This window comes from Caloenas nicobarica, chromosome 1 (genome assembly GCF_036013445.1).
Source record: "Caloenas nicobarica isolate bCalNic1 chromosome 1, bCalNic1.hap1, whole genome shotgun sequence".
In the NCBI taxonomy this organism is placed as follows: Eukaryota; Metazoa; Chordata; class Aves; order Columbiformes; family Columbidae; genus Caloenas; species Caloenas nicobarica.
In genome coordinates, this window is record NC_088245.1 from 108104845 (window position 1) to 108235240 (window position 130396).

General features: G+C 40.0%; 2 protein-coding genes across 4 annotated transcripts; one reads left to right on the top strand and one right to left on the bottom strand.

Annotated features, from left to right (window-relative positions):
* The first annotated feature begins 15757 nt into the window (after window positions 1-15757).
* Window positions 15758-29688, top strand: PDHA1 (pyruvate dehydrogenase E1 subunit alpha 1). 2 transcript variants are annotated; one of them, XM_065629508.1, is made up of 12 exons: window positions 15758-16014; window positions 17581-17595; window positions 18965-19036; window positions 20586-20759; window positions 21476-21602; window positions 24214-24305; window positions 24683-24775; window positions 26201-26356; window positions 26608-26679; window positions 27537-27604; window positions 28418-28526; window positions 29219-29688. In XM_065629508.1, exons 1-12 carry the CDS (start codon window positions 15934-15936, stop codon window positions 29381-29383), a joined length of 1224 nt encoding a protein of 407 aa, XP_065485580.1. In that variant the 5' UTR covers window positions 15758-15933; the 3' UTR covers window positions 29384-29688. The 2 variants fall into 2 exon arrangements, with proteins under 2 accessions (XP_065485580.1, XP_065485588.1); XM_065629516.1 differs by lacking the exon at window positions 17581-17595.
* Window positions 29689-29771: 83 nt separating this feature from the next.
* MAP3K15 (mitogen-activated protein kinase kinase kinase 15) lies at window positions 29772-120893 on the bottom strand. Of its 2 annotated transcripts, XM_065629486.1 has the most exons (30): window positions 120160-120893; window positions 91668-91807; window positions 88461-88484; window positions 83575-83646; window positions 80095-80288; window positions 78382-78550; window positions 77049-77155; window positions 63430-63600; window positions 62243-62355; window positions 61053-61212; window positions 60274-60424; window positions 59778-59885; window positions 57755-57804; window positions 54933-55028; window positions 53541-53628; window positions 49519-49652; window positions 48765-48892; window positions 46873-47003; window positions 46484-46589; window positions 45102-45259; window positions 41335-41518; window positions 37193-37370; window positions 36299-36473; window positions 34483-34668; window positions 33699-33804; window positions 32271-32484; window positions 31289-31401; window positions 31028-31125; window positions 30842-30918; window positions 29772-30337 (listed from the first exon to the last, which is right to left on the bottom strand). In XM_065629486.1, the coding sequence occupies exons 1-30, from the start codon at window positions 120488-120490 to the stop codon at window positions 30217-30219; spliced, it is 4083 nt and encodes a 1360-aa protein (XP_065485558.1). In that variant the 5' UTR covers window positions 120491-120893; the 3' UTR covers window positions 29772-30216. The 2 variants fall into 2 exon arrangements, with proteins under 2 accessions (XP_065485558.1, XP_065485567.1); XM_065629495.1 differs by lacking the exon at window positions 83575-83646.
* Between the last annotated feature and the right edge of the window lie 9503 nt (window positions 120894-130396).

Below are 130396 nucleotides of genomic sequence, written 5' to 3' on the forward strand. Positions count from 1 at the left end.
ATAGAGGTTTCAGAACAGTACACAATATTTCAGTATCAGCACTATAAACAAAGATAAAATCATTTTACTGATTCTTCACACTACTTCCCAGTGAGGGTGGTGAGACACTGGCCCAGGTTGCCCAGAGAGGTGGTGGATGCCCCATCCCTGGAGACACTCCAGGCCAGGCTGGACGGGGCTCTGAGCAACCTGACGTAGTTGCAGATGTCCCTGCTCATTGCAGGGGGTTGGGCTAGGTGACCTCTGACGGTCCCTTCCAACCCAAACTATTCTGTGATTCTATGATTTTATACGAGCATGGATTATAAAAAGTATTTCCTAATACTTATCTGTGTTTCCACAGTGATGAGTGCAACATTTCCCAAGCTGTTGAGGCTGCTGCCCCAAAGTGCAAAATTTGCTAGAGTAACAATTTTGTAACAGAACATTAACTGTACTTCTGAATCTCAACATCAGTTTCCCAAATCTGGTTACTTTTAGGAAGTGGTTAAGAGGTCTGGACTCAAAGATTTTGACAAACTACCAAATACTAGATATTCTCACTGTTCTGCTCAAAGTAACCTGAGGTGATGCTCAAGCCTATTCTGTACCACTTTCTTAATTTTCTCTTAGAAAAGGCAGGCTGTTCCCTGTTCAAAAGGAGAGTTGGCTATTCTGTATATCAGCTGTGTCCTCAACAGGAACACTAAATCATAACTAGATGTGAGCTTTCCAGTTGTACATAACTTGTTTTTTCAGATAAGAAGGCCAAAGGTCAGGAGAACATCATCTTGTGCTAATTCACATATGCAGAAGAAATAGAACTTCTTGTAGGTGTTGATGAAAATCATCCTGTTGCAAATTAGACCATATGGCACTTGAAAGCTCCCTCCAAGCCAATTTGTAAATTACACAATGAGGGGGCCTGAACCAATTTAGGATTTTCTTTCATCCTGCCTCCCTCCTTCCTCACAACTCTGCAATCACTAAACATATGCTTGATTTTACTGAAATGAGTAGACCCATAATCACATCTGCTTTCCTCAATGTTAAGTTAAGCCTATGCAAAAGTATTTGCAGGATTGGGGCTAATTTGGCTGGCAAGATAGAAAACTTCACTCTGATTTCCATTATACTTGTTACCTGCCAGAGGCTAGAAATGCAAAGAGTTTTAGAAATGGTGTAATCCTCTATTAAAAAAATTCTGGTAGCTTAGCTGTGTCAGATTGGAAAGCTATGAATCAGGCGTATCCTTCTCTCTTGCTTACTGGTTCTCCGTGACTGGAATAACTTCATTTCACAAAGTACCAGCCTAAGGAAACAGGTCCAGATTTCGAAAAGGAGAGTTACTACAATGACTGTGATCTGATGTATTTATTTCAGAAAGGGAAACCTGCATGTTGTAAAATGTACTTCAAGAATCTCTCTACTGCAATGTGCAAAATAAAAGTTTGGAGGTAAACATAGACTTTTGCCTGTGACTACATGGAGAAGAGACTGTTTCAAAAGCAGTGTGCGTAAGTCCAAGGAGCCAACATTACCTTAGCTCAGCCTTCCCATAGATCCGTTTTCCATTGCTGGCTGAATACAAAGGATAGTTGCAGTGATACTTTTAATAATAATAAAGAACGAACAAGATTTCCATGTGTCTAGTGACTGAGCCAAACTCCTGTGCAAATTTCAGCCTATGTAGCACTTGGCAGGGTCAGAGCATGAAGAGATAGTAAAATTCCCCTTCTTTTTAGTGTGCTTAAAAAAAAATCCACTAGAGGTATCTGCGTTATTCCAGCACTGGCCACACCCAATTAAAAAAAATATCTGAAATCCATTGGGAGTGCAGTTAATGGGTTTTGCTTGTCGAACAGGAGCTATGAAAAACAAAATGAAAATGCTATTTCAGAAAATGCTGGATAAGGCAAAAGACGGGTATCACCGAATTCCTGGATTCTTTTTCTGGTTCTGTTTCTCCTTAAATGAAAAAAAAGTTAAATGACAGCAAAATCTGTATTATCCTCTGATATTTTAATGAATACAAATGCACCAATGAAACCCACCTACTAACCTTTCTTTACTCTGAACTTTCATCTAATCCTAGATGCATATGGAGCATGCATTGCTTTGTGCTTGTGATACTGAAGTTAAGGTATTTGTTTCCATGGTTGAGAGGGTCTTTTTAACATTTTCTGGTTTATTCCACTTAGTACAAGCTAATGTTTAACTCCTGTCTTTCATTTCTATCATGATCATGTTACGTGTAATTCTTCCCACCTAAATATGGCCGTTTCAAATTAAGTACTTATTCTAAGCCAGTCTCTTCTATTTATTTTACTGGTGATATTTTAGGGCAAGGTGAACCATTCTGTGGGGTTGTTTACCTCTCTTCAGTGACCATAAAGTCTAAATAATGAGCTCAAACAGCATGTCTCACTTCCACTTACATGAAACAATGCAAGATGACTCCACCATTTTTCAGGTAAAACTGTGAATCCTTTCATTTGGCCTTATGGTTCTGATTTCCCATTTGCATGATTTTGTTTCTAATCTTAAACTGTTGTCCATAAGTAATTTGTATTTATTTTATATTTCACTCCCACTAAAATACTATGTCTAGTACAAACTCTTCTATGAAGTTGCAGGCTTTTACTGTCCACAGTGGATGGCTATTTTCACAGAATGACCCCCAAGAAAAAAATGTTACCATCGCTGTTGACCTTTTGTCCTTGGAGGTGTTGTCCAATTTCATGCACTCTCTCTACTCTTCTGTCTGCCAATGCAACATCTTCGTGTACATACTTATTTTGAGGCACATTTTGTATGTGTTCCTAATACTGGCATTCTTTCTGTTTGGCAGACAGGCATTTATTGGAAACCTGTTCTCTCTGTGCCTTCGTTTTGACCTTATGGTCTGTGTGGATGGGACCCTGATCTTGCCTTTTTCTGGTTTTGTGTGCACTGGATTCCTGTCCAAGAAAGCTTGCCTACGAAAGGTGGAAACTTCTCGTTATTTAATTAAGAACATAAGTAATGCCACCTTCAAACTTCATTTCTCAGAGGGAGATCTATACTGTTTGAGCACCATTTTATGTACCCGCACATTCACACACAAATAAAGCACAGCTGCTAAGCAAAAATTGACAAGCTACCTCAAATTAGTGAGATACAAACCACGTTACCACATCTGAATTTCTTCTGGCATGCAGAGTACTTGATTTAACTCTAGCTGAGTATGTCTATATGATGCTGCTTTTCCACAACAGATCTTTTTAAAAAATCTATTCAAAACATGGATTTTTCTAAATTATTCCTAATGGATCTCTTTTTGAGGGAGCAAAATAAATCAAGACATGCCAGCATTAGCTGCATACAATTTCACAAGACTATACCCACCAGTGAAAGTCAAAAAGCATTTCCCTGACAAGTTTGACAGTTGTGAAACTGCTAAGAGAAAGAACATCTAAAAGGCAGTAATCTCAAAATCAATTTTCATTATGATCTGAGTTTGTTGAAATATATAGATTTGGGTCTGCTGCTTTTACTCACCCAAGTGACCACCTCTTATAAGAATAGTCAAATTAGTATAATTACATCCTTAATTGCAAAGGCACTGTTTGCACATGGACTACTACACAAGTATGAGTTTCTGAAACAAGTATGGCTACCTTTCTATTGATCTTAGTGACAACAAATCTCAGTTGGACAACATCAAATGTTCAAACCCATTAAGAACCTAGTCAACTGGCTGCCTAGAGATATTTCAGGAAGCCTTCAGGGCAGGCAGACAGACCCAAAGCTTTTCTTGCATACACCGGTAACAATGTAAGTTTGTACACACAAGAAGAGGACTCTAGCCTTTGTTTTCAGAATTAATGTCCTTGTAACAAAGGCTCGAAAAGTATTGTCAGAAACTCTCATTTTGAGGTCCTTGTGTTTGGATTTCTCATAGACTCTTTTTATTCTTAGATTGGTCATCTGGTATAACAAGGAGTTACAATTAACCGCGAATTCCCTGATGCTGAATGATAGTTTTCGTAACAAAAAATCTCTCCTCCGTAAGCACTCATTTGCTCAGTTACAGCAGTTTTCCAGCTACGGAAGGAATAATGGCCTTGCAAAATCGAGGTCCGGTAAGAAATAATGCCAGAGAGTAACAGCCTGGATCAGACAAGGCAGCTGGCAGCCTGTGGGGTGATTTTGCTCAGCCTCTAACAGTTCAGACTTCTCCTACCAAGACTGCACATGCTTGGCCCTTCTTTGATGAGCAATAATCCCGTCTAAGTGAGTTGAGAGAGCAGCACAAATGGACAGCAGATGTGCCCAAGACTGGCATCTGTCCCACTAAACTGTTAAGTAACCCTGATCTAAGCAGTTACGAGCCTCAGAGCCTGACAGTGTCTCACCCCGGTTTTCATGGGGCTGATACTCCATTAAAAAAAGGAAAAAGAATGTGGTCTTTAATATAAAACGCAACAGTTATAGACTCGAGTGCTTGTTTCAGTGTCATCGTGGGGCTTACATTAATCCTTGCATGCTAACAAGAAAATTAATTACACTTATGAGGGCAGGATGGCATCTTTAGTGTCAAAGATTTCGGCTGACCCAAGGCATACTGTTCCCTGCAATATGTTTTGGTCTTCCTAGTGATACATCTTTTGCTGGCATAGGCAATCTGCAACAGAGACATAGCTGAAATGAAGAAGTTATTCCTATCTGCTGTCCAGGAAAAGTGAATCCAGAGGCAAATTGTTGAGTATTTTATTCCATTCCCTTCCTGGAATAATTTATGCTCTTGAACATTCTTTAACGTAGAGCTAAAAAGCAAGCTTCGGACTAAATGAGTCTTTATAAATATTGCAGTTATAGGTAGGCCAAATGAAGATGCTAATTACTAAAATCAGCACCAGATTAAAGCAAACCAGAAGGAAAATCAGTTGAATACAACACCCTGAAGCACCATCATTTTATATTTCCATCTCTGTCCTTTCTTCTGCTGTACAAGCGGAAATAAGTGTGCAGGACAAATGAGGGAGCTCTTCAGCTGACTGAATGCACGTGTTCAAAAAGTTTGGAAAAATAACAGAAAAATTCACACTAGCTCAGATTTCCTTTGCTTCTGTTTTCTGATCTGCTCTTTGAGCTAAACTTCTCCTAGAAGAGCTATAAAAAAATCCACACTGGAAATCTACAACTTTTACACTGCTCTGGGTCAGCCAGCTGGATCACTTGCCTCACACACTTTTCCAGCCATTGAGAAATGTTCTCTCAGAAATTCTGTCTGTCTGTCTTTCCTTACTGGCTTTTCAAGTGGGTGGTGGCCACACTATCATGACCCCATATACCAAATTTGTACAGTAGTCTCGTCTTCCTCCATTTCATCAGCCTACCCAAGTGAAAAATAAGAAAAAAATGCCATTCTAATATTGTGCCCCCCTTGGTTTCATTGCTGCTTATCCCTCACACATAGTTATGATTACCATCGCTGAGTTTTCCCCATTAGAACTCTCTCAGCATGAACGTTAGTATTGGAAATTGATGTGTGGTCATGTGTTCTGAAATGGGCTTACCCGACTCTTTTTTCCAACATAAATCTTCAGATTCTTTAAAGCATTGATTGAGCTGAATATCTGAGTAGCAGACTATATGTTGCAATTAGAATGGCTTAAAATGTTTTTATGAGTTGAATCCTAGAGAAAAAAAATATAAAATGCATCTAAAAAATAAGCAAGTTTTATCTATCCAGCCACCCTGCAAATCTTAAAAATGTATATTCTAGTCTTTGTGGAAACAAGATGCTCGGTCTGCTTGTCTACCCCCACTGAAAAATTGATGAAAAAATAACAGGAAAAAAATGAACCCATTTCACGGGAGGCTAAAACAAATTGCTCTGAGCCTTGCTGAAAATTGCTGTCATGCTGCTGTAGAAAAATAGAACACATGAATTTTCCTTGCCCGTACCCACTCCATCCAACTCACATGGTTCTTTTCCTCACCAAAATGTACTTGCTTCAGGTAAATGGCCATCAGAATTTTAAAAGTTTGGTTTATTTGGCTAATTTGTAAATCAAAATAGTTGACTAACTTGAAGTATTAACTTTGAGAAAAAAATAGCCACCTGCAAAACAAAGTGAAACATTCCAACAAATGTAATTTAGAACAAGTGAGTGACTATCGAGGTTTCTAATGGGAAAGAAAATTTGCTGTCAGCTGCATTATATGGCACCAGCAAGAGAATACTGGAGTCTAGCTGGTGAAGGATCTGGGAGAACACTGTTTGTCATATGAAATAGGAGACAGATGCTTGAAGAAAAACTAGAGCAAAGGATTGCAGGACTGTATAGTAAAAGCATTCAAGGCATAACTGTTGGATAGAGTTTATGGGACTCGAAAGCAGTTGAAGTTAGTCAGACAAAAATAAATAAATTCTGCCTTGTTCGGCAGAGACTGTGAAATTAACACACACTTAGAAATAGCTTGTATTCAAACACAAACTCTTCTTCATGTTTACTCATTATTTAAGTACAGATGAAGTTAATCATGCACTTCCAAGCTCTGAATATAGGACACAAAATCTTAAAATCTTTTAATGATTTGCCTGGTTTATGTCAAAGTGCTATAGTCTTGTATGTTTGACTGCAAACACAAACATATCGATATATTTGAAAGCTAATACACAATGAGCTTTACTGAAAACACACAGAAATCAATAGGAAGCTTCTCATTGATTTTGATTGAGCCTAGAGAAGACTTAAAATCTGAAAAGCAGTATGGTAAATCTTGTTCTCATCAAGATGGTAGTTATACTTCGTAGCCTCCACTAGCTGCTTTCTGAAGAGACATTCCCCTCTTGTTCTCTTTCCCATGGCTTCATAGTGAATTACTGTTCAGCAAATATTTTTGCAAGCAAATTTGTTTGCAGCACACCTTGGCCCTTCAGACAAAGACTCCTAGGGTTTGTGGGCAAGGGGAACACATCAAGGAGATACATAACTGGAATAAAAAGCCAGCCTTGTGCAAGATCAACTAGAAACATGGGGGAAACTGGGATTTTCCTTGGACAGCTGACTGCCAGAGGCAACGAAATTATCATGGCCCTACTGCTTATTTTGCTGGTGCCAGGGCCCTGGAAAGTCTGCTGGTTGCTGCTGCTGGCAGAGAAGTCCATGGGGCAGCAGTGCTGCTCCGGCAGGGCATGGTGTCTGTGCTCCCCATCACCACCCAGGCCCCGGGAGCCACAAACCCAGCTCCATACAGCCCTCCTTACAGTTTTATAGCTCTTTCCACTCCTTTCTGCCCCTGGCACAGGGCACAGCTCCAAATTTTGTTTATCTGGATCAGACTCCCCAAAACTGGAGAGGCCTTGGGTTAGCGCTGCCTTCGGCCATTTGTTCAGGACTTGCCTAACTGATAGTAATGCAAGCACAAATCTAATATTCAAATGTAAACCAATAACATAGTCAAAATATTCTGAGTTTTTAGGCCAAAATTGTATGGAAGATCCCATTTAATGTTACCAAGTAAATAACACTTAGAAAAAACTGTGTAGCCATTGCCTTGTAATGTTCAGGACCAGGTGATACTGAATTCAGCTTTAACAAAGCTGTACTGCATTTTAAAAGTGAGGAACAAAGTAATAACATGGGGTTCATTCTACTCATGCAGGAAGTCACATGCAGATTACTGGAAGAGATTCCATGGTTTGGTGAAAGTTAGCCAAGTTCCCTTAACAAATTTTTGTATTTAAATGCTTTTCAACCATCCTCAATAAAAGTAAACACCTGAACAGAAAATTGTCAGACTGGAGGGACTGCTCTTCACATCCCTGAAAAACAGAAGACTGTTTCTTACTTAATTCATTCCCCACTCCCCAGTTTATTTGTATGCATTTAGAGCAGTCTTGGTTGCATAATTGAAGATAATTTTGAAGGCCCTTAATCATGGCAGAAGAAAAGAATTCCTGAAAGTGTGAGATTAGAGAGACAAGTTTTATTCCTGAGTCCTTCACAAAGGCGCAAGAGTGTATTTTAGTATCAAAGCTCCGGAAGCCAGATTAAAGAACATTCTTAATTATGTTATTTCTTTGATCTGCTTTCATAAGTGTAGTGTTCTCTCCTATAATTATTTGCAGGTTTTCTGCATGTGGATCCAGATGCACACATGCTAAAGCAAGTGGCACCATATCATCACAAAACTAGAGTAAGCAAGGGATGAATCAGAATCCACTAAGGGTTGTCAGAGACAACATGGCTTAGGGCAAAATGACTTCAGATCATACGAGTCTGGTATTGACTGGTCATGACGCACATCTCAGGGTGGGGCTTTTTTGTGATATATGGCCCTTAATGTACACCACAGGACTGGCTTGGATTTTGCAGAGGTTCAAAAAGCTTTGCAACAAGTACAGTTGTGTTTCTTTGGTGCGGGGAGTGCGGGGAGAAGGGTTGTATAAATTTGACTCCGCTCAAATTTATGAGCTTCATTAAAACCAGATAAACATCAAAATTATTGAAGGACAAATCTAAACTAGGCACTCCTTCCCCTGAGGGAGCCAGGGGACTGATTGGGTACTAAACATCCCCTTTTTGTGCTCAGGGAAAGGAAATAAACACCACAGCTACAACTGGGGAAGCGATAGCAAGCAGTCGCACCCTTTCCAGCGTAACCAGCTAATTTTCAGTTTGTTCCCTTAATATTATCCTAACATTACTTTCCCAAGTAACTGAGCAACCTCCAGTGCCTCACTGACAGAACAGTTTGAGTCACTGCTGGGACTTCGGTAGCTCTGGGTTCGCCACCGGCTGCAGGAGAAAGTGCAGAGACGTTTCCATCCCGGGGCTGCGCTGCCGCCTGATGGCACGTTTTCCACACAGCTCTCTTTTTATCCCCTAAGATTCCAAAAAGCCCACAATCAATGGTTAGTTAGTTATCTGGGATACCGCTGGCAACATAATTCTGATGAAGTCTTTCCTTGTCCCTGTACTATTCAATTTTCTTATTAGCAAGGGATAAGGGAACACAGAATCTCCCGTTTAATTCTGGGGAGACATAAAACAGAGGGGCAGAGGATGAGAACTCAGAGTTATTTGTAAAATTGGAAGAGTGGACTGAAAGCGAGGATGTAAATCAGTGTTTTCTACCTGGAAACCGAGAGCAGAACCCAACAAAGAAAAGTCAGGCAGGGAGCAACAGGGATGGCAACAATCCTGCAGGGAAGAATTTGGAATCGTAGTTGCTCACAAGTGAGTATTGTTCAAAAATATTCTGCCAGTGTGAAAAAGGCAGGCATTACATAGACCTGTATTGAAAGGAAAGTTATGTGTAAGGTGTTGTGAAACAGAACACAGCAGAATAGGGATGCCTATGTAAAAAGCATAAATTACAAACAGTTGGTTTCTTTAAAAATCTTTCTGTGTACACAGAGGTTTCACAAAATGTTTGTTTAGAGGGTTTGCTTGAGTCTTGCAGACACAAAGTCTAAGATCTTGATTCTGGAGAAAACCTTCATATATACCCAAAAGACATATATGATCTCAAAATGCAAAAGGACTGAACTGAATCCCAGACATAACATTTCAGTTTTCATACCAATGAGATGCAGCAACAACAGAAAATATGTCTGTTTTCTTCCCAGTTTTCAAACTGATCAATGTTATGTTCAAATAACTCCATGGTAGTTGGGCTTACGCAAGAGAGTAAAATAACAGCTCCTTTTCACTAGGAGTTTACTATGTAAATAAATACAGCCTTTTCTACAGCAGTGCTTCTCTGTATATTGTAATACTAATTACTCCTGGGACGAAAAAATAGAAACATAATGGGAGGCACAGAGAGGAATGGCATAAAAAGATAAATAATTCAAGCATGAAAAATGACATCATAACTTCATTGGCATCTTGCTCCTTCAGTGTTTTCCAAATGATAATGCAGGAAAGCAATCAGAATGACAAAAAAATCATAATTTCTCAATCTATTTTTCTGCAACTGCTAGAAGCAAAACATCTGGAAGATCCTAGAAAACTACTTCTCTTCCAAACTCCCAACAACTCCAAAGAAAACAAATCATCTGAATGATTTTGACAGTGTAATTAATTGTTCTAATTCCCCCATCAATGCTGATTGCATGTGTCTCAGTATTAAAAGTGACTTGGGAACAGTGTTGCTGTCTAAACCAGGAGCTACTACAAAATGTAGGACAGAATGGGAATTAGTCAGAACGGATAGGAGGCAAAGGAGCAAAACAGAGAGAGAGATTTTTTTGTGAGAGATGTAGAGGAGCAACGTGGACCTGAAAAAAGGAAGAGAGGAATAGTGACAAAAGAAACTTTGGCAAGACCTAGGCAAGACAATCAAAAGAGGTAGGGAAGGACAGAAAGAAAAATGGGGGGAGATAAAACAAATGAAAACTCGAAGGAACAATGAGAGAAAAATGATTGTTCCTGCTGAGAAGTTTGAAACAGAGTGTAGTACATTTAGAACTGGAGGATGCATCTGGAGTGAAGCTGCCAATTCAGGTTTTAAAGATGGAAAATGAACTAAGGCTACATTAGTTCTGTTTGATAGCTTAATTCTTTGGTTCCATTCCAGGACCTGGTCCCCAGTCACTCACATCTGAATGTGTTCATCCACTTGTGTGCATTTCTTTGGAGCTAACTGACTGCTTCTCTCTAGGAAGAAGCCAGGGCACAGTCCTGGAGGCTGCTGCCTGTGACCATCAGGGATGAGGCCGTGCCACCAAACTTCCAAGCCAGTCCTCCAAAACAGAGCCAGCTCACCATGCCACTACACAGATTCCCACACCACCGAGCGTGCAGCCCAGTCCCACTGCGCAATGCCATTCAGGTGACACTCAGATGGGCTGCTACACAGCCTCTGTTTACTTCAAGCTTTTGGATCTAAATAAACATGAAGAACAGTTCACAGAATCACAGAATCACAGAATGTTAGGGATTGGAAGGGACCTGAAAAGATCTTCTAGTCCAATCCCCCTGCCAGAACAGGAACACCAAGATGAGGCTACACAGGAAGGCGTCCAGGCGGGTTTTGAATATCTCCAGAGAAGACATTCTGGGCAGCCTGTTCCAGTGTTCTGTCACCCTCACTGAGAAGAAGTTTCTTCTCAAATTTAAGGGGCACCTCTTGTGTTCTAGTTTGAACCCATTACTGCTTGTCTTATCATTGGTTGTCACCAAGAAGAGCCTGGCTCCATCCTCGTGACACTCACCCTTAATATATTTATAAATATTAATGAGGTCACCCCTCAGTCTCCTCTTCTCCAGGCTAAAGAGCCCCAGCTCCCTCAGCCTTTCCTCATAAGGGAGATGCTCCACTCCCTTAATCATCTTTGTTGCCCTGCACTGGACTCTCTCCAGCAGTTCCCTGTCCTTCTTGAACTGAGGGGCCCAGAACTGGACACAATAATCCAGATGCGGTCTCAATTTAAGGGGCCACCTTACAGTGCCACACAGGAGATCTGGGCAAGCGCGCCACAGTGTAGATGCCCTCATGGAGAAAATGGGGCTGAACTGCTGTGACGACAAGCTGTTCTGTGGCAGGCGTTAGATCTACGGTGGCACGGGAAGAAGGAAAATCAGGCAGAAAGCTTCTGACTCCCAGAATGAGGTGAGAATTGCTTCCACCTGGATGCAGACAGATGGTGAGCTGGGGTGAGTCCCGAACACTGGATGCTCTCCTCTGTCTTTGACGTAACAGCAGATATTTGTAATGCAGCTGCAGTCTGAAAAATGATAACATTTCAGTATCACACCCAGAACAATAGAAAACAATGAGTTTTGGCCAACTGCCACGCAACACACCCTTGATGTGGTAATACTGGAGTCACACATGGCAAGGTGCTCCATTATGAAATATTACATAATCATCTTTCATTAAATTATTTTCTAGTGTCATTCTCTGCTTATGAGTTTATTATGTTTTCCTCTTCATGGTTTACCTCATTTCTGCATTAGTTTGTCTGTGGGACAATTTAATAATTTCAGGATGTTTTAAGAGTTTTTAATGGAGAAAACATATTAAGGAAATAACATGAAAAGTAAAAGAAGTCACAGAGGTAATATAGGTCAATGCTTTACTATATTTCCAGGCAGGACAAAAATGGATCCTTTCCCACCAAAAATAACTATTTCCTATGACTACTAGAAGTGTTAAAAACGTATCAGTCTATAAATGCGTAACTATAAAAAGTGCTCTGCTTTTTTCTTTCACATGGAGAAGGAACAGGTAGATGATATGGAACTGCACTCTTTTGTAATAATAATAATTTTTCCTTTGAGCAGGACCATGTCCGCAGTTAATTGTTCATAGATCTCTTGAAAACTTTACTTCATGTTGTTGCTTAGTGAAGAAGTGGCACATGAGTTTACCACAAGCTTTCTGTCTCATGTACAGATACCTATATGCTTCATTCTCTTGAGCTAAAGCAGATAAGCCTCATCTATAGAATGATAAAACTGCACAATAAAGCGGTGAATCATTGTTCTGACATGTATTGCAGGAAATTCTGACAGCCTTACCATCCTCCCCAGTGCAAGCTAGCTTTCCTGCACATCTCTCCAGCTCTGACCAGAGGCCAATTTTCCAAATGAGAGGTGCTAAAAAAATATGTATTAGCAAGTAAAAGAGCTGGGTACGAAAGATATGGTAGGAGGGGAAGAAATGTTACACGGAGTTAGTGCAATGGAGAAGGCAGGACAAGGAACAACTTGTTCAAAATGACAGAGAGGGAAGAAACAGCACTGGCAGCCACTGGGAGAGGAAGCAGAGAATTTTGCTCTCAGTAGGGAAAATATATGAGGAAGCTGAACAAGGCCCAGGGATAAGAGAGGGAGTGAGCAGCAGGAAGATTCAGCCATACATACAAAGCAGCACGTTTAGAGGTGCTCCTTCTCCTAGTTGGTCTATTTTCCCTCTTCACAGGAAAGCACCAGGGAAAGAAGAGAGGTGCTACTGTTCCTGCTGGGGATTTGGGCCCCTTTGCAGTCTTCAGATAGATGTTTTTTCTGCATATCTCTCCCAAAATGTAGCATCTCCAGTGAGGGGTGTCAGGAAGCTGTTGTCACCAGCCAGGTGGAGCAGTGTCACCATGAGGAATGCCTCAAAGCCTCTGCTTCCCCCTGCCCATCTCCTGACTCTGTCCTTGGCAGGTTGGTGACACAGACTGCTAAGGAATCCTGCCACCTGCAGACAGCAGAAGTCATCCCACCCTGGGTGCCCTTTGGCCTTGCTGTAAACCTGAGTAGGCCAGGAGGACACTGGAAGTATTTGTGTTTCATGAGTCGCCAATATAACTGGTGTGTGTGTGACCACCATTGGGGCACATGAATCCATCAGTAACCTCTCCAGGCCTGTGCAACACTGATTGATACAGGCGGAGGTTGTGAACTTCCACACAGAGACAGCTACACCATTCAGAAGCAGCCTGGGACCCCTCTGGCTGTCGCAGTACCTTGGCAGCCTTGGGGAAAGCTTCACACAGACCTTCTGGATAATGCTTTCTCTAGCTGCAGAGCCGTTCCCTGCCTGCAGAACAACATCTCCAGCAAGCCTGTGCTTGCTTTCCAAGAAGGGAAGTGCTGCAGATTAAAGATACTCTAGGAAAAATGCCTTCTGAAGCAACTTATCAATGTTTTTACCTTGCATTTTGTTCTCCTGAAGGCCAGCTGCAGTTGTCACTCTTGCTGCTTCATGAACGACATCAGAAGCTGCTTGGTAGTGCAGAACTAACTTGAAAAATTCAAACTTCTTATAAGTTGCATACCAAAAATGACTCCAGAAGCAGCCCCTGTGTAGGCTTGCCTTTTGCAGTGTGTTAGCAAGAACTTTGTCCTTAGTGAGAACTGAAAACAGCACTATTTGTCTACTCACAGGTGGATTTCATGATAGTAAGTGACATTATTTTCAGATGTTTTAAGGCTCTAATTGCTTAGATGTGAAAAGAGGCAGCTTTAAATTGCTTCTTTTATACATTTCAGCTTGTGCCTGAGCACTGCCAATGCTCTGCATTGTCACCTGAACTTAAAGCTGAAGAAAGTCTGGTGATTTTCTGTCTTCCAGAATGCTGGTGCCAACTCTGGGTTTGCTTTTCTAACCAATGACTAACCAAATACATAAAGAGTTAGGCTTCTCTGTAATGTCTGTCTGCAGAGATGGCTACCTGTCTTCCTCACCTCTTCCTACTTTGCATTACTGAGAAGATGAGAAAAAATCACATTGGCCGCTGGCATCCTGTGCAATAGAACAGGTAGGCAGCCAAGGAAGGAGGTGAACAGTGCAGTGGGGATCCAGATGAAGCTGTGTTTCAGGAACAGATGCCTGCTTTCTGTCCTCTGATGGAGGCTGGGGGCGTAGTTAGCTTCAGGAACATATCTTCAGTGCTAACTGTGCTTTACGCATTTATCACTTGTGCTGCAAATGTGCTGAGCTCTGTGCAACTCTCAGGACTCAGCAAACACAAGCATTTGTGATGCCAACAGGTGAACATAATTTATTTCTGATTTTTTGGGGGGTGGGAGGGGCAGGGCTAGTGTTGCTACCTTTTAGCTGGATCAGTTCAGTGCCTGGCTATAGGGTTATGTGGGTGCTGATGTCAGCTCTGAGCAGGGGCAGAAGCCAACAGCCAGGTGTGGAGCCAGGATGGTGTGAGGAGTGGTTAGTTAACCTGGTTTGGGCACTCCTCTGCAACCCAGCGTGGAACCTCAGCGTGAGCCTGTCAGTGGGTGGGAAGGGGAGGCTGGCTGGAGAGATCAGCAGATGTGATCTGATGAGAGGACTCTTCAACATTTAGTTAAATCTTGAATGTTGCACACTTCCCGGGGTGGGACGGCTATGAAATTAAAAGGTACTGTTGTATAACATTTTAGTTACTTAATGCATGTGAAAATGAGTTAGGGAATGCACTTTACGAAGACCAACTCGTGTATAGCACAGCGTAAAATACTCAGAGCTGTGTCTCTGCCCCTCTATGCTGGAGGGGCTGTGCCAGGCACCAGCCAGAGCTGGGGAAGCAGCAGGGCTGGGGAAGAGGGACCATGTTCAAAACACTCCTTTTCACGTCAGGCTGGCCAAAGGCAGCATTAATCCAGGTGCACTTGCTAGACTCCAAGGGTTTTGAACAAATTGACCTTTTGCATGTTTAATGATGCGGCCTTTCAGTGCTTAAAAGAGGCCTGCAAGAAATATGGAAACAGACTTTTTAGCAGGGCCTGTTGCAATAGGACAAGGGGTAATGGTTTTAAACTAAAAGAGGGGAGATTCAGGCCAGACATGAGGCAGAAATTTTTTACAATGAGAGTGGTGTAACACTGTCCCAGGTTGCCCAGAGAGGTGGTGGATGCCCCATCCCTGGAGACATTCCAGGCCAGGCTGGGCGGGGCTCTGAGCAACCTGGTCTAGTTGCAGATGTCCCTGCTCGTTGCAGGGGGTTGGACTAGGTGACCTCTGAAGGTCCCTTCCAACCCAAACAACTCTGTGATTTTGTGATTCTATGACCGGCTCGTGAGACCCTCTCGCCTATAGGGGATCCCGCTGACCCCCCGCACCACCCCTCCTCCCCTACACAGCCCACACACTCGCCGGAAAGCCCCACACGGGAGTCCCGCACGGAGCCGCAGGAGGCCTGACCGAGCTGGTGTCTGCGCGTCACTGCCCGCCGTGCCCCGGCTCCGCCCCGCCGCCCCGCGCCAATCAGCTGCCCCGCCGCCAGGCCCCGCGCCAATCAGCTGCCCCGGCTCCGCCCCGCGCCAATCAGCTGCCCCGCCGCCAGGCCCCGCGCATGCGCGCCGCCGAGGAGGCACGCAGGGAAAGGCGCCGGTCGGCCCAGCGCTCGGGAGCGAGTCTCGGGGAGGCTGTCGGTTGGCCGGGGAGGCGGGCGCTTGGCGGTCGCGGCAGGGGCGGCGGCTGAAGGAGACTCGAGGACGAGGGTTCCGCTCCGGGCGCTGCCGCTCCATGCGCAAGATGCTGCTGGCCGCGTTCTCCCGGGTGCTGCAGGGTCCGGCCGCCGCCACGGCCGCCGCCGCCGGGAGGACGGTGAGTACGGCCGTTACCTGCCCGGCCACAGAACGTCGTGGGGCGAGGGGAGGAACCAACGGGCGCGGCGGGGCGGCCCGGGGCTGGCGCGCGCTTCTGTGGGGTGAGCGAGACGCGCGGGGGGGGGCGCTGTCGGCGGGGACCGGGCCATGGCGGCCCGCACCGCCTCAGCCGTTGGCGTGTCGCCCGCCGTCACTCGCCCGGCGCCTGGGCCGGCGCGGGCCCTGGCCCGGTCACGGCGTGTCAGGGCCCTCGGAGGCCGGGGCAGGGCCGGCGGGGAGCGGCCGCGCTGGGCTCCGCCCGGTGGTACCGCACGGCTGCCGCGGCGGGGTCATGGGTTTGTCCTTTGGAAGTAAGGCGGGCGTGGGGGGGCTGGCAGCACGGGGGTAACCGCAGCCAGACCGGTTACTTGGTTCCGGCAGCAAAAGAAAAAAAAAAAAAAAGCCGTTTGTTTATTTTTCACTCAGCATAAAATAACTGCGTGAAAATAAAACGGTTGCTGTGTGCAGGATCTCGCTGTATAACCCGTTACTAGTGCCCGGTACGTGCGAGCGCCGCGGCAGCGGGAGGCGCGGCCGATGCCGCTGCCCACGCGTGGGGTCCCCACCGCGCCGCTTTTCTGCGCGACGTAGAAACGGGGGACGAACGTGCCTCCGGCAGCCCCCGCGTTGTGGCGGGAGGGCAGAGCGTTCCCGCGGCGCCGGGAAGAGGCGGCTGCAGCCGCCCTGCCCGGGGACACTCTGCCGCTTCCGTGCGTAGACACCTCTTTGCTATCTTCCTTTTTAGTGCACTGAAAAAAATTCCGATAGATTTCTGAAACCCTTTTCCCGGCATTTTGCCTAGAATTATTTTATTTGTTCGTACTTTGGCTATCAGCACAGGTCAGATCCTAAACAGGGGGTGAATGTACTCTTCTTGTTCCATTTGAAATTCAACCATCTGACCTTTTTTGAGCCACTTCACCTTTCTTTGATTAAACAATGGTCTCTTTTCATCTTTTCCTGAATTTTCTTTCGTTTTTTTTTCTTTTTTTCCTGGTGTTAGTGTATAATTTGTTGTGTTTTATCTCTTGTGTGAAAAAGATCTTTCCATGTGTATTGAGACTATGTAGAATATGTATCTGAAACTATTTACTAATTTACAAATAAAACATTATGTTAAAATTTTCAAACATGGATGCCTAAAATTAGTTTCTCGCTGCAAGTACTTCACTGGCTCCTGACACCTGCATTTTCCTGAAAGTCAAAACTAGATTTGGTTTGGATATCTTAACACAGATTTTTGGACCCTAGAGACTACTAAATATGCAAATATTTGTCTTGAATTATTCCTATGCATTTATATTGAGAGTGTAAATTAGCAAATAAATAGAAGCAGTCTTAATCCAAAAGTAGTATTTTATAGCTACTTTGAGCATATTGCAAAGCGTAAAGATGGATTTCCATGATGCATCTCTTATAGTTTTCTAGTTGGCTAATAATTGGCTGACTTCTTCTCTCCTAATTGTTGCAGTTACTTACTCTTGTCTTCTTTTTTTTTCTCCTCTTCAAAATGCTGCTAACGTAGGGAGCTGTTAGTGAGGTAAGGCCTGAATTAGTTATGTCAAGGTTTGTTTTTGACATGTGTGTTGGCCATGTATTAGGACTTCTGCTTTTATGTCATATTCAGGGTGGAGGGGGTTGGAGCAGGTTGCCCATAAAGGTCCCTTCCAGCCTCAGCCATTCTCTGATTCCCAAACTCTTGATTTACTTCCAAGTGTAGAAGTCAAACTTCACTCATAATACTGATGCATTGTGGTAAGCAGTGTAGAAACTTGGTTTATATTTAAAACTCTATTTAATCTGATAATGGAGCGGGGGGAGGAGGGAATTGGGATTGCTAAATCAAATATGCAACAAAGTAGGTAACCAGGATGGATTGAGAAATTTCTCCTGACTTTTTTCCAAGCTTTCTACCTATCAATCAGACCTTTTTTGGAGACAGTGACCTGGACATTCTCAGACTTTTGAAATAATGAAGCTTCAGTTAAATGTATGTAAAGTCCATGGTTGAATGAGCTCTTGAAATTTATGTGTAACTTAATTAGCAATACGATTTTGCCACTAGAGATGTAGTCTGTTCTTTATGCTATGACCACAATGCATGCAGGGACAGATGAGCATCAAATATGATGCTGCAGTGAAACTTTGTGAAATTATCTAAAAAGACCAGATGATCATTAGTCAATAGCCTGTGCTTATTCTTTAAGATGGAACAGTAATGTATTTTTAAATGTCCCTCTTATCTCTTCCCTACCATGCCACCTTTTCTGTTGTTCTGTATTCCATGTATACTCGGGTGTGTCACCTTTTATGTTTGTAGGTCATTTTTAAGTAGTGGCCATGCTGTTACCCACTTAAGTGATACTCTCTTTGTTGTTATTGCCTTGTGTCACCCCAGCTTCTCTTCCTCTTGAAAAGAAAGAGTGAGAGTAGTTCACATTCTAGAAATCTGCTTTTTGTTTGGTTTGGCTTGTGTTTGTTTGGGGTTGATTTTTTTTTTTTTTTAATAAGGCAAATTCCATTCAGCACAGGGCCATCAAAATCTGCTTTGACTGTCTCTACTTGTATACACAATCTGGCAGATGAAGGAAAAAAATAACTATTTTTGTGGCTTTGATGCTCCGCACAATCTTTTGAAACTTCTTGGTTTTATTCTAGATAATTAAGGGTACTACAAATTTAAAATTCTGTTCTCTTTTTTCTAATCTTAATTTTAAATACTGTGTTTTAATGGACTTCTAGCACACATGTATAAAACAGAAGTTCTCTAGTATTGTAAGGACATGTCACTGGTGACATTAATTCACGTGTAATTTGGGATTACTGTTAGAAATTATTTGAGAATTTACCTACCTTTGCTTGATAATTATATTTAAATATTGCTCATGTTTTGGTTTTGTCTTTTAAAGGCATCTCGAGTCATGGTAGCATCATCACGTAACTATGCAGACTTTGCAAGTGAAGCTACGTTTGAAATTAAGGTAAAGCAGCTGAACGCTTAATACTGACATTCTGTGTAAGTGCTTGTAGATCTTGACATGATGAAATTGCCACTTTGTCTTTTCAATTAGAAAAATACTGTTTGAATTTCCGGAACCAGACCCCTCACTATCTCACCTGATTTCTAAATGTAGCTGGAAGTACTGTGCTTGGCAGTATGTAGTAACGTTGCATGTTTCTTAAAAATGTGAAGTTGTGATTCTTTGCAGCTGTGCTGCTGCAATGCAGCTGTGAGAATGAAGTTACAAAAGAGCTAAAGAACCTTTTCTTTTCTGAAGGGACGAGTATTAATGTTTTCTTACTGCTTTTAAAACAGATAGCTGCTGTTCGCTGCCTACCCTTCTTCCCATCCCCCTTTTGTTTGTGGAGTCACGGGTGCCTATCCCAGATATGCAGCCGATTGAGTTCCATATTGGTTTTGGAGGAAAAAATATGACATAATTTTAATGCTTAACTTGGTGCTGCTTAAAAAATGTGCATTATATTCTGTCGGCTTTCCGCATTGGCTAGGTGTTAGGAAAAAGCAATGCTTCTATTGACAGTAGCTTTTGTGCTGGCTTTTCATTCAGGAACTGATAAATTCTGAAAGAAACTTTTACCCACTCTGTGTTTGTCTGTGCCTGTAAAGTATTAAAATCGTTTCACAGGCAGAAGGGAGGGAAAAGAAGTTTATGTGAAAATATTTTCTGAGTAGATACAAGGTTTAATGTTTGGTCCTGTGTTGATTACAAGACTCCTAAGTTTCTGTTGTTATGTGAACTCTGAAGCAGAGCTGTCCCACGAGTAGTGTGCACATGTTATATCAAATTCATCTAGGTGTCAGTGGATTTCCTCTGGAGAGACTTTGCTGTAATATAAACCATCTAATCTGTATAGCAGTATTTTGGCCACTTAATATGCACTGACAGAGTGATTTGTTTGTTCTGTTCCACTGAACTCAACTGATTTTTAATTTTTGTTTTGTGTGGGTACCTAAATCAGCCTTCTTGTGCAACTCTAACTCCATGGTTTGGGGAGGAAGTTGTACTGGGTACATGATTGTTTGACTGGCAGGGTGGCTGGTGCAACAGTGGTTTATCACTGCTTGTTAGTGATACTAGTGGTACTAGAAGAGGTGAAGTCCAGTCTTAAGACCAGATCTTACAAGCTGTTTTATGAAGGAAACTCTCTGTCTTCTCTCTTCACTAAGCCACTAACTTGGCTCTTACCAAGTATTTGGCATGCAGCAACTGTGCAAATGTACATTTCCAGTATTTTGTCAGGACTTTAGTTCATCTGCTAGTATGAACTGCAAGGCTTCATTTCATGAGTGGAAATCTGTTGTTATTTAAAAGTAAAGCTTTCAATTCCCTGAATTTGGAAACAGTGCACAAACTTGACAGTTATTTTGACCCATGAATTTAGGTTTTGTTGGCTTTCTTTTTTTAAAAGATATTAAAATCAGAATTTGAAAATGGCACATCAAAAAAAGTGATATTCATAAATAGGATAAATTACTTTCAAGAAATGACTGCTTGTTCAACTTGGCAGAAATGTGACCTCCATCGCCTGGAAGAAGGCCCTGGTACCACAGCAGTGATGACCCGAGATGAGGGGCTTCAGTACTACAAGACAATGCAGACGATACGACGCATGGAGCTAAAGTCTGACCAGCTGTACAAGCAGAAGATTATTCGTGGCTTCTGCCACTTATATGATGGTCAGGTAAGAATTTCTTTCCAAGAGATTTTATATTGCCTTAGCTTTCTTAATTTATGGACTTGACTAGAGTGGAGAATAGATCAGAACAAAGTATCTGTGTAAAATGTCTGAAGTTGTAGCTGGATCCATGATTTGCACACAAGGGAATCCCTGAGGTCTTGAGACAGCAATAGGAAGAGAGAGAAGGCAAGGTGCAGTTTAAGATCAGCTGAAGGTAAGGAATAAGCAACTGCAGCATATTAAGTTCAACACATTTGGAGGCCCACATCCTCCTCTTCAAGCTTCATTGATATTTTTTTGTTCCAGTGTCTCATAGGCCATATGTCTGCTAAAAAGCAATAGCCAAGAGAAGGAACTTCATGAATTTGGTGAAACTTTGCCATCTGTCCATTCCCCCCTTCTGTTTTTGAATTGCAGTTGTTTAGATGTTTCACTGGGAGATGGGTGTAGAAAAATTCCACAGATCTTTGCAGCTTCTGGTTCCCTCCTGGCTGCTTTTGTTAGTTGAAATCAGGACAGGTTGGAATGTAGAGCCCAAGGCTGTTGTGGCTCCAGGTTCTGCAAACACAGGCCTGCCACACCTTGGGATTTAAGGCAGTCTCCTGTCTCTGTGTTCTTCCTGGTTTCTGCTGATATTTGAAGTATTTGAGACCATAACTAGCCCTTGCCACACTGCTGACTGTGGAAGTTGTGTGCTTTTCTTCATTTCTTTGTAACAGGAGGCTTGCTGTGTAGGGATTGAAGCTGCCATAAAGCCTACAGACCATTTGATAACAGCTTACAGAGCTCATGGCTTTACCTATACACGAGGAGTGCCTGTTCGAGAAATTCTCGCAGAACTGACAGGTTTGTGCTTGGTAAAGTGAGAATTCACATGCTGCTGTACTTGCGTCAGAATTTTTAATTCTAATTCAATTATGTTGGTGCACGAAGTATAGTGTGTCTTTAGCAGCAGTTTAGTGACATAGAAAAATTGATTTTATAATTTTATGCTGCATCCACTTTTTATTTTAAAACATAAGTCAATGTGGTGGTACTTCTAAAGCACAACTTCTGAAAATTTTTCTTGATACCATATGCTGTATTTGTTGTGCTATGGCTGCTTGGGTAAATGGAGCTTGCTAGAGGTCGACGTTTATTCTCAATAGGACAGGGCATTACCTTCCCTAGGAGACAGGCTTGGATTTTCAGAATTAAACTGCTGAAGTCTTAGGAAGACTGGTAAACACTGTCTGTAATGATAAACTGATTTTTTTGGGAAAGTTTGACTGTAACAAGAGTGTTAGATGGTGATCTAGACAGAGCTAAGATTTTGTGGAAAGGAGAGTTCTTCACAATAGGGTCATGGATGGAGCAAGGAAGAGAGGAGTGGATCAGCCTCTTGAACTCTTAGAGGTCTGTGAAAGGATGCCAGAAGTGAAAAATGGACAAGGAGTTTGAAGGCCTTTGTGAATCATTGGTATAAATAACGTCTTGATCCTAGAATTTGCATTCTTGAAACGTTAGTACAGGAAAACACATTTTGAAGGTAGAGAAGAGATATGGTTTCATATACTAAGAATGTAAGTATGTGTTATGAATGCATGTTAATAATGTGCGTGGAAGCCCAGAGCCTAATGGATGATTGACTTTCCAAGTGTCACTTGATACTGATAAGAGAGTATGTAAGGAAATTGTCATGACTCAAATCTGCTATTGGCCCTGAAACTACAAATATCAGTGATGATGATAATTTATTTCTTTTCACAACATGCATTATCTTCTGTAGCATTGTGCTTGGTTTTATTTGGGCTCTTTTAATTGGGAAAGAATACCTGCAGTACAGAGACTGCTGTTCCAAGTAATGACACTTGGGGCAAGTTTCTAGGAAGGAGTGCTGCTAGAGCTGATCTTTGCCAACAAATATCTTCACTGAACATGCCAAACTGAAAGACAGCCTGAGTTGTAATGACCAGAAAATTACAGAATTCGAATGTCTTTGAAGAAGCAGGAAGCAGAGTCACCCAAAGACTAGTGGATACAATCCTAAAGGAAACAAACTATAAAAAAGAACTTTTGTGGACAATTGATGATTCCTTGATAAACAGTTTTGTGGATGTCAAGGCAGATCGTTGTAAGAAAAGTAGAAAGTACAGCAGAAAGTGACATTGGTAAACCAGAAGTTCTTAGTTAAAATACAAGAAAGGATTGTACAAAAAATGGAGGGGGATTACTGAAGTTTAATTACACTTAAGAGAAACAGTCTTCTGATTAAAATTAGGTGATAATATTATTAATAATAATAACAAGTTGTTGTTGTTATTAATAATAATAACAAGTTGTTGTTGTTATTAATAATAATAAGTTGTTGTTGTTAATAATAATACGTTGTTGTTGTTATTAATAATAATAACAAGTTGTTGTTGTTGTTATTAATAATAATAACAAGTTGTTGTTGTTGTTATTAATAATAATAACAAGTTGTTGTTGTTGTTATTAATAATAATAACAAGTTGTTGTTATTATTGCTTTGCTTTGGCTCTAGCTGGCAGAATCCATAAAAGCTCACATGAAGCCAATTCATAAGCATATGAAAGGTACAAGAAAGAGCAATAATAAAAAAATTATCCACTATGAGGAAGAAAAGTACAAATTCCTGAAAGATATGCAGCATTCATCTTCTAAAAAGCAAAGGCAGAAAAAAACCAACCAAACATCTGTGCTTATTAGAAATAAGATAGAAACCTCTGTGGCTATTAACAAGACAGATTAGAATGAGAAATAGAGTGGGTTGATGAGAAATTTTATGTTCTTAAATCAGCTCATTTAATAGGGTTGTTTGTAATGCTTCGTGGACCACTGGTTTTCTTCAAACTACAGCTTGAATAAAGGTGACTTTTTGATGTTTATGATGGGGCAGGATGGGGAATTGTTGGTTTGGTTTTACCTCTTTTTTTTAAAAAAAAAAAATCTATCTGTAATTTTTACTTATGGTTATTGTCACAGGGAAGTCAAGTGTAGATTATTACAACTAATTTGGAACAGTGTTCGTATTTTTCTTGCAGAAGCCAAAAGTAATAAGGACTGTAAATACTACTTTTTACAGATTACCTGTACGAGAAACATAGACCATGTTGGCTATTAAAAAACCCCCATATGTTTATCAGAATGTGCTTTTGTATAATAGGACACTGAAACTTCTTGGTTGGTTTTAAAATTTCTTCTAAATCTCATTCCGTATTTCCTGAATTATGTTTTAATTATCATTCTGTTTTTCTCCCAGTCTCTTGGTTGTTTTGTGATATATTTAACTGTAAACTCGTTTGGGAGAGGCCATTGTGCCTTAACTGCACACAGATCTAATGACAACAACGTGGTCTTAGTGTTATTACCTTTAGGAATTGAACTAGATGTTCCCATTTGCATAGTATTTTTTCCTCTGGGGAGAAAAATTAATTGCTTGTTCTTCATGTTTCAGGTCGAAAAGGAGGATGTGCGAAGGGAAAAGGAGGATCAATGCATATGTATACCAAAAACTTCTATGGTGGCAATGGTATTGTTGGTGCTCAGGTATATACATAGCTTCTACTTTAAAGCACAAGTTGAATTTGGCTTTTGTCCAGTGCCAGTGGATTCCTCTCGTTTTTTGTTGTGTGAGCTTGTACGCAGATACTGTTGCTCTGTGGCTGTTAAATCTGTTATGTCTTTATTCTGGTTTGCTTACGGTTTTGTGAACTGTAGCAAAACCAAAGAAAATTGAGAATATAGTTAATGTTTATATTTTGTCTGTAATACAGATTGGAACTAATCTAAGTGGGTTGCTAACAACTTGTTTGTTGAGCAGATCTCTAGCAGTGTAACTATCACTTTACAGTTCATAAGCTGCCTGTCTCCAACTCCTCTAAACATTGTTCTGAGATGTTGGTTTGTCCTGTACTCTGTCATAGGTTCCTCTTGGAGCTGGGATTGCGCTGGCTTGTAAATACTTCGGTAGAAACGAAATCTGTTTGGCTTTATATGGGGATGGTGCAGCCAATCAGGTAAACAAGCTTTGTCTAGTGTGGCTCTGTGAGGAGGAGTGTGACTGTGAGTAATCAATTTTCCTTCTGGGAGCTGTCAGCTCCGCATTTCCACTGGGTGGTGGGAGAGCCCTTCACCCTGTCTGCGTAGTACCTGCAACCCAGGCAATGGCTGACGTGGAACTTAAGCTGAGGTGGTTGTGTTGGGCTTTGTGCAGCGAGGATGCTTTATTGAAGGAGGCCACTGGTGCTGAAAAAAACAGACCTAGGGAGAAGAGCCAAGGTACACCCTCTGTCCTGCAGCCCACTGCAGTTGTTTTTAGCCTTTTGTTGTGAAGTGCTATTCACTGAGACAAACTTCATGTAGGTGGCTGGGCATCTTGCGAATTTTGGACGCTAGCGCCTCTTATTTGTGTTGTCTTAGGCATTTGAGGAGGAGCATGTTTCAAGTACTGCGTAGTCTTCAGAGGGGTGATTCAGATCAACAGTTAAAAAGTTAACTGCTAGGTGCTCTTTATGTATCAGGAATGTAGTATGGCTTTGGCTTTTTTTATCAAGTTTTGGACCTGTGTAAAATTCTGTCCTTTCCCACCCTCTGTTTTGAACTCTGCCCTTGTTGCTGGAGCAGAGGGAAAGCTGCTCAGCCCCTTCCCATCTGCAGTGCTCTGGATACTCAGGGAGTGAGTAAGGCTAATGGTTAATTATGTGAACACTGCATGAGTCGTGAGAGGAGGGGTTTCCAGTTACTTGTTATCCTCTTTCTGGTTGCGCATGGTTCACTTAAGCATAACACCCTGAAGTCTCTGTGCTGTAAGGAGAGCTCTGAAGGATAGCAGTGACAATGACAGTGCTGCCAAGTGGGGAGAAACATGTAACTTACATTTCTGAAGACGGAGGAGAGGACAGAGCATCTTGCAGAGCTCTTTTGATATTCTGGCCAGTCTCTTCATGTTATCAGCAGAGACGTTAAGCCAGATAAAAAAACGGTGGTTTAGAGTGTACTGTTGATATAATTTCCCACTTTCAAAACACAGGTGGAGATATCAGTTCTTGGTTTTCCCTGTCTTTGACTTAGAGTAGCAAGGCTGATGCTGTCACTGTGGTCAAACTTCACTTTGCTGTAGCAGCATCCTGCCACATTAATCGTGAAGGTTTTTATGACTGTTGCTGAAATACTTCACTTGAAGGTTTTGTGCTACCCTATCACAGATACTGATACAGGTTTAAAACTTAAGTTCTATAAACTATTGGTTGAGATGGTAATTACCTTGTATAGTGTAGCTTCTCTTTTATTCCTGCTGAGCTGTAACAAGGGGCTAGTTTCAGATCGCTTTTAGTATTAAAATTTCTCCTAACTAGACCTCTGCAACTGAATGACTTTCAGTAGAGCCTACTGCTTGAAGGCTGAGCTCCCTGTCTAGAGGTAACTTGCTCCTTTTCTTTCAGGGCCAGATATTTGAAACGTACAATATGGCCGCCTTATGGAAGTTGCCTTGTATTTTTATCTGTGAGAACAATCGGTATGGAATGGGAACTTCAGTTGAAAGAGCTGCAGCCAGCACTGACTACTACAAAAGAGGAGACTACATTCCAGGACTCAGGGTGAGGACAACCCCAGCTTTTTTTTTGGAGGATTGCAGGTGGGGGGATGCATAAGCACACACCCACACAATACATATGTATGTATTTCTTTTATTTATAAATGTATTTATAATTATTTTTTTAACTACAGGAAAATTTGAAACTTAATTCCTATTGCACTTGTGGAAGTACTGTAACTGGAAGTTTGGGGTTTGGCATTTTTTTACCTTAACTTGTAGGTTGTGGTGTGTGTTTTTTTTTTTTTTAATCAGGTGGATGGCATGGATATCCTCTGTGTTCGAGAAGCAGTAAAGTTTGCAGCTGAGCACTGTAGATCTGGAAAAGTAAGTCACTAATCATCATTTCTTTTCCATAGGCGAAATTCATAACCAGGTTATTGCTGCATAAAAAGTTCCTGATATAGCCCAGTTTCTCCAGTCACTGTTGAAACTTTACTTGACCTTTATTTCTTTTTTTTCTCCACAGTATTGAATCTGTAAGCAATTGAGTGGTTGTCTAATTTGGTAGAATTTATTAACATGCAATTGGTATTAACCAAGCATTTAAAAAAATATGTCCTCATACTCTGTCATATTTTTCCCCGTTTCTACCCCGGTTAATTTCTGTTGTGAAAGGTGTTCTGTCAGGCAGTTGTGCTCTTTGTGAAGAGATTAATTAGGGAAGTATCAAAGAAAGTAGTAATTGTCCTATATTTACAAGAAATGGAAAACGAAGTAAAAATTTCAGTCAGCATTATTGTCTGTCACCCAAGCCTGCTGCACTGGTTTTGAAGATTTTTAGTATTTGGTGAAATAATGTTTGTGCTGAGAACATAAAACAGAAAAGGAAAAAAGTTCATATAGAAGAATAACTGTGAGTTAAAATCTTAGACTATTTCAAATTGCCTGTTGTTTCCCTCTGAGTAATGGTGAAGTGTCATTGGAAGGGAAGACATTGTATAGTGCTGCTCAATAAGAACAGGAGAATAAATGCCTACAATATCAACATATGCTTTCATTTGAAAAGAATTAAGTTTAATTTTACTAGTTGTTATAATGTTACGTAAATTAAACTGAGAAAAAAAATTGAATTAAAATCATTCACCACTGGTGCAATTCACCTACAGCAAATACTTGCTGCCATAACAACGAATTGGTCACTCAAGGTGGTAATACTCTCTGTATTGTTTTTTCTTTTTAAGGGTCCTATTGTGATGGAGCTGCAGACATACCGCTATCATGGCCACAGTATGAGTGACCCTGGAATCAGGTACTGTGACATTCTTTCCTGGCATTCACTGAACACAGGTAAGTATTGGTGGTGAAAATCCTGAAACAGTCATGGATTCACTGTTTCAGTCCACTGTGAAGTCCGTATAAAGGTCTGATCACTCATCTCATTGCTCAGCTGATAATCTGTGGTCATGTAACATACTTGTTTTACTTGCAGTATTAAGAGTTTTAGTTTTAGAACAAGCACAATGTCAGTTAAATTTTTGCACTTTCTGTTAATGAATTCTGCTTTCAGTGTGACTTTACGGTGTGTTTGAATAGCTTGAACTGGAAAGCAGTGTGGCTTTTCTACAAGCTAAAAATCACAGGAACAGTTTGGACTGCCCAGTCAAGTAGAACACTTCTCAAAAAGGTGCCAAAAAGACTTGGGCATTGCACCAACTGACAAATCTGAATTTATCTACATGAAGTAGAGGCGTATCCCCACGTTTGGCTAGCAACCTGGAGTGGAAGCGTGCAGCAAGTCACCTAGAAACCCCAGTAAAGGGACATGGGAAAGAGGCAGTATGGTCCCTTGTAGTGGCTGTCTCAGGCTAGGATTACTCCCCTTTCCCTGCCTACGTTATATTTGAGTTTGCAGCTGCTTAAGCTCAGTTGCCACTTAAAGCTGTGAGCAGAGTTCTAGATGTAACTGTGCCACCCTGTGAGTGATGAATGTCACTGTGTTTTCATTGCATCCCTGACAATCCTTGGGTCACACCTTTCTCTAAAAGTGAGCTGTGTCCAGAACCTCACTTCTATTCAAGGGTACCCCTGAAGAAGTTCATGTCTTTGCTTGTCTTGCTCCTAGCTATCGTACTAGAGAAGAAATTCAGGAAGTGAGAAGCAAAAGTGATCCCATTGCTATGCTGAAGGACAGGATGGTCAACAACAACCTTGCTAGCGTTGAAGAATTAAAGGTATGGCTTTTAGTTGCTGTTTAAGCAAGCTCTTGAGCGTTCCCACACTAATGCGCTCTGGAAAGCACATCATAGGGCAGTGTGCATCACTTGAAAGAACAAGTTTATTTTAACATCACTTTTATTGGTGAAGGTAAAGTTTTGTTGCAGACCAACTAATCAAGTTGCACTCAACATTTTGCTTTTGGGTGCTGAGTGTAACTCAGCAGTGCAAGGCTGTGTGTATGTATGGCTGTTAGTGTTTCAAGTGCAGCTCTTGTCATATACTAACAAACATGTAGAAATCAGAACTACCCAGGCTTTTTTGAGTACCTAGGAAGGGGTTAAGTCTCTGAAAGGGAAATTGATAGTGAAAAATCCTAGTGCAGGAGTCAGGAGCTCTAAAAGCAAATGTTGTAACTACTTTCATCAACTCTTGTTTAAAAAAAAAAAAAAAAAAGACACACTGTGTTTCACAGCATCAGAATTGAAAATGTAGAGGCTCAGTGGGGTTGTGTTCCACTGGCAGTGGAGTTACAAAAGGCAGTAAGGGACAAATGTAGTGTAGTAGGAAGTAAGTTTTAACAGGTTTTTAATGTTTATAGACACAGTGTTAACACTAATTCTGACCAATACTTAATCACTGCACTTAAATTCAAAACTATGCTGCCTTTTCTGAGCTGTCTTCTAATAAACATCTATTTTTGGTTTAGGAAATTGATGTGGCAGTAAGGAAAGAGATCGAGGAAGCTGCTCAGTTTGCTACCACTGACCCAGAGCCACCACTGGAAGAACTAGGTCACCACATCTACTACAATGAGCCACCCTTTGAAGTGCGTGGCCCAAACCAGTGGATAAGGTACAAGTCTGTCAACTAAAGGCCTTTTTGTTGGCATAACATACTCATAAGTGAATGCATTTACAGGAAACACAAGGACTGAGAAACAAACCTTAAGCTTATTTAAAAGTTCTTTCCAAAAAGGAAATGTGTATGGAAATCTGTCTCAGTATGGGTTTTCTTAAACATGCCGAACGTTGTTTCAGAAGGAGCTAAATTAAGAGAAAGCAGTGGTTTATTAAAATTGCTACATGTTTGCTGACTTTTCTTTGGATTGCTGTATGTATTCCGTACAGTGGGGGGGAAAAAAAAAAAAAAAAAGTTGAAGTTTGTTTTTTCCTCTTATCTCGTGGTCTGTTGTTTTTGCTTCTTGATGACCCAGTTTCTGAAAACCACCAAAAAGCCATTTAGATGCTGTGTTTTTGCTGCAGGAAAGTTACTAGATGTAAACACCACACCAGACTTTTCACAGTAGTTCAGTGAGAGTAGCTTTAATACAAAAAGCTATATACATTCACCTATGAAGAGGAGACATATGCTCTAGCATAGCCCCTCCCCGCTCAAACCATTAGCCAGTAGAACCGTAACACATCCTAAGTTCACAGTTTTCACAATGCTGAAGCCAATTCAGATGTGTGGTATGTGTTTTGCAGAAAAGGGGTTTTTTTCTCAGCTAATTCTTTTTATGACACTGATAGGTAGTTGACTTCTGCAGTACTATGTCATAAGTAATTTAAATGCATTGACACTGGCTATTACTATTCACCATGTATTACATTGATGGTCAAACAAGCTACATAACTGTGCAAAACCTGCAAGGCCACTATACATAAATATATACATCTAATAATTTAAGTGGTAGGAATGTATCTTTCATTTGTTTATTCCCATTACATGTTCTCCTTCCAAAGTATTAACCTTCTGCACTGAGGTCTTCCCAGATGTTTGCCGGTGATTTAATATTGCATTCCAAATTCTGCAGAGAAGACCACCCCTGTATGAAGAAGAATGGAGAACACTTAGGGAGGACTCCCTCATCTCCATTACTTAAAAGTGAGCAAGTAGTAAATTCTAGAAACCCCAAGGATATACCAGTTATGACAGGACATGGAAAACAAAACACTACACTTCCTTAAGGCTATAGCTAAAATGACTTCTAGGTTAGCCAGGTGTTAGCAGAATGACAACAAAAGGCCTTGAATCAACAGGTAGGAAAAACAAGTTCTTTAGCCTGTTTTCCATGTGATAACATCACCCTGAATGGTGCAGAAATAGCTCCTGGCCTTGATAAATGCCAAAATTTAGATGGCTTGAAGCACCTGAGGTGGAGTAATGCTGTGTCAGTTAAGATGTGAAAAACTTTAACAGAAAATCAGAGATGAAATACACAGCAGTTGCCACTGAACTATCACTGACCTATCTGAAAAACTTCTAAAAATGTTTTTCCAAACTACTTTTAATTAAGCTCTTAACAAGGAACTAAAATGTCCTTTCTTACCGCAGTTGAAGATACCGCAAATCATCTTTAGTGATATCATTAAGGACAGCACTTAGTGTATAATCTTCTTCAGCAAACTAGAAGGCAAATTTATTCCTAAATTAATATTCCTTCTTTGAAACCAAACTGCTAATTATGACTACAATGACCTTTTTTTTAAAAAAAAAGGTGATATTTTTTTATTACCCTCTTGATGGCATCCAAGTCTGCTCCTTGTTGTGTCAGCCAGTTCATGAGCTCAGGGTCTGCATTCTCTTTAAAAGTTGCTGCACACTGTCGGGAATCTTTAATAGAAAACAAAAGTATGGGTTAATACATGTCAAGACTAGGGCAAAAGTGGTTTTCAGACTACTGAAGCTTAAAATAAACCATCCTTTATCCTTTAAACAAGCATATGATCCAATATGTTTGTGTACAACTGTCAAAGTATGCAGTATCTCCTCATACCTTCGGGTTTAAGTTTTAATCGAAGCAAGCGTAATTCCCGAGTTTTTTGTTCCAAAGATTGTCGTAAGAGGGTCTGATACTCTCTCTCCTTTTGAATAAGGTTTTCCAAAAGCCTGTTAGCATGAGAGAAATCAAACAGAACCATGCTGTGAATAAATCTAGCAGAAAAAAATATTTATCATTTTTAGTGACTACCAAAGGACAGAAACACTTGAGAGATACTGTCTTAAGTAACATATTTTATGGTTTACACATTTCATTTTGGTTGTCTGAGACCCAGTTTAATGGAGGCACTTCAAGGCTTTCATCCATGCAGAATTTAGTAAGCAGCTTGTAAATTCTGTTCCTATTGTTCTGCAGCCTCCCTGGGCAGAGCTGCTGCCTTTATACTGTAATTTACTGCTGAACAGTGTCACACTGATGTTCTACTAGGGACTTTCTGAGCACAGATTTACACCAAATCCATAAAGAATGGGACCTTCAGGTGCTTACACACCGACAGCAGCCTACAAATGTACCCCATGAGGCACAGGACAGGGGCTCTGCTGAGCTCTGCTTGTGCTAATTTGTGGGCAGCCTGTCCCACGGAGCAGGACAGAGCTGTTCTGGCCTTTCCTTGCAGGAACAGCTTTGAGGACACTGCCACTGGGTCAGGTGGCATCCAAGGAGCTAAGGAAGTAGGAAGGAAACCAGCACAGTTGCACAAGTCTAATTACTTAACAGAGAAATCCAACATGAAATTCTGCAATAAATAATTACACAGAAACGAATACTGTGCTGAAAGCTGTTGAGCTGTCAAACCAGTGCTACCAGCATATTCTGAATGCACTGGTATTCGTAGAAGGCCTGCTTTATCATGAGGCATTAAAACCAGGTGAACAGTATGTATGTTATGTATGTACATGTCACTATAGAAAGCAACATCTGAGAACTTTTCAAAGACCACCTGAACCTAAATCCACAGTCTCTATAGGAGGGTTACCTTAAAGTCTCTTGTTTGAGTCTGCCTAGCTCCAGGCTGAGCTGCTGCTGAGCCTCGTGTGACACCACCGAACTAAGGGTGCTGACTCCTGACGTGACAGCGGTGGGATCCTCAACCCCGTTTTGTTCAGTGGGCTGGTAATTGTCCTCTGCTTCCTCACCATCCTTGTCCCCACCTTCAGTTTCTGATGCTGGCTCAAAGTGAGCTCGAAGCTCTGGTAAAATTAAACAGTGTAAGAATAAGAATTTTTTTAAATTAGTCTGCCTTGAGGGGTACTACATTTTGGTTTTTATTCCTGTGGGTGGGGGAGCTTCAGCTGAGGACATGCCCTGGCTGCACAATGTGCTTTCACAATACTGAGCAGGGGAGTAGCAAAGTGAGCTGGACCACAGATTCTCTGGCATCAACTGAAAAATGAGTGGCAGTGTAACAGTGCAGCTGTGGCATACCCGTAATGGTAGGTACCTGTAGATTACAGCTATAGAGATGACAAATACATTTAAATACATTCGTGATTAAATGATAAGATCTTTAATAAAATGTATTAATGAGAAAAACTGAAAGCTTGCTTTTTCTAAAAAAAAAAAAAAAAAAAAAAAGAAAAAAAAATTTTTTTCCCCTAATGCTCCGAACCAAAGAGTTTACAAAAATCTTCCTCTGTTCCAGGTAGCATTTCTAACCCCAGTTCTCTCAGAACTTGCTGCAGGTGGCCACCCTTCCCAGCAAAGAATAGCTGGCATTCTTCTACAAAGTCCTAAAAAATTTAGCTGATTTGGCTTGAAAGCCAAAGCAACTTTGGACTGAAAGGGCTCACCATCAATAAGTGCTCTCAGAACATTCTCATACTAGATGGGGTGCTCAGCACCTCAAAGAGTTATACTTATTCCTTGACAGTTCTTAGTCGTTCGTCCTCCTACTTGGTGGTGGTGATTTTTCCTACTACCAATCTGTAAGCCAAAATCTTACTCCTCATATTAATGCACTCCCTTCTCTGCATCTGTTCCATGGCTCAGTAATCCTTTTTCAGAACACGAAACCAGACCTGTGCAGTGGTACCCACCTTGGATTTCATTAAAATGTTATACAGAGTCGTTTTCTTTCTTACTAGAAAAGCGCCAGCTCAGACTGAATTTAATTTGCCCTTTTTTTTGTCATGGTTGGACCACACTGGTGGTGCAGCACCACTGATTATCTCCTCATTATCTGCTTTTGTACTGCAAGTGCTGCATTAATCCCCCAGATCAACACTTCTTTCTGTACAACATTCTGACCCTGTGCCTTTGATGTAGTGGCACGTGGGATGCAGTTAATGGCCTGCTGACAGATTAAATGTCTAAACTGTTCCATTTGTTATAACTCTGATATGTGAACAGACACCTTCTCATAAAAAAAAAAAATATATATCTTTTTTCAGCTGCTTTGATTTACCTGGAATAAGAATAGTGACTGCTGCTTGGACTGCACGGCGAATTATGTTATCCATTGCAAACATCCAGTGGGGCCTTATTAAATGATTTCTTAATACTTTGTTCACCTGTAAATAAATAAGCAAGTGAAAGAGCAGCAAACAACTATTGCATACATCTTATGAGAGAGAATCTTGTTTTTCAATAGCTAGATGAAATTTTATAAAGTAACAACTGCATGAGTCACTAAAACCTTTTAAAGGTCACTAAGACCTTTGAAAGTCTACGCGACTGAGCTAGGGCTTTCAAACTGTACCCAGATTGTGACATTCAAGCCCCTCTGCAGTACAAGGAGGACAGCACAGTAAATAAATGTGAGATCCAGAACAAACACTAGAGCTTGCGGCAAGTACATGGGCGGCCCGTCAAGCACCACTTCCCTTGGCTGCAAGGCCTGTCTGGGAGTGCCCCTCTGACCAGCTCCTCTAATGTCTATGGCTACACCCCAGAGTTGCTCCTAGAGCGAGGGAACTTTCAGCACTGGTGGTCCACAGGTCGCCAGGCAAAACCTGACCTTCAAACACCTTCAGTCTTTTCTTAGTCTTCCATACGATCAGTCACCAGGGCTTTGTCTGCTCCATACTGCCCACATCCTCCCACCTTCCCCAGCAAGCACAGGTGCTTCTGAGGAACTGGGGAGAAAACGGCTGTTCAGCATGAGCAGGGTAAGAAAGAAGGGTGAGGAAGAGTAGGGAAGCTGCGCAGGAAGAATCCCCCTCTCTCCCTGCTCTAGGCAAGGGACTCACCGCATCCTGAAATCCAAACAGCACCAGATGAATCTGATTGATGGAAGTGCTGTCAAAATCCAAATCCATTTTCAACTTGGAAATGGTAGAAGCCATCACTCTCTGCTCTGGAGAGCGTATGAAGTCCCTTAAAATCCCAATAATTTGCTTGATGTGGGCCACTGAAAGCTGCAGTTCTTCAGAGCTCTGGAGAAAATATAATGAATGTATAGCAAGTTAATCCCAGAATCATTAATCATCTAACGGTCACACTACTATTTTTAGGGTCACAATTTATAGCTTTGCCTATGTATGTTTTACACTGATGCACAGAAATCGCAGAACTTTTGTTTCTGGAAAGCCTTTATTTTCTACCTTTTCCTAACTAAAATTTTGTAATAGTAATTCATATTTTCCAAAAAATTAAATTAAGTCTGCTGCTATTGTGGCTGTCACAAAGGGAAGGAAGGTGGTCCAGATAACATTTACACATATCTACAATGTACTGCAGAGGGCAGCTCTCCTCCATTAAAACAGCAGAATCAGTAAAAACCAAATTTTTTTAGAGGCTATCCTTTCGATAAGCTCAATCTGGACTTATATCTAATTATGCAGACATTTTATTTCCTTAGGCAAAAAATATGTTTATATACGCATTTATCATAAGCCAGAAAAAGGTCTAAGATTACACAGTGATAGAACTCAAGTGTTCATTCTATGATTGGTAGTCTACAAGCCCCACAGTTAAAGCCATCCAAGTGCCTGTAAGAACAACAACCTGTATAATTACAAGCAGAAGTATTACAGAAATAATGGAGAAGAGATGGTTACAGCAGTGCTGCAAAACAGCTGGAGATTGAGGTAGGACTCCCTGCTACTAAATAATCTTTCTTTATCCTGGAAAATATTTAGAGCCCTGGTTATTTCTGACTAAGATCTCACATATGACTTTTAGTCCTCTGTAAAGCTATAAGCTATTTTGCAGTTAAGCTCAGAGCAGAAATTTACCCCAGTTGCCTCCCCAGACGGAGCCTGTGGGTTTGCAAAGCTCAACAGGAGCCCCTGGGGTGTGGGCCGAGCCGACCTGCAGCCCGGGGCAGCCTCGCAGGGGCAGCGAGTTGCTGGCACCAGCAAACCCTGCGCTGTGCGGAGCCGCTGCCCATGCCGTGCTCAGCTGGAGCTGCCCCGGGAGCAGTAGGACCCGGCAGCGGTGCTGCAGGTGCCTCTGTGCCAGGAGCAACAGCTGGCTGGGGCATCAAAACACGAGACAGCAGCCTCCCCTTCGTGTACATGCAGTTCAGGTGAAAAAACGTGGGTTTGGTGAGAGCAGATAACGTCAGTGAAACATCAGAAGTAGACATCAAGAAGAAAAGGCTAAGCAGTTGTTACTGGTGTGTGGCATTGCTTGGCTACGGGTTAACCAAACGCACAATATTTCTTGCTCCTCTTTACAGTCACTAAACCTTCCCACTCAGTCCTTCCCTCCACAGAAATCTACCATAGCTTTTTTTAAGATTCGTGTACTGTGTTCTTGGCCCCTAGTTTACATAGGCTTTGAATTTAAAACTGTTCCCTACCCTTAAAGCAAATAATAGCTTTTACTACCTGGTGTTCCATTTCCATGTCCTTGAAAGCCACAACAGGTCACTACATCAAAGCCACCCAACCCACCAACCTCAGCCCCCCAACCCCACATCACATGCCCCAGACCTCCCTCTCAGAAAAAAAACCAAGCGCCCAGCAGCAGGCAACAGGCAGTTTGCTATGCATTCGGAACAGCAAAGGGCTCACACACAGGTCTCAGAGATCAAAGATATTCAGAAGGAAGTGAAATTACCTGTGCAATACAGTCCTGCAAATTGGAAGCAACTTTATTCTGTTCTTCCTTAAGGATTTTATAGAGGATTGCTCGGCGTTCACTGTCCTTCCGCAGCAGAAACAGACCAGAATCCTTATCCTCAAGGGAAGAAGAGGCGCTCCTGTCCTCCGAGGCCGAGCCCTCATCAGGCACGCTGGGTCAGCAACCGGGTGCACGCACAAGAGAGACCTCAGCATTAGCAACACAGCAGTACTGTCAGAAGTGAGTAGGGACGCTTCAGAGGTTAAAAAGTGAGTTTAACTACAGCAGTGGATTGATCAGACTGTTCAACACATTCTGAGACAGAAGATGGCTCAGATCCTCAGTTGGCAAAAAAGCCAAAAGCACGAGGCTGATTTCATCCAGCTAAGAAGCTGGCATTAATGTCACCCAGCACTGGTTCACTTTTGGGGAGGAAAGCTGAAAACTCTGGACTGAGATAACTATTAATTTCTTCTGGGCCCATACAGTAACATACTAATTTGAAAGTATTGCTTTGTGATCTCTGAGCAGCAAAACTGTCTTTCTGCTGCTCCTTTCCCACATTTTTTGATGAGTACATAGAAGGATCAACTCTTCTGCTAACTCTTGAATACATATCCGTTCAGTCAATAAGACAACTGACATTTCTTCGCTGGGAGAGGAAAAGTATCTAAATATATGGAAACCTTAAGGAGAAAGAATCGTTGTTCATAATTAATGAATATAATGTATACAGACAATATTTAAATTAACTAGTAACTTGCCTATGTAACTCGCTTGCTGTTTAACATACCTGCTTATCTAGTAATTATGTGAAAAAATTACCCTCATAAAATATAATGTGAATTAAATCCACCTCATGGGTGTCAAGCAACAAGCAAATGCTTTTACCTTAGTAAATGGGAGATGGGATGCTTTGTCTGAATCTCTGAAATGGATCTCTTTGGCCTTTCGAAAAGCATGTCATGCTGTACATCAGAGTCTGGTGAAACAGAGCCATGCTCACTGCTGCTGCTGCCAGCCTGTTCTCCATGGATTGGCAGCGGGAGGGATGTATTACGATTATAATCTATGAACAGACATTGTAAAACATGTAACAGAACTAGGCAGGAAACGGTAATGTGCTTAAAACAGCTGTGATAATTTTCAGTGATATCAGGGCCTCATTTTGCAAAATGGCTGAGGGAGAAGTAACCTTGTTGATAGAAAGCAATGCAACTGAAAATCATTATATGCATAAGCAATAAAAGGTGTGAATGAGCTAACTGCTGAATCCAAAGACAGCAAGGCAGCTAGATACTCATATGAAACGCCATTTTGGTACCTTTGCTTGCACACACACACACTCCCCCTTGCTGCTGGTCTCACAAAGTGGTACAGCTGGATATACAGCTGTTTAAAGAGCCTGAATCAAACCAAGAGCTTGTCAGCAGCTGTGCCACCACAGCCGTATCTCTAAGCAGAGAGCAGTCTGCTACCTGCCCTCCTTGTCTCTGCCTGTGTTGACTGATGTATATTTGTTCCCTCTCTGACACCGGAGGCATCTGCCTCACTTGCATGTCCCCTTGTCCTCAGTAAGGGCGCTCTCTCTGTCTCTCTCAGCGCTGGCCTGAAGGAAATCTCTTGTCTCTTTCCAGTTCATCTTGAAAGTAAGAAGAAATAAAAAAGTAACAGATATTGAGAGCTTGCTGTCATCCTCATTGCCAGTTTGCAGCTTCATGATAGGAAAGATAAGGAAGAAGGTCTGTCAGCTCAGAGTGCACATATCCATGGAGCTAAAATATCACAAAAGTTTTTCATGGTTGTCACTACAAATTATGCAGAGGCAGGGGAGGAAGGGACCTAGAAGTTAAAAGTTGTTCAGAAAGCTCTGACATACTCCATGGTACATGACTGATGTTCCAATGGCTGAGGTTTAAACAGTCACAGAAATGAAACAGTATGTGTCACCTTGTGATAATTGGTTCAAGGGATCTCAGCAGTATGGAAAATCGAAAGTTGCTGTCTCAGGAGTAAGGGCTGAGATTTGCTCTGGGCTGCCTTTATTATTGGAAAGAAAAAAGGGATAGAGACAGGATGGAAAGATGAGGACAAAGCTGAGGAAACTGGCGGTGAGGGAAACAGTAGAGGGAGGAAACAGCAAACTGCTGCAGCTGAGACTGTGGCAGCTGCTGGGCCAGGGCTGGCCTTATGCCCCCAAACTCCCCTTGGCGATGGCCGCGGCAGCCAGCACAGCGGTCCCCAGCTCCAGGGCAGCAAAGCGCACACTTGGCTGCAGCTGTGTTGCCTTTCCCTCCCCTCTCCCAATAGACAGTGTTCATAGCACTTGCCCACTCTGCTCATGTCTGTGGCCAGCACTGAGAATCATAGAATCACAGAATGTCCTGAGTTGGAAGGGACCCACAAGGATCATCGAGTCCAACTCCTGTCCCTGCACAGGACAACCCCACAGGTCACACCATGTGTCTGAGGCCTTGTCCAGTCTCTTCTTGAACACTGCCAGGCTTGGGGCCGTGACACCTCCCTGGGGAGCCTGTTCCAGTGCTCCACCACCTTCTGGGGGAAGAACCTTTTCCTCATGTCCAACCTAAACCTCCCCTGGCACATCCTCCTGCCCTTCCCTTGGGTTCTGTCATCGGTCATCAGTGCCTCTCCCTCCTCCCCTTGTGAGGAAGCTGTAGCCACCATGAGGTCTCCCCTCAGTCTCCTCCTGAGCTTGCTTCTTGCCGCAGCCCAGTGCTTAGCTTTGCAGCACCAGATTCTTGTGCGGTCTGAAGGAGCCCCATAACCACATCAATGAGTGGGAGAAGAGAAAAAGGGAGGAAGGCAGAAGACAGCTGCACTTTCCCTGATATTTGACAAAGATCCCATTGCTCCCAGGGCAGCTAACAAGGCAAGGTCCATCCTTTCTAATGTCATGCAGTTCCTCCAGGAAAATGTCCTCAGCCAAGGGCTGAAAAGGCCACAGGGGTGTGTTCTTGCCATGGGGCGGAAGGCTGCAGGCTGCTGATGGCTCCTGCCTGCCACTGTCCTGGCTGAGCAGTGTGAGCTCTCCCGCTGCCCCGGTGCGACTGCAGAGATGGCAGCTCTCAGTGCCCCTCAGGTCAAGAGATGATGCCCATTTCCTTGCTGAAACCAACTCAGCTAGATGTTATAAATTTTTTGCTGTTTTTTTTTCCCCATTACCATTCTGGTCCCTTTCTTTCAAATGTTTACTCCTGGGGGAAAAAAAAAAGCTCAAAAAGGGAAGCAACTCAATTTGCATGGGGAGTGTGTGTGTGCATGTGTGTGCAGACAGGGGAAAGAAGCACCAAAATGAATGGCTTTGCTTGTTTTTAAATAGACAGTGCCTTCAAACACTAATTATTTATTTGGTGAGTCTATATTAAGATTTGTAATCTTACCCTTGAGAAAGCAGCTAATAAATTGAGGGGGTGGAAGAGCACGCTAGGCAGATAAAACAAAACAACTCGCTAAACAGCTGCTTCAGCACCTACGTGCCAAATTTCCAAGTTACATATCAAGTTTGAAAACGCTGATCCTTGTAGATCCAAACACCTAACAGACCCACATTTTCAGGTGCAGAGCACCTACTCTATAAAACTCAGATCTCTGAAGTGTATGTAATTATGACTCTAAAATCCAAAATTGTTTTGGAAAGACCCTCTGTAGACAGATGGGAACAGCCTCGCATTTATAAGCCCTGGTCCTCATGGGGGACTTTAACCACACCAATACCTGTTGGAGGGACAACACTGGAGGGCATAAGCAAACCAGGAGGTTCCTAGAATGCGTTGATGGTAACTTCCTTCTCCAAGGGACAGAGGAGTCAACAAGGAGAGGTGCTATGCTGGACCTTGTTCTCACCAACAAGGAGGGGCTGGTGTGGAATGTGAACGGTGGAGGGATGGGACACCATCCAGAGGGACCTTTACAGGCTTGAGAGATAGGCCTGTGCGAAACTCATTAAGTTCAACAAGGCCAAGTGCAAGGTCCTGCACATGGGTTGGGGCAGTCCCAAGCACAAATACAGGCTGGGCAGAGAATGGATTGAGAGCAGCCCTGAGGAGAAAGATTTGGGGGTGCTGGTTGATGAGAAACTCAACGTGACCCAGCAATGTGTGCTTGCAGCCCAGAAAGCCAACCATATCCTGTGCTGCATCAAAAGAAGTGTGACCAGCAGGTCAAGGGAGGTGACTCTGCCCCTACTCCGCTCTGGTGAGACCCCACCTGGAGTGCTGCATCCAGCTCTGGGGCCTCCAGTACAGGAAAGACATGGACCTGTTGGACAGGGGCCAGAGGAGGCCACAAAAATGATCAGAGGGCTGGAACAGCTCTGCTGTGAGGACGGGCTGAGAGAGTTGGGGTTGTTCAGCCTGGAGAAGAGAAGGCTCCAGGGAGACCTTATTGTGGCCTTTCAGTACCTAAAGAGGGCCTCTAAGAAAGCTGGAGAAAGACTTTTTACAAAGGCATGTAGTGATAGGACAAGCGGTAATGGCTTTCAACTGGAAGAGGGGAGATTTGCATTAGATATAAGGGAGCAATTCTTTACTATGCGGGTGGTGAGGCACTGGGACAGGTTACCCAGAGAAGTTGCCTCATCCCTGGAAGTGTTCACGGCCAAGCTGGATGACACTTGGGCAACTTGGTCTAGTGGAAGGTGTCACTGTCCAAGGCAGGGGGTTTGGAACTAGATGATCCTTAAGGTCCCTGCCAACCCAAACCATTCTATGATGCACAGGATGTCATTTTAAAAATTTTAATTTACTATAAATGAGGCGCTTATTTGGGGGAAAGGAAAAATAGAGTTGGGAGATTTCAGCAAGCAAAACAGAAAATAAGCAAGTCACCATATTTTGTGGGAATTGTTAAATTAAAATATACCTAATTACGAATCACAGGCACTTTCAACAGTTCCTGCTGCTTTCCTGGCACAAGGAACGTCTTTAGTAAAAGAGAGTGCCTAACAATTCCAGTCTTTTATGTAAGACTTAATGATGATGTTGACTTGCATTTGGCTGGTAATTCCTTACCTGAAGGCTTGAATGCAATTCTGCTTTTCTTGCCCTTGTTTACTTGTTTCAGGAAGGCATCTCTGAGCAAATCAGATGCTGTAACACGTTTACTAGAATCAGGTTCAAAACAGAGCAAAATAAATGCCCTTGTTTCAGCAGACAGTGACTCTGGAATTTCAGGATGAATCTTAAACATCCCAACCTGCAAGTAAAACACAAATACAAATTATTTTTACTGAACAACTGCAAGGAGACCATGGGCTAAAGCTTTCTTAGTGTGATCTCTCACACTCTGGCTGACTCTCATGGAAAAGGAGCACTCCAGGTACCCACACTAAGCAGTGAAGTGACAACAAGGCTCTGATCTTATTTTACTTCATCATAAGCATGGCATGAATGTCAACGTGGTATTACACAAATGTCAAGTTATCGATGTATCCAACCATCTGCCTTCAGGTAATCTAGGGATCTGGACATTATCCACACCAAGTGCTTCAAATGCTGCTTCTCCTACCAGCCACAAATCCCTCCAGCGACTGCATATGCTTCCCATCACCCCTGCCCTGTTCTGTGTCTCTCCATTGCTGACTCCTCTCCAGCACATTTGTGCCCAGAACAGGAATAACTTCCTCCTCCAGCACCAGCTGCCTGGGGCCTGCACCTGTTCTGCTCCTGCTGCTGCCAAATTTCTGTGTACGAATGCTCGCAATGACCTTGCCAGACCTTGTCACCACCCCTGGCACTCGGGCCAGATGTCTTCCCTCACCTTTCAGTGGTATTTAACTGAAAAAATCACATGATGTCCAAAGTTTTAACAAGAGCTTCCACTCTCTCCTTAAAGCAATGAAAAATGTGCTTCTACAGGTTGCTCCCTAGTGATTTTTCCAGCTCCTTTACAGTCTTCTTATTCTCTAATGCCAATCTGGCATATATGTTTTGAAGTGAGAGTTGTGTAACGTGTGCACTGTATGGCATGTATCTGGCAAGATTATGACTGGTAGTCTCTCCATTTTTACATAAAAAGGGCTCTGGAGAACAAGCAGACAGCTAGTGGCCACAAGGGAGATAGTAGCCCAGCAGTTAAACAAGCGCCAGCTGCTTGCTAAAATGAAGAGTTGTTTAAATAATCTCATTATACAGTTGCATTAACACACTGTGGCACCATTAGGCACTCACAATAGTGGTTCAGCTTCAATGTGAGCTGAAGCAAAAAATGCTGAGCAGTCGTGCTTCTGTTCGAATGACAGTGTAGAATGTGAAATGCTAATAATGCATTAAGCCCTTCCAAACCATGGCTCTACACACATTCAAAACTCAGTATTTCCTGCGTGTTACATTTTTAATATATGCAATTTGCTAATCTCTGCAATTAAATTTATGTATTTAATAGAGTAACTGAATAAATACATAAATAAATTGATGTAATATCCTGCTGGCAGGATACAACTTCCATATGTTTACCTTGTCTGACGGAGCATCTTTAACTGATTTGTAAATTCCCATGTAGATTTTGTACAGTGTTTTATAAATGGGGTATACAATTTCACCACTTCAAAACATCAGCCCAGCAAGATTTTTGCTTTGGAGCAGAGAGAGAAGACAGCCCCTGCTTGCTGTGCTCTGACAACTGCTCTTGACGTGCCCGTCCCCATGGTCAGCCCATCGCTCCTTGTGCAGCCTGGGGACAGGATCCCCCAGCCAGCGCCAGCTGGGTCAATGTCACAGGCTGACAGCCCTGGGGTGCCAGGTTGCACCCTTGTGCACTAAACAAAACCCAGGATAGTCCAAACCAGGACCAGGAAATGTGAATGCGTGTCTCTGATCTTATCTTAATCTCTGGGGCTCCAGGGGAGTAAGTTCTGTCAGAGGCATCCAGAAACTCTGTGGAAGTGTTAGTTTACTTTCTCTCTCATTTGTTTGTTCCTTTCACACAGCACCACACAACGTATACTCAAACAGGAATTATTTCCAGTTCTTGGTTTCACTCTAGCCCCTTTTCTCTATTTTGCCCAACTCTTTGGTGATTTGCCATTTCTATAGTGACTGCGCAGCCAGACTCAGACCTTTCTTCTCCTCACCTACCCTATGCGCAACACAGTGTAAATGTGGAGGTGGGGACCTCAAATTTTCCATATCCCAAGTTTTCCAGGCTTCTGTTCTTTTTACATGCCTGCCCAGTTGGCCTGCTTCATTCCTGGCTTCAAATCTAGCTTCCAGCTTGCTTACTTCTGTTGTACAGCAAAAAGAAACCACAGTTCGCAATTTCTGGTGCCCAGCGAGAGGCAGTTCCGAGCAGGTCCCAGCAAAGCCAAGAAACAGAAAACAAAAACAAATGCCTGACTGTAGCACATTAACACAGTTTGCAATAACGACGCTAAAAACTCTGACACATCCTTGAAGAAAGAAGTGCAAGAAATGTATTTTAAAAATGCCAATTCTGAGACTTCAGAACACAGCTCTATGGCCTGGAGGTGCTTTTGGGCAGGATGTGCACAATCCTGCCAGAACTCACGTCGTGAGCCTGTGCAGATCCCATTGAGCACCCAGAACTGAAGCAGCACTTCCCAACAGTTCAATAAACTGTACTGAAAAATAAGACACGTAGCTCACTGCACAGTTCAACTGCGTGCCAGATCCATAGATGAAAAGGCATCTGCCGACACAACCGTATCTGACATTTACAGCCATGTGGAAAAAAAGTCTCTTTCCACAGGTCCCTCAGGAAAGCTTTAGTGAACCAAACCACGTTCACCCAGGCAGCTTCTTTTGACGTAGTGTCACAAGTCGACAGCACCAAGGTGACACATCATACTGTTGAAATAGCTACATCAAAACCTATAACCATCCCTTTCTTTGCCTTTTAGCTGTGGTGCATGGGAAAACTCACAGGCCTAGTAAGACACATGGCATTATGTGCCATGCTGAATTGCAGCCCAGCTAATTATACTTATTGATTAAGATCTGATTTTGCTACCATGGTTCCAGTAATAATTATACTGACGTGTGACATACACAAAAGAATTAACAATGTTGATAATTTAAAGCAGTTTGCTGGATTATGGATGTGGTATTTCCCCATTATAAGAACAAGGAATCTGAAGTATAAGTGAAAACTTAAGTACTTTACTAAAGGTCTACTGCAAGCTGATGGAAGAACCAAAAATTTTCAGTCTGCGTATCTGACACATTAGCACATCATAGCTTTTACGCTACTGTTAGTTTTAGAGTTAGAACAAGTAACTTTTTTCAAATACATTTGTTATCAAAACTATCTGAAGAATTCTCTTGTCAAGTATTAATTTGAGCATTTGAAAACAGATACACTAAGAGAAATAAAGAAATATGTTGCAGAGACTGGGCCTTTGAAAGACAAGGCAAACAGATACTCTGGGAGGGAGGCTTACAAAAAAAGACTTAAAGCAGCAGAAATAACTTAGTTGTCATTTTTGAGACTGGTTGCCAAGAAGGAAATCATAAACCAAGAGCAGGAGATGATACAAGTATTAGGGTAGAGAATATTAGTTTTCGTAAGTCTTCACTCATTTTTCAGGTTGCTGCTGAGTCATGACCTATTTCCAGCACAAAAATAAATGGTTACCCCCTAGAGCAATACAGCTTTGAGCATGGAAGAGTCACTTAGTGAGAATTAAGAACACAGGTCAGACTGCGGCTTTGTGTAAAACAACCCATTTAACAAAAGGTTACTGCCAATTAAATTAATATTATAAAATTAGTTTAGTATTTGCAAATTCATAAACTCTATAGCAAAAAAAAGCAGTACTTAATTTAAACATCGCGGCTTGAGGTTCCCCTAGTTCATGAAATGGAGGTTTGCCTGTTGCCATTTCAATAATGGTACAGCCCAGTGACCAGATGTCAGCCGGAGCACCGTATCCTCGTGGCCCTTTATCGATGATTTCTGGAGCCATGTACTGCAAGGTTCCTAGTCAGGACAAAAGAACAGCCAAGTGTTACAGTCCTCATTCTTCTTAAAGAGAATTAACACACGACTGTGCAAGCCAAAAATTGTCCAGTGCAACCTGTTTAGTCAAAATATTTGATTTCCCGTATCAGTGCTGGATACTACACAGAAACTTATGTTTCAACATCTTTTCTATAAACTATTGAAACTTCTAAAGCTATACGTGTTGGCAAAATATAATAAGATCCTGCCTAAGTCTATAGTTGGCTTTTAACAAATGAATCTGAATGTCTCTGAAGTTTGCCTGTAGACAATCTGATTTCAATATTAGTTATAATGCTAATATACAAAAAGAGCCGTAAAAATGAAATAAAAGATGGTCAATTTGGAATCACTGATATTCAATTATATACTAACAGAGCTAGCAAGAGGTCTTTACAGGACGACGGTCCACACCAACAACAGAAACCTATAGATGTTCTGAGTGTTTCAAACACTACAGTACTTTCTCCACACAAATTCCTACCAGTTCTGACATCTTTAAATTAAATTATTTTTCTTCTTAAGAATGCAATAAAATTACACCATGGTAAAGCTGTGAACTATAAAGCACATGTGTTGAAGATAAAAGGGGTTGGATATTACTATGTTCATTAAATATGACTGCTGTAGAACAAAAGCTCAAGCCACAGAGGCAGAGTGATTTTCCTCTAATATCTGTTCCAGACATAATAGTGATTAGCCATAATAGTGACTTTCTGGGGCAAAATTAAATTTTGGACTATCACGTTTACCAGCCACAAAAGGATCTTCTTCCATCACTTCATCTTTTAGCTTACTGTATTTGTAAGTTTGTTTGGTTTTCTGCACTTTTAGACATACTTCAATAAAGTGTGCATGCATGAGTTACTGTTATCAAGATTATTAAATGAAAAAGTTGCTGTATTCAAGTATTTGCAGATGTAATTGCAACAAATAAATTGCTATTTAATGAAAAACACTTAGAAGAAAAACTATTACACCACCACATTGAAGAAGTTTAAAAAACAAAAAAAAAAAAAGGAAGAAAATTACTTTAAAAAGAAGAAAGATAGCAAGACTGTGTTTATGGTGACCACACTCCCATTCACTCTTCCCTGAAAACAGAGACCTCATCATGTTTTCATCACAAATCCAAAGAGTTTATTTGCTCTAACTCTAAATCTGTCACCAAAACCCTCACAAACTCTGCTAAATTAGTCTTACCTGTAAATGTTTCGGTGCATGGATTAATTCCTGCCAGCCTTTTGGAAGTACCAAAATCAGATATCTTTACCACGCCACTGTAGGTGTTCACCAAAACATTATCCCCCTGTGGTTTGGATGAGAGAGAGAGAGAGCAGGGAGGGGAGACAGATGAGTAGATTCCAAATCCCAATCTCAGTATGCCTGCAAGTTCGCAGTTATTTTTTAATATACCTTCCTACAAATGAATTTTCCTGGAGCACTGGGGAGAGGGGGTTGTTTTATTCATTCCTTTTGTCTTAAGCTTCCATGAAATCCTATTAAAATTTCTGCTTCAGGTTAGAGTAAACCTAAGTGAGATAAATAAAATAAAAAGCAAATCACCCAAGACACACTGAAAGAAAATTTACCTTTATATCTCTGTGTACAATCTGGTTCTCATGGAGATACTTCAGACCTTCCAGAATCTGCTTGGTGTAAAATTTAATGGTAGGTTCTTTCATTGGGCCCCATTTAGATCTTAGGAGAGCTGAGAGGCTGCCTAAAAGAGTTCAGAAGGAAGTGCATCAAGATAGAAAAATCTACAAATTAACATGAAACCTTTAAATCTGGATTAAGCCTTTGTTCAATATCCTAATACAAGAGAAATGCAGTACCTATAATTAAGCCAAATTATTCCTAGATCCCTCAAAGCAAATAATTTGATGCTACTTTTGACTGGCTATTCCTTTCTTGCCAGCTCAGCTTCTACCTCCATGACAGGAATAAATGTTATGACAGGGCTGGATGCATCTCCCTGACTTCAGTCTAACAACTGTTGAGACTAGGACTAGCAACCATTTAGCCTTTAATGGTATAAAGACCAGATAACACCGTATGATGTTATACACTACACTTCATGAACCACACACATGGGCAAAGAGAAGCTGATTTACTTGGGGCAGGGAGGGAAGAAGCAAAAAAGAAAGAGTCTTTTCCATGCAAATATGGGATTAACTCCTGCAAATATTCAGAGACAGAGGAAAGAAAGCTCCTGAAAGAAATGAAGTAATGGATGTTCAGAGTAGGAGACAGGTCAACCACACTTCCCCTACTTGTAATAAATCTATCCTTTTTTTAAAAAAAACCAACAGAAATATTTTAATCATGCATCAAAATAAAGACAGTTTTGCTTTTTCTGCTTGTAATAAGCTAAGTGCACTGGGTCTCCTTAACAGCAGACAATTTCAGCTTAAAGGGGTTTTCAGTCCACATCAGCAGCTTTCTAAAGTGTAGTTTCCTCAAATAATTTTGCATAACCTGAACAGCTGGTTCCTTTTTAAGACTGGCTGCAGAGTTTAAAATATCTGAATTGGTTCAATAATATCTTGACATTAGCAACTAATCACTGCACACGCTACTGTGTGTATATGAACAGGAAAAGAAAGGTAGGTAAACAACATCAGCTGATACTTCTAGCAAGTGCAGGAAAACAAGTGGAAGCTTTGGTATAAACTCATCACATCTGCATGCATCATACGTGTCAGAGTGTCTCAGCTTGCAGGTGAGAAGGTCACAGGAATTCAAAAAATAAAGAACTTTCCTATGCTTCAGATGTATTTAATCACACCTTGAATGTTTGTGTCTGGACCTTCCCTAGAAAACCTGAACTTTTTTCCCTGGTTTTCTTATTTCTGTTTTTATTTTGCAAATTATATTCACGCAATGATTTAACACTCGTTCTGACACATACTTGTCACTGAAGAGCAAATAGCAGAAGAGAGATGGAAATATCACCTGGAGAGGATATAGAGGGACTTCACATCTTAAAACGTGGAGAAGACTAGGGAAGCAAAGCTGGAAATTATGAGCAAGGGAAGCATATAACTTTTATCTTTAATCTACCTAGGAAATAGCAGTGCTTTGTATATAGCAGCCACAAAATAACACTTAATTGCTCAATCAGTGTTACTGCTCAACAGAAACTTATCCTAGAAGTCCAGTCGTCATTCAGATGTCAGGCTAAATGGACTACACAGCTCTAACTCCTCTATTTTATAACACATGAGTATTTGACACCAAATACTTTTAATGACTTTTTTCTGGGTTTATAATTATTACAGAAAGGGGAGATGGTACTGGGACCTGTACACTTCAAATCTATTCTTTACGTCAGAAGCACACGGCCTGTAGTTAATGTCTCAACAGAAAAGCCATATACAGTACACAAACATATTAAGTGCACACCTATCTGCTTTCACTAAGTTCAGAGTCCTAACTGCTCTCAGTTCCATTAAGAGACTCAGCTCAGAATGACACAAACCTCCTGGTACCTGCTCCATAAAAATCTTAATGTATCCATCTTCTGAAACAGATCCAAGATACTGGACAATGTTTCGATGCTTTAAATATTTATGCAGTGCTATTTCTTCATGAAGAGGTTGAGAATACCTGTTAGGGAAAAAAAAATAAAGAATTGAGGAGTATCTCATCATGCAGGAAAAGCTTCTACACTACGGTGAAATGTCAGTCTGTGAACAGAATGGATTTTAGGGATACTGATCCAACTCTCAGCAAACATCTTGTCCACGACCTTCAAAATGCAGTGTGACTGGCTGCCTATTCAGAAAAAGTACAGAGGTAGAACTCAGAGAAACCCCAAAGGAGAAACATGGCCTCAAAGAATTTATACATGCCTTTCTTCTGTATCATTACATAGTCCTGTCTTTGCTTCCAAAACTCCTTTTATGCTTTTCCCCCTTCCCAAAAAGAATACAAATGACGTACAACTGCAGCTTAAAACCCAAAATATGTCCTATTCTAGAATGTATTATATACATATAGATTATCCAACTGCATTATTTATGATATATATCATATCTTTTCCAAAAAAAGAACAATAAAAAGTCCTTATTCTCAAAAGGGTACTGTTGAATAATGGAGGAAATAATTGAATTTTAGTATACTGGGATTTTCTAAGGTAACCATATAGAAATACATGCTAAGAAGAGAAAAATTTTCAGCAAACAACTGCAGTTTCATTAGCAATGTTTTTATAACAATAAGCTAGGTCTTACCTGCTGTCTCTCTCAGGTATTTCTTTGATGGCTATTCGGACCTGATTGCTAAGGTCTCTTCCAGCATAAACTATTCCATAAGTACCTTTCCCTAGAACTACCCTGTCACCGTTCTCGTCGTAATCATACTCATACTGCAAGCAGAAAAGATAAACACAGCAGCACAGAAATTGTTATCACTAACACTGGACATTACAGAGAGCTTTAACAACAGTTATGTACTATACAGAGTAGCTACTGCAGTACAGCTGTAGTACAGTTGGTTTCCCACCAGCCTGGTGCATTTTACGGCTTGTAAAATTTCCATGTTACTTGCTTTACAAAACGACTTTCCCTAACCAGCTTCCAAATGCATTCACCCGAAAAAGGAACTCAGCATTAAACCAAATTCAATGAAACAGTGCTGTCAGAAGAATACATTCAGGTATTATCTCTAAGAATTGCTGACAGAGCCTTCAGAATACATAAATGTATGGAACATAACCTATAATTTTGAAACCAATGGTTTAATAAATAGATAAAAGTGACATTCTCATTAGAACGGGTGGACACTATTTTAAGACCCTAAATTCTCATTTGAGCTTCACCATAGCAAAATTAATTTCTGACATATTCCCCTCATTACGAGCTTTTCCAAAAATAAAAAAAAAATGCTCATCTTCCCCAAGGATGATTAAATATTTGAAGTGGTGGTTTCCACTGCTGCTGAAACCATGCAGGGTCATATTGCCAGCTGCATAAGTCACTGCTGGTTCACTGACTTCAGTAAAGCCACACTAATTTAAACCACCTCATGGTCTTGTCCCATATGGTGATGAATGACGCTTAACCAAAGTATGTCCCAGACACCAAATTTCTTATGGAAGTTGGGTTAAGCAGCACACACCTGATTCAAATCAGGGAACTGATAAAGGATATTGAAAAAGCACTTCTGCAAAGAGTTAAAGGAACTGGACAGTTTCATAGCCTCAGATATTATCAGGAGTACACAGACCTCCCCTAGTATCTTCCCAAATCCAAGAGGATGTCCCATATGGGAAAACTGCAGGCTACTCTTTGTGGCTTCATATGAATTCTATATTAAAAACAAACAAACCAACCAATAACAACAAACAAAACCAAACAAAAAAACCCCACCAAACAACACCACCTTTTCACAATGGCCATAACTATTGACATTTCTGTCAATGACCACTTTTTCTGCTTCATCCAATAAGACAGACGCTCTCATACAGAATGCAGCCTTGAGATCTATTTCTTTGAGGTGTCTTCTCGGCTCATATTGCAGCTCTGGTATTGCAATGTCCACGTGTCACTGACACTCCCTCCCGATTCCTCTCAGCAAAGATTGCAAGTTTCATGCTGCTGTATGGAAGGTGCTAAAGAAAAACCATCTGTCGTTTATCCTAACAGCATATTCTGCTCAGTGGAACTAAACTTGAGTTAGTGCAGCTTTAGTACAGTTTCATTTTCCATGTTTCAGCACTTCATGGTTCATAACATAATCTTGTTGTATGATAGGCATAACTGACCTAAAACACCATATGTAAAACTTGTCACGTTCTTTGGCAGGAGGATATCCAGCTTTCACAGTTATCATATGACACAAAACTGTGCAGAAAAAAGACAGCAGTCACATCGCAGAATTTAAGATTGACAGCAACCCTATCTACAACAGACTGATCCTAAGCCAACTCTATAATTACTGTGGAGAAACCTATCTTCTCTAGTCTGTGTCCCATGATACATGCAAATCGTTGAGACTTATAGTTCAGTGCTAGTTAGTAGACAGTTTAATAGACTTGTATATACTTGATGCCACTTCACATTTGCCCCGTCTCCTTCCAACAGCTACAAAGGTTGAATAAATCACTGTTGGTTGCCAAAGGTCTGAATATGTGATCCACTGGAGGTGCAATTCAACCGTTAGGTATGAGTAAACAAGTGTTCATAGCTGACCTTCTGTATGAATGTGGTGGGGCAGAGTCTGATCTCTAGGGTATCCTATTTGGGGTACAGCAGGTACTCTTAAAGTGACAGGAACTTCTTCAACATCAATATCCAGAAGCAAATACCCTAAGTTTGAAATGAATGCCAAGCTCACTCTCCTTCCAAATCCTAGTCAGCTGTAGAACTAAACTGTACTTGCTAAACTGTATTGCAATCAAAACTGTACAACTCCTTGGGGCAACATTCTCATAAAAATTCTGACTGAAATATTTTCTTCCCCCAAACTGTGCTCAAGGTTATTTCTTTCTCTTCCTCAAATATAACCAGTTGTTTTATTATAACAACAGTAAGAACTTTCACTTTCTCTGTGCTTGTCAAGCCCATCAAGACCATACAAAGCTGCATTTTCCATGTTGTCTCTTCTTAAATGTAAGATCTCAGGCTGCAGAAAGACATTAATTGTCTTAGCTCATTTATAAGCTAAACAAATTAATCCTCCCCTTCTGTAGCTTGATTTCTTTTTTTAATGTCCTGACATAAGACAGTAAGTACAAGGTGATAATTGTGAAGACTTTAAGATATGTAGAGTGATAGAGCTTAAAGATTTAAAATTTTAACTTCTGGAGTAATTTCTCCATTGATCCATGCAGGATTGTTTCCTCCTGTGCAATCTCAAGTGATTCTTCCAGTGCAGTTTTTAAAAGGCTCACGCCACGGTGAGCTCACTTCCTCTAAGAGACTGTCATACCGCTGAACAGACTAGGTTGTTTGGGGATTGTCCTGCTATTAGCTAATTACAGAAGCATGCAATGTCAAATCAGCAGCTATAGATAATACTCTGCCAAGGCAGAGCCCTGATCCTAGGCCAAGACCACAGATGTATGTGTTAAGCAGGGCTTAATAGGTGTGCATATCTTGTCATTTTCACTCGAGAATTCTGTGGCCACTACGCACACACTTCTGTGCAAAAACTCATCTTCCCCACCACACACAATTACATTCAGCAGTGCAGTAGAGGGTCTTCTACTTTCTTAATCCTCTTCTGAAGCTCCAGGTACTACAAAAGGTTCACTGTCATAAAGAGATGCTCTGAACCGTAAGCCTAAGAGAATTGCTGGAATGAGACAGTCAGAAAGATACCAGCTCAAACAAACCACAGTAGGGCTCTTATACACATTAAGCAGATTGAATTTGCTCAACCACAAATAAAATTACAACCTACTTTTTATGATGGCTTTTCAAAACAAGTGAACAGAAGCACAGGGAATATACTTAGTGCCATGAATCTGGACATCTGCCATGAGACGGTGTGTCTTATGAACACATGGATTCGCCTACCCTAACCTGAGCCCACATAAAATGTAAATAACCCTCTCCAAGTTGTGGGGTTTTTCATGTGTTTTTGTTTGGTTTCTGGTGGTGTTTTGTGGTTGGTGGGGTTTTTGTTTTGTTATTTTGCTGCTGTTGTTGTGGGTTTTGGTTTTTTGTTTGTGGGTGGTTTTTTTGTTTTGTTTGTTTTCTGTCCCTTCTATATACTTATTATAAATACAGCCTACAGCTACTAGGTTCCTAACATGGATGTTTCAGTGATAAGTCAAAAGAACAATGAATTAATCTGATCACAAACATCTATAAAACTCTGTGAAAGAAAAAGCCTAGCAAATGAAATTACTTGGAGAAGTAATAGTATCAGATACCAACTAGAAAAAACGAAGTACTTTTGCTAAATGGCTTTTTCCTAGAATTTATTTAATATCTTATCTTTTTTATCTACTTAAGCCAACTGATATCAGATGATTCTCATCTGTAGATTGTTTGCAACATAAATATGAGATCAGTAACACCCTTCTTTAGGGATTTATGCAGTTTATAGTAGTGACAGGCTCACTTCATTAAAAATGTGGTTTTTTAAATGAATGGAACTTTTGTGTGCAAATCATTCTGTAAGAGTTGAAATTTCATATGCAATTAAGAAGCTTAAATGCTGTTTATCTTTCTAGCATACTGACATGAAAGTGCAGGAAAGACGGAGGACAAGTGTCACGGTTTTGGATCTTTTATCGTTGACATACCTCCAATGTGTCTCCATCTATTTCTCCTTCTAATTCCAAAGTACTGCCAACAGTATCAGACAAAATTCCTTTCACCAACCCACAGAATCTAAAAAGCAATAAATAGCACAGCATCAAAGAAAAACATCCTTTTGGAAGAAGATTAAACAGATTCTTCACAAGGTGGGCTCTGTTTTCAAGCTAATAAACTGACTAGCATGTTCATGGGTTTTTTTCATTACTTACTTTCTCTGTATTTATCCTGTCTTGAATGAGGAAGAACATCAAACGCACACTGAAAAGCCTAATTATTTATAAAGTTATTTTATTTGCTGTAGGAGGACCAAACACTTGCTTGTTATTGAAATTGCAAAGTAAAATCTTGGTAGATCAAACTCAAATATTTTTGTTGTACTGTTTGATTGAAAGTGCTTAGTATGGCCTTGTCTTTACAAATATAAAAATAAGTTGACATATTAAAAAAATCAAGTATTGATTCTTGGTGGTTCAAGTAAGTAGTGCTAAATTTGTGACATCACATTGGGTGGTTCTCCTTCTGTCTAGCAATGAGAACTTTATTAATATTACCTTCAGTTTAATTTAAATGTTCCTATGGAGTTTGGTTACAATTGTGACTACTCAATATTTCTGAAAACCAGATATTGTGCTTTCTAGTCAGGCATCCAGAAGCCAAGAATATAAAAAGTAGTAACGTTTTGAAGAACAGAGTTTTGACCCTTTTCATCTAGTTCTCTGGGATGGAAATCCTTAAGTACAAGACCATCTTCTCATGTAGCCCCCTGCCTGAGCCACTTGCTTTTTCCAAATTCCATAACAAATGGTTAACAAACCACTCCTACTTCATTCAGAAGGTTTATATGCCAAATATCACTCCCCAGGAAGAATTAGCTCTGTAAAGATTTAGGCATGAAATTCAGTTAGCATGCTTACTGTTTAGAGGCAACATATCATCAGGAAATATTGGAATACAAGCTCGGACAGTAACAGATATCTGTAACACAATATAAGCTAGAAATTTCTATTACATCTAGTTGCTCTTACTTAAATCAAACTGAACAGGTACATAAGGGAATCTAAACCAGAGTACCTTACATGACATGGCCAACACAAAGAAAATTAAGATAATAGCTATAAGCTACTTAAGGCTTTTCTCAGACCTGAACATTTGTCGGTAAACTGATCAGAACCAGCCAACAACTGTAATGGGACATTGCTCTCATCACCTTAAATATCACTGAGTTTAGCTCATTGCTTCTTCCTCAAGCAAAGAGAAGTGAAGAAATAATTAACTAATTAATTTCTCAAACAAAAAAATCAGCTTTCAATCTTTACTAAATAAATTATATTTGGGACATAGATCTCGCATGAAATACCCACACAAACTGAACTCACCTACTGCACTGGTTTTCTGTAGAAAAGTAGATTTGAAAGTCATCAGAGTTGTCATGGACATAAAGAAAACAACACCGTTCATCAAATTTGGAAATGCTGTAAAATTCACATTAAGAAAATATTATTTTGGATGTAAGTATTAGAAGAAATAGAACAAGAAGTAGTTAATTTTTTTGAATTACGAACACTTAGCAAACATCTTTTTCACAGTTAATTACCTCAGAGAGGCAGAATGCAATTATATTTCTTTTCCTTACAACTAGAAGCTTTGAGTTTGTTTATATATTCTATAATCCTATCTCCAGTTTGAGAAATGCTGTTTATTATCATGTTTATAAATGTTTGATAAATGATACTGCTACACTTATAGACTCTTACAAAAATGATAAACTTGCTCTTACTCCACTGATAAAGTGTTACAAAACAATTTGTACACATTTATCACAGTATATACTTTTTATAACTTAATACTGATAAACAAGTTTCAGGATGACCAATATTTACTCCAAACTGCAGCAATAATTCTGACAAAGTGATTATTTATTGCATATTGTGTCTTGCCAGTGTCATATATATTCCATCTAAAGGCACTGAAGTGAAAAGTGAAGAGGCCATAAAACACATCAATATGAAAGTAAACCTAGGAATCAATCTCTTATCATTCCAAACACTTGTACTTCAGTATTATTCTACATAAATGCCAAGTTGTTATGCTTGTTAAGGTATTGCCATTATTTTTGTGCATTAAATTATAACAATAAAATTGATTAGATTCTTGCCTGGTCTGTTTACTCAAACTCTCAGATTTTGCTTAGCCTCTGTTGAGCCAGTTAGTTAAAATACATGACAGTAGACTACTGTAAAGTTGCAGAATGTTAAAAGACCAACTTGCTGTAGCATCATTAAGGGCTACATGGACAAACGTTCCAAAAAATCAGAATTTTGTCAGAAGATTTTGTCAGAAATATATGAAAATACACTACATCGATCTGTAGCTTGGTTCTGGTACAGCGATTTCTGGTGTAGCAAAGGTGGATTAACCTTGACACAAGAACTGAGCAACAAAGCAAGATGATTTTTCCAGGAGCAAATATAGGATAGACCAGACAGTATCGAAATAACAATACTGTATTTTAAACAGTGTAACACATGGTATATAAGATGAACTGGTTAGCATAAATGCAATTTAAGGGTTTTGACAGAGTATAAATTAACTGAGACCACTGTTTTGTTATGGGGTGTTTGGGGTTTTGTCTTTGTTATTTTTCTCTGTTTGTTTGTTTCTTTGGGTTTGTTTGGGTTGTTTGGGGTTTTGTTTGTTTGTTTCTCCACTAAAACTAATGCAATTCCAAAAGTGCAGCAATTGTCACATACAGTTTTGATTTTTTGGTTTTTGTTTTGTTTTTCACTAAAATGAATGCAGTTTCAAAAGTACAGCAGTTGTCACATACAGAGCAAACATCTAATGCTACTGAGTTTAAAAAGATCGCCTCTTTGAGCTTTGTAATTCCCAGAAATTATTACGAATCAAAGCAAATTAATTGCTTGCTTATATTTAATTAAAAGTTACCTTCTCAAAGATTAATTTCTGTGCAATAGATTGACTGATGGTACTTAATATGTTTCAGAAATGTTATGCTGAGTTCTGCTCAGTCAGCTCCACTGCCCAGGAACTCTCTGCTTTGAGAATTACAGAAGTCATTAGGTATCTGAATTTATGCTTGTACTTGAATCAGAAAGTTTTTCAAGCACTTAAGCTTAAGCACTCACACAAGTGGCCCTAGCCATCTGTGTCCCTAGAAAGGCAGGATCCACCAACGTGGTGTCTCACGAGCTCAGAGAGAAGGCAGAACTCACATTCCTTGTGCTCACAGCTCCTCTGGTTTTCAGCTCCAGCCTGCACAATGCAGAGAGCAGGAACGCCACAGACACACTGTCAGGCTGTACAGACAGGTTTCATTTTGTTTTCTCTACTGTTGCCCTGTCTCTCACCTTTCTGGCAGGAAAGCAGCCCAACTTGAGATATATAAGGTAGATTCTAGATGTAGTCATGCATTTTGCAGTTGTTAATACCAAATGTGATTCTTTTCTATCCTTTCAGTTCTCAGAACAAACCAGTTCTTTCTCTATAATATTCTGATCTTCTTTTGTGCTATTTAATATTCGGACTCATTTACTTGTCACTGGTGTTTCCATTAATCTAAGTATCACAAAACAGAATGACTTTAACCGAAGGCTAGTCCTTGAGAAACTCCACTAGCACTCTCCTTCCAGCTCAAGAAATCTTTCCTTAGCACAAACTATGTCCTTGCCTCATTTAGTATTTCTCTAATAACCCAAGTTTTAGCTAGTAGATTTTTAGATAGAGCCATATCAGAAGCATTTCTGAATTCCAAACAGGAAATAGATAGCATGGTTTCTTTTTCTTAAAGGAAAACAGACAAATGGTTCTTTTACTTATGGAAGCAAGAAGAGCTAAGGGCTCTTCTTCTGCCCTCCATATTTTCAAATGCAGAGATGGCAATAACTTCACTGAAAAATTTAGAGAAACATATAAAAAGCAAGTACAGAATTGGAAACAGGGAAGTCAGATAATACACACATCCACACACCCCTGTTAGATGAGTATTCCTATGAGAAATGTACAGCTCTGCCCATATGTGCAAGGTCTTCCGTGTTGACATTTCAAGGCAGGTTGGACAGAACAAGCTTTTATAATAGGCAATGCAGAGCAGAGATTTAAGGCAGAATCCAGATTTCCCACTCAAGGGAAATACACAGTATAAACAAAAATCCACTTAACTGTTTTCTGATATACTAACCTTATCCCCCTGATGGAAGAAGCTGTAAAATTCCATTCATGAATCTGTTTCTGAAAGAACAAAGACCTGTAGTCAACCACAGTTTAACCTTGGCTTACTATTGAAAACAAAGTCACAGTATGGTAAGGAAAATAAAGTTTTTCAAAAACATGCCTGCCTTCCTTCCTTCCTCTCTCTCTCTCTCTCTTTCCCTCTCTCTTTCTTCTGCATCCCCCTCACCAATTTCAAATAAGATTGCTGTATAGGTAAAGAAAGTCCATACATTGCCATTTTACTCCTTTGAGGAAAAAGGAATATAAATGGCACAGGGTGGAAGTAAAGGCCACATTTCGTCATGTAAAATTAAATTTGAAGAATAAATCTTCAAGCACAACTTAACAAATATTATTATTATTATTATTGACTCAATACATCAACATTTCGTATTAAAAATGGAGCAGACTATGCCATACTCTTATTTGGACTCAAAGGGTGTTGTGGTTTAATCCCAGCTGCAACTAAGCCCCACACAGCTGCTCACTCATTGCCCCCAGTGGGATGGGGGAGAGAATCAGAAGGGTAAAAGTGAGAAAACTCATGGGCTGAAATAAGAACCATTTAATAATAGAAATATAATAATAATAGTAATAGTAATAATAATAACAACACCAATAATAATAATGAAAAGGAAAATAACAAAGAGAGAGAAATACAACCCAAGAAAGACAAGTGATGCAAATGAAAACAACTGCTCACCACCAACCGATGCCCAGCCAGTCCCTGAGCATTTTAGTTTTATTGCTGAGCACGATGTCATATGGTATGGAATATCCCTTTGGTCAGTTGGGGTCAACTGTCCCCGCTGTGTCTCCTCCCAGTTTTTTGTCCACCCCCAGCCTACTTGCTGCTGGGGCGGTGTGAGAAGCAGAAAAGGCCTTGACTCTGTGCAAGCACTGCTCAGCAATAACAAAAACACCCCTGTGTTATCTACACTGTTTCCAGTACAAATCCAGAACACAGCCCCATACTAGCTACTATGAAGAAAATTAACTCTGTCCCAGCTCAAACCAGCACACAGGGAGAGGAAACTTCATACATCTTCCTAAGAGGTACTGAGCCAACAGCTTTGGCCCAGGGAGCACACTGGAGGCAAAACAGAGGTAGGATAGCCTGTGCCTAGGACCATAGACCTCCATAAACCTCTAGCTAATAGCTGGATCTTATTTAGCACTGCCAGATATGCAACAAGAAGTTACTCCATAAAGCAAAGCTGTGTCAGACACATTCACTCGAAGCAGTGAACGTTGTCCTGGAAAATAAGTTCACAGATCCAGGTAATTATGTGGTTTTCTCTTGCTCTAACACGCTTCTTTTCTAGACTTGGCCTCTCTACATTTTGAGTCTATTCTCCACCTGTATTGTTCTGATATTAAGAACGGGTGATAAAAATACATTCTAGAGTTCAACTCTTTCAATGTGAAACTGAAATTAATTCTCACTTTTAAGAGATTACGTGTCCATAACTGTGCCTACTCCTTTCCTAAGCTGCTATGCCTCATCCAATAATACAAGACACCAAATATTTAATTTCTTGACACTTATTTGTCACAGGCTGCTTTTTTTCCCCAGTTTCTAATCTCATAATTGTAAAACTTCAAAATTTCTAAAACATTAAACACAATACCGAGCTTTAGTTTTAGCTTTTATCTATCTTTGAGCTGCATGTTAGTAAAAATCACACAATTCTAATGAGAACGATTATGAGCAGATGAAATAACTCAAGCACTTCTAAGAGACATGGTCAGGATAAGTGAAATCTGAACAAGAGGTCAAAAACACTTGAGTTCTAATCGTAGTTGCTCTTTTTACTTTCTCTGTAAAATGTCAACTTTCATAACTACACAACAGAACTATTGAGGCTTGTGCTTCACAGAAATGTAGCTAACTTTAAATTATCTTAAAGTGCTCCAAAATCTCCATGTAAAAAAGTGACTTTAAGCACAACAAATTAGAATACATGAAATACATCTGCTGACAGTTTTACCATTTCAGTGGGAGAGACATGCCACAAAGAGAGAGACCTCTCATCTGCTTCATTGTTGATTGAAACATATGCAGGCTGATAGACTTTAGTTGGTTCTATCACCAAAACCTGAAGAGAGAGAACATTTTTCCATAATAAACCAGCAGCTAATACACAACAGTATCTTCCGATGCTCTGATACAGACAATCAAGGCCTAAATAATTTCCAGGGGGAGACAGGAAGGCAAGACAAGGCAGGAAGAAGCTGTTTTCCTACATACGACAAAACAGTATTATCATAATTTGTTGTAGGAGATTTTAAGTATTTCTTATAATGCTTTTAGGGTGGTGGGTTACATACTCTTTAGAGTAAAGATTAGCACAATACAGGGCCTTGGTGCATGCAATGAAATAACAGGCAGGTAAGTATGTAAGTATGGTGTTAGTCTTCCAATTCTTGTTATATCCTATCCAGAAACATAAGACATACAAAACTTGTTTGAACATAACATCTTACTGGAAATCTCAGTCCATTAGTTCTTTCTTTCGTTGCCTCAAAAATTATATCTAGCCAGAAAGTCAATCTTTCTTGTCTAGGAGAATGTTCTACGGTGAGTTTCTTGAAACGCTGAATTAACATCAGATTCTGAACTAATGATTTCAAGTACCTAGAATGTATTGAATTACTGAGTTAACAGAGGTAAAACAAAATTTGACTAGATTCTAAAAGCACTTAACTGACTTATACATCAAAAAAATTAACTGCAAAATTAAGTGTATTTTAAAAGCTACCATAATGGAAATGATTCTGTCAATTTTTAGAGATTTCTGGAAAGAACAGCAAGTTTAGTTAAAACCTTAAATCACAAGTTACATGGATGTTCATGAACAATGTATTTTTTGCAAATGGGTATAGTTACATGGTAGTTACATGGTGGTTAGACAGGATATTATGAGCTAGTAGATGGTGGGAGAGGGAAGCAGCAGCTATCTAAACCCAGAAAAGAATGTTTTCACAATCTTTTCACAATTGTTTCACAGGTAATCATCACTAATTTCCAAATTCTTTCCTAGAAAACATGTGTTTCAATGGGATTTAAAACCAATAAGAATGGGTAACTTAATTTCTTACCTTCTCCCTTCCTTCCCAAAATAAAATAACAGACTGTAAATTCAGAGTTACAAATAATCTAAAATGGAAAAATCCAGTTAAGTTATCCAAGTGTCTACAAGATTTTATTAATTTATGTATTTCCCCATTGTTGGGTACTTGAGCTACAGTCTTCTATCACATACCATACTGGAGGTTTCAGCTTAAAAAGTTTCTCTGCTGCTTGTACTGCTTTACCAATATCATTAGCCAGCATGCTCACACTGAAGAACTGTCCCACATCCCAGTAATTGTTCATTTTTTCTAGGCTTCCTTTTCTTCCCAATAAACTGTTTAACCGTACACCTGTAAAATTTCAATTAAAAATCATATTTCTCTATCAGTAAAGCACTAGTAAGCATTTTTTTTACTGCTAAGTTTATCAGTAAAAGACTAATAAGACTTGATTAAGCATAACTGATAAAACTAAAGGGAGCAATTTTTCCCTAGAAAAAGTATTGCCCAGCACAATGGCTGGGTCTGCAAATAACATCTCCAATACAGTTCACACAGTCAGAACTATCACACACAGTATTGAAAAAAACTCCTGTGCTCTCTGTCTGGGCTATCTGCCTCCTGATGCTCAGCATAAGTTGCACATGCCTGTGTCCTCAAGATCTGCATCTACTGGAAGACATCAATGGCTAGAGCTTACACAAGTCCACCTCAGAGTGAGGTCAGTGGAATGATTTAGAGACACTTTTGCATTCTTCCCCTTTAAGGTTCAAGTATGTGTTTCAGACAGGATCTGAGTCCAAATATAATTTTCAACTATTATCTTTCTAGGAAGAACTGTATATCTGCTCCTATCATACTATTTCTTTATAGATGTATAGTGGCGGGGTTTAGTTAGCATCTACATGTAAGATGTGAATCTAGGAACACAACCAGTTATTGTCCTGCTAGATCCTTCCAGGCAATACTTCCTGTGGATCTCTCAGTTCAGGGACAACAGAAACCCTGTGGATCCCTCCCTGGCATCCCTGAGGAGAGCTGGGCCACCATAATTTCTGTCTTTGTCCCCTGGTGGTGATGCAATGGGATAATCTGTGGCGCAGTAAAGGCAGTTTACAGATTATGCTGGTCAGTCCTTCCTTGTTCCTCTCCCATCTCTGGGATCCTTTAGTTGGGCCAAGTTACTAGAAACCTCCTCTGAGGCAACAAGGAGAGAAATGGTCCTTCAAGATACGTGTGTTTTAGACTGCCATCCAGGACCTGTCAGCTAAAAACCCTGAACCACCATTCTGTCTATGCAACCCAACGCTATAAGAATTTTGTTTTCTTCATAGAGAGACAGGCAGAAAACTTGCTTGTGGCACTGTGTGTGGATATTTACCTATTTTTCGCAGTTCCATTGAGCTTTCAAACTGTTGTCCTGCAACAAGTAGCAAAACTGCAAGGTTAATTCCAGAGTACAGAGTTGACTGTAGTTCAAATCCTTTCCGATACCTGCAGAGAAGAGTCAAGAGTTCACATCTCACTGTATAAAAGAACTGAAATACTGAAAAGTTTTGGTAGGTGTCTTAAGCTATCAATTTATGCTAAGGACTACTATAGCTAGTTGGTACCAATGGCACTCTTTGCGAAGAGCACTTGAAAGAAAGTAGCTTTTTGTCTTACGAAGAGGAAGAAAATCTTCTGCAAAACCTTAACGTAGTTTTGTGAAAATACAACTTGAACTAGTTACTAAATGCAATAGAACATAATTTTAATGTATGATTTATATGAGAGAAGCAATGAAAATATTAGCCTTCAGTGCAAGTTTTACAGAAAGGATCCAATCCAAGCCCTTTGTTTTAAAGCTTCACATTCATTAAAGGTAACTGAGACACAGCTGACAAAGGCTGCATGTGTGCCACTAGCTGGAGCAGAATAAAGAAGCCTGTAAGTTCCCTGCTACTCATGTTGCACTGACCATGTTGAGGTGATGTGGGGGGAAAAATAAGAAAGATGAGAGAGACAGAGAGAGGTATTTTAACAGTTACAATACAAACCACACATTGCTAACGTTATTGCACTCAGCAGTAGTCTGTATAATTATAAAAAAATACATGTGTGAACAGTATGTCAGTGAGAGCCTGTGTGCATGTGCATGCCTTACTGTCTTAAGAAGATTCATAATGCAATTTATCAATATTTTTTCCTATATACAGTATATCATTGCATTTCCCAGGAATCGAAGGTGGAAACCATCCTTGCACAGAGCACCAGTGTAATTCCTATGACCTGACTTACACTTCATTTTGGCCTTGAAGCAGATAACCTGTTTATTTTCTCTACAAAGAGGTAGGTGTCTCCCCCAATAAACTATGTGTATCATTCCATATTTATGATAGTCTATAAAGCAAGGAAACACATATCCAAAGACCTTCTGCTCAGTAAACCAATTACACAAACAGGACCCTGAAAAAAAGAACAAGTAGAACATTTGATTTCCTAGTTCTCACAGCCCTGATTTTCCTAACCAGAGTGAAAGCCTGAAAAAGTTTTTAAATAGAGATTTTTGTTGTTGTTTTCTGTTACCATTCAATGGCATGATCTCGACTGCTGGTGTCTTTACAGTCAGAATCAAGAAACATATCCTTGTAGATCCTCCCACATAAGCAAAACATATCTGGGGCAGGGTGATCGCATGTCTGCAGGACTTGAAGCATAACTTGTAGTGCCTTCTCCCTGTCACCTGCATTATTTCTTCTGAAATCAAATACAGAGAATAAAATAAATGAGTTCAGATCTGAAACAGTAACTGCAAAATGGTGGAATAACATTATCCCCCACCTATCCCATAACCCATCCATCATAACTATAAACAGAATTCATTTTATTTACACTGACATCTGATTGTTGGTTGATTGATTAAAAACAAATGTATTCTCCTGTCATGGGACTCTACCTCTAGGCTCACATAAGAGCTGACTTAAGCCTCACAGCTCCTCTATGAAAAAAATCTGCCATCTCACTTGATTCTTCCCTGTACAAGCAGACAGACTCTACACATCCTGCAATGAGAAAGTGCTTGTTTGGTGTTCATTCCTGACAATACTTATACCAAACTGGCCATTTTCAGCATTCGAGCTGACAGCTCATTCAGCTACACCCAAGATTTGTAATCTGGAACCCAGAGGATCCAGAGCCAATACCAGGCAGTACTGACTAAGTACAGGAGAGGCCAGGTCAATCTTATTTCAGCCAAAGAAGGATAGAGTTCAATATATGGGACCTTGGAACACACAACAAGAACAAAAGGGCAAAACCAAACTGTATTTATTTCTTAGTTAAAATTCTTCATATTAGAGAAAAATTTGAACAAACAGCTGTCTTAAAGATTCTTTTGCCAAATATTTAACGACCGTATCAGTAAAAAAAAACCAAAACAAAAAACAAACAAACAAGCAAAAAACCCCCTGTGATTAAGTAACATTTCAGTTCCTTATTATTAAACACATCAGAATTTTTGCCTCCTTTTACCTTGTTGTTTTTGTAAGTTTAGAATTCCCTATTTACTGTGAAAAGTCACTTTGAACAAACAAAAACGTTTATTTGCAAGAGTAATGCAAACACAGCTGGGGAGCTTAATAGCTTCTTCAAGACAATTTTTAATTATTGGAGAGATTTAAAATATTTACCAACCCCTTTTCAGAACTGTTTACCATTTTTTGATCCCTACCTAGGTATCCAGGAACAGGCTTACACATACTGTGATTACTTTGTCAGCAGTACCAGTAGCAGACAACAGTTTCTGGTAAATTTATTACTTGCATGCTCTGAAAGGATTCATATTTACTGCAAAGCGGCCCAGTTCCTTAGGTAACCAGCTGATGCAATAAGACCAATTACAACACGTCTGTAGCAAAATTCAGGCTTCTGTGCATGTTAGGTGACAGAGAACACCTAATAAGATTAAAGAGATCTGTAGCTAGTTGTGCAGGCTTTAACCTGCCTTTGATGTCACTGGCAGAGTGTAAACTTTCACAGCAAGTACTTGCATATTTTAAAAAGCATTTTTTCTTCAGGTTGACTGTTATTCTGAAGTTAATACTGGTCTTCTCTAATAGGGACACAAGGAGAAAGTTAGTTATCTTTTTTCATTTTTACAAGAAATAAATAGAAGTTTAAAAGTGTGAGGGTAAGTTCATTGCGCAAGTCAGCACGCTCTAACCAAACCTGTTCTGAACTAACCAGATTATCTCAGTTAATAGTACCCAAGTTTCACTGTTGTCAATATGAACACAGAGAAAGTTGAGTCAGAGCTTAGAACAAAATTAGACCCTAAAATATACATCCAACAGCTCCCAGGTCACGTGTAACGATGTCACAGAAGTCGTAATGTATTCAAGCTTTTGCTGAAAACACAAGAAATGCACAACTAATACATAACTTACAGCACTTTGGCATGGAAAAAGAAAATTTAAAAAAATTGCTGCTTCCCAGACAAGGCAAACTTTGACTCAACTCTGCCTAGTTTGAAAACAGGTTAAATATTAATGATAATATAAAGAACTGCTATGTACTGACTGAAAAAGCATAAAGCAAAACTGCTTAAAATAGGACGCTGTGCAGATTAACACTCTGGACATCAAAGGATGAACCTGTACACACCAAATAGAATAGCAGGAGCATTTCAAAGGACCAAACCCTAAACAAACAGTGTACAGAGGACTCAAAAGTAAAATTAAAGGCTTCTATATCTTATAAGATCAGGAAAAAAAAGGCCATAATTAAAAATCTATTAAAATAAACAAATTTAGCACTTGACAAGTATACACTAATCTAACAGGATAATATTAAACAAAAATCAGTTTAGATACCTTAATATTAAACTCTGTTTCTCACAGCAGCAGAATGTGATGCCCATTGGGCAATACAAACCCAACACACCAGTCATAATAATCTACAAATTTGGGAACAGTTATCGCCTTCTAAAGCAATCCCCAAAAGAGAGGGCTAATCAAAAAGGAGAAAACCAAAACAGAACACTCAAGCAAACAAAAGAACCCCAAATAACTAACCACCACCCCCTCAAAAGAAACCCACCAAAACAACGATAACAAAAACCACAAAACAAACAAACAGAAAAGCAACAAAGAAACAAAAAACCAAACCAAACAAACAACACACCACCAAACAGAAGAATCACATAATTCAGGCTACAAGCAGCTTCGCTAAATCAATATGAAAATACACTCTTGGATAATATGCAGAACCTGTTATGCTGGACCAAGACAGATTTCATCTCCTTTTTCATACCCCACACTTTGCCAGATCTGCACATCTGACACCTTATAATTTGTTTCAAGGTGTCTTGAAACAGGTGTGTAGTGTTTTCAATACAGCAAAAGGTTTTTACCTTAAACGCTCAAGGCTGTAGCACTGGCTTCTATTTTTCTTACCCAATATCAAATATACTGGCTTCCACAGGCTCCCCAGGCCCGATTTAAAGCCACAGTGGAGCAAATCACAAAGATGAGGGTTGGAAGGGACTTCTGGACGTTGTCTAATAGAATCTCCTTCTCAGAGCAGGCCCATCTCCCAACACCACACCATGGCAGCCTTGGCTTTGCCTGAAAAGCTGAATCTATTAAACCTCTGAGGATGGAGACGCCACAGCCTCTTGGAACAGGGAAAGCTAAAGTACTGTATGTTATGGTGTACAGTCATGAGGAGGAAGGGAGAAACGTTCTCTTCAGGGAGTAAATCAGTACACTAGGTGAGACTGATTCTGCAAAGCAAATCCCCTGAATATGAAGTTTTATAAGCCAGAGCAGAATCCTAACAGGCTACTGCAGAAAGGACCCTACCAGTTCATTTTACTGCTCCTTGGTTACAGGCCAGTTTGCACTGAAATACAGATGTTCCTCATGGTATCACACAAAGTCGCTTTGGGAATGAAATACAATTTTGAAATAGGTATTTTTCATTGGCACTCTTCAACATACAATCCATCAGCTTTTTCACATCTGGGATAAGACGCATCCTACCTTACACAAGTCCGCATACACATGAAGGTAAAATGAGTTACTCTTCCTTGTTAGTCTGGGTTTGGAGGAAGCAGTTTTTAAAATCACTAATCACGATCTGAAAATTCTTCCAAAATACAGTTTTACCTCACAAAATATATTTTAATGGTAAATGAGCTAGAAAAAAGAATGCTACTCCAATTCATTTAGAAACTATACTAAAACAAAGCACATGCCTTGGAAGAGCTGTTAATAATACTATTTTTCCCCCACTGGTTTCTTTGTTAGCACATTTTAGTTCTCTCCCTACAAACCCTGCCTCACGAAATTTTGCACAGAAACCAAACAGAGAAAATCAGTCCAAATTATGCGAACACAATAACTACAAAAGCTACAGCCAGTGAGGAAAGAGATCTTCAAGTTACTTCTAAATACTAGGGCAATTATGAAAATATCCGAGTGCTCAATAAAACACTGCCAAGATCCTACCACAAGCAAAATTCTAGGAATTAAAAGGAAATGGACAGAGAGTGAAAATTTAAAACACCAGGATGCATTTTTACAAATACCCAGCACACTAATCTTCAGTACTGTGTACAGTTTTAGGCTGTATTTGAAAAAAAGAAACTAAACTATTAGGATTAGGAAAAAAAAAATCAAAGGGAGTGAAGAACAATCAATAATATAGAATGATTTCTGCATGAAGAAAGCTTGAATAAACTAAGGCTTTTCAGACAGAAATGACTGTATAGAGATTTTTTTTTTTCCTAAAAAATCCATTGTCCTGTAGGGCTTTATAGTCTCTAGTCACTTCCTCTAAATTAATCTCAATGTTCTGTTGCCAGTTTAGTTTTGCAACCTCCAGAAACTGCTCAATGTTTTGTTTGCCAGTTTGCTAATTTGCTCATTGCAGCGTTGCAACAGTCTATCATGTTTCTTTAATCACAGAATCTTCTCACTGTCCTGTCTACACAAGCCTCTTTTATCTTTCTCCCTGTCCTGCCCAACTATCCACTCCTCCTTTACCCCTCTGAATCACTCTGTAGGGCTACAAACCTGATGGAAACAGCTTAGCACATAAGAAAAATATTTTTTAAGCATATGCATATAAACATGTGTTCTGAACAAAGAGAATTAAGATATGATCAAGTTACAGTACAACATTTGTTTTGTATCACGTTCTAATTTGTTGCTCTCCATCCCGCTTTCATATTTTCTCTTAACGCAGGGATGAAGTTGGACATTCTTATTCATAAAGATATTCAACTCAAACACCTTCCTCTGAAGCCAAGGCACATGTTGCAAAATGAAGCAATATTGCTTCTTCCAAAAAGCACGACACGTCTAAAAAATTTCTGCTACTAAGCTATGACAGGATTTTTTCTGTCCCTCCACAACCCATCCCCACTTCTGCACGCCCTCCTCTCCCTCTCAGAAAGAAGCTGCTGTTCCATAACTTGGCAACTTCAGCCACCGGAATTGTGGCTTGGATTTAGAAGTCCAGAGGTGCTTGATGCTGCTGAGACATGTTTGCTTGTTTCAACGGGGGAGCAACTACGCCACCAAGCAGTAAGCCCTAAAGGACACACTCATGCTCTCTCCTTGTGCTGTACTCACAGCATCCGACTCAGCTATTGATATTCAAGGGACCTGAGATATTCTCAGACTAAAAATTAGCAAACTCCTAATGGCACCAGAAACACCCCCTCCACAAATCAGTCCTGTCCCCATCCACCACCCCACAGTTCTCCAGGCCTCTCCTGCTCTAAAGCCCGAGAATAATTTGTTGAGGTTTGCTTCAGTTTGTTCAAGTTTTCTCTGAGTTTGTACTAATGGAGAGGTTACAAAACCAGCAATGAATCATCATTTGCAGAAAGCAGAATCTCTTTACAAATCTACCCTCCTTTTCCCTCCCCAAATTTACTTGACAAACACAAAAATTGCCACCACTACCTCAGCAAGTCCCTGCGCCACAAGTTGGTGGAAGCAGTGGGAATATTTAGGGACATGTATCGCTATGCATTTTCCTATCTTCATTCTCTTCTCCAGGAATATGCTATTGACCACTCCCAGAGATGGGAAATCTAGGCTAGAAGGAATGATGCCCTGAGCCAGTATGGCCATCCTTACGCTGTTTCTCTCCCCTAGCTTTCGAGCATCATCCAGATATCATTTTCTACCACAGCCTTGCACTTGGAATAACACTACCTTACAGAAAAAAACAAAACAAAACAACTACACCAAAAAAAACCCCAAACCCACAACACAACAAAAAACAACCACAAATTCTCTCTTTTTCCTCTCTCTGAGTCCACAGTTGCTTTCTTCCCCCTCAAATCCATTCTCTTCTCTGAATCCTTCTCTCCACTGCAGTCATTATAAGGAGTCCTACTTTTAAATATCCCTAGAACTAAAATTCTTCCCGCTTCACAGGCTGGTTTTATTAGCTTTAAAGCACTGGCGTGGTTAAGGAGCCAGAACTACACTCTAGTGAACAAAGCCTTTGTCCAACAGGAACAGCACAGATTTCACTGGGACAAGAATGAGCTTGCTCTGTAAGTAACAGTTGATACAATCTTTTTCTTTCAGCTTTTTGTTCACATCTTCCCCTGTATGGATTATTTCCATCTATCTAGCTGGAGGAGACTACATACTACAGAAACCCATATGTCAATGAAAAGTAATTCGCTCAAGGGAATCTACCTGTAGTTTCCTTCATATTTCATATTGACTTATTGAGTTGATCTTCTCTTGTTATTTTAAGGCCTCTATAAAGAAACAGATTTCTTAAAGAGCAATACACAGGGGAATAAATCAAACCATTTCAAAGAATTCTGAAAACATTTCCCAGAGAAAAGTACATTCAAAAAGAGTAACTTATTTTTTCCACTCTATTCCTGTGTGAATCTTGTTCATCTTCTGATTTCAGCCTTGAAGTAGCTATCAATAGTTTACTGCACATATTGTGATTAATAAAAACATCTGATCTCACTGTCACATTGCAGAGGAAATGTCAGTGAGACAACTTAATCAGTTAGTATAAATGCAACCATTCATAAAATAACTGTTCTTTGGTTACAATACTGTGTTCATTTATTATCATGTACAATATCTTTGCTTACAGTAACATGTAATTAATAAAAAATATGTATTTTGAATTTTCTTGTATAAAAATAGGACAGTTAGTTAAGTAAGCCTTAATGACTCCATAGCAGATGATCTGAACTGCTACTAACTATTCAGAAATCTACAGAAAAAACAAAACAAAACAAAACAACCTCCAACAAAAACAAAACTCAAAACACAACAACTTAATTACTGAGGAATACAATAACTAATTTGAATCAGAGTACTTGCACTTGCACTCTTGCTTAAAACAATAAATTAATTTGTGAATTAAGACACACTTCACTGAGGATGCAATTTGATTGTAGAACCTTCAATATTTGAAACAGTGAATGAGGAAAACAAGACCCTAAATTGGGCTTTGAGACTGGACCTAAATTTGCAAGTCTCCAGTTAGATAGGACAATGAAAAAAACAGCTTTTTTTTCCCCCTCATGTACACTTCAGGTGCTTTATGGAAGCCACTCATATAAAATGAAGAACCCCATGATGTGTTTTTTACTAAATCTGAGTAATCACAGAATAGAACATTTTAAATAACCCAGTGGTTTTTAATGGAAATAATTTCCTATGGCTACTATTATTCACAATTACTAGTGATTTTCTACTTGCACCCTGTTATGCCCTTCACTTGCTAATTGCCCTTTTTTAATACTGTATTGGAATATGCTGCTTGTTAAAACACAGAATGCTGAGTTAAGTAATAGCACCTGCAGCTGCCCTCATCTCTAATGTAAGTGAAGACAGAACTGCCTTGGAAAGAGACTGAAGTCTTCACAGCTCCGGCCTCATGCCAGGGCTGGGTTTGGTTTTAAAGTCTACCCTGTTTTGCACAGAATTTGGCATACCTTTTGGCCTCTTCTGGAACTTGGTAACTCCAGTCCTGGTAAATAAGGCAAATTGGAAAATACACAAACATAAGTGTACTGTGAATCATCAAAAACTTTTCTATGCAGACCTAGATTAGTGAAGTAGATCCTAAGAAAGCAGCCAGCTGACAAAAACACATCATTTGAATTAACCATAAATATCTGTACTTTATCAATCTACTATATATACTACAGCAACAGAAAATAAAACCATAAGGAACAAACTAGTATCCTCTCTTAACCTGATTACAAGCAAGTAAAATTCACAGAAACGGATTGCAAATCCTTCCTGTCCCATTGGCTTTGATCATGATTCGTACTGCCCATGTGACTTGCTCAATACATTTAGATAATTTGACACAATATAAAACACAGAATTGGAAACAGTTAATTTTATTCTAAAATGATTAAATAACAGAAAATATTCTATAAGCTTTTTTAATGCAATATTACAGTTATTGCTTTCTACAAAAGACTTGGTAGAAAAAAAGAGCACTTTTAAAAAAAATCTTAAATATCTTCTTCCACTGTTTGTTTTGTTGGGGTTTTTTGTGTGTGTTTTGGTGGTGGTGGTGGTGGTGTTTTGTTTGGTCTGGTTTTTTTTCCCCAGATAGATAAAAAATTTAACTGTTGCTTATAATTAATCCACATGATACTTTAAAGCATTGAAATATTGTGATGTCAAACACAAAAGGCACAAATATATATATAATACATTAATAAAGCATATGAAATCACTTTATATATCAATCTCCCTTGAGAAGAAGCTTGAGGTTTTTAATTTTAAAAAAGGGAAGAAAGCAAGCTGTAATACTAGAGAACCAGTTTTAACACCACATCATACATGCAGGTAGTATTTCTACCTTCTTTTCATTAATAAAGACCACCATTGCACTAGACAGTCAGAAAAATTACTTATTGGAGAGGGAGCTGGATGTGTTCACACATCCAGATTCTGTAAGACATCAAATCCCAGGGTGAAAGCTTACACACACACACAAATTATTGACCAGCTTCTCTGTGTGTGAATCTAGAAATTAATCAATAAAAGCACTCGGCAGACCTCAGCTATAGGAGTAGAACATGAAAGAGCTCATCTGGCGAAAGCCAGGTCCTAAGGCCAGCAGTATTAACCTGAGTCAATGCCATGAACTACAGCTGTAACTCACACAGGAAAGCAGAATGGACTAAAGTGACAAACGTAGTGACATGCAAACCACAGCACAACACACAGGAGCACTCTTTATAACTGCAAACCCCTCAAAATTTCAGGTCAGAAAACAGAAATTCAGGTCATCATTACGATGTAAATTCAGGCTCCATACCTGACAATGTAAAATTAAACTGTGTGATGAAAGGGGGGGGGGGGGGCGGGCACGGTGTGTGGTTTGTGTAGTATTTGTTTTATTTGTTTGGGGGGGGTTTTGTTATTTAAAGGAAACATGACCACTGGTCATCTCATACAAGAGCTGGTTTTACTGTGAGGCTCTGCCATAGCCATGCATTTGCTAGCAGTTTTGAGGCCCCTGCCTCGGGAGCTGGGATGCAGGTAGAGGCTGGGAGCTCCAGGAGAAAGGCCAACCATGCACCTGAGGCAGCTGGAGGCCATCCTGCATGACTTTCTGCTAGCTTCACACAGGTCCCTTCACCTAAAGGCTCGCCAAAGAAATGTGCAGTCCTTATTTTATAGGAGCGTTAGCTTGAGAGCCTGAGGGCTAATTAATAAAGGTGCTTTTGCATTTACTGCAGAAGACAACAGCATTTTTAAATATGTTTCATCATGCTTTATACTTCAACAGACATATCAAGCTAAGAACCTCTAATTAGTGGACTTTGTGTATCTGTGTGTTACTTCCACATCTGCAAATGTAAGTAAACACCATTCTTCTGTTTCTCCATGATGTGGCTATAAACTACTCAGGTATTACAACAAACATGAAAGGACCCATAAGGAACTAATGATATTTCATGTGTGGGATGGAGATCTGTGCCATATAATAAAGGTGTATTAGTTTATCATATGGAATTCTTGCATCTTTAACAAACAGATCAACACAAAATACATTCTACTGACCAGCTGACCTTCAGCTGTTCCAGTGCACCACCCCAGGCAAAGCTCTCAAGGCAATAAATCAGGCAGCCTTCAATTAGACACGCATTTAAAACAGAGGAAACGAAACAGCAACCTTAATTCAGAAATGTCTTGGCTTTCAAGAATCTGGAAGCATGAGAACATCCTTTCACATAGCAGCTCCCATACCTCATCTTCTCCTTACACAGTGGTTGCCTCCCAGGCTAGGTAGACCCATGGACTGAAGCAAACAGCCACCTACACCTGAGACACCCAGCCCTCAATCAGACAGTATCTTACTTCAAATACTGAAAACATTCATGTTGCACATTTGGGCTGAACTTATTCCTAAAGATATGTTCCATCCTATGCCTAAATTAAGATACAATCAGGCCAAAATCTCAACTGAGAAGCAACAAGGAACAATGTCTTAAACCAACCCATGTCTGTATAAAAGAGAGCCCTCTCTGCTCTGCTTGTGTGTGGAGTCAAAATTAATTAGCTTAAGACACAGGTAAAGGAATGGTGTTTTGCTCCCTAGGACTTCTAAACAAACAGCCAGGAGGGTGACCTATGCAGACAGCCCAGAAGCATGCCATTGCATACATCCATTATTAGCCTCTGTTATTAGATATAAGATGTGACAAATCTAGGATGCTCTTAATGGTCTGCTCTGAAATGGAAACCAAGGAGGAAGACAGTGATCCAGGAGAGGGGCTGTGATTCAAAACCTGCTATGTGAATCAAGGTACCAGATATCAGCATGAAAATGTCTATCTCCCCTATGTACAATAACAGTAAGTTCTTTAGCACATTTCTGCAGAGCGCTCTGCAGGCAGGCCCAGGCTTGTGTTGCTTGTGATCCAAGCCAGGTCAGACCCAGGCTGGCTCTGACCCAGAAGACACGCAGCTAGGCTGGAACGGTGCTGAGTCTGAAGTAAAATATCCCTGTCCCTTCCCTTAGCACAACTTGCACCCAGAACTGCACACAACTGTGGTTCAGGTTGGGCTTGTGTCCACCTGACGTACCAGCAAAGACCTGAGGTCCCCAGAAACAATCCTCGACCACTTGCGTGCTACATTATCAGCTCTGTGCAGCACTCAAATAACACTGACTTGAAAATACTAAGGGAAAATAATTGCCAACAGAACTCGGTTAGAGAGGCCAAGAGCAAATCAATGAATGACTTTGTTGATTATGATCACCATTCTGGTACGCACTCATAACAAAACTAAGCAAACTAACTTCTGCAGGGTCAGATATTCTCACAGCTGCTAATTCTGTGTTGCTTATGATGTATTTTGTTCCTAGTTGGCTCAGTCAGTTGTACTGAGCAACATTAATACTGTTCTATATGCTGAAATTAATAGAAAGTGAAAACATTGTTCTGTATTTTTATAAACAGATTCTGACAGAATTTGTTAAAAAGAATTTGTTTTTAAAAGAGAAAAAACCAAATTATTCAAAAACCCCACAGAAATAAGATGCTAAAAGCAACACTTATGGGGTCATTTTGAATTAACAGACTTGTTCTGAAAAAGTTCAAGTCTTCACCTCTGAATTTTGTCCATCGTTTTGTTTTAAGAAGGCAAAAACATCTGTAGAAGATAAATTCTGCATTCCTACTGATGGAAAACTGGTCATTTATTTATGAAAAAACTTTTCCGTGTAAATGTTTAAATTTTTCCTGGAAGAACACAAGGAGTCAGACTGGTTCAGGCTAGTGATTGATTCAATGAAACCTGTTGATGGGGAAAGCAAGTTCATGAGCAACTCATTTTGTCTTGTCTTACAAGAGCGCTACCAGCATTGCCAAAACAGAAGATTTAACAGCATGAGGTTCAGATGCTGCTCAAAATGCAACGAATTTGAAGACAGAGAGAATAAAGGAGCTCACGAATTTTATTGTGCACATCTGAATGAAAAAGTTTTAAAAACTCATCAAATCAGGATATTTTCCTAAGGACAAGGCACTGCCCTAGCATTATTCTTACTGGCAGATTTAAACATCTTGAGTCAAATTCCTGAAATAATAAAAAAATGGACAAACTTCTGAAAAAATAGGGCTAAATCCTTTTTACTGAAACAAATTCTCAAGACATCAGTGTGCTATTTTAAGGAGAGTTGAATTTCAGAAGCTTTAAAGGATCAAGCCTGCAATTTTTAGGGGATGGGGGAAAAAAGGTAGAAAACCATACCACTCAATAACAACAACAGATATAACTACAGCCAGGAACATGTTTTATACTTTACATAATCAAAAGAAAAGTCAAACCACTGGCTTCTACTTCAAAATACTGCCTTGTGTTGTACATGAAAAATTTTATACCAAAAGTGTATTTTTTTCTTCTATTTTTAAGCAGCCTAATGAGAAAATTATCTTTCATTAGGTGTGATAAATACCAGACCAAACTGAAAGTTACATAAAAGCATTCTCTCTGTCTTCGTATATTCGGATCAAAATTTCCTGAAAGATACACCCCAGCGAAAGAAGTTAACAAACTCAGTAGATGGTTAATTAGTTAAGATTTAATGGTCTATGATATCAATAGTGGAGAATCAAGATACTCAGTGCTCATTTCCAGTCTTAAAAAAAAAAAAAACAAACACAGCACTACATAAGGTAAATTATATGTTGGAACTATATTCACATATTTGGTATCAACAGGTATATATTAATCATTTTTCCTTCCTTTTATTAAAAAGGCTTCATCATCATGTAAATTTGGGTCAAGATTCCAAACATGGGTCTAGTTATCTTTTTCTGTGAGAGATTTGGGCGTTGTCTCGCACCTGATAAGTTTTTTTCTCACGGACATAATTCTCATTGTAATCAATTCATGTCTCAAAACTTGTTGTTTCTCTCTCTCTTTTTTTTAAATTTTAATTAAAAAGGCATTTTAAATAGGTTTAACTCCACCTGTCAAAAACATCTCTATAGCTAGCTGTCATAAAAGCATGGGCATTAGAATTACACGCAGTATCAGTCACGCCTATGCCAAATCCTGCATATACTCTGTTACTCACTCCTACCTTCTTTCAAAGATCACTTCAAGCTACTTGCCACTGTGTGACTCAGGTGATCATTCAGCCTATTAACGAATCACCAGATCCTCTTCAAAAATCCTGTTTTCTATTAGCTTTCCTGTTGGCATGTACTTCATTCTTTGTTCCTTTGTGTATGACCTTGCACATGGTTGCATGAGAACGATTTATTTTTTTTAGAGAACAGTCTATAAAATGCTGCAAAAAGACTGTTCTTTGACACAGAACTGATGTAGTGATATCCAATATTTTTCTGAGCAATGATTTTGCATTTACTCCTAAGTCTGATGGAACTGTCAAATGGCACCAGACTTATTACACTTTCCATAAAATGCCACAGGAACTGCTCTTCTAGATCTATTATTAAGTTCTTATATCTCTGACATATGCTATCCCGACACTGCCTAGTGCTACTTTTTAGTTAGATTGCAGGTCACAATTTTTAATAGCATGTGGATTGCATCTAACCAGTTACTTTTATTATTACATGTGATTTCATTTGTGTAAGATCTATTTTCTGCAGTGCACTCTTAATATAAATCCTCTAGAAATCTGTAGCTAACTAAAAGAGTTCAATAATATTTCTGTGCTTCCTAATCTAGCAACATGCTTGTAGGTCCAGATCACCTCTCAGCCTTTCAAGGAAGCTGTATCCTCAATGTGTATTCATGGATCAAGCAGTCCTTGTTACCTATTACTTTAACAACTCACCCATAACTCTATTATGCTAAACTTTTCAAGATGTTCAGAAAAATAAGTGACTCAGAATAAACAATCTCAGCCTAAGAACCCGTTGGTATCACCGGAGTCTTTCACAATTACTCAGGTGGCCTTTGGAACAGATCCACTCTTGTCAGGCTGTTGACAAAATGACGGTTGTTGGAAAATGATGATTTCAAAAGATAAAAGCTGTCCTGGTGTCCAAGAAGTATGGGACTAAGGAAAGATGACTGTGGTGAATATCAGTGTGTGCAGAAAGGGAAAATAATTTGATATTATCTGCATTATAAATTTATATATCAGCCCATATAGAACAGCAATAAAACGAAACAACCTTAACCAATCATCCTTACCGATTCAACGCAAAAGCATAATGAAATTTAATGTTGTGTTGATCAGCCAGATCACAGGTAGGAAGCATTTCCAGCGTTTCTACCAGCTTCACCATGGCGTCATAGTCCTGGTATGAATTAAGAAAAAAAAGAAGAAAAAAGAAAGAAAGAAAATAAAAGAACCTGAAAACAGAGGAAAGCATCACTAAACTAAAACATATCATGACTGCCAGGCAGTATCTCAGCTGACTGGTCCTAGAAGAGTCAGTGAAACAGCCACAAACTCTGTGTAAGGAATTAAACAGGGATTTTTTTTCTATCCATGTCAATACGTGGCTCTCCCTCACCTCCGTTCTACTGCCCAAATTACTGAATCCCAGCACCAGGAAGGAGCAGTGATGAGTCTGGCTCTTTCAGGCCTTATTAAGGACTTCTGATGAATGACAGTTCATCAGGTCATCGCAGACTCGAGCACAGTTCATTCTGCAGGATGCCAGCCAGTTGTGCATTCGTTTTGGTTTCTCAGGAGTGACCCACATATACATTGCTGCAGAGGACAGTTTACTGACATCACAAGTGGCCTCACATCACCTAATTTGTTTGTTCAAAACAGGTTTCCAGATGATTACATTTGTCAAGAGAGACCATCTTTCAAAAGAATGCAAATGATCAGCAGAGGCAACAAAAATGCAGGATGATGTGGTCACTTACTGCTCTCACGACCCATTTGTACTTATGAAATAATGAACTTAGCTCCTGATGGAAAAAAATTTTCCATGCTTGGAAGTGTATTTTAAAAGAGATGTCAAACACACAGGCAGTTTGGAAATAGAGTATGCAGGCTGTGTTTTAGCAAAAGCAAAACTTATTTAAAAAACAAAATCAAGAAAAAAAGGCGCGGTTGTATTTTAGAAACAAATTAATGTTTCTTTGAATTATAGTTCTCAACTTGGGCACCTCTGGCCAATAAAATGGTCACAACAATTGCATTTTCTTCATTTCTAAATATATTTGACTTTGGGGGCAGGCGAGGAAAGAGAGGGAAGGGAAAAGTAAACATCTTGCTCAGTAGGGGATTTTTTTCTTTTAATTTTCTTTAATGAGGTTAAAAATGACTAGAAAAAAAAAAAAGGAGGAGACCTCAGGAAGCCACCTGATCTGTCTCTTGTTCATAGGAAAAATAAAGAAGAGTCTAAAGCCTCTTAAGCTGGCCAACAGACAAATCAAACTGTCAAACAATGTAAGAATTTACCATCAGCTTTGAATCACTGTTTAACAAACAGTGAAGTATAGAGAACAAGCAAGAGCCAAAATCCCATGATAAAATAGTCTTCCTTAGTCTTTTGGAACATACCTGAATATCTCTGTAAGAAAGAAGCAGGTTTATGACAATGTCAGAAGTCAGCACTTCAGTATTATCCATACGAAGCTTAATCCTGGCCAGTTCCTTAGCCAGTTCATCTCCTTGATATTTCTCTCTAGCTTTTCTAATATCATTTAGCAGTGTTTCTTTATAATAGGCACTGAAGAAATAAAAGATAGACATGTGGGAAGAAGACTGTTAGTTATTTCTTATGAAACATGATTATATTTCTCATGAAACATTATTCTATTTCTAATAAAAACCATAATTTATACTAAACAGAACCATTTCCTCAGAGTGAGATGCACATCAAGTGTTTCCACATTTTTCATTAACTCATTATACATATTCCACCTTGCCTCACCTCTGTGGGGCTATGTATCAATATGTTTGCAACGAGGATTGTGACATAATTTTATCAACACAGTAAAACTGGGGCATTTCTTTGCCACAATACTGACTGTGACAAATGTGGTACTTCGCATCCTTAAGAAGGCAGCAACTGGGATAATAAAGTGACAGAGAGAGGAAAGACCGGTGTGATGTAAAGAAGAGGTACATCACGAAAACAGTAAAAAGGCTTTCAAATAAAGAAACTAAATCAAAAACAAGCCACCAAAAGTTGATTTAGTTGCAATCTGTTTGATGAACATAATACATAATGTGGGCAGGATACAGTAAGTGCATTTTCTTTACACTAACATCAGTGCACAATGCAATGCCAGAGGTTTTGTAGAATATAAAAATCACATATACATTCAGTATGACAGTTATAAGTGACCTGGATGGGCTACTTAGAGGTAACTTTATCTGGAGCATCTTAAGGAGTGTACAGTTTGGAAGTTAGCAGATGTCACCTGACAGATACTCAACTGCACAGAATGCCCTTTTTGTTTACAAATGAGTATTGCAAAGTATTCAACACTGCTTAGCATAAGCCCTACACATATAGCAAAGAAAACTAAATTTTCTGTCTAATACACATTACATCTTACATAAGCCATCTAACATATGTTTGTAATGCAAAGCAGGAAGGTCACCATAACCACTACTGGAAAAATGCTCAGTTTCCCACAGTGTTTTTCTGAAATACAAACAAAACCAAATTAGCTGCAGAGTACAGGGTGAGCAATCAAAGAGGAGTGACTTCCATCTCCAGCCCAAATCCTCAAAACCCCAACAGTCCCTTGCAGAAGTGGCTGAACAGTATCATGTTTATTAGGTGGCATCAGATGGCTAATATCAACAAACAAAAACCAAGCACATAAGTTACATTTGATTGCCCATTGTTACCATATATATACACTTATTTGGTGACAGAAAATGACAGTCTTTGGCTTTGAGCTCTATGAAAAGGCTGTGGTCTTATTTCCTATTACAACTTTATGCACTGTAGTTTATACTTAAGTGCTGTAATTTATACTTAAGCACTTTACCTTACCCATGGGCTGCTTTTGCTTGCTATTATTTCGGAAAGTAACCATAAATCATTTTCTAGCGTAACACAGCGTTAACCACAACAGCTGCAGGACACCAATACACAAAGCAGTAAAGTTAGCAGCTTCTTTTAACACTATATTAAGTGCAATGAAAAACAAGCAAACAAAAAAAAAATCAATGCTACTAGAGATTTTTGCATCTTTTTTTCATAACCTTAAAAAGAGACTATCAAAGGTTCTGGAGGTATATGTGCTGTAAAATTACCATGATGTAACGTGAACATCCTTGAGAAGGCTGATAAACTTGTCTACCAGTGGGACACAAAGTGGCCCCAGGATATTGTCCCAGCTGGGTTGCATATACTCAGAAGCTCTTCGTTGGGCATCACTTTCACAGCAAAAGTAGTCAGCACAAGGTGTGACGATGTATGGAATAAAATAATAATTGCCACTGGAAGCCTGAAGGAAAAACAGGCATAGTTTAGAAAACAAATGAAAGCAGAAATACACTTGTGTATGCACAGAACCTTTTACTGTCAGAAAATAAGAGCTAGATTAAAGCTGGTGCACCCCGGAGCCTTAATGCACTGTTTAACACAAGATTTGCAAGCATTAAATTGAAGGAATTTTCTATAGAGGAGTCACAAATATTAACAAGTATCCAGATCTGTTAAGCGACAATACAACAAAACTGTTCATTTTTTTGGTGATGCACGGACCCTAATAGGGTCTGACAGTTACAAGCTAACCTTCTGCTCTCAGATTTTTGGGGTCAGAGATGTACTTGCATCCTCCAGGCTCACCCTGTGCTATGAAGGATACGAGGCAGAGCTCACCACAAAGAGAGCGAGAAATACAGAAACACAGGCATTGGAAGATATTTAATCCAGAGAAGCCTACAAAACATCTGCTGCATGCTGCCAAACACCAAACCAACCAACCAAACCTCGGACCTTTAACACAAAATTCTAGAAGTAAAAACCAAAAATCCTCAATATGCCACATCAAAAGTGGAAACATGATTGGGGCGCTGAAAGGGGAGAGGAAATGCCCTTCAGAGCCCAAATCCAGCAAGTTCAGAGTCTTCAGCTCCTGAGCAAGACCCCAAAAACCAGACAACTGTGAAGTTTTCCACAGCTATGAGAAGCACCAGTACCCCATTTTGAGCTGCAACAATTCTCTGCTGTTTAAAAGAAAAGCAGACTTCACATTTCAGTTTAACTATATAGGAGCACTGAAGCATGGTCAGTATCTAACACAATCGACTACCACTAAATACCTTTTAACTGCCACCTTGGGGATATCAAGGCATCAAACACATACAGCAAAATCATACCTTTCATTTTTTCTTATCATCTAAGCCTGCAGTAAAGCTGTAGCCATTTAAAGTCACCTTGAACAATGGGAGAATGCTGAGATGACGGAAAGAATGGATATGAAGATGGCACATTTTTATATGCATTAATAAAGTAGACAATAGAAAAAAACTGTTCACAGGAAGTAACAATGTAGGGCATGCAGTTACTAAAAACACAGATGAAAAAAACTCTATCAGTACATTCTACTGCTGATCTGAGTCTGTAAGGATTTAGAATTGCAAATTATTTCCAACAGATGAAGATCAAGCCACATTCCTTCCTCATAAACCCTACAGCACAGTATCTCTGTTGTAACAACATAATTATCTGTTGCAATGTCATCTTTACTTCCTACTAAAAAAGTCAGAAAAATTGCAACACAAAGCACCAGGATGTTAAAACTATTTAGTCCCAACTTTAAACAATTTAGTCACAAGTTTATTCAAATAAACACTGAGTTCAGTGCAACACAAAAGCTGCTTGTGCATAAACTCTATGCTTAAACCTGTAACAGTGAATTAGCTCTTCCTGTAATGGGAAAAAAAAAAAAAATTAAAAAAATTGAAAGTATGATGTATCTTGTGACGCAAAGAAAGCTGCAGTTATCTACTGAAAAATCAAAGCAATTTTCAGAAAAAAAGTTAAATGACAGCTGTGAAACACTCTATTAATCTTATTCAGCCAACATCTCATCTATTTGACTTAGAGTTCCTGCCTCTTTTTGTATATTGAGATCTATGCAATTAAAAACGCATTTTCATCCCTGGAAGACACATTTTTGCGTGCAGAAATCAGGAACCCCGCACATATCAGAGCACATCACTCTTTCTGAAAAACAACCAGCTCCAATTTTCTAGCTGCTTCTGTCCAATATTTACATATAATAAATTGTGAAGACCCTTCATAAAGAGTCTGTGGCCTTTCTAAGAGAGTCTTTCTTATCTTCATTACATAAAAAAACCAGTTTGGTTAATCTACTTTTCTTATGCTATCAAGGGTGAGAGATGGCTGAAAATATCATCCTCGCTTCTTCTGATCATCTACTCAGGATGCTGGTATCTGACACAAAAAGCTAATTATTGTGAAAATTACTGTCGTGTCATACACCAACTATTGCTTTTTAAGACAATAAATAAACAGCACAGGTATGTATGAAGTACCACATATAGCAATTCTAGCAGCAAATATATATAATCTATAAATTATGACATAATTGTAATATAATTATAACTTTATAGCTTATAAAGACTGTGTGCTGAGTTGGTTTATTTCAAAATTAGTAGTTAAGCTATTTTTATTCTCTTATTTTGAGAAATTTTAAAGTTAAAAATAAAAAAAAAGGCAGACTGAAGAAAAAAATCTCTCAATAGCTCATCTTCCAGCAAAAAATGTATACCCAGTATGCTAGCAATGAAACTTCCGTACTCAATCACAACACTTTAAAATCTACCAGAAAAGTTTAGGAACACAGGAAGTAAATCCAAGTAAGTTGAGAGAGGGATCTGTTCTTCAGGGGAACATGGTTAAAGGAATTACGCACAGAGCCATGCCATTGCTGAAGGGCTGAAAAGGTTAGGCCCGCACAGGCCATTTTTGGGCTCTAGACGGGCCAAAGGTAGAGTGATTTTTGTCTTGAAATGCTCCTCTAAACATTTTGCTAATGCTGCTAAAAGTAAACTTTTGACCTTAATAACATAAAAAGGCTTTTTTTCAGTTGTACTGCTACAGTTATTCCGGTGCAACTGTAATTTTGTGACAGATGCTACACTAGAATTAAAAGGGGTATTTTTTCAAATAAATAATGTTGAGTAAAATCCCTGTATTTTTAGAGAGGTAATCATGCCTGCACAGTTAATAGCACAATTATTTTACTTGAGCCATGCAGCCATTTACTCGAGCATCAAAAGTATAGGAGCGCTTACCTTGCCTTTCAAAGTAGTTAGAAGGAAAACACGTAGGATAACAGAAAATGAACTGCATTCACTCAAAGAAGTCCAAACTTTTGAGTGTTCAGGGAGCTTAATTCACTGTTGTCTTAAGAATTAAGATCTTCACAGTAATTTTCTGTGACATCACATTCCTGTCCATCTTGCGATACAGGTGACTCATGTATTATAAACTTTAAAAAAATACTTCCTCTTCTAAAGCTGAATATATGCAGTATTGTTATGTAAAGACTGTGAAGAGAGATTATCACAAGCCAAACATTCTAAATGCTTGGGATCTAGCTTGCAAGGCACAAATACTCCAAGATTACAGTTACTATGAAGGAAAGAACCTACCAAGGACTATACTTAAAGTGTCCTTAGACATTTGTAAATGCCTAGAAACACAGTAAAAAGATGGTATATCTATTCAACAGAAAGCAGATTTAAAGTGATACATACTTTGCCTATCAGATTACCACTGTGGTATTCAGGAGGTACTTGAACCCAAAGAAAAGCTTTGTGGTTGGCAACCTACTCCAAATTGAAATAAAAGAACAAAGAGGAAAACACCACCACAAAACAGCAAAACAATCAAAAAGACAGACATGACACATGAATAGAGAAATTATTAAAGAAAGAAACAACAGAAAATGAATGTAGATATTTATAGCAAGTCCATATTTACAAGGGCAAGAACAGCCCAGTACTTTGCCACCCAGACTGTAAGATTTCTCTGTCTACATGATTTGTCTCTACATCTCCTTGTGTCATCATTAAGATGCTTTCAATTCTTACTTTTATGAACCTATCAGATTCAACACCTGATTAGTTAACTGTAATCCGTCCACTACAAATACGCATCCCTTGAGATAGTAATACTTTCATAAAAACTCATTTTCATAAATAAATTTTTAAAGCCTTAGTTTTCACTATATCAGTAGTAACAGTGGCATATTTCATAATTAAAAACATTAAAAGTAATATTTACTGGGTTGTTCATTGCCTTTGTACTATTCTCTCCTCAAAAGGAAAAATGATTTTTTGTATTTAAGATGTTCCTACTCCTCTTGCATTCTGTGCCCTTGTGCAAAATCTTTTAATACTTTTGCTTCCTCAGGCTTTTTTAGAAATCTATCGTTAAATGGCCATTTCACACAAACTTTTATATATTGTAAAAATAATCAAAATAAAAAATAGAAAGCTATTCTGCAATACTACTTCTTCAGATTATTAAATTCATATAATGTAATCATACTTTAGAGTCTTGGCTCTCATCTCAATCCACTGGGGATACTAAATTGGAGAATAAGAGTCTAAGTGCCAAAATCTTTATATTTACTTTTCTTAAATGTTCATTGCCTTGAAACAGTATATACAGTCTAATTTATATAGCTACTGAAACTTTGAAAATACTTTCTTCCAATTACCATAAAAAGTCATTTTTCAATTTAAAAATTCCTTGTGGCAAGAATAAATTGCAATCCTGTTCCCTTTAGATCAAGGAGAACTTTTGCTAATGACTCCTCCATGGCCCAGATATTATTCTCTGCTTACTATAAGAGTTGCTACAGAATTTAAAATTTAAATCTCAAAAAATACTTCATCAGACCCACAGGCCTAAGTATACTATAATAAACCTTTTGGTTTAATAGCTTACTTCCCTTTAAATACCTTCTCCGAAAGCAATTAACAGGGTTATTCAAATTTCTTCAGGCATACCATGAACTAAAGAAAAATTAACTATTAATTCTTTCTCCTTATATTCTCTACTTGCCATAATATTTTTTTACCAGAGTGGGACGTTCTAGTTTATATTTTCAATGCCACATTCAAGCAAACTGAACGGTGTGCAAGAAATGCTAGAACTACTGCCAGAAGGACTGTACATTTACCTTCCTGGCTACAGTAGTTTTTAAAAAGCACCTTGTGCACTATTTTCTTCACTCAATCTTGGACTTTTTAAATGCATCATTCCTTAAAATTCTGTAGAGTAAGAGGAAATGTCCCTATTGAAAACAAACAAACAAGGATAACAACAAAATGTTGCATCAAAATAGAACAATTTTCCCGTGGATTTTGTCTATTACATTGGTTTGGGGGGAGATTATTTTTTAAGCATTTTTTGCTTTCAAAAATCCTTGAAATTTCATTTCTCCAGTAAAATAAGGTTTATCTGACATCTAAAGAAACTCCAAAGCACAGACCAATTTTCCATAGATAGATTTATTTTCCTGTACCCTACGGTTCAGTAGCAACCACTCTGCTCTAAAACCTTGATTTTTCCACAATGACACAGGAAATAAACTGCATATTTGCAATTTATTTTATCAATGATAATTTTGACAGAAACTAAGAAGCTGTGCATATACCCTCAGTAAAATTAGCAGAAAATCATCCTCAAAGCTCAGAGGAGCTTACAGAAAGAAACCTAACTGATGGGACACAGAATCTTGACCTTGAATTTCATTCCAGGGCAATTCTTTCTTGGGAACTGAACTCCCACAGCCAATAATTCTTTCCTTTTGTATCCAAGTATGCAATAAATTATCAATATAGTATTTTAATTGCTTGTCTGAGGGAGTCAAGTAGAAGCAAATCACATTCCCCATCTTAACCCTGAAAATCTCTTTCCTGGATGGTGGAGGGAAGGAAGTTTTCCTACTCTTACACTCTTATTTCAGAGACTAAGCTATTAAATCTCTCAGAGTAACACCACCACAGCATGCTGCTGTATAATTTTCACTGTTAGGTCAGCTGTACTCAGGCCAAATCTCAAATGAATTGCTGACCTTTTTTCTATGCTTTGTTTTCAGCTTTATGCCTGGTTTCCTCACTCTTGCCTCCTCCTTGACGCTGAATTAGAAAAATGTTTTCTTTATAATGAAAAAAATCCATTTTCTTCAAGGCTTACTTGTAATACACAAAAGAAAACCACCTCAGATGACCCACTAGACATTCATCTTCTCTGCATATTTTACATGGCTCCACCAACTGTTCTGCGCTATGATATTTTTGCAGCTTTGTGCATGACTTGAGATTTGCAAGACAAATAGCAAAGGTGAGGGCAGGGAAACCTCAGAGAAAGCTCTGAGCTACAGCTGCGAGCGCAGAAAGTGTCACTTGTGCTGCTGGAAAAATGGTGTGCTGCGCCTGGTAGCAATCTGAAATGTTCCCCTTCCCTTACACACAGTGCAGATGTGTGGACACAGAGCTTATATGACACGGAGAGGACTTCTGTTTATAAACCCAGGTGTTCCTGTGGCTACCTCTGGGTTGGAGGAAGGCTTAGCAGATCAAGGATCTGTCCTCTGTCCAACATGTCTCCAGACCCTAATGAAGAGTGCATTTAAGCTCTTTCTGCTGTTCCACAGCTACGGTAGAGGCATACCCTCACTTTTTAATTGGAAAAAGTGAAAGGAAGTACAAATCCCTAGTATAGGCGTGTTAACTGTTGTATCTAATATTCAGCATTTAAACTGAAATGGTTATGTAGCTATGTACTTCACTGGATACAGTAAATTCCCACCAATTTTGTACTGACCTAACTGGCACAGGAGCCCTCATTAACAATTAACTTCTGACAAAACTTTGCCCATACAGCTATAAAATATTTAACCAAGCGATGAAGCAGTGGTGCCGTACTGGGGCAGTGGCAAACTGCATACCTCTCATGACACCTCATTGGATCTGAAAGGAGAGGAAAGCAATTCCCTACTTGAAGTCAACTCTAACTTAAAAAAACCTAAAGTTTTAACCTATTAACTATTTAGCTTGCTAATTAGTTTGTTGTAATTTCTGATTAAAAAACTGATAAAATAATGCAATATAGGAGTACACCTATCTAACAGAATATGAACAATTTAAAATAATACAAAAGGGTCAAGAATCCATACTTGGTATTTAAAGTAATTTATTTTTTCATCACTGTATTTTATTCACAACTGCTTTCTTATTTTAAACACTTGAAGAAAGTGGGTTAGGCAATCCATCCTTTTTAAAGGAAGGATCAGGATCTTAGTTTCAGGATGCCTCTCTGCCCTTTTTGCTAGCCACATGGTGTTTACAGGTCTAATACCAGGCCCTGCTGTAGAAACCATGTCACCAGATCCATCTTCTCTTCCACATGAAGGTAAATACCTCCATCTGTGGGAGAAAGAATCTGCCAAAAGAAGAGTTTCCGGGCTGCTAATCTGATCTTACTAGGCTGAAGTTCCTACCATCCTCTTTGCTTTTACTCCATCTCTGGAATTACCACCAAATGCCTCAGTCACAATTCTCCCGCTTGCTCTGGAGGGGAAGACCCATGCTTGTGACATTTTGATCATCCACCAGTTGATGGACAGTAGCATTCACAAGCAAATCTGCCTCATTCTGAGGCCCCCTTTCACAGACCTACAGACCAGTAAATGCAGTTCATGCCCCCCAGGTGAAACTCGTTCAAAGATTCCCAAGACAGACAGGAAAATGACGGGGATTTAGCCACGTGCTCAACCTGATCTATCTTTAGCCCACATGCTAACTGCTGTGAGTAATACATTATCTCTTCTAGTTCTATTGTAAATTATTAGCAAACTCTAAGAACATTTTATTTTAGTCCTGCTCTGTATTCTCCAGAAGAAAACAGAAGTATATGTTGAATGTGGGGAAATGGAAAGGAATAAATGGAAGTTTAAGATTTTTGCACATTCAGTAGTCCTCAAAATAATAGTGTAGAGTGTTTAATGAAAATAACCACTGACATGATGTGAAATATGACAAAATATATAACTGTCTAAGAGACTCTGGCATATTGCAATAAGCCTAAAATAACCACTAAATTTTATTTTGGTTCAGGCTTCCTTACTTGTTTGGTTTTCCTTGAATTAAGGGTAAGAATATTTTTAATTTAGGAAATAAGATTTTGCATTCCCAAGTAAAATACATGGACTTGTGAGGAAGAGGATGGGTATACAGTAGCAAAAGCTCTTTGAGATACAAGAATAAGCCCTATTAAGGCATCATCACACACATACATTTGCCCAAGTGGGTGAAAGTGGTAGAGGGAGAAAAAGACTTTGAATATCTGAATATAATTTTTGATCTATCAACCTACATATATAACATATATCTACTAGCACTCTTGTAGAACTTAAAAAGGAACTTCTAAAGAAAAGTAATTTTTTAATCTAGCTTCACTTTGGAAATGAAGTCAACAAGATTTCCACTGCTTGGAATTGTGTATAGGTTAAAGAGATTTCCTTCAATCATATAGAGCGTATATATGCTTGGCAGTTTTGTTGTTAGGGTTGCATCAAATGTAGTATCATCATTTTGTGTTTTCAAATGAATGGGGATTTAATACTTACTGTGTTTTTCTGAGATACCATATCCTGATGAAAAAACAAAAAAAGAATAGATTAAAAATGCTTATTCATTTTTACTGTGAATTATTATTTCCAATAAAAATAACTGGTATACATATAAATGTATGAACACATATAGATGCACTCTTCACAGCATAATCCATATTTCGTGCCATGGCAAATTCCAGGTAAAGGGACAGAACAACATTAAGAAAAGTCTTAGTAGTTCAGGTTTGGAAAAAAATTAATGATTCAAAGAAGAAACCTATTTAAAGAAGTGCTCAGAAGATGAAGAAAGTTGTACTTGCTGGTAATTGGAGTTTCTCAGGCTGAACACTCCACATACCCAGTCACACATCGGGCATTTGTGAGAAAAAAATCATTCAAAGCTGGAGATTTTTTTTCTCTGAAAGAGTACCCTTAAGATACCTAGGCCCCTTTCCTGCCTGGATGGGCACAGACCAACACATTCTTCCAACACTCTAATTCTTCTCACCTTAAAGTCTAAAGAGAGATATTGAAACTATGAGGCAGATGATGAACTAATAGGCATGTAAATCAAACCACAAAGATTTTCAGTTGCTGGTAAGTAACCCCATCCTCCTTCTAGTGATGGCCTACATGTCCAACGAACACTGCCTGGTGAAACTAAAGAGTTTCTATGCGGGATTATGGATATAATTTAATTGTATGTGCTCTGACAACCTAAAATGATTCTGCTTGAGCAACTTCACATCTGACAGCCTGAAATCCACTTGGACAACCACTGTACAGAAATGATCGTGCCTGTTTCCTCAACAACAGACAACATATCAGGGACCATCTAAAAGGTTTAGTTCCACAAATATGACGCTCTTGAAATCTGGATTATACAGTCTTTTACATGCTTGGAACTAGGTTGTTTTGGAAAGAACATTGGTGAAATGGAAGACACAGCTCTTGGGACAATTTCAGGATAGGTCCTAAGAAATAAGCTATACTAAGTCAGGGTGCCTGAACTTCACAAATCTTCCCAGTAGAAGTAACAACAGTCATGAGTATGATCTTTATAACACTTAGGCTAGCCACTCTTAAGAGGCATGCACAGCAACCTGGATCCAAGTAATAAATTCCTGAAGGGAAGGGAAGAACTCCTCACCAAATCAGTCATAAACCTGAGAATAAGGAAACACCAGCAGATGGTCAAAAATACATATTAAGGTACCAAAACCTAAACAGAATTACTGATTAACTTAAACTCCTTAAGCCTAATAAAATACCTCTGAACAAAAGGAATGGAAGGCTTAGACATCTGAAATATCACCTATCTGAAAATTAATTTGTCTGTCTAGCTAAGCAAGTATCACCAGTAGAGCTTTATCTACTGCAGATAAAGATCTTTCTCAGCAGGGAGAAATGAACTCTTCTGAGAACTATCCAGCACCTAAGCCATGAAATGCATTGTGAACTGTTCTTCACTGAAAGACCAGAAGAACAATCCCTATCTACCTTCTGAAGAATTCCTAAGAAAGGTGTATTAGCATATTTGAATGATATCCTACACTTAAGTGGGGCTCAATTGCAGAAGGGGTATCAGGGACATCAGGGTAGGACTGAACCATGTCCCAGTGCCCTGCTTAAACTACTCTAGCACTTGACCCAGAAGATCTCCTCTACTTGGTTCCAGCAACTTAAATAAAGCCTTCTGATCCCATAGTAAGATATGCTGGGGCCTATGTAGGCCAAGGAGGTTATGCAAACAACTGGGAGATGAGGAAGAGATCAGTGATGCTGACAGAGTTCCTAGAAGAAAAGAGATAAAAGCAGATAACAGCTTTTCTAGCCTTACATGACCCAGTCATGCCCCAGTGTTCCCAGGTCCACAGACTTGTTCTTGAGCTTTACATTCTCAGGAAAAAAGCCCCAGAACTGACACTGCGAAGACTTACAAGTTCTGGAAACAAGCTATCTGAAGATTGCCCAGAACATCTGACTGACAGCAAAAAAGAAGGGTGAAAATGTGTTAATGAAAAATAAAAATGAAAGATCTCTTTGCAGTCAGGTATATTAACAACGCAGGATGAAAAGTTGCATGCCTGCCCACTCAGATTAGCTAAAGGAATGGAGGGTATGCAAGTATGCCTTAGCACATAACTGCATGGATAACCTCTTTGAGCAAAGATCGTAAGCCACTCGAACACTGCGCTCTTGTGACTCCAGGTCACACAGAATGTGCATGTGGACCACCACCTGAAAAAAGGACATATGGGACAGTAGACACATCAGAGTAAAATCAATGATACTGAGTGGAGAAAAGAGGAAAAAGAAGCTGTGGCAGAATAGAGCTTTTCTGGGAAAAGAGGAGGAAACTTATACCAAATTAAGATTAAACTTAATATTCTTACAGGATCAAGAGAGGTTTGAGAATTCCAAAAAGGATTTTTGGTCATTGATGGTGTGAAAAATATAAAGTAGTTAGGGGCAATAACTTAAAATAAGGAAAAAAAACCCATAAAGCATGAACAACACTGCTCTCAGTGAAGGCAGCAAGAAAATATATGTTATTGAAAGCAGCAGTAGGTGATGACACAGATGATAAAAGTAGAATGTAATCTAAACTAAATAGAACCTCCACTGAGAAAGACAGAAACATCCACAATATATGACTTGCATCCAGAACAGCAATTTCAAGACTTGAGTGTATAGCATGTATTATCCTACTAAAAAATGAACAGCAGGCCTATAAAAAGAATTGGTGAGGATTTTTTTTTTCCAAACAGTAATAAAAAGGAAATTCCTGTAGTCTTAGCTACTCAGCACCTAGGAGATACAAGCTTCATCTGACAGAAGTGTTTCAATAGTAGGAGGAGGTTGCAATACAGCCCTTGTTCAAGTGTTGTTGTTACACAGCTCATAACATTTTTTTTAGATGTACTCTAATTAAAAGAGGGAAAGGAAGGAAAAAAAAAAAAATCAGACCTGCATTCTCACTCCCAAGTCTAACCATCTGAAGTAAAATCAGTACCAAACTATGGTCCTTCTCTTATAAACAAGCTTTTGTACTATTCTAATCATTACTGGTTTTGCTAGAAGCTGTTTTTTCCTCAACATGATTTTGTTACGTAGCCATCAGGAAATCACATTCAACAGAAGTTTCGAAAAAACACAAACATTTGCAGATTCAGGTATGTAAAGATATTTCAGAAATGAAGCAGATTTTGAGAACCTTACTTTGAGAGACTGAGCAGTGTCGGCATCAGTGTCATGGTAGAGTATGACATTGTTAGCCATGTCAAAGCTTTCACGCACGCCAAGGTGGTAGAACAGTGATGGCTGCTTGGAAATATCACTCATGTCCACAACTGCAACATCTGAAATGAGAAAGGGAGGGGGGAAAGTGTTAAAAAAATAATGATCTTAAAACCAATTTTATTCTAACACAAGACTTAAAATAAATCCTGAAATTACACATACATTTGGACAGACAAAGTCAATATATTCAAACAAGGATCATTTTGCCATGGTAGAAGTAAATTTTAGCAGTCATATGAAGAACCTACTCAGGAAATTATCAGTGTTACAGTAACTGGGAGACAGAGTTTATGAATTCTGCTTGAGGTTTTGAAATCACTGCATCAGGAATACCTCAGGTGAAGCAGCAGTTCTGTGTTTGTTCTCTGAGCCATGTCTGACAGCCTGATCGCCCTATACAATGGAAGGCTCCAAAGCTTCAGGTGGAACCTCCAAGAACAATAACGTACCAGAAAACTAGGGAAAACTACAAGATCAAGTTTATCTCAAGAAGCTGGGGTTTAGAGGAACAGGAAATCACTAAACAGGAGAAAAATAAATGACTGTGAAAGCTGACTCTTAAAAGCTACAAACAAGATGTGGGGTGCAGAAATGAGGGGATTCAACCACAAGTAGCCAAAGCAAGACTTCCACTGCTTTTAGGTAGTATTCCAGTCAGAAACAAAAGTAAAAAAAGTATGTCAGTCGAAGATGACCTATACAGAATGCTAAGGAGAAAAATCCCACATTGTGCAGAACAGCTGAGATACAGGCAAAAGATTCCGAGTTCACAATTTGGTTTTCATATATGCCTGAAGGCCAGTACAGAGACAAGAGGGATCTGGATGACATTTAACTGAGGTTTTTTCCTTGTTCCTTATATCCTCTACGCTACCTAAGAAAATTTTGTTTTAAAACTTTTTAAAGGTCTGTATCTATAAGTCTGTCTGCTTTCACCGCTATGGGACAGATGGATGAACTTAAACCCAAAGTATTCATAAGACTAGAGTGTTGGCCTTGAAACTACAGGGGACTCAAGTGAAAACAGATTCCAGAGACTCAGTGCAGCTGGGCAGTAAATCCTACATCTCTGAAGGGGAAACAAACAGCGTCTGTACCCACAGGGAATGACAGAGAAGGGTGAGCTACTACTAAACAAGAAATCTAAAAGCAGATCTGATGTATAAGATCCAAACGCAGCAGCCAGTTTACCTGAGCTTCACCGAGGTTCCATATCACAAGAATCAACACCTCATACTTAGTATGCAAGTTCTTGGAAAACCCTGCAATGAATATACTCTCCTGTATAACTCCATCAGGCTATCCTAACACACCACACTGGGGTCAGCCAGTCTCTCTGGTTACTAGCAGACTCCCTGTTAAAGCACAAGAAACGTTTTACGTCCAAAGACAATGAGCTACCTTAAAACCAACACATCACTATTCAATAAGAGGAAGGAAAAAAAAAACCACACAAACCCAAACCCAAACAAAAAAACCCCACAAAAATCTAAACACACTCCTCTCCCCATCAAAAGAAAAAGGAAAGGGAGAGGAAAGGGAGAGGAAAGAATCCCCCCCTAATCATAAAATCATGGCAACATGAGAAAATTCCCTTATTCCTGTGGAACCTCAAATCCCACATCATCCACTGACGATCTTCCCAGTTTAGCCAGCTCTCTGCAGCATGGACAAAATTCTTACTATACTGCACACTGCAGGGTCAAACAAACCGAGTGGGCTTGAAGCAGTAAATCCCAGCTCTGTACACACATGCAAATCTAGATGGCCTCAATATTACAAAATCATTTTGGAAAACATAAATAATCTATAAAACAAAAATTACAACAAACTAACAAGTAGACATAGAATTAAATACCATCTAGGAAAAAAAAAAGTCTAAGAGCTTGGACTGCTTTTAGCACTTGTATAAACTGTTTTTGTGGAACTAGAGTGCTGTGAGATCAAAATCATCATCCTGGTAAGAGAATTTAGACAATGTGTTCACATAGCACATAGATATTGCATTTTACAATACAATGTGAGCAATGATCCATAACAGAGTTTATTGAAACAAGGCTATACACAGTTCATTACCACATGTAGTAGTCTACAACTGAAATTGGTCTTCTATTGACTGCTGCTAGGTAACAATGTAAGTAGCATCAGAAACACATTAAATGAACATAAGAACAGAAGTAAGCATCTGCATTAAAATGGGTGATTATTCATCGCTTGGATATTCATTCACACTGATAAAAGGAGATTCAGGAGAGCCAGTTTTTTCTTGTTTATTCACACCTCATAAACACATACAGGAATATATAATAAAAATAAATAATAAAAAGAAAACAAATTGAAAGCTAGCCAAGGAGATGAAGATGGTATCATTAAAATATTCATGCAAGGGAAAAAAAGCCTGAGGAAGATAATTGAATGGATCCAATCAGATCATGGAAATCGAGGGATGACACAGAAGCAAATGATGGCAGACAGAAGCAGAGCATCAGAAGTGCTGGTGGCTGTGGACCAGAGCAGTCATGAGAAGCTGAGTTCCCAGAGAGCTCCCCAAGACTCTCCAGCAGGAACAGCAGTAGGCTCGGGGCAGGGAGGAATGAGATCTACTGACAAACCAGCTTTACTAACATGCTAATGAAATGTAGCTTGAGTCCAGTGAGCTCAAGAAATGAATACAAATTTAGGTGGAGAACAGATGACCAACAACAAATGCTTATTAAAGAAGCAGAACCCTGAGACCTAGCCCATGGACGGGGTGCTGAGAGTATGGTGTTCAGTGGCCCTGACCACTGAGTCCAAGCACGCTCCCCACTATAATACTACTGCTTTCAGGGTTACATCTCTTCTTCTCGGTGTAGGCAGTTCTGTGAATCTCTCAATGAACAATGCCAATATGTGACACCACAAATATTTCTGTTTCAGTTTTCCTGTATTTTTCTTATGATTTATACTAAAGTCTTTCATCTATAGGTCTTTAAACAGAGACATAGGGCCATGTACTTCAACCACACACTTAATATGGCTGATAAGAAAGAGATAAGAATTCCCTTAGACTTCCCGAGACACATAAAAAGAAATACTACAACACTAGTATCTGATTTGCAAAGCTTGATTTATTAATAGAAACATACGTCAATCACACTTCATCCTCAACTCCCACCCTCTGTATCAGAAGAGTCTGTTCAGTCAAACACACTTCGGGGCTTCCCCTTCCAAATTTAGGTTCAACCTCCTCCATTATAGACAAGTGTGAAGCAAGAGCTAATGCCAGCTTTGATCAAATCTTTTAATGTATGAGGAATTTTATGCAATAATGAAACATTTCACATAGATCTAAAAGACCAACGGATATGGTTTCCTCTGTTCAGAAGGGAAGAGAGCAAGGGAAGGTACAGCCCCTCCATAAAGACAGGTTTCCAAGTGAAGTGCAAATATCTTTACAATGCAGGGATGTGCTTAATGTTGCACATGACCAATTTGGGATGTTTCTGGAACAGAACATTTAAACTTATTCCTTCATTTCTGCAGCATTCAAAAGAAAATACTCATAAAAATGGGTCCTTCCTCATTTCTTCTTAAACATAAGAGATCTTTTCAACTTTTTGTTCTCTCATAGTTGCGCATGAAGCTATTTTCATCCTGAAAATACTTTTGTTACAAACCCTAAAACACTTTTGTTACAAACCCTAAAACTTATCTCACTTTATTAAGTATCTGATTGCAGTTCATTTGTCTAGGCTTTTCTTCCTGTTGCAAAACAGTTATGCTATGTGAATATTTTTTAGTGCATTAAGGTAATTTATCAGTGTTAACTATTATAGTACAATCTTGATTAGGTGTCTGCATTGTTACAGTAGATAACACATAAATAATTTCTTATACTATAGTTTACATATTTTAACACTAGCTTGTCTGAAAACACCAGACAGGATAGAGAGAACTAACTATGACAACTGAAATGAAGATCAGAGACCATTACATGTGGTTAAACAGGAGGCTATGAAACTAATCACTAATTCAACGGGAACAACATTATTACATAGGCTAAAACCAGAGGATTTACTTCTCAATCTGGAATGAATCTGAAGGCATCATATAATTTAATGATCTAAGCAAATCACAAGTCTTCATGTGACTGTTGTATGATTTATGGCATAGCTAGCAACAACAAAAGGAAATTTTGGCACCAGATTTTGGGATTTTTAAGTTAAAAGCAGTAAACAAGAGAAAATTAAAAAATAGCCTGAAATATGCTGAAAGTTAAATGGCATCTAGAAGGCCTAAGAGATGAAAGAGCCAGAAAAAGTCTGTACTGCTTTCAACTTCTAATCTAAGACTCACTTCCATCCAGCCTCATCTGTGTGGAAAGCAAGAATCTTAGTCCATTATTATGGATTCGTTGTTTTTCAGCATTTGGAATCTATCTATACATAACAGATTGAAAAAAAAATACTTAACATGACAATGGAAACCTTACTGGAGGAAAATGCAGAACTCTGTCCATTCTTATTCACAAGCATCCTGCTAAGTTATGAACCTTCAGGTCACTATTGCTTCAGATTACTGGCTATTTGCATCAGCGTCCTCCATAGTTAGTAAATAAACAAATGTGTTATCCACAAAGTCCGTTTGAGGAAACCGTCCAAGTTATTCTTCAGAAGACAAAATCCTCATAACTATCTTCAAGAATCCATAATTTAAGGATAATTTAAGGATACACATTATTTTTTTTTTCTGCATGAACGCATGGTCCTTTAAAGGAAATAATACCAAAGTTTTAATAAGGAAACATTTATGGTAAAATTTGAAGTGTATTTGAAAACTAGGAAGCCTTTGAAGCTTTCACTTAGGCTAAAACAAAATGCACAATACTCTCAACTTCAACATACACTGTACTCCCAGAAACTGGGAGAGTGAACAGCTCAAGGCAATAAAGTATAGTAGTAACTACAAACAAAATTGTTAAGGTATTTTTCCAGCACAGTTTGTTATACCAGCAAACTCTGAGTGCCTTCCATTAGATCCTAAACCCAAGCCCATTTTAGTGTAAAACCACCCACTGTCAACATTGATGATGCTATTATGGCTCTCACAATGCATTGAGTTTTATTAAAATCTCACTGCTCTAAAATCATGCTATTCTGTAATAATCTGCTTAGTTTTATTTAACAACAACAAAATCTTCCAACCACAATCACATGGTAAAATACAAAAAAATAACCAGAAGTTGCCTTAGAAGATAGAAGTCTCGTGAGACATAAACACACAACTTTTTTCTCAATTGAAGTATTCCTGGTTGAAACCGAGAGTATTTCAATTCAACCTCAAGTTTCTAATATTATAGCGTGAACTTCGCTAATTTCACAGGTTTGCTATAGGGCCAGAATTGGTCACAAAAATAAAAAAACAACTAGGCAGCAAAGATTTATCCTGCAATACAGATTTGTAGACATAATCACATTAAATACCATTTTAAAAAACCCATTTCGTGTATTTCAGACTAGGCTTAACTTCTTGTAGATTAAAATCAAGTGCTGCACTTTTGTGTAAACACGAAAATTAAAATTCACTGTAATGGTTTAGAAATTGCTCACAAAGTAACTTTAAGAAGGAAGATTTTTTTTTTATAAGCTGCAATCAACCTTTGCACAAGAATTGAGTTGCAGCTGCAGCCTGAAAAAAGTTTCAGCCAACTTCCTACTTCAGAAAAGGAAACACAAACATGCACTGTGGAGGTCTGACACTTTTTGACATAGCAAGGGCACTTCCTTTGGAAAGAGCATTTATTTCACAGGCCAAAGGAACTGAGAACTCAAAGGACAGGAAATTTAAGAATTAAGTTAGATATGAATACTCATATTAATTTGGGAAAAAAAGAAGATTTATTTCTGTTCACATATAGTAAGTGCTGATGAAAAGAGTGAGATTTGGAGGTTTTATTAATGACACCAGTCACAAATTGGAGAAAGAAGACAACTTTAATATTGGCCAAATAATTTTTAATTCACTTTTTTAAAAACTATAATTATATTGGGAAGACAAGAGAGAAAATTAGATTCAGATTCTGGTGTATTATCTATCCACAGCCACTCTGATTATAACATGAAGCAAAATCTAAACAGATACAGCTCACTTCTTACAGCTTTAATGGATTTGTTAAGTGTTTTAGGAATTTTGAAAACCTGGGCATCAAATGGCAAAGGTTCTGAAACATGCTCATCCATCATTTGTCTATTTGCTCAGGAAAACAAAAAGACTGTTGTAAAGTGGCAATTTCAGGCACATGTTGTTTTATCAAAAACAGTGCAACACCTCTAATTTGTGTTCTCAGACTGAGCTTGTTATTTGCCTTTTACTCCGTTGTGGCTTTAATCTTACCTTCATCTGCCACAGGCTTTATGCTACAAAATGATCTACTGCTGAGAAAGTTGCACCACACATCAAAATGCATCAGTTCTGCTTCTCTCACCTAGCAAAATGGAAGGCAAGGAAAAAAAATCCTAACAATTGGGGCCCTTAGAATAGCCAACATTATCAGAACAGCAAATACGAGGGGGAAAGTCAGACCTTTCTTTTGCATTTCTTCCTTCCTCTGTGTCAAATCTTGCTCTGGAAAGCAGTTTTCACACCCTTCCCCATGAAGTTGTTCTACTCTGTGAATGTGAATACTGTGAGTGCTGAAGAAGTAATTTTAACTATGTATTAGCTGAGCAGAAGCAGCATTCTTGGCTAAGGAAATTCAGCTGTTAAATAACTTCCTGAAAGGACCAGGCAAATCCAGAGCCTTGCTGTCGCTAGGAAACTCCAAAACTTTACTTTTCAGATGAGCCTTTCCACTGTATGTCAGCATTACTAACTGCAACAATTAGGACGATTGCTTTGCTCCACTTGACATACAAACACACCAAAACTGGCAGCACCCCACCTCCAGAGACACACCTGAGAACAGCTGTGTTGGGCAAAGTCATCCAACTGGCACTTCACAGGCTGGATTCAGCTGACCCACTGCCTTTGCTTGGAAAGTGGGCACATCCACATAGAAGGAGAAGGAGGAGGAAGAAAAGCAGGCATCCAAGTTTGTTTCTAACCACAGCATTTGGGTGCGTGCTGGAGAGTCCTTTCACGTAGCCCTGCAAGGCATCTCCTCCTTCCTACACATCTAAAACATTTGGAGCACTCAAACTCAAGCTGGCTTGCACTCTGAAAGTGGAGATAAGGAAACTGGCACACTAGTTTTTCATGTATAGATCACAAAAGTGCCTCACAGGTCTTAAATTCAAAGCACTGGGAGAACCCCCAGCAGCCTGCAATGGTGCATGAGCGAGTGCTTTTTGGATAGTTGTCCTGCAGGAGGTGACATGTGAGGTCCGAAGGAGCCAAGAGAATAATCCAGTGTGAAAGACACAGAGGCATCAGCAGCTGGAGTGAAATCAGTAATGAATGCAAGCAGCACAGCAACATGTACACAGAGCCTGAAAGCATTTTAATGTAAGGAATATAAACACCATATTTAGTTTAGTCATAACCAGAAAGAAATTTCTTGCTCATGAGATCAGTTGTCACCTGTAACCTTTTGTTCTTTCAATTTCAAATACTTGCTTTTGGCAACAACATTTGAAAATTATAGTCTTAGGCTATTTTCCCCAACATATGACATTATAATATTAATTGGCAATTCCCATCCAGCAAAATCAACCTTCACGATACCGCAAAAATCAGACTAACATCCAAAACAACAGCACAGACAAGATTGAGGGGCCATTGTTGATCTCTGGCTTTCATAATTCTGTATGAGTACCCATTTCATGTGACAAACTCCACAACAGGGTTACATTCAGACCCAAACATCACAGCCACTAATCGTGTTAGCACTGTGGTGTTACTTTACACTTGTACTCAGATACCGCATCTGTCATCTGTCCTCTGGTACAGAGAACACGCATTAAAAATAGAACTAGAACATATTTTTCATGCTCCAGTAGCATTTATTGCAATTCAAGAGAACCTAGTATCTAAAACTATTCCTTTTTCTAAACTGTGACGAAGTATTTGTGCCACATTTATAATCAATGCATACTCCTTCATATCAAAATAACCATTTGTTCCAAAAATTAAATCACTCAAGGAATTGCACTTTAGTTGAAAGGAAAAGAACAAATTACAGCAGGTGAGCAACACTGCCAGTTCTAAGGGTTGATCTGTAATCTGAGTTCTCATTTATTTTTATATTTGGGGGTTTCCTTGTTCATTAGATACATCACGTGAAGCCTTCAATTCTTTCCCCTGCAGTTGCATATTAGGAACTTTTTTGTTAAATGGAAGCAAGGATTCTTACAAAAGCCTTGGATACCAAATCCAAAAGCTTTAAGAAACACTCCGATGTTTCTTAAATCTAATAAATTCAGAGTAAAACTAAGTTTCAGACAAGGCAAGGCACTACATTAAAATAAGAATGCAGTTCTACTGATCCAGAAAAGCAAAAACTGTGTCGAGAGCATGTATGTGCTAATTATTTCTTTAACTGATCTTTTTCAAGAAAGCCTCTTGGACTCTGCCAAAACCAGCACCCACAAGAAGTGGTGTGGGAAGAAAAGTAATGCAGTTAATGTAATACATGGAGCACCTAAACTTAGAATGCATTTTAATGGTTTTGCACTAGTATGAAGGAGAAAAATATTGCAGGATTGAAATAGTGAAACACCTGAAAATAATCTGTCATGCAGAAATTTTTTTTTTTTTTTTTTTAATAGTTGGTAGTTTGGGGAAAGAAGGAAACAAAGAATTAATCCTCAAAGAACTTTTCTTGCACCATTGAATTGCAGAAGTTAGGAAATATATAATTCACTGTAAAGAGCATATGCCTAAGCTTAGAAGTCATTTAATGTTTTCCATTACAAAGCTTTGGTTTTAGTCCTTTTTAACTTTGCCAGCCTTTGCTTCAGGTTGTTGTTTTCCTTCCTAAAAGATTTAACTAAGACCAACCAGCCACTGCTGAGACTGTGTTGGAGAACTTATTTTTCTGGCCAAAGTTAAACAGCTTCTCAGGCCAAATTAAGAAGCCTTAATGCTTCCAAGCACCAAAACAGAAATTTGTCAGATGAGTCAGGCCGGCTGGAAGTATTCTTGTTAGTCTCATGAAACGATGCTCACTCCAAAGCCAAGATTTCAGCAGTGAGTTGGTCAAAGTCACAGGGGAGATGTTTGGTCTCAGATGAGCCAGTCTTCACTCACTTCATTGCCAATGCAGAGAGTGGAAAATCACTTTTAAAGCACCATTCATCTGATCTGTCAGAAGTCCGCTTTAGGATTATATGAATTGCAGCCCAGAGGTGCCCATTTCTCTCCACTAACTATGAAGGGACTCAAACCCAAATGCAGATACCCACACTGAAGGTGTTCAGTGCTATGAACCTCCTCCACAGAGCCTTGCAGCTCTGCTTTGAAGAATTTTATTAACCATTAGGGCATTTCAGTCAAGAATGAGATCATCTCAGCAGATATTTCCCTGCAGATGTTCCCACCAGCTGACCAACAAATTGGTGGCCAACAGAGGACTACAGCTCTTTCTCATCACCACTATATCCACAGTTTCTCTGCCTGTGCAAAGGCAAAGGAAGGACTGCCACAATTCAAACCCTCAGATAAGATTTCCAAAGGAGCCTCTGAAACACCTCACTCTTTCTTGAGTTTTCCATAAATTGGGAGCTCATTTGTGAATCCCAGCTTATAATGTTGTTTGTTTTGGCACTCAAGAAATATGATTGTACAACAGGGTGGATGACTATTCTTTAAGAGGTGGGTTTGTATGTACTATCTCAGCCTAGAGTCTTTTCTGCTACTCGTATAATCTGATTGTTTAGTTACATTGAAACATTGACTATAACCTCCTGGCCAATGGACTAAGCTTATACTCAAGTTAAATTATCAGTAAAACTACCTTTAAGCCAAATGTAAGCATTACATTTCTCTGTAAGGCAATGACATTCATTCTAAAGCCAGTAACAGGCTTCACCTTTTTTTGTTTGTTTGTTTCCATACCATAGCTTGTGAGGTCCTGACAACAACATAGACTCAAGTCTGAAGGAGTTAACTCACAGTGGTATGAGAGATCACAGTACAAAAAAAAAAAAGAATGTTCGCACACACTGTCACTGGAAAGTCCCTCAGTTCACACCCCTTTGCACAGCCACCCTTCCTGGAGGAAGGATTGTAAAAATTTACCCACTCTGGGCCACAATCAAAGTCACCGATCTTTAGTTACCAACCACAATCACATCAGATGAGTCTTGCCAAGGTCTGCACACCTTGAAAGTTGTGACATGCACGAGAGATCAATATTTATACCATTTCTTTGTAAAATTACAGCCTTCAAGCTCCTGGGTTAGAAATTGAGACAGAGGCAGATAAATGCTTATGCCTGCCTGCAACTCCTGCCTCTTTCCCACGACCCACAGCCTCTGCTTCTCTCTTCCCATTCTACCCTCCTCTTATCCTTCAATCAATATTTAACTTGGTAATTTCTGCCTTAGTGCTAGCGAGCAGCAGCTAGAAGCTCTGTCACTGCAGTTTATCAGTCCTGTAAGTGGTATCAGCTGCCGGGCTTCCCACTAGCCTCCTGGAAAAGCACTTTAAGAAACTCTCAGACTTTACAAAAATGGAAATAAATTAAGGTTAAAAACTTAATTTCAAGAAAACTCACCTTTTACATATCATACAATAAAACACAATTGCATTAGATTCTGTAAGTAGTAGGAAATACTCTGGGCTGAGATAATATACACACAAAGACCTATGGCGGATGCACTCGACACGCCCCCAGCCAAACCAGCAGCAGTTTGTTCCAGGCTCCAGAGGAGGGAAAGGCCTGAGCCGCAGCCAGGCCAACAACTCCTTCCAGGAGACCCACAGGGAAGCAGACCGGCACATTGAACGCCGGTGGCTTGTGGGCGCAGGGAGTCTCGTGCAGACTTTTCCCACTGTATGCAATTTGACTACGAGTCAACCACTTCATTCTATAAATACGACAGCCTGGATGAGCCCACTTTGAGCTCTCCCTGCTACATAAGTGAGCTGTATGGCAATGGTTTTACTACTCACAGGTCAGTGGATGAGCCCAATTCAAGTTCAGTATTGATAATTTAGCTTACATAGATGCACACCAAATGTAATGGATTGTTTAGAGATGTAAGGTTGTATGATTTTTAGTGTGCTCTTTGATTCATGCTACTTGGTAGACTAGATTTGCTAAAATTTTAAGCTGTAAGGGCCTACTTGTATTTACCAAAAGTAACTGCAGACTACACTAAACGCCTGCAAGATAAAGTCTAGCTTGCAGTTTGCTGGGAAAAATGGGACTGACTAGGAAAACAACGATCCAAGGCTAACACAGAGACATCACAGACATCCGGAGAGCGGGCCCTATTTTTGCACTTTGCTGAGAAGAAAGGATTTATCCAGACAAAACGGCACCTTCAAGGATATGGACCAAAAACAATGTCCACAACTGAACAAAACAAAGGCTCATGTGGAGTCAGGGAAAAAGGGTCTGATGGGGAGCAAAAGGACCTGGTGGTGAAATTTCGCTATTGGACTGAATCTTGGTGTGAATGGTCTGTAAAGATGTAAAAGTTTGTAGTTTTCTATGCTTGGGTGGACCTCTGTGTAGGTACCCAGCTTGAGCCAGCCCTTTTGTTATTTTACTCCATTAAATATTTTTCCTGAAAATTTTGCTTCCTGGAAGTCTACTTTGCATGCGATTATGGGTCTCCCCGGAAAGTTTGCCTTTGGAGCTCTAACTACAGGCTCCGGAGTGAAGAGTTATCAGGGGAAGAAGAGCCCTGAACGTTTGCATCGTGACAGATACACACGTCACCTGAGAGTTTGCCTCCGGAGCTTCAAAACACAGCCCCTGGAGCGAACAGTCCTCAGGGAGAGAAGGCGCCTGAAGGTTCGCTTCGTGAACAAATACACGTGCCTGGAAAGAAGGTAAGTGATACTCGGTTTGGTGTATCTCCCCCATGCAGTAAATACTAGAGCAAACCCGCCACCGAACTCTTTAAGGTTGTGCTTCTCTTTAAGAAATCTAAATGTTGTTCTGCAGCAAGAAGAACCCTAAAATCACTCCCCCACAACACCACCTCTTAAATAATAGTCATCCACACTGTTGTATAATCATATTTCTTGAGTGCCAAAACAAAGTGTTTAAATTTACAGTGGCTGTTATTTAAACCTCGTAAGAATGCACCCAATAGAAGTTTGTTTGTTTGTTTAAAAAAAGGCAAATTAAAGCAATTTGCTGTTGCAGGTTGGCATCCATCATTTGACTACATATAATGCAAAAAGCAACAACCATTAATCATTGCAAGTTTCAGGAAAAACAATCCTTCCTTTAAAAAGCCAACACATAGTGTGAAATACTCTATATTCACTACCTAATTATTGTTGAAATATGCTGAAGAATCTCAACATTCTGAGAAGTTTTTTTAAACACCACAGCTCATAGCAGACAAGCGACGGGGAGGTGTGTGGTGAACAAAGCAGATCCCAATGGCCTCAGCGACTGCAGAAGATGAGCAGCCACACGGTGAAAGAGACTGGCAAGATTGCAGGAAGAGAAAGGGCAGTATCATGGCTTCGGCAGCTGAATGCCTGCAAAACTGAATTCCATCACTGCTTTTTTCTGCCCCATAGCTGCTGCATGATGCTACCTTTGTCACATAAACTGAGATTTCAGAGGTGGACTTCGTGACCATACAGTTATTAGGATTCTGATTTTCAGGGGGGAAAAAAAATAATCAAAACACCTCACTGGAACCCAAAAAGTGGCTTTGAAAAACAGAGTCCTCATTTTAAAGGTTGTTTGTAACAAACCCAATGCCTTTAGATGGAAGAAAATTCCTAATATTTTACCTAAGCTAGTCCATTTTATCATCCAGTTGTACCTCAGCATGAGTTATCACTCATATAGTCTCTGATTTAGCATCTGTAGTCTTCCATCAGCGAAACAGATAAGCATCTGCAGAGCAATCAACATGCCCGAATCCTACCTCAAGAAAGACAGATATTTGCACTTCCCATGTGCTCATTCAATCTTTATACCTAAATGAATACTAACAAAGCACCATTCAAAACTTCTCAAAGAGTATTTAAATAATCTACATTTGTTTCCCTTTTTGTTATTCACAGACACTAGGCAAATGAAGATTCCAGAAGTCAGTCCCTTCTCACTTTCTCCCAAATTCATTATCACTGATTGAAAAAGGCTTCCAAATCTACATATCCAGGACACTATGAAAATACTTACTCATCACAGATAATCTGAGGGAGATACCTGGTTCAGTTATTTTCCCTGTTTGTGTATAGTTAGTATACTGAAAAATTTGACATAGATGCTAGACAGTCATAACGAGTAGATGTCTCACATCATACATACTTTTCACTATGCCAGGTCATTAAGAATAACATTATTTCCTAAAATTTCTCTGCAAGCCAAAAAGCCTACTAATTCTACAGAATCTGCCTTTTCTCTGCCTTATTTAATAGCAGAGAAGCAAAGAAACAGTGGAGTGAATTAAAACCAGGTGCTTCACACTTGTCTGCTGTACTAGATGTGTGCCAAGTGTCACTTGAGAGTATTTCTACTGCAATGTTTACTAGAGCTGAGGGAGCCATTTGGACGAGCATACAGAAAAAACACCCCAACCCTGAACCTAATTTGGATCTGGCCTGTAGTTTGGGGAGAAAAATGAGAAAGGTGAACTTTATTTAACTTCTCCTACACCTCTGCACTTCCTTCACTGGGTCATAAAAGGCAGTGAAAGGGAATGAAGTATCAAAAAAAGATTGCTTATGGGATAATCTGGCTTAAGTGACATTAAGAATTCTTGAGTATGAAATTCAACCAAAAAGGCTATTTCCTCCTCTCCGACTGCAGGCAAATCAATTTCTAGGCCAAGAAGATTTAGATAAGCTCCAAAGCTTCAGATATTTATCCAAACTAAACCACTTGAGAGTGACGCATCATTTGATGTTAAATATCTTGGCTGGAAAGAACAAAATACCTGCCAAATCTGTATATCTCCAATGGGTCACACACAGGCCAACAACCTGTATAAAAAACATTTAAAAAAAAAAAAATTATGCTGAGCTCTATCTTCTGCCTGAAGCGATGTAAGAGATAAGAAAAATAATCAAAATAAAAGGCACTAAAATTGAAAGAAAAAAATATTTCAGTACACTAAAGTTCGTAAGTCTGGGTTAAGCTAAGACCTTTATTTTTTTCTTTAAGAATTAAAAACATAGCATACGCAGATAAATGAGAATTTCCTATTCTGAATCTTTTTTCCTAAATATTTCTTTAAAAACAAACATCAAGGGCACTAGGAACTTGCATGTACCAAACTGAGGTATCCCCTCTCATAACTAGATTACAGATTTCCTCTTTATATCGATAGACTCCCAGACTTTCATTTAGGACTCACATAAAAGCACAATAAATTATGCACAGGGAAAATGCTAACTGAGGAAAGGCGGTAATATTGAAGTGCAAATCAAAATAAAGTTTACATAAAGCCACTGCATCCTCCATGAGCCAAGTGACTTGGCACTCGCATATAGATACAGAGTTCTTAATTTAATATTCTGGATGCTGGGCAGATATGGATTCAGTCTGCTATATTTAGCTTTCCTGCAAGCAGTACAAGCTTTATGTGCCAGCCTAAAAGACTTCATGCACTAAGGAAAAAATCCCTATGCACTACTGTACAGTGTGATTTCAAAAATAGGCAACATCCATGAAAAAAAAAAAAAAAAAGGAAAATCTATTTCAAGGCATTAACTAGTAATTTCAAGGCATTAAGTAGTGATCAATAAAATCTAGAATTTCAGCAGAAGCTGTCCTTTCCAAAGCAAGTCACAACCACCATCTACCTAATCTTTACCTATCACATAAATACAGTACACCTTATTACTTCCAGCTTGTAGGCAGGGAACATTAAGGATGAACACAGCTGATTTGTTATCACAGCACATCCATTCTAGATTTCCCTACTTTAACTAAAATTATAACTAAAAGTAAGATACCCAAAGCTAATCATCATAGGATCTCTAGAGAGTCAGAGGAACACTAGTACTTCCAAATTGTGATTCATCAGATACGATGAATCACCTGAAATTGTGATTTTAAAAGCAGCCTCCAAACATGGTTTCCAGCATTTATTAATTGTAGTCTAGCATGGTTTGCCCCAAAATATACATATACATAAAGTTGTCACAAGATGAATCCCAGCATGGATGCTGACAATCTCAGCTTAAGTACTCAATGGTGTAATATTTTCCCCTATTTTTAATAAATCCCAGGATAGACTGGGTTTTTTCTTGTAAATTTAACCCTACAGGTATTGTTTTGAGGCTGATTTCTTGCAACATTGTATTTATCACACAGCTGAAGTTTTTACACTGCTGTTTAAATCAGCAATCTATGAGTACTTTCATTGTCCAAAGTCCCAAACAGACTTCATGAAGTCTCTGGCACTTCTTGCTGGAGCATCCTTCTCTTCTTCTTTTGGGTAAAGACCATAGTAAGATTTGGGGATGATCAGCAAAGAAAAATAAAAACAAAACTAAAAAAACCCAAGGCTGCAGAAGCAGTGAGCATCTTTATTAATGTGCAAGTTTTTCTACTAAGTAAATATTTGCTTTGGAAGATTCTGAATTCTGTGTATCACACCTTGTGCAGAGAGGATGGGTGCCAAGCCATAAAACTAAGACTGCCCTATCCCAGATTTGTGCATATTCACCCCAGGACCACATCTCTGCATTGCCCCAGTGATCACAGTGTAGTGTATAGTTCACAGACTAAACTTCGGCAGAGAAAAAAAACCCCTAATGTTTGTTATATCCGCCAATCTGAAAATTAGTTTACGACAATAAATCGGCAAAAAAAGGTAATTGCAAATGACTGAAAGAACTTACAGGCCTGTGCCTGTACCTAAGGTTTGAGCCATGGAGCAGGGAGAACACTGAATTTTATACCACTAGAGTCTGCATGCTGGTTTTACTGGCAGTTTCAGGTGCAGTAAGGAAAAAAGAAATACACTGAGTAGAGCAATGAAGTTTTCAGATGGCAAACAGTTTCTAAGAAAATGTTTTGGAAATTTGTGTTATCAGGTCATCCAAACACTGTGCAGGGTTCTAAGGCATTTTGATGCACATGGACTGTGTACTTTCAGCATACAGCAGTGGAGTCTTCCTACTACTTCTGATACTGCCTGATTTTACCTGACTAAAATAGCTTTAATTCAAAGATTAAGTTACCATAATCAGAGCAATGATATTAACTGTTACAGACTGTATGTAAGAAATTAGCATCACTGGGATGTTATTGCTGAATCCATACCATGATTATCTCATTACCAGCCTGAAAGATACAAGAGAAGACAGAACGTAGTGCCCTGTGTTATGCTTTCTCCAAAGAAAGGACGTTACTAGTCACATTCACAGAATGTTGCCGGAGCATACGGAGTCAGTGCTCTAACAGATTGTCACAGTTATGGACCAAAACAGAAAACCAGATCTGTGCATAGTTCTTACCTGTGTCCAGGCCAGACACAAGGCTGCCTCTGCACCCTTAGAATCATCTTTTTTACTGTGTTCTGGACTGCAGTTTGACTATCAGATGATGCCAAATGCTATTGAAAGTGGGCATTTAGGGCTTTTTCCTTTGGAACTAGAGTTTGGCTGCTGTTCACTAGCTGGAATTAAGTATTAGGCTAGCAAGACAAGGCTAAATCAGTATATATTTTAAAGGATTTGTTAAAAGCGTTCAGGGGGTATCACAACAGTGAATATTTTCATGAAGAGCAGCATATGCTCCAAAAGGAGGAAGAGATCTATTTGACACATTGCAGCATTCATTTTTCATTAATCCTTAAAGCTTTATCAGCTTTGATGAAACACAAGTCAAAGTCAGGGTTGAGCTACTACCATAGTTAGATCCGAGGCGCCACAAATTCATTAAACAGACAGGACAGAATAGCAACTGCCACCTCTTTCAGGTGGAAACTCAAGGTGGAAGCTCAAATTTGAAGTCATATTGAATGAAAAGGATCAGCAGCACACTACTAATCTGTGCCTTGTGAATGTGTCATGGTGAGAGCATGCAAGAAAGTTTAGATTTAAGATTCTAAATCCCAAATGTTCAACTTTAAAATTGTCCAAAATACCAAACATTAAGGAAATCAACTTGTTATTCTTCTCAGTTGCTCTATATCTTCTCAGAGGCAATCATGACTGCAAAACAAGGAATCTGAAGAGGTATTAAAGGGTAAAAAATAATAAGAAGAAATAATCGAACATTCTCTTGTGCCTTGATTGCAAGACAAAGTCAAAGCAGTTTCTGGTTTTCCACAAACAATACGAAGACTTACCTAGTTTTGTTCTGTAGTTATTACAATAAGCAAAAAGATAACTTTACAAACTCTGAAACTTAATTGCCATGAAAACAAAAAAATCCATCTCAACCATTTTCAGACTTTCATTCTGATTTGGACACTTTCTTCACCTGACAAAAACCCATAATTTGTCAGTTGTCTTAAGGACCATGAATAACACTAGTAGGAACAGGCACAATGTCTGGCTTTGAGCTTGGTAATCACGTCCTTTTCTCAAACTCTGTTTAAAGAGACTGAAGTATGTCAAGCATCCGTTTACAAAGAAAATACCTAAACCAACTCAGTTCCACAAAAGACAGATGCTTATACTCTGTTAAACAGGACTTTGAACACAGAAGCCCTGCTAAGGAAGCCTAGTGTCAAGCAGTTACGACATTGTAAACATTTGTTTTTCTCCTGCAAATTTTTATTATCAACTAAGATCAGAGCAGCAGAGATGACTGCTCTAGCAGCATTGGAAAGTAACACACAGAATACAGTCTTAGGACTGTTTTCATTTACCAGTTCCCAGCTCCAGTTTCGTCTTGTCACTCTCAGAGCAAAGGCAAAACGAACGAGAAATCTCTCCCCTCAACGCACGCACAAATTGTAGAGTTTTTAAAAAAATAATAATATTTTTCTTTCTCCAGCTGCTGTGAGTGAAAGGCAGCAACAGGAGAGTTAATGCAGCTAGTTGCACTTGAGTGAAATTATAACAGGAATATATTTTTCTGCATCAGACAAAACCTACAGCCTTTCTGTGACTGGCAAGGCAAAAATGCTTGATTCAATACAATTTATCCTGGTTGAGCTAGCTACTAAATATTTGTAACAAATTTAAAGGGAGGGTAAGAACGAGGAGAGATGACAGCAATCGAGTGGCAAATAAATCACTCTCTCAAGTGTAAATGAAGTAACTCCACTGTTAATTTTCCCCACAATGTTTCACAAATCCACAACTCTCTTTTCAACAGGCTTGTAGGCAATGGAATACCACAATTCATGGAAAGCACTGCTGACACCACTAGGAAACTAAAGAATTTTAGGGAAATCTCATTATCATGTTGATTTACATGGGAGATTGATTGTTTTCCAGAACTAATTTGTTTTGCACTTAGATTTCTAAAGCTTTAGATATTATGTGAACAACATTTCTCAAATTGTTGAGAGGCAAATGAGCAGTGGTTAAGCTACAATTCTGTGCATGAAGGCGTGCTTTCTTTAATGGGAGAAGAAAAAACATGAACAGCAGAGAGTCCAGACATTTCTTTCTGTAACTTGATACAAAATGAAACAGAAAATATTACGCTGAGTGAAACGGGGCTAAAAAGCACTTCAAGATAATTCTATTTACAACTACCTTTTATTTCTTACTCTAAAGAGATAATGAAGAATTTTTAAACATAATTTAAGCAAAAAAAGCAGTATATACTACAGTAGACATGACTATATGTGTACAAGTTCAGCCATGACAAACTAGAGTACTTCCCTTAATACTAGGCTTAGCCGTGCCAGCCCAGATCAACAGAAACCTAGGGATGTAATCTTAACAGTGTCATTACTGGTTTAGATTTGTGCCTGTCATCAGAGTCCATGTTTACCAAGGCTGGGATCATGCACTTGCAATGTAACAAAAGCTGGGGTACATTTTTAAAAGTTGTGAATCCCATTTAGCTTTGAGCTCCAAAAGGCGTAACTGTTGTTGAACTACTGACTTAGACCAAAGTTTATGTGCTCAGAAGCTTTACCAGAGAATATCTAAAAAGTTTCAGTTCCACCACCTTAAACACCACAGCAAAATCCTTTACCTTGCCAGGCTAAATATTACGAAGGATTAAAAAAAGCAAGCACAGTTTATCATGACGCAGTGACCCAATACTTTTAAGCATCAGAATTCACGTCCCAGCTTCGTGTCCCTCCTTGCAGGCTACAGTGATGCAGCTTTTGCTCCTGGTGTGCCTCTATAGCCACCCCAATCTCCCAGGAAAAGGTGAAGGTAGTAGCAGCACCTCTGAGAGAAAGAAGGTGCAATTATATTGTGGGACACATTTGTGCCATCAGCTGCCAGCTGAATTGCACTGACGTCTGCAGAGACTGGAGCTATGCTGTTTATAGCAAGGCTGTGCCAGGGAGCAGCACAAAGCAACAGCTGCACTCCCTCTCTTGGCTCCATCTCAGGCACCCACATCGCTGCTCAAAGGTAGCCTGAGGCTAAAGCAATTCACATCCTGCTGAACAGCAAGGCAGAGACTACCAAACTCATAAATTTCATCTGCAAGTGGCAAACTACGTTGAGGTTCTCTTAAGACAGACCCTACATCCAGCTTGACTGCCTAATTTTCAGATTTAGGACAAGAGGAAGTGGCCTGAAGTTGCCCCAGGGGAGGTTCAGATTGGATATGAGGAAGAATTTCTTCACAGAAAGGGTTGTCAGGCATTGGAACAGGCTGCCCAGGGAAGCGGTTGAGTTGCCTGGAGGTGTTTAAAAGACAGGTAGATGTGGTGCTTAGGGACATGGTTTAGTGGTGGACCTGGCAGTGTTAGGTTAACCGTTGGACTTGGTGATCTTAGAGGTCTTTTCCAACCAAAATGATTCTATGTAACATCACTGCTGTGTGAAAAGAGGCAGCAGCTGGACCAAGCAACCACTGCTGGGGCCGCTCCTCTGTGTGCATCAAAGCAGTGGTTTGTCTGGATTGACAGCTGAACACAGGTCTGCAGCCAGAAAGTCTGAACTTGGGACCATCTTAGAAACAGAATATAGAGGAAGAGAAAGCATTTGGAGTTCTTGTCCAAGTTCTGCACAAATTCCTTACACATCAGAAGAGCTTTATCTCAAGCTTCTATGCCTACAAGCCAGGAACATTAGTTACTTTTTAACTAGAGAATACATCAACTTTTGTTAACATGTAATTTAATGATTAAAAAAGCAATGTATGATTACACTGATAAAAGCAGTACATGAGTGCAGAACATAAAGTAAGCTACTGCATATCGTAATGCATCTGTTTTATGGAAGGATGGAAATTAAAGCAATGTAATTAACTCACGCATAAGTAAATATTTCATTTCTTTTTTAACTTAAATTTGTGACCTCAGGTCTCACAGAAAAAATTCTTAAACCTATGAAGAATATGCTACACACAGCACAGCAAGACTGAAAAAGCATGTAATCACTGCAAAGGAGATGAGTGGCCAGGAACCAGCAGGAACCCATGAAAGCAGCGTCATGCCCACCCTGGTTGACTCAAGCCTGTCAGCCTCATGTACAGTTTCTTTTCAGGAGCTCTCTGATATCACTCAAAGTCAACTTGAAATGCAGCAAGGTAGAGCCAGAGATCTGCTTGCAAACATCTCATGGTCAAACGGCACAGCAGATTCCTCCATAGTAACATAGGAACTACATTGAAAAACGTTTGTATACAATTCTTAAACAAAACAAAATAAAGGTGACCTTTAGAATTCACTGACTGGTATGCACAGTCAACACTTTGTTTTTCTCCTATCAGTAAGCAGAACAACATTTACTTATATGGAGAATTCCAGAAGTGTTTCATTTAAAAAAAAAAAAAACCATGACCAAAAAAACCCTAACCAAACCAAAACAACACAAACAAAAAACCCCCCACAAAACAAAAAAAAAACCCCAGCAAACAAACAAAAAACATTTAAGTAAACAAAAACCACCCTAATTGCTGTGTTTTCAAGGGCTGTGTGACAGCGGGTCTTCAGATCAAAGGCAGCTCAAGACAGATGCGGTAATTCACCTCTTCAGAATAACCTGAAATGTCCAGATTTTCTACATAGTTCATAATGGTTGTAATGGGCATAAAAGCTTCTGTCTAGCTAAGTCTATTTAGTAAGAATCAATAAGACTTTTAATAATAAGGTGAAAATTCTTACTTGCAGAGTAAATTAAAACAGGAACACACAAACAATTTGTATTATATTCAGGGAGAAGATTCTTTCCCAGCTGATTCAACACCTAGGAACACCTGTAGTGCTCCCAGCTACAAAATCCAGTGACACAGGGTTCACGGTCAGCCTCGGAGAGCGGTCTCCGATTTAATATTTAAGCTCAGGAGGAGAGAAAGGCAAGCAGAGAAAATGGAAAGTTGTAGATCGGATTATTTTTTTGTTTTGTTATTGTTTTTTTCAGGCAAGTGAATTTCAAGCAGAGGAAAGGGGGGAAAAAAAAAAGTGCATGCCTAATTTTTTTTCAGTTATCCAAAAGTCATGGCACAGAAATAAGTCACTTCAGATAGTGCATGCACGTGTACATACTCTCACCTTGGAACAATTTAAAAAGTCCAAATTTGCATGGTTAGCACCAGATTTTTAGAGGCCAAAAAAACTTCATTCAAAGCTTCATTAAAAGGTAGGACTCATACGGGGTTTTGGACTGTCAGTATTTCTTTCCGTATTACTCATTACAACTAAAAAGAGATGTTGGTCGAAAAGGAGAAGTAATAAGACAGAATCTCTCTCCACTAGAGAATCAAGTATATTTCTTCTTTTTGTTCTTAACATCTTCATCATTTTCCGGACACAGTTCTGATTGTGCATTTGGCCCGTGGCAATATACCAAAGAAAAGTTAATGAATTCCACATAAGCTATTTATGATTATTTATTTGCATAACCAATGTATGGTTATTTACTCACATGTTTCTAAGCTTGTTCAACTGACATTAAAGGAACTATTTCGTAGAACACATACAAGTTGAACCAAAGTGAAGCCTTTAAGGTTACACATAGAAAAAGCAACAGAGTTGACACAAAGACTTTTTCACAGGTGACAGATAGAAAATAATGTTCTCCACAGTTGAGCTAAAGCATGCAAATCTCTGAGTACAAATAAGCATTTCTGCAAGAAGATTTCATGCTAGAAATTGACCACAACTAGTATCATTAAAGGAAAATACACCTCTTGAATGTAATGCATGTGTTACAGCACCTGAGATGTATCGTAACATATTAACATATAGACTTGATGGATTGCATCAGACTTGTTACTGTCATTTAAAACTCACCTGGCACACTTGGATATAAAAGGATTACACTACTGGCATATTACAAGGTCTTGTTATCAGCAAAACGTAGTTCAATGGCAAAATGCAGAGCTTTGCTGGCAACACCTGTCATCACTCTAGATGTACAGTACCATGCGGAGACAAAAGATCAGGTTCCAAAAGCTCTGCTCTCGTATTAAAGCAGCACGATATCCAGCCTAGTTGGCCCCAGCCTCTCAGTCACCACCTTCTCATTCTGAAGATGGTTTGTTTGCTTCTCTTCACATTTCTAGTATTCTAGTGTAAATACATCTCCTGAGATTTAAAGCAAATACATGACTAGACATTGAGCCACTTGCAGGGGAACAGAAAGGAAAGAAAAAATATTAAGTATTCCTCAGAAGAACAGCAAACTCTGCCTGCTGAGGTAAGCACTGTTCACTGTCACACCCAGAGACAAAGATAAATTGCAGCAGGAAGGTTTTTCGAAGTTTATTTAAGAAGTTATTGCCCTCAGATGTCATTCTCACCTTCCTGTCAGAGATTACAATCCCTGTGGCAGAGTCAGCAAGACAAGCATGTGCCTCCAGATCTGCTACACTACTTACCATGCCATATATTAGCTTAAACTAGTGACAAATGTTTACTGTACGCTGATATACTAGCCTTTGGGCAGAAGAAGTTGAAGCATCCCTGTCAATTCTGAAGTGGGGATACTGGGCTGTAGAGGGTTTCAGGGCTGGCAGCTGGCTACAGGCAGCAATGATTCCTTCAGTGGCTGCCAGAGCCTGAAAATCAGGATCCAGAACATCTATTTCCTCCTTCTCATGGTGTAACATGAAGAGTTTCATGGACAAGAAATCAGTGTTAAGAGTGGTTAAACTATGGTACAGAAGTAAGAAGAACCCCTCTTTCAGTCTCTGTCTGGGCCCTCTCCCAAGTCTAACACTGGCTTTGAGTGAAGATGTGGCCGCAGAGACAGGTATCAAATGATGCATTTTGAGGCTGTCTTATCATGCAGGATATTGGTCAGAGAAGTTCATACTTAGCAAAACAACAGAAGCAAACTTCAAAATATTCCACTGTCCTCACAAACGATCTGACAATAGTTTCCTTGATCTTCAGAGGAACACTCATTTTTCTTGGGCAAACTTTTAGCTTTATTCCTCAGGACTCGAGACTCTCTCACTTGTCTTCCTTTCAGTCACCTCATCCTGCTGACTTCAGTGATGGCAGCCATCTCTAAATGCTGTGGTCAAGTGGCCAAAGAAATATTCCAAGCCTCAAAACAGACTGCTGCACATCCCTCATGAGGTAAAAGGATTATTAACTACAGAAACAGGATTTCACAGAACCAAAATGGGAACATCTAAAACTCATACAACTGTACAGGCCACTCCTTTACTCAACACTGTAGCCAAATACTGTGGCACTTGAGGCAATAAGCCTTGATAGAGTTTCAGGCAGACAAGTAAAAGCCACTTCTCATTCTACCTAGCATCATCCTTCCACTGGTACAGATTAGACATGTAACTCTGACATCATGTTTGCTTTCTTAGTAAATGCAGAACAGAAAGATCCTTCACACCTATAGTAAGAGTCATTCAGCCTCTTTGTGCTCTATCTGTAACATCACGAAGCCACGCTCACCTTTTCACTATGTCTCTTAAGCTATTCATGAATGCACTATAGTGCCTGTAGTTTGATTTTTTGCATGGGATAACCCTGAAGATTTTTTAAATCCTCAGTTAGCTCCTAGAGTCACTGTTTCTGCATAAAATTGCTTTGATGTCGTGCAAAAAAAGCTTCACACTAATGCCCAGTATCTGTTGCTTTCAATATAAAAAGATTTTGTCTCTTTCTTCCCAGAGATACAGTCAATGCATGCAAGCATCCTTATTACACAGAATCACACAGAATGGTCTGGGTTAGAAGGGACCTCTGGAGATCATCTAGTCCAACCCACCTGCTAAAGCAGGTTCAGCTAGAGTAGATCTCTATTAGGTGGATACCATCACCCACTTCTGCATAACATAAATTAGTTTGTTGACAGCTTGTTTCTAGCACAGGCTGAGCAAAGAGACCTCATCTTTCTGTTATCAAAAGCCCTTATTTTACAGTTTGGTTTGATTTGCTCTTGCAAGTGCTGTAGGTCCCCTTTAGCAAAGCATCTTAGAAAGTTTAGTGATTTCTTAAGGTCAGGGTCATCCTGCATTCCCTGCTAGTCTGCAATAACTATTAATAAGTTATGCCTTAAGTCACACTTCCATTCATTGTAAGATTTCAAATTAGGGGAAGTCAGTAATGAGTACACTCAAGGAGAAAAGAGACATCATACTTTTATTATGGAATACAGGTGTATACAGGTGCAGCATTCTTCTCAGTGGTTTACTGAAAAATCATCTACTAGAAAATCTGCCTGCAGACAGGAAAAAGAGGTTTCTGTTGATCTTTTTCTTTAGTCTGTCCTTAAAGTTTGCTGGTTTTGACATCAAAGGTACCAATTCCAAGAATCATTACATTATAGATTTATACTAAATAAGATAGATAAGCTTGCTGGGGAGGAGGCGTGTCTTATTACTCTAAATGGCTACAATTTCCAGCAGAGTGGGGAAAAGGGGATAACGGCTAGCACTTTTGACAAAGACCCTGTCACTGCTATTCACAATGAGATGGACCTCACTGCTCAGTCTTTAATCATTAGTAGATACTTACTGGTTAAGGTTCCAACTACTGAACCAAGAGATGGCTATGGGCAAGTATCTTTTAGAATGCCCGCTCTCATAACAGAGCAAGAGGAACTGCTCCTCCAGGTTCTGCCTATGGTGTACAGAATGTAAATATACATTTTAATAGATATCTTCAGTACAGGAAACATCTGTTCGATATCTTACATAGGCATTAATAAAGCTTCTTTAGGTTGTTTTTTGTTTTTTTAAGTAAACACAGAGTTAGTTTCCTAACACAGAAAGTTCATAATGAGTCATAAGATTGCTCATATTAAAACTCATTCTTAATGTTGTTCTTCATTAAGAACTGAATAGATGCCAACAGTCCAAATCCAACACATATTCTGGAAAGAGAATACTGCAACAATGAACTGTATCTATAAAATACATAAATTTAAAAGAGCTGATTTTTCAAAGACTAAAGAAATTGCAAGGTAGCGGATTAAGACTGTCGTATGTAAATGAACAATTATCAGATTCTGCATTTTTGGATAATAGCTTGATATGTATTCAAAAACATGAGGTGGGGAGAACTCACCAACAAACAACACAGAGCAAGAAAACAAGAAGGGCATAACAAAAGTTCTCATGAAACAATGACAGATCATGGTACGTAAATTGAGAACTGTAGATGCAACACTTTAAAATCTATGGTAATGAAAAATCCAATAAGGAGTTTAGGTCCACTGCTAACTGATACCAGAAATAAAAAAAGGGGGGGGGGGGGGCGGGGGGGAGGGGAAAGGGGGCAAAACAAAACAACAAAGTGAAAAGTGTAACAGACAGTTTTTGGCCCTTTTGCAGAATGAAGCAATTACTCCATGTGACGCTCTTAAAAGAACAAAAAATTTCCCCATCCCTAGCATGTAGGAGGAGGAAATGAAGCAGCAAGTACTAAGATAAAGACATTTCATTTCAATGTGCCAGCATAATTTTATAAGTTTAAATTTTAGAAGTTTAAAGGTTCTCACTGAGGATTTCTCTAAACACCAATTTTAGACATAGCATAGGAACTGGGAAAACTCCAAAGGATGGGGCAAATGTCAGTACAGCCCAACTATTCAAAAAAAACAACACACCACAAAAGAGAAGTACAGATATGTACAGCTAAAAGAGAGACAGTAACTGCAGCAACGCAAGAACAGAAAACCTATAAAAATGTTAACGTTACAAGAGCTACTTATTAAAATATTAAAATAACAGAAGAGCAAAAGAAATACTCCATTAAAATGATGGTTTATACTTAACAGCATTTTTTTTTAATTAAGGATGGTTGCATTTTCAGGGCAACATTGCAGTTAATGGCAGTTAATTTGGGACCCTTGACAATGAATTAATGCTGAAATACAACTAACACATTCAGCATCGTTTCCAAAAAGAGTATATACAGACAAATAAATCCCTGCTTCTTCACAGCTTGCAGGTCTGGTTGATAGAAGTGACTCATGCCAATACAATTGAGTTTCTCTTAATACAGGTAACTTGACTTTAAAGGATGCTTTGACAAAAAAGCTTACAAAATAAAGGTATACACTGCACAGATTAAAAAGTTGTCCCTCTGGCTCATCTCAAAGTTTTGGTACTGGAAAGAAACCCACACAAAGACTATTTTGAACAGTCTCCTTTGGAACAACTCCTAGTTCAGCACTACTCAATGAGTTTTTAATGGACACTGAAAACGATATGAAGTACGTGCCGACTAAACCCGGACATCAGAGTGTTGCAGTAGTATCCAGCAACAAGGTGCTTTACTATGACAAAGTGATGTTAATCACCAATAAAATGATCTTGGTCCTACAAGATTACCTGAATGCAAAAGTCTGCAAAGGTAGGCCACATTCCCAGACAAGAGACACCCATTTCAGAATGCAGCATCTTAAGAAAACATTTTAAATAACTGTCTCAAGCTCTCAGTACAATGCAGAGTAGATGAGTGCATAATGTATTAATAGGACTATTAGTAGAAACAGAGAAATCATTTTACATTGATGAGACTATCATTACACTGTTATGCTTATCTTCAGAAGTGCTACAAAAATACTGGAGATACACAAAGAAATTGCTAGTTCACGGTTGTGTACTAGGGCACACAAAGAATATATTTCTTATACACTTTCCAACCTTACTAGCAGAGATACAACAGAATCCCCTGACTGAGAAGTTCAAAACCAACAGCAGATGTGACATTCCTCAACATCTGGGTGACTTATCAGGGTATGAAATGAACTCATCATCATATGAGAATTTAAAATAAGATTGAAGTTTTAAGAAGTATTCTTTAACACATTTCACGAGCAAAACAAAGGTCTTCTTGTGAAACAGAGTCATCAACGGACTCGACAGTACTTTCCCTCTTCAGAGTCTGTGAATCCCTCAGTTTCCCAATGCCTGCTCATACGGATATGAGAAAAAGCATATCTGCACCATGTCCGCATACTCACCTTGACTAGTTTTAATAACAACTATTGACTCAGGGGCTTCCTCTGCTGGATCACAAAGCTTACAGTTCTCTCCCACACTGCCCAACCAGATGGGTGTTTTGAGTGGAGAAGGGACAGCAGCTTACTTCCAAACCAGACAGCAACTGGAGCCTGGACAGGGTGGGCAACACTCAAAGTCTCCTTCCTTGGGGTAAGTTTCTACACTCTCTTGTTCAGAGCAATCCTGGATCGCTCTGTGCCTGGCTATGTGCAAACCAGTTTGACTGTCCAGGTCTTGAGTTCAAGAACATGAATGATCTGGTCCAGCCAGCTCAGAGGCTTCTGGCTGACCCATCTTCATGCTCTGTCTTGCTCTGAGCTCCCAGCCAGGCTGGCAGCTGGAAGAGAGTTCCTAGCGAATCACACTAGCAAGAAGTTTGCTACCCCTTAAGGCTTGGTTGGTACCATAGGATCCACAGCCCTGCTGGGGCAACACACTCTGGTGACTGGAAGAGCTGGTGTAAGGGCCTGAATTTTTTCTCATACCTCCTCCATGTGCATGATGCTCCTGAAAAGCAGGCTTTTGCTCCCATTAGATGAGGTTCCCCTTGCACCCTTTTTCCTGTCTCCACACTTTTTCTCAAGACCTCCCTCACCGCCTCACATTTGCTCCCTTTTCCCTCTCGTCTGGTCTCCCCAGCACCACCTTTATCGAGCCTTTCCCAGTTCGGCCGGCCGTGACCCCAAACAACCCGGCAAGGTGGCACCGGGCAGGGGCGAGCCTGAGCCCCCGCCCCGCGGCCCCGCCTCAGCCCAGCCAGCTCACCCGCGTCGTAGAAGGCGTCCAGCACCGTCGTCTCCCCGAAGTCCAGCTCCCCGAAGTTGACCGTGCCGAGCTGGGCCCCCTCGGCCTCGCAGGCCCGCAGCAGGCACTGCCGCGCCCCGGCCTCGGGGCTCCGCGCCCCCGCACCCCCCTTGGGCGGGTCGTTCAGCACGTACACGGCCCGCAGGCAGCGCGGTCGCGGGGCTGCCGCTGCGGCTTCCACCGCCTCCCCAGCGCCCGCCGCCGCCTCCGCCGGGCCGGCGGCCGGCAGCTCCGGCTCCGCGCAGGGGTGCGCCGGCTCCGCCGCCCCGCTGCCGCCCGCGGGGTTCTCCATAGCGGCGTCGAGGGCTGAGGGGAGCCGGTGGCTGCCGGCAGGTGCTCAGGCGGGGCCGCGCCCCATCGCAAGGAGTTGGGCAAACTCCGGGGGCGCAGGGTGAGGCGGCTCCCTCTCTTCCTCCCTCCCTCCCTCTCTGCGCGGCCCGTCCGCCCGCGCTGCTCCCCTCGCCTCCGCGGCTGGGCGGCACCGTGCCCCGGCGGGCGGGCACGGAGGCGAGGTGGGGCAAGGTGAAGGCAGCCGGCGCGGAGCGGAGCTCGGCACCGCCCTCCCGGGACGGGACAACCCGGGGCAGCCGCACGGCGCGGAGCTAAGCCCAGCTGCCGCTTCAGCCCGCAGCGGCACAAGCCCCGCCGTGCCTTCCCGGGGCACACACCCCGCTTCCCTCCGCGGTACTGAGAGGGAGGAAGCACCGGCGGGCCGACCGCGCCTCGTTTATTACTCCTCTTCCCCGCCCCTCGCTGTGCAGGCCGCCGCTCCGCGCACCGCCCGCCTCTCTGCTGTCACCGCCGGGGCTGTCGTTGTTACTTCACGCGGCGGCACCGTGCGCCCCGCTCGGGTTTCTCCGAAGCTGACAGGGGCTCGGTCAAGGTCAGCGGGCTGCAGCGCCCGGGCCGCGCCTCGGGCTGTTACCGGCCCCCTTGCCCCGGGCTGCCGCGAGGGGCCTTTCCCCGCGCCCCGCGCGCGCGGCCGTTGGGAGCCGTTGAGCCGCCGCCAGCCCCGAGGAGCCGGCGGAGTCCCGCGGGGCCTCCCGTCCTGCCCAGGGCGCTGCTGCCCCCGGGCCGCGGGAGCAGGGGCAGCCCTCAGGAGGCGGGGGTCTGGCCGCTGCCGGCACCCCAGGGCCGCCCCGCTCCTTTAGAAGCTAAGGCACCTGCTACTGCTTTTTCTTCCCTCGACTCGCAGTGCCATGGCTTTCCCCCCACTGATTCTTCTTTGAGCTATTGATTGAGAGACTTTGACCACGGGCAACTCTATCAGAAGTTTGGGTAACAGTTCATCCTTCAGTTGCTTCTCTTTTCTCTAAGATCTCCCATAACCCTGGTAAAATCAGCTCCTAGAAACTCTGCGGCAACTCCTGGCTTCCTCATAAGAGCAAAATTAATTTTGAGCATCCCGTTTCCTAGCACATTTTCCTGATTAGCTAAACTGGTGGTGGCAGCCTCAGCTTTGGCACAGGGGTTGGGCGACTTGCTGGCTTGTGCAGCAAGAGAAGGTGAGAGGCAGGCTGCGTGTGGATAACTTTGTGTCTCAGCCTTGCACCCCAGCTGCCAAAAGGACACAGACACCCCACGGAGATCACCCCAGCGATAGAAGGAACAGTGGAAAACTGCCATCCTTTGAAGCAGTAAACCTGCCTAGAAAGCTTTTTCATGTCGTTTTTCACTCACTGTGACAGAAGAGGTTTTAAACAGCATCTTCACCTTTTGCTGCAGCATGGCTCCTTGTGCCTGTCAGAGGTTAACATATTTATCATGTTCTGTAACACAACAAAAGCAACAACCAAAGACTTCCAGCACAGTACTTTCCTCTTTAGGTGTCTGGCACCGTGGTTTGGTGGCTGTATATAAGAATTGCAGTACACATTTTCTTTTGAGAAACGCTCCCACGTGAGGACAGCATAATGCTGTGCAGCATTTATGTTTGGTTAGTGCCTCATAAGGATTTTAGAGAGAATGTGGAGAAATAATTTAAGAGGCAAACCTGTTTCTCATTTTGAAGAGTTTGGGGCAAGTAACCTGTTTGATTTGGTCCATAGGTTGTGTGTGTTTTTTTGACAAAAGCACGAGTACATGAGATTTTGGTAGAATGATACCATGACCACCAGAGATGCCAGTCATTCCTGGCAGCTTTCCTCTTTAGGCAAGAGCAAGCCTTTTGCTATGAAAACTCTTATTAGCCTTGATCCAGTAATGCACCAATTAGCTGATGTAACAGGAGAAATGTGTAAATCTGCATTTAGAAGGTATTCAAGGTGCATGTTGGAGCCTTTGACCAACAAAATGCACTAGCGCATACATTTATGATCCTCCCCAATGCAAATCCTACTTCGTATTTTTTGCATTATAAGAAAGTTTGGTTGAATGGCTGGTATTAAAACTTGAAATGAAAAACACAATACTGGCAAAGTTAAGGGATTATTTGCACAGGAAAGCATTTATCTCTCTCAAGAACACTCGCAAGCTTTCAGCAACTAACATGCAAAACTAATCTGCAATGTAATGGGTTCATAACAACAGATGCATGGTGTGGTGCTTTCTGTAATTGTGAAAATTGTTGAAGTGTCAATTTAGAACAAATATGTAGGCTGGAATTGCTTAGTGGGATGCCACTGAGACATAATAAATAAGCCTTTTCTGCCTTCTAGATATTACCAAAATCTAGTTGATTGTAGATCTAAGATGGACCTTTGGGTTTCATTATGCAGGTTTTGACATTTGGTACCATTCTAAATCACGAGCTTGGAGGTCTGCGGCTTGGTCTTGAAACAGTGACAGTGTCTCATAGTAGCTACTCTATGTGAATATAATCAAGGGATATTTTCCTCTTAATTATATTCACTCGTCTTCCAAACAGTATCCTCACTATTCCTTGAGAATTTTTCCTAACAAGCTGTCACATTCTGAATATCTATTTCCAGTAGCTTAACCTGGTGCAATTTGTTCAAAGTTTGTATGCTTTTTTTGAAGCTAAAAACAAGGAGCATTTTTAAAGGAAGAAGCTTCATTTTATATACTGTAACCAAGTCTTCAGGAGCTGTGGTTCAGCACTGGTATGCCTGACATTCCCACTGAGCAACAGTCTCCTCAGACTCTACAAGTAACCTGAGTGAGAACAAATGAGAGATTCAGGTTTTGGGATATTTGAACTGTTTCTGCGCAAACCAAAAAATGTTAAATCTAGAAGAAAAGAGGTAAGTCATGCAACACACTTTCCTCTTTTGGAAATGTGGTCCAGGATCAAGGTTATAAAAAGAGCCACTCTGTCCCCAGAGTTGCCTATTCAAAAGTCCAGGCCAGAAGGGAACATCCAGCTTTCATATAATTTCTGAGGCCTTTTGCCCTTGCACAGAACCCAGCCTAACAAAACCAAGCCGAAACCTGAAAAGTCAACATCTGCTCTTACATAGTAACATAAAGACGATGCCACAATTTTCTCAAGCAGCGCTTTGCACCTATCAAATCCACTTAGTGCAGAATATTGATTACCACTTAGACACCAGGAACAATATGTTCACTGCAATTCACAAAGACAGCAAGTGTTCCAAAGAAAATAGATGTCCTTGAAACCAGTTTGGTTTTGGTTTTGGTGTTGTTTGCTTGTTTGTTTGTTTTTTACCATTTTGCAAATCCCTAAGCAGCAGTTGTTTCTCTAGACATAGCTGGGCTAATGGGGAGAGAGTCCTTCCTTTTCTTTCCCCCAGGGTTACAAACTTTAAAAAATATTCAAACAGCAAACCTGCATACCAAATTTGACTCCACAGGCAGATGTGCCACCTTTTTCCCTGATGCACATGCAGCTGCTGCATACCTTAGCTTCCTGATTATTTTTTTTTTTTTTAAGAAAGCACACACTGGAGCTGGTGGCATAAATGTCAGGCTGCAATTTCATTGCATGTTGACATTTTCAGGTATAAAGAAGGCTACTCCCTTTTTACCCACGGTCGGGAAAGTCAAGATCTCTTGGTTCAGGTAAGCACCAAGTTAACCAGAACACACCCAGGTCTGCAGGGAATCTGCAGGGTTGAGCTGTTCTTCCAAAGTGCAAATCCACCTGCCCGTGCCCTGGCAGCGATACCCGAAGCCTGCTCGCCAGTGCAGTGTCCCAGGTATCCGTCACACCCAGTGTCAAGGTGCCCGGGAGTCCATCCAGGGGCGCCTGGCCCCGACTAGCCCCACGCACAGGTGCATCCTCAGTCAAAACCACATCTCCCTCACTGCCAAGCAGGAGCGTCCTGCACAGGCTTCCCCCCCAAGAAGCACTGCCAAGGCGACAGCCACCTCACATGGAAATGCGTCCAGAGAGCCTGAATCGCAGGTGCAAGAATTTTTTCTATACTGTGAAGATCAGACACTTGGAAAATATTTTGATGTTTGAATTCTTTTCTGGGAAGCCACTGTACCAGCCTTCCACAAGTTAATGCAATTAGTGGTGTTTAAACTATTCCACGCAAACACTGTTAATGGACTTGTTGGTATGACTGTTTCTAGTGTGTTGCTCCACTTATTTTCATTCAGAGTGAGCAGGTCTCCAGGTAACCACAGAGATACTGCTGTCATGTCGATGAGGAGGAAAACAGTTAATTTTCTGATTGAATGGGAAAATAAGATTTTTTTTTTAAGTATGGATTCAAACAAAATATGTTTTCTTTTTCAAGGTCATTATGTAGAAACTTTACTAGAGTTTAAATGAAATGCTCCCTAAGAATTCTAATGAACTGCTTGGTTTTTTTCAAAAGTTAGATTCAAAATATTAAGGCTGTACAGCAGAAGCTAAACAACACAGGTGATTCTTGAAGAAATGCTTCCTGAAGAGGCCTAAAAATGCTACAGGCTTTAAAAGCTGACTTGCAGCAAAGCACACCTCCTTTGCAAGGGGAAACTTGGGCGTCTCAGAGTGAAGTCAAAACACCTTGGCCAACAAATCAACATTGGAACTGGGTTCAGAGATCTCGGGGATTCCGCTCGCTTTTCTTTCACTGCAGAGCATGAGGCGTTGCAAGCTCATTTGACCTACTGGCAAAGAATGAAGGCAAAGAAAATGACTGCTGGGTGACAGACTATAATCCGTAGCACAGTTTTCTATTCCGATCCACTGTTTCGCACAGGGAAGCACGTTGCACACAGCATCTGCTCATTACCACCCCTTGCAAATGAAGGACAGTGACATCTTGTATGAAATACAAGGTTAGTCATAGGGTGACCTTTCTGTTCCTTTCCTCTCTGCCTTCCTTCGAGAATGATAATTCTACACATACATATGCTCTGAGCACCCACAAGTAAGCAGAGCAAAATGTAATCAATTTCAAAATCAGCTTTGATTCCAAATTCCTCATCTCCTTTAGTTTTCAGCACATCCCTCACTCTAATCAAAAGTTCTTGCCTTTAGATTTTAAGTAGTTATCGGCCAAGTCTTTGGGAGCATGAATGATTGAAGAGTGCAAGCTGGCAGTGAAGAAATTATGCAGGTCTTCTCAATAGTTTCCACAAAGCCAGAATTTCACTTATAGAAGACAAAGTGCATTAGAAATCTAAAGCCCAAACCAAACCAAACGCAAGCCCCTAACAAACAAACCGCACAACCAACCAACCACCAACAACCAAAAAAACCCCACAGCCACCCACCAGTAAATAAAGTAGCAAAGAGAAGAATTAAAAAAAACCAAACCCGATGCTTGCTAAATCTCTATCGATGCAGAGAGCTCACATTTTCTCTGTGGCTGATAGTTGGGATTATTTACATTATTTCTCTCTATCAGACAGCTAAATCAGATCAACTGCACAAGACTCAGGCATGTGTGTTTATAAAGTTTGGTTAAAAACTTTGTTCTGATTTAAGTACCTGTGGCTCTCCGGCCTTTGTCACTCAGTTCAGGAACTGAGGAGTAAACAACCAGCTTAAAGCCAGAAGTTACCTCCAGTTCTCCAAAAAACAATGTTTAATGGATTAGTCAAACAGAAAATCACTTATCTCCAGTTTTCAGCACATTTTGAATAACTGCTAGTTTACATTTCAGATGGGATAAAACCAAACCAGGCTCCCATCCAGTAAGACCTCCCTTAGACCGTGAAATATCTGAACCCCCACTAAGATGAGTAATGCTAGAGAAAACCTCGAGAAAACCTGGGGAAAGAGAACACTTTCAACTTAGGAAGATGGAGCTGACTGTCAACAGCATTCTGATTTTTAGTATTCAAGTACTGGTTATTAATACTTTAACAGTATTTGGCCTAGATTTCTTCACATATGAAGAATATTTTCTCTTTTGCAGTCCTAAACCTAACAGATTGCTCCTTGTGTTAGGTCACATTCAGCAGGTCACAGGGGTGAGAAATAAGCATTTCCTTGAGGGACAAGACGCAGCTTCAAGAGGTCTGATTTAAAATGTTTGCATGGGCAGAAGATTAAATATTCTTACTGGGCCTGATTAATTTTCCAGGTTTTGACTTGGTCAAAGTATCTTTGACTTCTTTCCATGTCATGGTTCAGTGCTTTCATTGCCATTGTTCTTACATACTCTTTTAAGACAAGATTCTCACTTTTAGCCTTTCTCAAGTAATTTCTCACTGAAGAAATACTCATGATAAAGGTCACCTGAGTCTTCACATTTATTCCAGTTAAACAGGCTTGCTCTGTCTACTGATTAACAAAAGCCCAGCAAAATTGTGACTGTGGCAGGGAGCACAACATGGTTATGCACACATGTTGTACAAACAATGGAGAGGACTAGAATACGTGGTTCATTTTTATTCACATTTAGGTGATTTTTATATTGCTGTAGATGCCAGATGCATGAGGATACATGGGGCTTAGAAGCTTAGCAAAAGCAAAGCTGTCAATGCTGCTTAAAAGTATTTTAAATATCTGTAATCACAATGGTTTTGGTATTACCAGTTGGGACTGTGAAAAGTAAAGAAAACCTGAAGAGGCAAGAATTTATTTGAAGTGACAAATAAAAAAAGCTCATCTGTTACGTCAATACTCGCTTTTATAATAGGTACTAATGAAAACTTCATATATTTAGGCAAATATGGAAATTTAGTACTACTTCAACAAGAATCCTTAAATTGCATCTGCATTTTCTTCTTGCTGAGGCAGCCAAGAAATTGCAACATGTATTTAATACCAGCTTGCTATGTGAAGAAAGAAGTCTACCAATGTCCAAAATAGGAGCCTAAAAAAAAAAAAAATCAATAAGTAATTCACATTCGTGAACTAGCAACGTGAGAAGTAGGCAATAATTGGTAGGAGCATAGCTAAGGCACCTAGTGAGAGAGAAAGCAACATTAGCCTTTCGCAACACCCCGGCAACTATTTTCTCTGCTTGCATGATTCCCTGGCTTTGTCAGTGTGAGCTTATTGGCATTGGGTTTGATTTTAACATTTGGGTTTGGTAAGGTACGGTTCTCAGTACTTGTAATGATGAGACCTGAATGTACATAACACTGCACACCGGTCTGCATCTGGTCCTGAAGCTCTCTGGGTTACAGTGAGACAAGATGCGATGACAGACACTTCGTTTTCTCTGCCTCATCTACTTCAATTAGATTTATTCTTTGCTAGAGCAGTGTCACATGCTTGAGGCTATTAAAGCCACTGCCAAATAACTCGCCATTCTTGTATGGGTAGAAAATTTTACGTCCAGATACGTTGTCACTCAAATGCAGTCCGTTTTCAGGCATCTCTCTGCCAGCATGACAGGAATCATTCCAGAGAAGTTTTATAATGCTATAAGTGAGACCTTCAGCCCATCATTGTGTCAAATCGCATTTCTGTCAAAGTAATAAAGAGTTTCTTCCTGCACTTTGCAGTGAAAAACAAGTTAATTAACAACTCACTTCCTGTTCAAATCCAAGACACCTAGAAGGCACAGAGCATTCCTGACCTTTTCACTGGAACCAATACATGCTTTGCTAATAGCCTTATAATAGAAACATCTACATCTTCTTTTGATCTGGGAAATTCCAAATAACAGCTCTTTGAAGAAAAGAGTTGAGCTGATGGTAGCAGTAAGATTTCCAGAAGTAGTAGTAAAATCTAATCCTTTGTGTTACCTGACAGCCTTGTTTCCTCTGGAAGTTTAAATCCAGTTGGAGAACTGTGAATGACTTCAGTATTGCTCTAGAGTGCTCTTAGCTATTCACACAGCAACAAAGAAGTAAACTATCAGGTTATTACTTTGGCACATACATGCACATAGGACAAAAGTCAGATAACCTTTCTTACATCCCTAAATCAGAAGGTCAATGAGGTACAGATCTTCACGTGGCATGCACACACCACTGCAGCATGAAACCAACTTGTGGAGCATCCCCTTTGTTTTCTGTTTAACAGAGGCACAGCAATGCCTCAGTCCAGCCTGCAAAGAGACACCAGCCAGAGCCTGCAGAAGGCAACTACCATACCCAAGCAGCAGCATCAGCACCTTCACCTGGGCAGAGGTGGTGGGCTGCATCCTTAGGCAGGCAGTTCCCCTCCCGTGTGTCACAGGGGTGCTAGGACAGACATTTCTAGAGTGTGAAGGCAGCAGATTCAAGACAAGCAGAGGTTTAGAGTCCAAGATTGCTGCCATTTATAACTATGCAGAAGAAAGCTGAGGAAGCATGAGGCCTGAGTCAGGGGACCTAGAGGGTGAGTGAAAATGTGGGTGGGAAAACTCAGGCTTGCCCCAGACTTGCACCCAACTGGAGAGAGAGGTGCTGCTCCAGTTAGTGCACTGGTGACACTTGGGAGCTTGGAATCAGCACTTTGACTGATTCAGTCCCATTGACTTTTAACATATCTCAGTTACTCCAAGTCTACTATTGAAGCTCACAGCCATTGCAGTAACATGTCATCCTTGCGTTAGAGCTCCACAAGCACAGGTTACTGAGCTGCGTTTCCAAGGTGAGAAGGCACTTCGGGTCAGAGCATCAGAAATTTTCTGTTCCCAAGATCGGTGACACACACCATGCACAAACACCCTGAAGATTTGGTGAGAGACTTACCATCCATTAATGAACTAGCTTTCTCCAGCCAACAGTGCTTTTGCTGGGGTCTCAAAATTTATGTCTTTTCTCCCCGCCTTGTGCTTTCATTGGCTAAATGGCTGCATCTGTACTTCCAGCTGGGCTCAGTAAATTTGGCTCTTTGAATTGAGAGAAGACAAATTATCTAGTAGAAGCAATTTCCACACAAGTGCACCTACTTTTCTACTTATGCTTTCTTAGCTGCTGTTCTGCTTTTTGGTGCTTTGTGTTGAGAGAAAGTGCATGGTGCACAGATTGTATGACCTGTGCCATCTCCTGCACTTCTTGTGTCCTTCACAAAAACTATCCCCGGAAGGGTGTAAACCCGAGTGACAGGTCATCCTGTATCAGGGACAGCTGCCCAGCTTAATTTTCCCTCCCCAAAACCACTCCCACAAAATCTTAAACTTTTTGTTGCTGTACTCCGAGGAGGGGAAGGGCAGCCTGACGGGTCACTTCGCATAAGCCTGCTCACTGGCTAGTATGAAGCACTCAGGGAAGAGCTTCTTGTACTGAGGAAAATGATCTCCCACAGCACATGAAATTCCTGGGTCTGGGTGCAGCGAACAGTTTTTACCAGAGAAAGGTTTGAAAACAGATGCTTCTTCAGTGTCCTGATATTCAAAATTGCTTGTGAAGCTGCGCCATTCTTATCTCATTTGCTTTGTCATTTTAATGTTCGAGTTTTCTTCTCCAAGAGATACAGCCTATTACAACTTTTGAGATCATACTGGTAACAGTCAGTTATGTTTTCATGTGACTATCAGCTACATTCTCCTACATAAAAAAGGAAGATAAGAGAGTATGAAACCTACTTACCTGAAGGGCTAAGAGAGACCGGTAGGCCCTGCCTCCCTATCTTAACCTTTGCAATGTGTCAGAACAATTATTCTCATGGTTCTAGAGACTTGTCTAGAGTTACAGTTAATTCACTTGCTAAAATACACTAAGATACCCTGCAATTTGTAGGGTAACAATTTCAACAAAATTAATTTACACCTTAAGGTTTTCATCCTGTAGTACTAGCGCATTTAAAAACACACTTAAATTTCCAATAATTTTCGTTTTGTTTTCTTTAATGCATGAGAGCACCAAGTAATTTTGTTAGTTTAGGTGTTTGCACTGTAAACCCCACTCTGTCTAACAGTGGGACTGTGGGTGCTGAACAGAGAAACTCAGC

Bases quoted from the DNA above. Each gene is read 5' to 3' on its own strand.
- PDHA1 (XM_065629508.1), top strand. From the start codon at position 15,934: ATGCGCAAGATGCTGCTGGCCGCGTTCTCCCGGGTGCTGCAGGGTCCG. The intron at 19,037-20,585 runs GTAAAGCAGCTG...TCAACTTGGCAG, and splicing joins AAGCTACGTTTGAAATTAAG to AAATGTGACCTCCATCGCCT. The intron at 26,357-26,607 runs GTGAGGACAACC...TTTTTTAATCAG, and splicing joins ACTACATTCCAGGACTCAGG to GTGGATGGCATGGATATCCT.
- MAP3K15 (XM_065629486.1), bottom strand. From the start codon at position 120,490: ATGGAGAACCCCGCGGGCGGCAGCGGGGCGGCGGAGCCGGCGCACCCC. The intron at 63,601-77,048 runs GTAAGGATGATT...ATTTGATTTCAG, and splicing joins TATGCTTTTGCGTTGAATCG to AAGAAATAATGCAGGTGACA. The intron at 34,669-36,298 runs GTAATTTCACTT...TATTTTCTCCAG, and splicing joins TGCAGGACTGTATTGCACAG to AGCTCTGAAGAACTGCAGCT.